A 140504-nucleotide genomic window follows, 5' to 3' on the forward strand; every position below is an offset into this window, starting at 1 on the left:
CAATCAAGTGATTGAATATAATTAATTAATGTACAAAATAATAAGTTGAATTGATTCTTAACGCAAATAATTCTTTATCAAACTACACTTATCTTTCCTAATTATGAAAAAAAATACAATTATCCAAAGGGAACTTTTATTTTCTAACCAAAACAAAATTTGAACAGTAATAAAAAAAAATTAAGGATCTTTCTTTAGCCCAAGAGTTTTTGATGGCCCATTTGTTAGCCCAAGAGATTGAGCCACTCTACATGAAACTACCGCAGCAGGTTGAGTTGAGATGAGATGAGAGGAATAGCAGCAGCAGCAAGCTATGGCGGAAGAACCGAAAGTTCCACCACCTTCCAATCCTACGTTGTCGTTTGATCCTAGTCGAAGTGAGTATCTCTCTTTCTCTTTCTCTCTCATCGTCACATCTTACGATTTCTGTTTTTCATTGAAATTTTGAGTTTAGGGCTTGATAATTCTAATTTTCAATTGTTGTTGAAGCGGTTGGTATTATCAAGAGGAAGGCCTTGATCAAAGACTTAGCTGCGGTATACCATGCCGAATGCCTTGCATACTGTCAAGAGCTTTTGGAACTTCAAACTAAATGGGAAGAGGTAAATGCAAATTCAAATGCAAATGCTTTTTCTTTTACTTTCATATTTCTCTTATTAAATTGATAACATTATAGTGTTATAAGATTACCTCAGATGAGTCGTATCTGTCAGGAAATAGAAACCGAGTTGTGACTTTGTTTAGCATTGGCAAAAAAAAATAAAAAAATTCACCTGACTACACGTGAGGAGTGTACATAAGGAGAAAAAGTGTCGAGAAACCGTTTGTATAAACTTATCTTTAAAATAAGAAAGTAGAATAAAATGAGTTTCTCCTAAATTAAAATTAACTTATACACCGAACTATGGTTTTAAATTGCGATTGCATTGTTGCGGTGAATCAGAAAAACATTTATATTGCAGGTAATTACGGAAAAATGTGACCACAATTGCGGTTGCGATTGCATTGCAGTAAAGTTAAAATACCTTAACATTGCAGTCGCAATTGCAGTTGCGGAATGCTATTTAAAACCATGCACTGAACTTTTATAGAAGCTCCTCGTCTAGTTTCTCCAAAACCTGAAGTGTATGAGTTAATTAGTTTCTCCAAATCCTGAAGTGTATGAGTTGATTTTACCTTATGGTAAAAGCTCAATTATATATATTTTTTTTTTTATTTTCTTCTCTTATAAGTACTTATTTTAGAAGTTCATTTAAACAGGGGGATAATTGTTAAGATTGTAACAAAATACATATACATGATTAACAAAAAATATTTCAATCGTTGGTTTTACTATGCATTATCTCTTCTAAAGTGTACCAACTCACTTGAGAGAAGCCAAGTACAAAGTTTTTAAGCTACTTCATAATTTTAATCTAGTCAAGTTGGACCATTCTTCAAAATTTTATAACTAATCACTGTTTCATCAAACAGAGAAACATATGGTATTGGTAATGAAAATGGATCAAACACATAGCAGAATATAATTTACAAATATGAAGCCTTAATTCTGTGAGACAAAAGAGGACAAGGGCTTACAGATTCTTGATTTTGGGAATGTAAATATCTTTAGGGGAATACAATCTGTTTCAATAATGAATCACATTAGTTGGCAACAGTACATTGAACCTTGGACAACAGATGCCTTTACTTAAAATATAAATATGAAGTGAGAATAGGTTATATCAGTGCTTTGATTTAATTGATGATACTTTACCTATGTCTCGATCGTTTCAGCCATATATTGACTTAAAAACTCCAGAGGAATCAAAAAAGGAGACAGCACGACCCTCTAAACGTGTAAAAAAGTTGCGTTAGGTATGATACCGCATAATTTCACTGTCATTGTAAATTTCAATTCAATTCCAATATGAGCATATAAATGTCTATAGATTGTTGAACATCAGCCCAAGTTCATTAAGGGCGGGTGCAGATTCAGTGAGACATTCATGCTTTGATTTCCTTCCGAACATCCTAGAATATACTGTTTTTCATGCAAGATCTTCATTGCACATGCTATAATTCACCAATTGTCTCAGTTCTATCAATATTTTGAAAAAATGACGAGTAAATCTATGACAGATTCCTTCCTGATTTTGGTGTCATGTGCATCATTTTGTTAAATTGGAAAGCCGTGGTGGGGTTCATTAGTTTTTGTCCATTTCAGGTTTTCAGGTGGTTGATGCATAACTCATTTAGAGAGCAAAATATGCACCGTCAGAGGATACCTTTTGCTTGCTGCTGGTGTAGCTGATAGTATCAGAGCACACATTTAATGTAGTATTGATGTACTTTTCAAATGCTACTGAGACGTCATGTTTGAGATTTCATCCATCGGCCTGCAGTTGTGGAAACATTTCCCCCTACTCGATAAAATACATATACGTAATACATTGATTTTTTATTGTGGGAATGATGTATAGAATGTTTTCGGTCCTGCATTCAGCTTCTGGGTACAATCCATTGTTGATATTTTAGCTTGCTTTGCAATTCTATTTCTTTTTTTTTTTGTTGTTGCAATTTTAGCTATATGCAACAAATTAGTGTACCGAGAAATCATCTACTGTGAAATTTTATTCATTTCAGGCTAAAATTTACGCAAGACTAGTCTATTATTGTGTGGAGAATAAGTTGAAGGTAGAGATTCCTGACCCGAGTTAAGTATACAAATCTGAACCTATACAAAATTCGAGATTCACAACGATTTCTCACTTCCTACAATCGCTTAATAATACAACTCTTACAAAGATTATAACAAGGAAAAGAACTGCTCCATCGTAAAACGTTTCCCGTAGGCTTCTTGATGGAGAGAAAAGAACTGCATGACATATGCAAAATTGCAAATTTTTATAATTATTTTACTAAAATTAAATACTGGTTTACTTCTGTTTCTTAGTTATAAATTGATGTTAAAAACATACATATTCGAGCATCTAATGAGCATGGCAAGCACAAAAAATAAAATATTAACTAACCTCATGACCTCAGCATGCTTCAAGAGGCATTCCAGTGTCTAAACTTGCATATTCCGCGACGATTTTCAGCAAAGGAGTTGCGAATAGACTGCAACATAGCACGCATAGCAGGAACATGAACCAATTCCTCATGCTGCTCCTGCAGAATAAGTTTTCCACAAGATTAGATCCACCCCCAAGGAAGACACTAGATACATCACCAACTGCCTCAAAGAAATAGACGAACACAAACAATACCACTTCTGCAAGCCTTTCTTCTAAAGACACAGCATTTGCATCAACACACATGAATATCTTTCGATAAGCAGCTCTCATGCTCCTGATCTGAAACATTACCCAAGCAAATTGGTTAGTTGTGATGAAATATAAATTGAGGACAACTAAATTTGAAAATTGTGAGCATAAACCTCTGCAACGCTGAATCCACATCGAGTAAGGCCGACTAAATTTAGACCACGAAGCTCAGCTCTTTCTCCGGCTGCCATCATGTACTTTGGGACATATTGTGAAACCTTCATTTGTGTAAGAACATGAAAATGTAGTTGCACACCTGAGTAGTTGTAAATCAATTTGGCATTGTAAAAGTATTTGTCTTAACAAGTTCTTCAATAAGGGCAATTTGATGTAATACATTCCAAAGATGGCTGCCCCTATGTGCCAGAATCCATTTTTAAATAAACTTTTGTTGAAATCATCTCAGTCATAAATAAAAGTTACTGAATGCCGAAGTTGAGAACAGATCCACTATTACAGAAGTACTGTTGTTTACAGTAATTGATACTGTTGGTCCCGCTCAGAAATTTAAGTCCCTATCAAATTTTCCCAAGTCTAAAGGATATGAAGTGATCTTAATTGTGGTGGACAGACTTTTAGGTTACACATTACTCACATACTCCTCACCATTCACAGCCATTATAAGTTTAGTACCAACTACTAGATAACTAGATACTACTTAAACTTCTGCTGAGTGCTGACTGCCGACTGCCTTAGATTTTGTACAGTGTACAGTAGCATACTTACATAATTGCATAACAATCATTTCCCTTGTTACAAAACAGATTGATTCAAGACCATGAAGATAAAAAAGATAAACCTACCAGGGAACCACCACCAAGAAAAGAGAAAGAGCCAAGATGACAGAATTGGTGAACAACAGTCACACCTGCAGTGTGAACGTAGTCCTACATATGAAGAGTTTTAATTAATTTTCTAATTCTATGCTTAAAACATAAGAAATCAATAAAACAGAATTTATCATAAAAAAAGTGACTTTAATTTTTTAGAACTTACTTCCACTTCAACATGCCCAGCTAGAAGAGTATTGTTGGCAAGAATATTGTTGTTACCAATCTTGCAATCATGGGTAATATGACAAGATCCCATTATAAAATTGGCATTACCAATAACCTAATCATATGATCATGGTGAGAATATGAAAAGGTGTATATGCCTTTATGTGTCTAAAAATTCTGAGGTTTTTTTCTATAAAAAATTACTGAAGCCATCTTCTTACTGTCCTATCGGTTGATTTTGAAGATCGGTGGATTGAAGAATGTTCCCTAATATCATTATTATGTCCAACTTCCAGGTAACATTCATCCTCTGGCTACATGATCAGCACAATTAAAAGATTATATTTTTTCTGACATTAAGCCAGACATGAATGATATGATTTTGCTACCTATAACAGGAGTGCATACAATGAAAGTGATTCATATATAGGTTAATACGAATGCCATACATAACTAGTTAAAAGGTGTAGTGCAAATAGCAAGATATTCTGAATAAATAGATATGTCGACAACTCTCATAAAACTGCGCCCACACGGAAATGGAGTACATCAATAAATAGTAATGTCACAGAGGAAAAATAAGTGCATACTAATGAGCACTACTGCCAGAAAAAGACAATGTTAAGATATATAAATCAAAATCAATCATGCACTTTGTCCAGGTAGCTTAGGCTTTTACTATGATCAGTTCCTTAACACGCACCTTGTCAATTAAGGGAAGAAAAGAAACTTAGCTGTCAATATTTCTTCAATACATATTTAAAATATAGTCAAGTTGATTGATTAATTAACTTCAACACACACACTAACACACGCTCTTTGCCCCAATATTTTATCTTCCTTACTAAAGGAAATGTTAATAGTTATACCTATAATACAATAAACAATGACAGCATGATTCCTAATTCATTAATCACAGTCTATGGAACAACTGTGTGCGTTGGCAACAGAGTTAGCAATGTCAATGCAAAAAACATGATATTAAAAATATAAAAACCTCAGCTAGTTAATGTGATGCATACCTTGTATTTCATGTCTTGACATTTGACACCAATCACAGCGTGATATCCTATTGTGTTATTGCTTCCAATGACGGTACATCCAGGATGATCATCATATGAACTCAGAACTCACGTCATCAACGTGCAATTGTCCCCTAACTTTGTAATTCCAAAAACATGGCTTCCGGGATATAGTTGACAGCCATTCCCCAGCTTTGCAGAGGCACTAACAGAACAAAAGGGACCAATCGAAACACCCTAAGCATAAAACGGTTGATGAATGTAGAACATTATTAGCTCCACTTGACAATTTGAATTGATATTTATGTGAAGACTGCATCTTAGCATTGCACAATATAATAAGATATAAAGTGTAATACATATTAGAAATACACATTTAAGTGTGGGAAACAGACACCAAGTCAAGTTCTACATGCTTCATCCCCCCCGGTATCCAAGACTTCAAAACAGAAGCTACTTTACTTTCTTTTGGTCAACACCAAAGTTTAAAATTGTGGTGGTGATACAAATATTACTGGTCAATGAACCTTTAAACTTAGGCAAAGGACCATTACCACAAGCAGCGACAAAGTCAGAGGCTAAGAAAATAATAGGGGAGAACATGGACACCTATGTTTTCACTTGTCAATTCCAAAGGCATAACAATTAAGAGCATAAGGATCAAACTTCTCCCCCTCTGCAACATCTACCATCACTCACAGTCAAAGCACAAATCCAAAGATCAAGAGATAGAAGAAGCGAGATATTTGAACATACAAGAGAAGGAGCCACCACATCCTTGCTTTGCTTTTCACCATCAGCACCACGCACACAGACATAGCCCAAATTCTATTTATTTATTATCTCACAAAATATATGGAAAGCTTTGTTGATGGCTGAAAAACCATCATATTAATTATTTATTTTAGACAGAATTAGAATAAAAGATTTTATGTTTCATTAAACTAAAACGTCATTTAATATTAACTCTTTTTTGTCTGTCTGTTTTATATACATGCATATTCTGTCGAATAAAAATAAATCACTGATAACGTAGCGCTTTTGTGTGTCCAATAACTATACACACAAAATGAAATAATTTTTTTACAACTATAATAATTAATTTGAAATTTGGCTAAGTAATTTTAAGAAATGTACCTTTAAGTTATCATTAACTTATACAAAGTGATGGTTAGATTTCATCTAAAAGTATATTTTTTTTTTATTTAATCCTTTAGTGTACCAAGAAATCAAGTAATTTTAACAAAATATTATTTCCGTTAAGGAAATAATTCGTATTATAAGTGAACGATTTAATCTTAACTTTAATGCATTAATCACTTATATACAATCATTTGATTAAGTGTACAAATATTTTAGATTAAATCATTAATTTGTCCCTTGAGAATTATTTTCTCTCCTAAATAATTCATAACAAAATTATATAAATTAATAAATATTCTTTAATTTATTTTTTAAGTTAATATATTTTGCTGAAGTTTGTGAATTACTTTGAAGAATTTTCCAATACTTGAGAGACTATTTACTAAGATTTAAGAGATTATTTACTTTCAGAAATTACTTATATAATTTGTGTAGTTTAGAGATTATTTAAGAGAGAGACTAATATTTCAAAGATGAAATTAGTAGTTTATTCAATGTTTTAAATAATTTTTCCTTTTACTTCAATTTTCCATGTTACATTTCACATTTATTTTCTACTTCTTCCATCCATTATTACACTATATATCAATCTTCCTTCATGTGTCTTATTATTTAGGAAATGCACTTATAAGTTTTACGTTTTATTTTCAAATTGAAGACTTAAGTAAAATTTTAATATAGTGAAAGGTTAAAATAGTACATATAATATCAAGGATTAAAATGATAAAAATAATTAAAGAAAGTGATATTGTATCTTTTAATCAAATAGTTTAAGATTCAAATCTTGACCTTAAATATGAAATAAATCATGTTAAATTCACATTGTATATCCTTATAATTTTTGACCAAAATTAATTATAATTTTTGAAGAGTTACTTTAAAAATGAAGCTGTGCCTCTATTTACAAAATGGAGCTTTCCAAAAAACTGGTTTGTTTTGGTTTGATTTCAGATTCTGATTGGCCCTTGTGACTGGGAAGACCATTCCAAAGGAAAGAAGGGTGTTCAAGCTACAGGATTCATAACCTCCCACAATTATCAGTGTCAGGGCGTGAAATTCACAAGCTTGCCCCTAACTGCATAGTGGTGGTTCACCTTGGACAAGCTCAAAATGTGAGAGCACGACTACAGCGTTACGGTATGACTGGGGCTCACTTGAATGATTCCTCTTTCCCCTTGTTTCACCAAGTCTTTTCACAAGAATTCTCAATCCTTTATAGATGGGCTCCTGTAAGTACATTTCATCAATCTTCTCATGTGTCCATATTTCTTTAGTTACAAACAATCAAGGTTTTAAATATCGGTCCTGGTCGTGTTTGTTTGTTGATATCACCAAAAATCGAAGACAAATGCGATCGATAGGTCCCAGTTGCGGTTGTGGTTAATTTGTTGATATCGCGACCGATATGGATCCAATTGCGGTTTCGTCGTGTTTGTTGATATCACGGATAAATGTGAATGATACATGCAATTTTTATAGTCTTCTAGGATCACAATAATAGAAAATCAAATATGATCTTAAAATTAATGATTTTCACAATTAATTGAAGAGTATGTACCTCTTTTCACAAGGAAACTTTCACATAATCTTTATCGCGCTTTGGTTTTCTTGAGAGAGGAAGAAAACAAGATTTATCTCTCTTGACTCTTTTATTCTTTATCTTGCATGATGGTGACAGCTAGGATTGAAAGAATACTCTTATATCTTATTTCAAAAAGAAAATTTTGTTTCGACTTAGTAAGTATTAATCTCTTAAAAATCATTATTTCCTTCAAATTATAATTATCTCTAAAAACTGTTTCAATTATACACATATCTCATTTACCATTTTACCCATAATTATTAATTAATTATTTATTAATTTTTAATAAGTCAGATAATTCTCACATAAAACATTAAGTCTTACAATACATTCCAATTGCGATCACAACCAATTAAAAAACCTTAATTTTGCGGTCTAAATCACCGTTGCGGACCCTTTTTTTAATATGTTAGTTACAAATTACAAAGATATAGTGCTCATCATTTTCATACCGGCATAATTTATCTACACGAATGGGGCCAAAGCTCAATTGGTAAAATGGGGTCTATTGTGAGAAATCCTAGTATCTGATGAAGTGATGTGAATTATTATTTGGAAAATACTGTTAACACTTGATGGTGACGGTTGCATTTTGTGAAATTTTGGGTTCAAGATTGAAGAAATGCACATATGCATCTTACAGAATAAGAAATGCAAAAAAAATTGATGAGTAAACAATACTTTTTTGTTGTTGAACAGATGCAAAACAAGGAAGATGCCCTGCGAACAGAAACTCAGCTGCTCAGCACATTTGATTATGCATGGAACACGAGCAATAATGGTATCCGGAGGCCTGATGATATTCTTCAAAAGCTACATCAAATTGCTTCAGGCACTAGAACACTTTCAGATATGGCCAGAGCGCTTCTACCTTTCACTCAGAAGCAAGTCGGTATCCAAATTAAATCAATCAAGTTAGATGAAGCAGACAATGGCAGCTATAATCTCCTACCTCGAGTATTCAGCTTTATCAGTTTAAGAAGTCCGGACACTTTAATCCCTTATCATCTTCAGTGTTCGATATGCGTCAGCGACAGTGTTGGACATCAACACAACACCTGTTCTATATTTTGAACATTACAAGTATTCACGTATCTGTATCGAATCTGATCTGATATTCATGTCGATGTCGATACTTCATAATTAACCGATATCGTCCTAGGTGTCCTGAATACAAAGGAATGAGAACAAATGTGTCCACTGCCAAAGCAATAAGGGCACCCAAGTCAGAGACTGAGAACCCATATCTGTACCGTACAAGTAATGATTGTTTTTCTTTATGATCATAACGAGTACCAATTCCTTAGGTTGTTAGAAAATGTGCCCATTATGCCAGCACTAGCATCTCAGATACCCGTACTTCCAAATGCCAATGCTATTTTTCTTTCCTACGGTTCGAAGATTATAACTGTTCTCTATTTTCTTAGCTCTAAAATTTTATAAATTTCAAACATTTAAGCCATCAATCTGAATGTGTGCTTCACACTCGACCTGGATTTCTCATCATCCACCATTGACGTGGAAATATATAAATGAGAGAAGTGCATAATTGTGTCTAACTTAATATAAAAATATATAAATGAGAGAAATATATATAAAGTAAGAAAATAAAACATAAAATGTTTTTAAGATACGAATGATATAAGAATTGAGATTTGATAACGCGTACTGTTTCATTTTTTTTTTCAAACAATTGACTGGAGTCTATATTTCATTTCATTATAAAATATCTAAATAATTAATTGACATTTTTATTTCCTTTTATTTTGTTCCTATCGTCTTTCAATTCATTCTGTTTCATTATCTACCACAAATCAAAATATATTATAAAATTTTATACGAAAATAAGAGAAATAAACATTAATATTTGTATTTTATTATAAATGGTAAAGATTTAAAAGTACAAATCACATTAGTTTTTTCAAAATCATATAACTTTTTAAAATTAGTTTTTTTTTTAAATCCTGACAACTTGTGTAGAATAGAACTATATAGTTCACTTTCTTATAAAATAAACTTTCACCATATAGATGTAAGTATACTACATATATCATTATAAAAAAAAAGTATACGTCATATATTCATATAAAAATAACTTTCATTATATTTTTTTGAAAAGAATAACTTTCATTATATAAATCTTGTCTACATATATACACAATCGTTTTATGTTTTGATGACTGCAATATCAAGTAGGTTAATAAAAACCTAATTTATTTATCATTGAGAAAATAAAACGTAATTTGAATTAAAAAGAAAATGACAAGTTTGTCTTGAATTTTGTCTAAAAAACAGTAATTTTGATCATTTTTTTGTGGGGAGAGATAAATCAGATATTTTATTAGCGATAACTGCTGGAACTGGAACACTAACAGAGCAGAAAGCATGGAACTCAAACTCCACACATCAATGGCTTCCATTCCACGCGCAGTCTTCACCCATTCCTCTTCATCCATTCCTTTCTGCGCCTACGCGGTCCCCAATGCGAGCAGGCGCCGAAACGGCACCAACAACAGTCGTTCCACTCACAAAATCCCTCCTTTGTGTAAGGGGAACCTTCCCAATGAACAGAAATTGCAGCTCGACCATCAAAACCAAAACGCCCCATTACCCTTGAATGTGGACTTGGTGTCCCTGTGTGAAGAGGGTAACCTTGATCAAGTATTGGAACTCATGGGTCAAGGTGCTGTTGCTGATTATCGCGTTTATCTCGCGCTCTTGAATTTGTGTGAGCATACAAGGTCGCTTGAATCGGGCAAAAGGGTCCATGAATTCCTGAGAAGATCGACCTTTCGTAGGGACGTTGAATTGAGCAACAGATTGATCGGAATGTACTGCAAATGTGGCAGTGTGAAGGATGCACGCCGAGTGTTTGATCAAATTCCGGAGAGAAACATCTCTTCGTGGCATTTGATGATTGGTGGGTACGCAGCCAATGGTTTAGGGTGTGATGGTTTATTGGTTTTTCAGCAGATGAAGCAAGCAGGGGTGCCACCTGATGGGGAAACTTTTGAATTGGTTTTGGCTGCATGTGCACAGGCAGAAGCTGTGGAAGAAGGGTTTTTACACTTTGAGTCCATGAAGGAGCATGGAATTGTTCCTAGCATGGAGCATTACTTGGAGGTTATTAACATTCTGGGGAATACTGGCCAGTTGAATGAAGCTGAGGAGTTCATTGAGAAGATACCAATTGAGCTTGGAGTTGAGGCTTGGGAGTCTCTTCGAAATTTTGCACAAAAACATGGAGATTTAGATCTTGAAGATCATGCGGAGGAGGTGTTAACATGTCTTGATCCTTCAAAAGCCGTTGCTGATAAACTTCCCCCGCCTCCAAGAAAGAAGCAGTCTGATATGAACATGCTAGAGGAGAAGAATAGGGTGACTGAGTATCGGTATTCTATACCCTATAAAGAAGAGGCTCATGAGAAATTGGGAGGTTTGAGTGGGCAGATGAGGGAAGCAGGTTATGTGCCGGATACAAGATATGTCCTCCATGACATTGATGAGGAGGAAAAAGAGAAGGCCTTGCAATATCATAGCGAACGTTTGGCAATTGCTTATGGCCTCATCAGTACACCACCGAGGACTACACTGAGAATCATCAAGAACCTACGCATCTGTGGGGACTGCCACAATGCAATTAAAATCATGTCAAAGATTGTTGGTAGGGAGCTAATTGTTAGGGATAACAAGCGATTCCATCATTTCAAAGATGGAAAATGCTCCTGTGGAGATTATTGGTAGTGTTGGTAAAAGTACTCAACTGTACATATATCGATTGATGCTGTACTGCTAGATTGTTTCTTATTTTGTGACAAAAATGTAAGGTTCAAATCCTTAGTCGGGCAGATCAAAGAAATTTTTGTTCCATCTATGAATTGACCTGTGTGGTGTCTTTCTATCTGTCTTACATGTTTGTCAGTAAAGATTGAGTGGCTGATAATGTGCTAAATTTCCATCTAACAATAATTGGTATGCTGCATATTTTTTTATGTTGGCTCCTGAAATATGCTATATTGCGTTTTTACAAATGTGCTTCTTGTAGCCTAGAATTTAGATAGCATCTACATTCCTATAGATGGAATATGAAGAGTTTTCTTTGCTGTCCCCATTATTTAAATAGTAACACTTGCAAGATCAACCTTTATTTCCATACAAACATGAGTATATTGCGATGTTGAATCCTGCAGTATATGCAAGACATTTTCTGTCCGAAGTAATTTGTAGATATCTTATTTACCATTGGGTATTAAATTAAGAACAACAATAGCCCACGAAAATTGGAAGGTAATAGAAATCTGGTGAGTGCTTAGAATAAACCAAATGCAGTGAAGAGATATTAGATATCAACATTTCTAAATGATTCTCTACTTACACATCCAAAAGGGTCAATTAATCTTTTATTTATAAGTACATGATTTGTCCTAACTAAACAACATACGCAATGTTTCTTCAAATGATGAAATGAATGAGACCTGAATCAAAGGGGTCATTCCTTGGTAAGGTGTACAGATGTATATGTTGTATCCTATTTGGAGATGGAATATAAGCTCCATCTCGCCGTACAACTTGAAAGAATGCAGTGTGCAGCTACAATTATGTATGAATAACAGTCAAATTGACAGAGATGAAGAAGCCAGTTTGAAGTCTATGGGGTTGTTAGCAGGCTGAAATGGAAAGGGGATCATTTTATATTATTACGGCGAGGATGTCTGGCTGATTCCTTTGTTGGTTACCATTTCAATTTTCAACCGCAGCTTCATCTCTTGATGGAACTCTCAGGTATGATTTCATAGTATCATAAACTGTAAAGCCGATGGCCACAGATGGAACAACCTGAATTACAAAAATCATCTCTTAGCTATACAGAATGATTTTAGAGTGTCGGGCGGTTACATTAATAAGCTATTATTTTTTATCACCTTTATGTAATTGATTCTCAGCCCTGAAAACAGTTGCTTCCAGCCTTGCTTTTGGGAAATCGAAACAATAGATTTAAGAGTCCCCTTCAATTCAGCATAATCAGATGGCAGGAGTTTTTTAACCTGGCCAGACGGTTGTCAACTTTGTACCATGTTGATATCTACCAAATCATTATCTGGATGATCAGATGAAGTAAATTACCTGCATTTGCCTCCTAACCACTTCAAGAGGATACGTGATGGTCTGACCCAATAACCCTGCCACAGATCCACACGTGAGTTTGGCCATGATACTTTTATTGGACTCCTCGGGGACATGGCGCTTCATTTCCTCTCAGAAGTAGAATTTCAAACCCGCATATGGGAATATTCCAATAAGAGTTGGAGCTGTTGCCATGAACAAAATGAAGAGTGTTGCATCACCAATGCAAGAGTGATATACGATACAAAAGATATATGGTGATTTAAAGTCATACCCACTCCACGATAGAGACCCCTAATGCCGCCCTCTCTACAAGTCTTTGCAAGACAATCAAGGATCCCTCTGTAAACTTGTTCATTATTAACCATCCCGGAAGCATTCAACTTTGTTGGACTAACAATCTGCAGTTTCTAATGCAAATAATTGGTATAAATAAATGAATGCATATGGCAAAACCTTTCCCTCCAGTTTCTAACCCCCCAATAAAGAGATGATAAGATACTTCTTTTTGAGACAATATCAAAAAATTTATAATAATTCACGCTGTTCAACTAACTGATTTAGATCCCGCTGATAAAGATAAGATACTTTACCTGATAAGCTAACTTGGTTCAAGTCAAGTCAAGTGGATAGGTGAAAAGTACAGCTGTCCCTCCAGAGAGTGAGCCTGCCACAAGGTCAAGGGTAGGGCCTTTCCAAACATGAGTAAAAGTTTGTATAATCCGTCTGCGGTATTCCTCATATGACATATAATGAATAGCTGCGTAAGGAATAATCCTTGCAACACTTCTCCATTTCCTCTGCAATTCATGACCAAGAAGATGGTTAATTCAATTGATACATGAAAATTGCAGTTGTTGTTGTGATCAATTGAAGTCAGAAAAACCTGTAGAAACCCAAAAGGCCTTCGGTTTTGGCAATTATGACAGTTGATCCAATCAGCCCTGTGCTCTGAAACTCGGCCCTTCGTGTCTGCAATAAAAGAGTCAATTGAAAATTAAGCTGTTGTGTTGATCAATTTTAAAGTAAATACTAATTATAATTTTTTTGTCTTAACTCTCCTGGTTCATTGGGAGAAAAAGACTCTAACTAATTTGGAGTTTGCTAAAAAGAAAAGTAAAGTCTGATTAACCATAACTTTAGCACATTAATAACTTCTACCAAATCACTTGGATAGATACTAATTACAATAATATGTTTATGTGGAGTAAGTGCATTTTAATTTTGAAGATGAAAGAAAAGAGGAAAAGGTATGGGTTATTGAAGTAAGGTAAGAAAGAAAGCATGGAAGGGACCTGAAAGAGAATCTTGACATGTTGGAGAGGAGCGACGACGGTCTTGGCAAAGCCGCCGGCAAGTAGTTCCTTGGCGAAAGAGGCATGTGATCGACCACGTCGTTCTTCCCGTCTTCTTGCCTCTGCTTCGCCATTCAGAGAAACAGTAACAGGAAAACAAAAATAACGAATTCTATTAAATTCTTGAATTGAGTGAGTAATTGGTTGTTGAATAGAATTGAACAAGTGTCATTTATGTATGTTTCCAACATCCAACACTTCTACTATTATTTAACCATTACTAAATAATTACTTCTTTTCTTTCTATACATAATTTAAATATATCTTTTTTTATCAGTGAAAATTAATGATAATGTGAAAAATTTACAATAACTATGTACTATGTTCAACCAATCCCTGACTTAAATATATATCTCAAAACAAAGGATATCCTTTGCTTTAGAGGGATGTTCTTTTTTCACTCCAAAAGCTTGCTTCAATTTTTATGCTTCTTTGCCTCCACATTTTTTTTTCTACCTGCATTTTTCTCATACGCTAATTTAAGAATATTATTTCAGGAACATCATATTTAAACTGTAATAGTTTGTGGGGATCAAGAAAAACCAGCTCTGATCACTTATCCAGATATAGCGCTAAATCGTAAGTGGAGTCATTTCATTCTCCTTGCTGCCAATTACTCTTGTTTAAAATGTCAGGAATCATAATTTCTTCCTGCTGTTCTAAAATTTATTGCTTAGTTGTTTCTGGACATGTCAATGATTGTATGTGTATGTTTGATTCTATCCTCTTAATTTAATATGAAAACCTGAGGCATTATTTTGTTTCTATGTATTGAGGCAGATATGTCATGTTTCCAAGGATTATTTTTCTGTCCAGAGGCAGCTTCTTTGCTTCTTCACAACTTCTGCATATATCATATCAGTCCTCCTGGGAATGAGGTTTGCAAGTTTATCTACTTGAATGAACTTTTTATTGCATTTAAAACTGAATATTATTATTTACATAGTTTATCTGGAAATTCCACAAGAGTTCTTGTAGTTGGGAGCTGCTGCAATTTGTCCTGATGATCCAGTTCCTTCTGCTGAAGACTTAGCAGATCAAATAATTGAGGATCTCAATTATTTTCGGTAACTACCATATAACTTCTCTGTTTTATTTTTTTGTATTGTTAGCTTTCATTTTTTGAAATTGTTCCGTGTATTTGAGAACACATCCAACATAGAAAGTGATCGATCTTTTGTGGTTCTTTTCATAGTTATGCCCTAAAATTAAAAGGGAGCAAGAGAACATTGCATATATTTTGGGAAAATCTAATGTGTGTGATATTTTACTGATTTCATGAACTATTTCCTTGTCCAGGCTTGGTGCAGTGATGTGCATGGGAATATCGTCTGGTGCTTATATCCTTTCACTGTTTGCAGTATGTACCTTATTTGACTTTGAAGAGAGGGGGATGTTTAACCAATTCTTAGTAGTTTTTTTTTTATTATTTAAAAACCTAATTATGGGTAATAAGTTTTGATATGAAGTCAATCTTATTTTTTTGTTATTTTTTCCTATTTTGATGCAGACGAAATATAGGGAGCGTGTTCTTGGTTTAATACTTGTATCTCCCTTTTGCAAATCTCCTTCTTGGACTGAATGGTTTTATAACAAGGTTCCTTTCAAATGCCTGCAGACTATGCATTCATGAGTTGTTTAGTTTGATAATTTTACTAAACTAAGACTGCTTCTAATTTTAGGTGATGTCAAATTTGCTATATTTCTATGGTGTGTGTGGCTTGTTGAAAGAGTGTTTGCTCCAGCGGTACTTCAGCAAGGTATTGTAATGCAAGGATCTTAGCCCTCTTGTATTTCCTTGTTTATTTAGTATTTACGAGTTTTCCTGGTAACAGGAAGTTCGTGATAATGCTGAATTTCCAGAATCAGAGATAGTTCAAGCTTCCAGAAAAGTAAGTGCTAAGCTAATTTAGTTCCTACCCTTGTGCTGCCTCATAGCTGAAATATAATTTTTTTTTCCTTACTCTTTCTTCTTATCTCTGCTGCATTTACCTCATTTTGCTGGTTCTTTCTCGTGTTTTGTTTCCAGCTACTAGATGAGAGAAAGGGCATCAATGTCTTTCGGTTTCTTCAGGTTATCAATGAGTAAGAGCTGCTACATAGTTGTCACTTGCTTCACCATATTTATTTATTTATTTTAGGTCCTATTTGGATAAACTTATCCACAAACACTTATAAGAGAAGAAAATAAGAAGTAAAATGAACCAGGTTTCTTTTACAAGCTAAAATAAACTCGTGTATGAGAAAAACTCGATTCATTTTTACCTTGTTATTTGCTTCTCCTACAAATGCTTTGTAGAAAAGTTTATCTAAACAGGCCTATACTTAAACCGAGTTATCATATTTACGTGCAGCAACTTGTACGTAGGAGACCTGATATAATGGAAGGATTGAAGAGACTAAAATGTGGTACGCTTATTTTTCTTGGGGACAGTTCTCCTTTCCATTCGGAGGCTCTTCATATGACTTCAAAACTTGCTAGGAGATACACTGCCTTGGTCGAGGTACGTGGAATAATTGTGAATGCATGCACACATGTTATGCAAAACTAGGTTTGAGAGTGGAATGAATGAATGATTTGGCAGGTCCAGGGTTGTGGATCAATGGTTACAGAGGAACAGCCACATGCAATGCTGGTCCCAATGGAGTACTTTTTAATGGGATAATGTCATTTCTGTGACAGCCCGAGGAACCCTCTTAGTCCATCTTGCATCTCTCCCGAGACTCCCTGATTTTTAACACATCCTTCCCAGTTAGAAATTTCTTTAATTTCTCACCGAGACACCCAACTTCCGTTTTGATTCTCTCATTATATTTTTCTCTGTTACTATATTAATTCATTTCTTTAATCTTAAATGAGTTATAATCCAATGTGAGAATTATTATAGACCTTTTGATATCCGTGAGTTTTATGAATAAAAAAAATGAAGAGCGAAAAAAGAATAATCTTTCATAATCCGGTACATTAAGATTTGAATTCTTCTAATTGAAGTGTCTATGTGAAGAGTGAAAAATGAATAATCTTACTTTAAACAAATTTGCTTTTAAAGCAACAGATGAAGAAGAGTTACCACGCCAATTTCCTTCTCATTCCTATATTTCGTCACACCAGCAATTTTTTAATCATTTCGAGTTCATCTCTTGACTTTTCAACGCCTAACAGTTGTTCTGTCCTAACTAACTAAACTTATGTTACTGAACTCTTCAACGTCAAGACTATTTCATTTCAATGCGCTAACAAAGCAATATAAAATAGTAACTAGTAAGTGTTGGATTGTGATAGAAAGTAAGTTTTTCTTTAGTGCAAATATTGTTAGAAGGTGGGGACCATAGGAAACTTACTATAATAAGCTTAACACTTCAATTCATCAAAAGAAAATCATTTTCCAAACCTTTCTAGCAAAATAAATGATGAGACATTTGCATATTTACCGTGCATCTATCTAATTTGCCATTAAAAAGAAAAACCAATTTAGTTATAAAAATGTTACAATTTCTAATAAAGTAAATTAAGAGACACTTGCAAATTTAAAACAGTTCAATTAAGAGTTAGAGCGCCACGGCCACTAGTTAATGGTTAAATATTTAAATAGTATCTAAGATTCTATAAATTTATCTTCCTTTATGCAAATTCATCCGGAGTTAGTAGCATATCCTGATATCCAAATTATCCAAAGTCAAAAGCAAAGAAAAAGTGAGCCAGAGAGAAGGATAGAAAGGGAAAAGACGTGTCCACTTCCAAATTGTGGATTGTGGATAAGAAATTTCAGTCTTAAGTATAACACATTACTAACATAAATACAAATAAAATGAAATACTCAACATCTTAAGAAAGTGTCAGTGCAACTGCAACGTGACTGCACTAAACTTGTTGGAGCCCTGCTGAACTGAATTCACAAACCAGGGAAACATAATGCTGACAAAACTGATGAGGCAGCATGCAACTTCTCACCACCTCTTGAGACCTCTCATCATGTAAAGGATCCCTCCAATGCACTACATAATAACAAGGGACTGTGGTATCTAGTTGGAGTAGGTAAATAACATGATTACACAGATAACAGTTTGTTATTCTAGCTTTATGCATCTGTATCCGAAACAGGATCCTCAACTTCACTCTCACCACTTGAACTATCATCTGCGGCTAAAGTACTGGCTTTGACTGGCTCAGAGTTTTGATGGAGGTCATATTTGACAAATTTAATTTTCTTTTCACTATGTTTTCCTTTTCGTTTTCGAGCTCCATTATCGGATAACTTCATAGTTTGGGCAGCAGCTACAAACGCATCACTAATCAATTTGTTTTGCTTATCATTGTCGCCTGCATGTCCCTCTTCCCCAATATTATCCACATAAAAAAGGTCATCATCTGCTACCTTGCCCTCCAAGTTACCAGCTGGGTGCTCAGTTTGAGAAATATCAAGACCTGATGTAGCATGGCTTTTTAAAACATCATCTTCGAAAACTCTGATCCCTCGATTCTCAAGGCTCAGCAGCCAATCTAGTAAGTAAATTAAACACAAGGAATTGATGAAATATGTTAGGTGTATAATGCATTGAGCACAATTTCTCCAATCCAAAATATAAGTGCCAGATCAACTTACTTATAAGAGCTCTGGGGGAGGATCCATTTGCTCTGCCAGTTTTTTCCTCCAAACCATTCTGGCTTGTAACCCATTTAATTATTTGCAATGGCAATCGAGAAGCAGAAAATGCCTTAATATAAGAGACAGCTCTATTCTGATCACCAAGCCCCCTACATTAAAGACAGAATTAGAAATTATGCTATGCAAGGACAATGAGAGAACTATATATGTATAATACAATAATTAATTCATCGTAGTATCATACCTAAAATACTCCACAGCCTTGTGAGTAACAATCAATCTGGTCAAGGTAAGGTTTTTTATGTACTTGACATTGAGATAGAAGAAAGGGTAGTCCACCAATAGTACAGCATCAAATAGAACTTTCCTTGATAGAATTTCATCTTCAGGTTTCTGCACAGACAGCAATAGAAGGAAGCACTACTTAGAATCCCTACATTCTGATAAATGGACTCAGGAAATAAACAAGGGTAAGTGTAAGTCTATGAAGAGCTGGATTGTACAAGTGATAGCCCTAGTCCATAAACTTATGGTGTTGGACTTATGTGCAATAAAAATAGGAACAAGTGTCTGCTATGATTACTTATTGCAGATATGAAAGAAACCATAAACTTATGGCAAATATGTACAAGGATGAAATACCAACCAGTATTGAGATCAGAGGCAAAGGTGTCTCTATTGTCGTTCTCATAAGGATCTCTGGTTGCACAAAAGATAAATCCACATTAAATTAGGAACTAGAAAAATGGGAATCAAAGCAAGAGAAAAGTTAAATTAAATGATCAAATGCTTCTAATGGAAATTCTTCCATGAGCCAGCTAAGTTACCACACAAAGATATAAGTAAACTTGGTCCATAGAAGTTCAAGCATCTCAGAGTGGACATTAACATTAGGCAAATGCTAACCAGTGCCCTAAGGGCATTGTTTAAGGAACTTAAAGTATAAATGTTTTTATTAAGAGGCGAAAAATTGCACTGATCTTTTTTCCGCTCTCCTATGATTTCCACAATAAATATTTTCTCCTTTTAGTTCCATAACCAATGCCATAAGGACACTGGTTAGGAAGACCTTGACAATATAGTGCAGAGCTATAACTTTATTGCTACACTCAATTGCATGAACTACTATAAGTCTTTACCTAATGCCAAGAAACTTACGGAGTTAAAGTCACACTGACACGGATAAGGAAAGTAGTGGGAAACTGAAATATAAATCCTTACTGACCCAAAAAGTGTATGTTCTGAAAGCTAGATATTGAGCCAACAGCCCAACTCTTGAGATTCATTTCCAACTCATCCCTTGACGTTACCAAATGAAAAGAAAGGCAAAGTTTCATGAAAAACGCTTCCATGATGACAGCACCACCCAAGTAGCCACCATGAAACTCTCTAGAACAAATCCAGCCACAAACATCACCGCTCACAAGAGGCAACAAAGATTTAAACCCTTCATCATCACCATTCATGTCCACCGAAACACGAGCCAAATCAGTAAAAGGCAAAATCAAATTCACGGAATCAGTTTCCTCCTTATAAACCTTGTTATCACAGCAAATGCTTATATACCCAAGAACTACATCCACCAAAGACTTCACCTCCCTCATTGCTTTCTTCTCTCTCTTCAATATCAATTCCCTCCCAAACAGCTCCACAATCACTCCGTGCATCGCGAAAACAACAGGAGCCAGCAAAGCGATGCTCTTCGAAGCACAAATAGAGGCCGAACACGCAGATAGCAACTTAAACAAGTCTTTTGCGGCCAATATTCGATCCAAGGCATCACCTTTCTCCGAGTTACGACCACGAAAGTTAATTGCAGCGTAGACCCATATCACCTCAAAGGATGAATCAACCTTCGCTTGCATCAATTCGTAAAACGCATCGACGAAAGGAGAAAAATTTGGGGATTCTTTAGGAATCTCGGCCAAAAGGTCTTGCATGGAATTTTTCAGCTTGAGGGCGTAGTTCTCACCCACGAGAGGGACCAAGCCGGTGATCTCCATTTAGAGCAGAAGTAGAGAGAATGTTTAATCGGTGTTCAACGGTACAAAACTGATATTTCTAGGGTTTATGAGAGAAAGGGTTTTACGTTTTAGTATGATTTGGGCCCGGTTAGAATCGGATTTTAGGCGATTTTCTTTCAATAATAAGATAATTATATTAAAAAATATTAACATTGATATATATAATACTAAAAATTTTAATATATATATAAGTTCTATACAATTTTGATCATTTATATATGTAAAACTTACATGTATATTAAATATTTTAGTGATATATATATTAAAATTAATTATTTTTTTAATATAATTGATTTGTTAACTCAATTAATTATAATGTCAGTTTAATAATACGGAAGGCAAAACTTTAAGACATACATAGATTATTAATTTTAAATTATTTTATAAAATATATTTTTAATAATTTACAGAAGAATAAGAAATAAAAAAAAAGATAAAGATAAATTTTTTTAAAATATGTTGGAACAGAACGAATAACCCTTGACTCCAACGTGGTCTATATAGAAAATTGGAATTTTTTTTACTGGAAAAATTGAAATCTGAATCTTTAAAATTGAGAGAGTACTACGTGTCATCTTTCATCTTATTGGTGGAGAATGTGGGAACTAGTATATTTTTGCTTACCTGGACCAATCACATGAGCTAAAAATGTGTTTTTTAAGAATGTAACAAAACCAAGAATTTAGCTTTATTTTAAGGGTATATAACAAGAGTTTTTATTTTATTTGGTGTTACTCACCTCACGTACCCACCAAATTGTACCATCCAATTTGGTGAAAAAATTGATCTTTCGGGCAGAACAGCGTGTGTTGGGAAGATGAAGATGAAGGGGGTGTTGTGGGTTGTAGTTGTATCAGTGGTGGTTGCAGCATGGATTCCCCTTTCACACTGTTCAAAGAAACCGGTGGGGGTGGCTAGAAAGGAGGACATTCCGTACATCAAGTGTCAAGTGTGTGAGAAGCTCGCTAAAGAGTTGTATCAGCAGGTTCAAAACAAGCAAGCTGAGATCGCTCCCAAAAAGGTTCTTTTCTTTTGTTTTTGATAATGGCTTAAATTTTTGTTTTATGTTGAATCTATAATAAAACAATCATTTTGTTTTTTGTTCTTGACAATTAGGAAACAAACGTAAAAATTGAGTGTTGATTAGGGATAAGAGACATATTTACTCTCTTTGGTGGTATATATTATATTGAATGATTTTATGTGTGTTAGATCTCGGAGTACCAAATCATTGAGATAGCGGAGAATGTTTGTAATCTGAAAAAGGTAGAAGCGGATTGGATATTGCGCATAGATATTGTGGAGAAAGAAGATAGGCTGGAGGTAAGAGGACTCAACTTGTTTGATGAATGACTCGTGGAATTTTTCTTTTCAGTTTCACATTTGCTGTGCCATTTTCTCCCACCTTTGCATGTGCTTTCTTTGACTTTGTGGTAATACTTGGATGTTGTTTTTTCCAACTTCATTTCTTACTTATCAGCTGGTGGAACAAGACTCTGAAGGACAATGTAATTCTGAATGCAAGACAATTGAGCGAGCCTGTCAAGAGGTGTGTGTATATTTCAAATTCAAATTGCATTCTCTGTCAATTCTTTTGTTTGTCATTAGTAACTTACATCTTCTCGTTTGGTTCTGAAAATGACTAAATAATGTGAGAGAGAGTAGAAAAAAAGGAACAAGTTTCATCTAATGTCTATTCTCAATCAATTAAGAACACTATGTTGATGTTGTTGCACTGTCCATCATCTGAATTGTACTTTCTGTGTTGGTTATGTATTTGTTGTATATTTCAAATATCCACATTTCAAGATGGTACTAAGATCCTATTTTTCCTCCACGACGATAAGGAGCTAAAAGACCTACTACTTTTATTCCTGTTTCAGAAGGGCTAATTTTGTATCTAATTGTATAAAGGCAGGCGCAGATCTATGAATGGGAGATGTTGTGTGAGCATCTAGAGTCCCACTGCCACTAAATCAAGATTAATGGTTAATGATTTGGATAGTTTGCCAGATTCTATAAATTTTTCTTCCCTACCGCACCACAACAGAAAAAAAATGTTAACCTTTCACAATTTTTTTTTTAAAAACAATCCTTTTTCATAGAATACAAAATTGCCTTCTTCATTTATGCAAAAGCAAAGGAAATGTGAACAAGAAATTTCAGATATAAAATATCATCTTCATTTATGAATATGTTAGGTGTATTAGTGTATATAATGCATTGAGAACCATTTCTATGTCCAAAATATAAGTGCCAGATCTACTTACTTAGAAGAGCTCGGGTGTAGGATCCATTTGCTCTTCCAGCTTTTTCCTTCAAATCATTCTAGCTTGTAACCCATTTAATTATTTGCAAGGGCATTTGAGAAGCAAAAAATGCCTTAATATAATAGACAACTCTATTATGATCACCAAGCCCTGGATATTAAGAAAAAATTAGAAATTTTGCTCTGTAAGAACAGTGAGAGAACTATATATACGTAATAAAATACTCTACAGCCTCGTGAGTAACAGTCAATCTGGTCAGGGTAAGGCTTTTTATGTACTTGGCATTTGGATAGAGGAAAGGGTAGTCCACCAATAGTGCAGCATTAAACAGAACTTTCCTTGACAGAATTTCACCTTTAGTTTTCTGCACAGACAGCAATAGAAAGGACTACTTAGAATCCCAACATTCTGTCGAATGGACTCAGGAAATAAACTACTAAGTCTATGAAGAGCTGGATTGTACAACTGATATCCCTAGTCCATAAAATTATGGTGTTGGACTTTTGTGCAATGGAAATGGGAACAAACGCTTGCTGTGGTTGCTTATTGCAGATATGAAAGAAATGGCATAATCTTGTGGCAAATACTGTAGAAGGATGAAATACCAAGCAGTATGGAGATGATAGGCAGAGGTGTCTCTAATGCTGTCCTCATAAGGATCTCTGGTTGCACAAAGGATAAATCCACATTAAGCTAAAACCCGAAAAGGGAAAATCCAAGAGAAAAGTTAAATTAAATGATCAAGTGATTCTAATGAGAATTCTTCAATGACCCAGCTAAGTTCCGTAATGAAAAAATTAGAAACAAAATGTTATGGACAAAAATGCAGCAGAAATATATATTAACTGGCCCATAGAAGGTCTTGCATTTCAGAGAGGACATTGTAGTGCGGAGCTATAACTTATTGCTATACTCAATTGCTTGAGCTGCTATAAGTTTTTGCCTATAAACTTGCATATTTAAAGTCACACCGACACAAATAAGGAAAGTAGTAAGAAGCTGAAATATAAACTTGCATATTTAAAGTCACACCAACATGGATGACAGCACCTGCCATGTAACCAACATAAACTCTCTAGAACGAATCCAGCCACAAACATCACGGCTCACAAGAGGCAAGAATCAAACCCTTCATCACCATTCATGCCCACCCAAACACGAGTCAAATCAGTAAAAGGTAAAATCAAATTCATGGAATCAGGTTCCTCCACATAAATCTTCTTATCGCAACAAAAGCTTATATACCGAAGAACTACAGCCACCAAAGACTCGACCTCCCTCATTGTTTTCTTATCTCTCTTCAATCTCAATTCCCTCCCAAACAGCTGCACAATCGCTTTGTGCACCACAAAAACAACAGGAGCCAGCAAAGCGATGCTCTTTGAAGCACAAACAGAAGCTGAATACACAGATTGCAACTGAAACAACCCTTTTGCGGCCAATATTCTATGTTGATGTTGTTGCTCTGAAAATGACTAAATAATGTGAGAGAGTAGAAAAGAGGAACAAGTTTAACTTAATGTCCCTTCTCAATCAATTAAGAACAGTGTTGATGTTGTAGCACTGATCATCATCTGAATTGAACATGTTGTGCTGGTTATGTATTTGTTGTATATTTCAAATTCCGATATCCACATTTCAAGGTGGTATACTATAAATTTTTATGCTGGGATATTTGTCAATACTAAATTGGTAATGTGGCATTTGCAGGTCATAGGATATTCTGATACCGATGTTGCCGAATATTTATATAATTCCAAGCCTGATATTGATTCATTGCGCAATTATCTCTGCAAAGATCTTTCTAAAGCATGCAGTAGCAAGCCACCTCCTGTCCCTAAGGTAACTATAGTTTGAAATTGATGCTTCTATTTACTTAATATGTTTATGTTTAGCATACAGCTTTCTTGTGAACTATGATTTTGCTAATGCATCGATATTGATTGTCATAAATACTCAATCTTCTTTTCTGTAGTACCAAGTTTGTTATTTCTGCTGCTGTATGGAATAAGTTTTGTGACCATCATTGGTGTGATGGTTCTCATGATTTGTCTCATATAGTTCGTGCATTTTGTGAAGCATTCAACTTGAGTTTGTGGAGTTTATTGTCAATCACGGAAAAAGAAAACAAAATGAAAAACTCTTGTTTGATTTTGAAATTCATGTGATGGCTCCAATGGTGGCCTAGGTAACAAATCATAGTATTGTAGTTTATGTTTACAAATTTCTTTCTTTTTTGATTTTGAAAATTATTTTTTCAAGATCACGACAGGCACTAATGCAATCATGAAATATTTTTCAGCATAAATAAGTGTTAATTCCCGAACCAAGGATTGTTCCCAATCACCTATTTTCAGTACGTGTATATATTAGACTTATATATAGTCCAAAAAAAACATTTTTTGACCAGAAATGCTGCTTCTCTCTACACTTACCTTCCATTTAATTGCTGGTCATCTCTTTTTCTTTTATTCTTATCTTGATACTCAAATGTGCTGCGAGCACCTTAGGATTAAAATACTAGTTACAATATTCATGTACTTCTATTTTATATAATTCTAAACATTGATTAATCTATCAATACCACAACCCTGCATGTTCAGGATGCAAATTCAATGTACTTCACTGATTAAATTTTCCCTTCTTTGGATTATGTAGTTTGGAAACTAGAATATTGTTTCTGCAATGATGGTATCTAATTTTGTATTCACTTAGGCATTATGTACTTGAGTTCTCATTGGAAGATCTTGCAAATTTCATCATGAGGGTATCTATTTGTGTGTTGCAGGACAGGGCTCCTGGTGAACCATTTGTTGCAAAGTCTTCCAAGGAGGCTGAAATGGAAAAGCTACTAAAATCTATGGAGGTATTTTACTTTTTGGTTTCCTTCTTGTTTTATAGTACATTTTATTAGTTGACAGTGTAAAAACTTCTACAGTGCATGTCTTTTAAACTCTTACTTTTATGCTTCTGGTTATACATTATGATCGAATTGTATTTAATTCTGGTTCAGGGCATGCCAGGAGCACCCGGCATGAAAATGTACTCAAGAGATGATTTAATGAACATGAAGAATTTTGGTGGTGAAGATGGCGATGAAGAAGATGAGGATGATGATGATGATGAGGCCAGCTTCCCATCGAAATTGGTACTAATTGTCCCTTTCATTTATATTGATCGAAATATCTTGATGGAAACTGACTGTTAGAGTGAACTGGTTATTGTAGGGAAATGTTTTGAGAGCAAAAGAAAGTGGAAAAAGAGACTGGAAACAAATGGTAAAAAAGGGAATTGAGGACGCAAGCATGACACTGAAGAAACATGCAAACAAAGTTTCTAACCATATACGACAGTGGTGGAGGGGAAAGAGGAGAACCAATTCAAAGAAAGGAGGGAAGACAGAACTTTAGTGCTGATAATCTATCTCCTGATAGTTGAACAATAGCACAACATTTCCACCACGTTGGGTTATTGATATTACTACACCAAAGATGGACAAGAATTTAGAAGGGAATCAAATGAGAACTTCACAATCACCACTTGGAATGATTTGTTTTCCAGTCCAGGATTTGCTATCTAATGATGAGTATGAGGGTGGATGTATACTCGGTAACCTTTTAGAGGCTACACTTTTTTGAGATTTAATCATGGATATTTTTTAGACAAGTTTTGGAAATGTATTGTGCCCTCAATGATAATGTTTAGCAAAAATAACTTAGTTGAAAACTGAAAAGTTAAGTAAAAATTGAAAAGTATTTTTTTAATTGGAAATTGTTAAGTTGGTTTATTGAATTAAATGTATTTAAAAAATACGTAAAAGCATGGTTATGTTTATATGATTTTATCCAATTTTTGTTTTGTAGGAGAAAATGTGTTTTTAATTAACTATTGAATTATTAATATTTTTCCAAACATAATTTTTATTAAAAACTAAATAAAGTAGTAGTAAAGGATACAATAAGTGACAATTTTTTTACAAAGGATAAAAATATAAGTTAGTAAAATAAATTGTAATGTTTTTATTTTAGTTAAACAAGTTTATAAATTATAAATTAATCAAAATGGTTTGATAATAAACTATATATTCCGAAAGCTTGCTTTAATGTTACTCCTATTCAAATAATATTTTTTATGCAATTTGCTTTAATGTTTCAATCATGACTATCAGGATAAATAGCAATGCTTGGCAGCGAGGAATATATTTCAAAGCCTTTTTCAAAAGGCTTGGACTCGGCTCGTATGATGATTACACTTTGCAAGTAATCACGTGGTATTAGGATTCATCAAAGTGTGTTGCAGTTTTCATTTTAGTACAATAGGACACTAGTAGTAGTACAGCAGATTCAGATACTTCCCAAGCACGGCAGCATTTGCATGTATTTCTTGGTGACATATCATCCTCAGGGCAAGAGGGGAACAAAATAAATAGTAAACAATAAATAGACTTCAAATTTTATCATTACATCGATAACATAATTGAGCAATGATGAGACAGAATTCAAATAAAATAGGAAACAAGTTACATCCATTAAAAGGCAGCCTCTATCTTGAAATAGAAGCAGCAATTGTCAAAATCTTACAAATTGGAGAAACAATGGGAAAACACGAGCCAATATACCAGGTTCAACGCATCTTGTAGTACTGAACCCTTGAAACATTGCATCGCCTTCCATTCAATGAATACTTGAGCATTATATCAACATCCCGAGGATTTTTTTTATTTGGAGCAACAGCCATGCTCCCCACAATTGCCTCCCCCTCACAAATGGTCAAGACATCTTCCAGGTATAGGACTGTTTGTTTCCAATGCGTAGCTCGTGATCTTGGTCCTGCATAAATGCTCAAAAGGTGAGTGGTTTAACAAACATGGCACAACCCCCCACTCAAATGGATTTCCCTGACTTTTACAACAAAGGCATCGTCTCATGACAAACAATAAAAATCGTGGAAGAATGCTTCCACACAAGTTTCGGCAACCATTTGTTGGAGCAAATAAATCCAGCATAGTTTCAAAATAAACGTCAATTTTATTCAGTTTAGTTCAGAACAAATGTTGAAGTTCGATGAAACTTCTACATGCAAATTCTAAAACACCATTGAACCAACTTATTGTTCATCCTTTCTAATTTTATTCTCTCCCCTTTCTATTTTTCAAGAAGCTAATGCATTTAATTTTTATCAGGAAGTAGCATTTAGTGTACAAAATATATTTTTGCCAATTAACAGATTACATTACAGCAAGAGGAACTTTACTTGCATCTCTACTAGATGTAAATATGTAATAGACAAAACCAAAGACTCAGATAAAGAGAACTTGGGAAGTAAAATGGAATTAACCTGTAGAGAAGCCCATCAATTTATGACACTTTGTAAACGATACATCAAAATATGCAACAAGAGCATGAATATAGTCATCACGTTCAGCTACAAGCTTAAAAGGTACTGTGAATGAAGCATCTCCAGGAGCCATCTTTGAGATATCCATTGTCTAAACAAAGAAAAACCAATCAGCGGATATCTTCCAAACAAAACAAGAATTCTTCCGCCAAATTAGAATGAAAAAAATTTACTGTTAAGGTATGAAATATCCAGTGCATGGTACAACAAATATACGAAACATCAGAGATTTATCAACCCACCTTGAGTAGCTGACAGTTTGTAGCAATCTGATTCTGGTCGACTGTGTCAACAAGAGGCTCCATTATGGCTTGCTTCTTGATGCAGCTCATGTCAAATCCATATACATTGTTCCAAACTGATATAGAAAATGAAAATGCGGTATAAGTAAATACACTCAATAAACTGAATGCCATTTCTTTTTTCCATAGAGTTAGAAATTCCAAGCTTTGTCAACACCATCCCACAGCAGCAATTGACATCAATTCTTTAATTTCAAATGTAAAAAAGAATAAAAGGACAAAAATTATCAAGTTGCATGCTGGTTAGAGTAGCAAATAAGCATCAGTTTGGATGTCTAGTTAACTGCATGCATAATAGACTCGTATACTCCAATTTACAAGAAGGTCAATAGCTTATAGCTCACACTCAATTTTATCTTCTTTATAGTCAGCATCTTCAATAGCAGTGAGATGGAGGGATGCTTTGTCTGGTAGCACAACTCCGCCATCCACCTAGGCAAAAAGGAGAGAAAGTTTCAAAAATGATGACCACACCAATCTAGTATAATCAACTATAATAAACTAATAAGCAAGGAGCACAGAACTTACAAGCCATTTGTCACGAGCATAGAGCACCGAATTTAACATATTCTCAAACAACAAGAAATATCCCATCCATTCTGAAATAATTATATCAACTTTAGCAACTGGAAGTTCAATTTCTTCAATCTTCCCCTTCAAAACTGTTACAACTGTAGAAACAAAGCAACATTATATTAATTATAGTGAATAACTCCTGCAGCTAAACCACATATACTGAAAATGAACTAGATGCAACATATAAATGGCATCACCATTAGAGTAACCATTAGCTTCAACAATCTCCTTTGCCATGTCAGCCATGTGGGAGCACTCAACCTGAGTTCACAAATTAAAAAATAATTCAATAATAATTTCTAAACCCCCGATATTATTGTGATTGGGAACAATTACAGGATAAAAGGGAAGTTAGTTACTTACCGCATAGACGTGTTCTGCCCCTGCTTTGGCACAAAATAGTGATAAAATCCCAGTCCCAGCACCAACATCAAGAACTACTTTATTCTTGAATAAAAACTTGTTCTGATAAATAACATTTTGATATGTCTTGGTTCTCACAGTGTCCTTCAACATCTCCTGCAACATAGAAACAAGTTATAACATAGTACCTTTCTATGAAGTATGAAAAAAATTTGAATATTTGAAATTTGGTTTTCCTTGTAATTCATAGAATTGCTTAGACAGGTTGCAAATCCAAGAATAAAAAAAATATTAAACTTCAAACGAAACACCATGCTGCATCCCAGTTGAGCACACTTACTTCGTGAATTCCTACAGGCACAAACACAAACAGAAAAAGTAAATGAGTTTATTTAAGAACAAAACTGCAACACAAAGTGTGAGAGAAAGATACCCAGATGAAAAGGTAAAAACTTTGAGTTATTGGAATTAGGAATATACCAAAATGAGAGTAGGAATCGAAGTAATAGTCGGCGCTGGTTTTATCATCGGATTCTTCGATGTCGCACATGGATTGGTCGAGGTTGGAACTCTCGTCGACAGCCTCTTCAAAGCGAAGGTGGTTGTTATTCATGTCAGCGTCTTCCTTGCTTGAGGAGCACTGATTGATGTTGTTGTCGTTCTTTCGCTGACCCATCAAACTCTTCACCCTCGGATTGTAAAAATTAGGGTTTAAGGTTTAGCAATGTCACTGTTTTCCACCTTTGTCGTTGATTTTATATTACTAAGCAAATATGCCTTCATAAATTCTGAAATATTTTTGTCATCAAATGAAATTTATACAAATCTAATTATATGATGTTGTACTGTTTAATAAATCTTAAAAAAGAACCACTATTTAATAAACCTGATATAAAACTTACTTATTATAAACAATCTATTATTTATTATAATGTGTGATATACTAATTAAAAAACTAATAAATATTTTTCTGTTGAAAATGAAAATTAGTTTTTCCATATTTTTAATAACTAGTTAAAAAACTAATAAATACACAAAGTTAATAAGGAGTAAATTACAATATTATAGTATTTATATATCTAACTTTTATCTATAAAATCCTTATTTTTAATTATTAATGTTCATAAAATATATTTTATATGTAATTGCGTCGTATCATAATTAAAATAATTATCATGTGTAGCACACAAAAAAGGTTTAGGTTTGTCAAAAATAATTAATGATGCACATCGTATCAATTCATACGCATTAATTCTTCAATGTATCAGTAAATCATTAAAATATAAAATATTTAATAATCAAGTTTATTTTAAAAATAACTTTAAAAACCAAAAATGTTATAGCAATATACTCAAAATAAAATATTTTAAAATACCACGATGAAAAATTAATTTTATTTAACGCAATGAAATCATATTTAACAATATATAATTATGATTATGTTATAGAGTGTTAAATAAAATTTTATTTTTATTGTGATTAATAAGAGATAATTAAAAAATAATAAACAGAAATAAGATTTTGGTGTGCAAATCATATATATTTCAGTCAAAAGATATTTCAAGAATATAAAAAAAAAATTGATCACACATGGCTATGAAAACAGTAATTGAGTTATTGAGGGGTTAGAATGACTAATCCGGTGTATCCAAAGCTATAATTGTGATGGGAAAACATGAATAAAAGAATTTATTATGAATCAAGGGAAACGAATTGACATGGAGTTAATATTGTAACTTAATTTGAATTAAAGTTTTGAATATATAATTGTCGAAGAAAATATTGTCATGATCTTATATAATAGTCGTCTTATATAAAAAAAAAACTTCATGTTTTTATATTTTTTATAAAATAATTTTTAAGAAAACTAACTTTTAGAAAAGATTTTTAAAGAATTTGTAGATATTATATTGTGACAAAGTTTATAAATATTATAGTGATAAAAAAAATGATATATACTATTTAAGACATATTATAATAATATTATAACTTATTATAAAATACTTATGCCAGTTGTGTCATCAATTTTTTTAGTTACTTTTATGATTTAAAAAATAAAATGTGTGTGCATAACCTGATAATATATTTTATATATCTACTATGAAAATAAATAGAATATCATATATACTAAGTAAGAAACGATCTGGTGTGTATCAAACAATGAATAATAAAATGTTGTTATCCAATTCTTATATAATATCTTATTTTAAGCAACAATCAAACAATGAATATTTTAAGAACTTATTTATCATGTTCTTATGGAGGCCTACTAGGGTAAGTCGTGACTGTATAGCATAGAAAATAAAGCTGCAGGAGCGTGGTATATCTTGTCAGAGCATGTATGTGTCTTGAGTGTGAAAGAGGGTTGGAGAAAGCAAAGGAATGTTGGAGGTCATTATTGGCTTCAAGCAGAGAGTGCTTACGAACCTATTAAAGTTGGAGCAGTGAGATATATAGTATAGTTGAGCTTTGCATGAATATGTGGAGTATATGACTAGTGTTAGATGCTTCAGGCCTCAAGTGTAAGAAGGACAAGTCATAACTTTATTGGACAAGATCAATTAATGGGTCTTCAGAAGTGTTGTTATCGGCTTGCAGGAAATAATGTTTCGGAGATGGGTTGTATTTTGTCCCAATGTAGGCAAGTAATTAGTTCTTTCCCATACTATAAAGCATGTTTTATAAGAAGACAAACAAATTTAGTAGCTCATGAGTTGGCTAGGACGTACGTTTAGAGGTTATGTTAGTCTTCAAGTTTTCAACTGTTTGCTGTCTGTATTGCTGATCAATTGAATTTGGAAATCTAGTAGCTCATGAGTTAGCTAGGACGATTAGAGGTTATGTTTCTGGAATGTATAATCATACATTTCGAAAAATAATGCATGTTTGAAAAATATTTTTAAGAATTTACAAGTTTTTTGAAAATTAATTTCTAGAATGAATTAAGTACATTTTGAAAATTAATTTCCAAATTATATTTTTAGTGGAAATTGAAGAATTTTGGGAATTAATTTCCAAAATATATTGAATGCATCCTAAAAAATAAATTAAATTTCTAGAAATAATTTAATATATTTCAAAAATTAATTTAAGATATGTAAAAAACTATATGGTTAATTAAATTTTTTAGTGCCTAAATATTTTTAAATTTTAATTTTTAGTCCATGAATAAAAAATTGACTGGTCCAGGTCCCTACACCTTTTAAAATTTTAGTTTCTAGTTCATAAAATCTCATTAAATAAATAAAAATAATTGGACTCAAACTTTGTTTAAAAACTAAACAAATACTTAATAAGTTTAGAAACTGACCGAACAAATTTTTGTTTAAAGATTAAAAAATTTAATGAAAAAATGTTAAGAAACCTTTTTGGATCAAACTTTTGTTTAAAGACTAAAATTCAAATTTTTAAAAATTTTAGAGACTAAAAACTTATGCCTCATTCAAGGTGATTTTTCAGTTCTAGTTTAAAAAAACCAAAAGTAGTTTTAGTTTTTTTTGGTTTTTAATTTTTTTTAAATTGTTGCAAATTAAAAAGGATAAAATGAGTCAATGTTCTCCTTCTATAAAGAAAAAGAGAGAAGATTAATTGTGATAAATAATTATGATGTAACAAGAAGAAATGAGATAAAAAAAAATAAAGAATGTCATTTAGGTGTATTGATTATATAATAGCTCATATATTATTATTTTTTTCTAATTATTGTAATTAGAATCATTGGCTTCTCTATAGAACCTTAAAGTATCTTAGTAAATTTGTTTAAGTAAATTTTAGTCTTTTGAAGTGATTATGAGACTAATTCTTAATTCGAAACTTAATCATACTTAAAAAATTTCTTCTATCTCCTAGATTGTATTTTATGATAATCAAATAGATCTTTCCCAACTTGGAGATTCAATCTATATTGTCAAGTGAATTTCACTCTAAGACAGTAGATAGTGAAGACAATTAACGTCATTGTCTTATGCTTCTTTATTTTATTTTACTTATTATTATGTAAGCTTTTACATACATTTGTTATTATTGTTCAAATTGTAATGGACAAGGATGCTTAATGATTGAAAAATCACCCAAAAGTTAGCTACTTGTCATAATTAAAAATTAGACGTGAAAAAACTAAATACCAAAACCATCTACTTAATTGAAAATTGAATTTGTAACTTATTATGATAAATTATACCATTAATTAGAAACATGGTTATTAAGGTTAGAGATAATTTTTTACACCGTTAAGATTAGAGATATTCATGCATGACTTATCAATCACTTTAATTAAGAATAACTTTTATTTAACACTCTCATTGTTTCTCTCTTATGTCTTCATTTTCATATTTTTAAGACCATAATTGATATCAAATTTTTTAAAATATTTTATTTATATTATGTATTGCTTCTTTATTTTATTCTTATACTTTGTAGTAATAGAAAAAAAAGTATAAACTTGGTTTTCAAAACTTAAAATAAAAAATAAAAGTTGAAAAATTAATTCAATCTCAATATATAATACTCTTGATAAATGACTTACTATTCATAAAGAGCAAATAAAAATGATAAAAAAGTCATAAAAAACTAAAAGAAAATAATTTGAGAAATAATTTATATAATATTAAATTTCTTAAGAAAATTTCCTAAGGCTCTAAAATTCCTAAACACGGCCCGCTACACTCATTGAGTCACACATATCATCATCATTATAAATATATATCCATTGCCCTTTAATATTCATATCTCAATAACTGCAACTGGACTTCAACCTTCAATTTTAAGAAGCATAATCTATGCAAACCATACTACTATAACATGATGGCAGCAATGAAGTAACTAATTCTTTGATGAGTTCCAATGTAGAACTATGACTGTGCAACGCTTATTGCTAATTTTGTGATCGAGATTGCCTGGTTGGCATGGAGCTGGAGTTATGTTATTTTAAACGAGGAAGAGGAATATATAACATGAAAACAAACCAATTGAAAGAAAGAATAGTAAACATATTAGAAGTTCCAAGTACAATGAGATATAGAATTAAAGGCGTGATAGATTTTATCATATGTGTTTTCTGATATTGGTGGATAAAACAACTTATTATGTTCATCATAGCCTTTGTGGAGTTTTCAGGTTCACACATGCAACATAGGGAATGCAATATCCGTTTTTTAATCTATCCTACATGTGTGTTGGTCACAGATCCCATTATCAGAATAGTAGGGATAAAGTTACGCCATTTGTGTGCAATTATTTGCTGGGAGCGATGGGGGGCGGGGGTGAAGAAGGGGAACACATGATTCAGACATAGAAATTTCCACACAAAAAGGCAATTTTTGGAGGCTATAGCGACATATATATATCTATATATATAAGCACATAGTTAGGAAGATTTGAATACAAAGGCAAATGGAGCTAGAAACAAAGTCATATACTGATCATTTTATTGCACTAAGGTGGTGATCTTAAAAACCTAGCTTGGACCATATGTATCATTAAGCATCAAAGAGTTATAGCATGTGGACACGGTTGGGCCACGTTTTTCGGCTTTTCAATTACAGTAAGCATTAAGACATTAACAACGAATTTTGTCACTTTGTGTGCGTGAGTGTGTTCGGGTGTTTGTGTTGTGATAAACCTATTCAAAATTATTGCATGCATAGTCAGAGACAAAATTGGCTGGCATGCTTGTGCAGATTGGAAACCCTACTTGGACTTTCTGAAGGGCATTTCCGATTTTATATTTGTTAACATAAACGTGTGTACGAACACGGTAGGAATCGGTCATGCATGTAAGTTAAGCATACATATATACATATATATATATATATATATGGAATATTACAAGGAAATAAAAATGAAAGAAATTGGAAAGGTAGAAGGATGAGAGGAAAAAACAGAATCTTCAAATATTAATACGCCTAGTCTGATCTCAACTATTTAATATTCTATACTTATTTCTGTTGACATAATCCTAGCATGACTAGAACAAAAATTCCCACATGGCATGCCATCATTGATCATATATCTTCTGAGAAGATTTATGCCCCTCTAATTGGATACAAAACTATTGCGAATTCCATTTTATCTTGGTTTATTTCCAACCCCTATGCAAAAGTAGTTATCCGCTTTTAATTTAAAATTGTCAACTGATCTCCTTACGTTTTTCACGGGCTTTGGACTCATTTTTTCTCCAAACGGATAAAGTGATGGTTAGCCCTAATTCAAAGGTAATTACAGTATTCAAGGACACAAACAATCAAGGTCAACCCACGTTTTAATGGTTAACAAAATACAATTAAATGAGTAATTGTTACCATAGAATAATTCTATCTTACAATATATGTTACTAAAAATTCTGAATATAGAAAGTATTAAAAGTTTTTTTATGGTTTTATAGTTAATAGGATTTATTTATTTCATAAAAAAACAGTACCAAAAAAATGCATTAACTAAATATATTTAGTTTTCATTTACTGCTTTTTTTATATAAAATATTAAGAAGATTTACAATAGAATTTAAAATTATTCGTCTCGATTTTTTTTTAAGATTTTACCGACAAACTATAATCGCCTATGTTTTTAACTGTCTTTTGAATTTAGTGAAAACAGTTAGTCTTGATTTTGTGCAAAATCAGTGCGTATCTCGTACTTTTTTTTTTTCTTCATATTGGAGTAATTATCCTTTTAGAATGTGTTAAAAAATTCTGTAAGTTGTGATTGTTTACACTACTTATCATCTTTGTCCTTTTAATTGAACAATGTATTAGCTGGAGTAGTCAACTTATAAAAACAATTATGCAGAAAATTAAATAACATGCAAATAGAAATAAACATCCATGCTTCTATATATTTTAGATTTATTTTGTTTTGATTATATATTGTTATTCAAGTGATTTATTTTACAAAGTCGTGATCAAGTGACAATTGTCTTGGCCCTTATTCACTAGTTCGATCAATTAAAGAACACATATCCCCTATCTCACGTATTAGTAGATTCCCTACAGGTTTAGAAAACAAATTTCGTGTCGGAGGTCCAAATTAACTGATTAAATAGTTATAAATGTTAATTAGTGTTTTAGGATATTAATTAAGGAATTAAAAAAACATTTTTATTAGAATGCGTAAAATTGTAATATTTAAAAAAATTATATATTTTTAATGATTTTCACAATAAATATTTTAATTTTTTAATCAATATTTTAAGAATAACCATCAACAACATCCATAATTAATTAGCAGTGTCATTGTAAACTTCCTCGTAGACAATAGACCAGTAGTCATTTTCACAACGCCAGCTGCAGATTATTTCATGCAGGGACTCAGTTGGACTCCAATACATACTATTCTAACACTTCATTCCCAACATATACGTACTCTATAAAAATATGCCTCCTTTTTGCTCCACCTAACACGCATTAATTTTACTGAATATATAATTCATAGTCAATTAGCCCCAATGGAAACGCAAGTTTGGGTCCTACGAAAGTAACATAAAAGTATCATGTTCGTATTTATAAGATGTAAATTTAAAATGTATTTGTTTTTTTTATAAGAATTAATATATAATGTTTTTATATTAATTATTTTTAAATTACAAATACTTTTTATTAAAAGAAGAGATATAATATATTTACAAATAATTATTAAAAGAAAGAGGAATATTAATGATAATAATAATTTTAAAAAAAGTTGTAAATTTATTATATCAACTAATTTAATAATTTTTCTTAATATTAATGAATTAGATAATTGGATCTTTAACATAGTATAAAATATATACTAATATATAATAATATAATGTAGAGAGAAAGCAGCAACTTATAACATTTATGAGAGTTTGACTTCTTTTTTTCCCTTGCTGCATATATGTGCCTGGGAGAGAAAATTAGAGGAGTTAAATTCTTATATAAAAGTAGTTTTCTCATTAGATACATTTGGTGAATATTAGATAGATCGATACACATCTTTATATGTACACATAAGAAGGGAATAGCTTACCTATTGTTAGAAAATAATAGTAATTGCTAACAATAATTTAAAAAGAATACACCAAAATTTATGTAGAAAATTCAAATTAGAAAAAAGTTATGAGCATGGACCTGGGAATTAATTCACCATATATATAATTAAAGAATGGTGCAAGAGAAAAAAAAATGCACCTAATGATGCAAACTCCCCGATGAAAACACAATATATTTATGTATATAAAACCCTAGTAAATGAGTTGATAATAAAGGTTCAGACCTCCCCCGCACTATAATTGATCTCCAAATTTCTCTCAAATTATTTTATCAAGTGGGTCGCCGAGTGAGCTTTCATGCTAAATCAAGGATACCAACCCTAACACCTCTATATTTATGATATTTACTTAATTTTTTGATATTATATTATAAGTGTAAAGTATTTATTGATTTAGTTTGATAATTCTTTTAACTGAAAAATCTGATTGATTATTTTTTAATCAGAATCTTCCATTTTAATCATTTTTTTTTTTCATTCAATAGGTTGTATTCAAAATCTTGCTTAAAAGAGATATATATTCAAAGTGCAATTATATTGAGTAAAAGACAAGAGCTAGCTATACAGGTAGCCCTTATTCTTTCTGCTAGAGATAATGCTTTTGTCATCTGCAGATGCAGATACAGGGAGATTTTTCCAAACCGAAGACTTATTGAACAAAGAGATCAATTTGGATGCTTTCCAGCCAATCATGTTGGAATTTATCAGGGTAGAAAAAGGGTGTGTAGCTAGTAAGAAGTCCACAACTACGACTCCATTAATATATATATAAAAAAAAAAAAATAGGGTTCCATATCTGGTGAGACCTATGTTTGATACTTGTCTCAACCCGACAGGCCGAAGTCGCCGCAAGTCGTCATATGTCACGTTCTCTTTTATGCATAAGATTCACCATATTAACTGCAGATCTAGAGCTGATCTTCTCTAGCACATGGATATTCATCATTTTATTATTATTTTTTTTCACATTATTATTCTCCTCATCATTGCTATTCTAATTATTTTCCACATCACCCTTCCTTCTTTTAATTTCTCTGTATGCGTAATTATACTATATGCATCCATCCATGCTTAACAATTCAAGTGATAGAATTTGTTGAAATCCACAGCAACACAATCCCCGACAAGAATCTTAAATTCCAAACTCCTTAAAGCTGTTATGCATGCATATATACATCGCAAAATTACTTCTCCAGATTAATATTATCTCATGAAAATATTATACAATATTAATCATATCCAATTGAGATATATATGTATGGTCTATATACGTGGGTTGGTGTTCGTATACCAAGTTCCTAATTAAGCTTTTAGGTTGATTAAGAACTAGTCTTAGATTCAAATTACTTATGTGCATTCTGTTTTCTTTTTTAATATTTGCATTGGTATTTCATTAATCATTAGCATATTGGATTCGGAAATCACATAGTTTACAAACATGGAAAAATAAGTGGGCCCGTTTTCCAAATTTAATTTGGTCTTCATTTTAATTTTCTATAATTTAAAGAATCCTTCCAACATCTATAGCTAAAATTTTAGAGTTTAATTTTCATACGGTATAAATATTTTTATATTATCAACTAATTAAAATAATTTTAAATTTATTTTTAAAGTAATTATTATAAAAATTTCACAATCATATTATATATAATAATTTATGGTTAAATGATAGTCAATACTTTCTAATTAAATTCAAGATTTTAAAAGTTGGAAAACACATGAATTTTAGCCAATACTTGAAAATATATTAAAAAATAATAATTTATATACAAAATCAATATGACTTTTATTTTACATGGACACTTAATATAAATTTTCCATGTGATTACATCATACTAATATATGTTAAACTCTTAAAAACAATATTAAAGAAGAGTTATATATTGCCTGTGTTATATTTTTAATAATCAATTAGAAATCATATATATTTATATTGACTTTTAGGATAATTATTAAAAAATAAAAAAATATATCACAAATAATAATTTATAATTTTTTTACAGACATAACAATTTACAATTAAATGATAGTATAAACATCCTTTACACTTTTTTATATAGACTATTTATTCATTATAGAGAATTAATGTATTAATTAATTAATAGCACTTCTTAAAGGATTATATTAATTTTTATGTAAGAGTCCATTTCATCATTAATATCATAAACGATACAATTAAAGATAATTTATGTTCTTTACTAATTTCACAAATTTTCATTAGATTATCATTTTATGTGGATATTTCGATCAAAAGAAAAAAGTACGAGACACATTTAGAGGAGTTAGACGCACACGCACACGTCAGACACCAAGTTTTTTTCTTCGTCTGAATTCTCCACTCCATTAACTTAATTTGGTATCGATTAAATTTAATTAAGAAAAAACAAGTGAATGACTTATAAAGATAAGTGCAATGCTATGAATTATGATTATAAATAAAGAAAATTCTTAATATGTTCGAACTATCTATTCTTACACTCTTACTCCTTATTATATAAATTGCTTTTTATTCTCAGCCATATGACATTTTATAATAGGAATGAATTGAAAATGAAAAAGAAAAAAAAGTTGTAAATAAATTATTACAAAAAAAAAATCTTTTTTATCAATAAAAAATTATCTAAATTGTCAATGCAACTTAAACAATGCTATAACTCTTAGCAGGGTGTTGATTACATAATTAAGTTACTAATTAATATGCACTTAAATGTCAAACCTTTGAATGGAAAGATAGGAACATGTTTACTTTAAACATACAAAAGTCATTAAATTCTGTTGTTTGATATTGATGCAAGTGTGGGGTCAAAAGATCACCCCAAGAGCTTCTCCTTTTGTCCCAGCTACTTGCAAATCAGAATCTTAATCGACCTTTTGTGTTACTTAATAGGTATCTTTGTCAGGTCATCAAAACATAACTACTCCCAGAACTTTCCCAAATTCTAGTGTGTTAAAAACCTATTCAGATCTTAATGCATGATTTGGTTTCTGGAAAGGAATTTTTGGAGTTTGTTTGGCAAGATGGGGGATTTGATTAGTCATAGGTTGAGAATAGTAGAAATTATTGGTTTTCAAGAAACTCAACCACTTGTCAATTTAATAAACAAATATATTTGAAGCCATATTAATTAAGTAAATAACCCACCCAATCAAAGTATTATAATCTATCTGGTCATCTTTAAGCAAAGGAGAACTAGAATGGAAAAATATCCCCCTCCAAACAACCACCGTATATTTTCTGTGTGGATCCGTAACAGTTGTCACAAGTCGCAACAGATAAACTATATTGTAAAAGTCTAAAAGGTGAAGCTCCGATTTGCTTACATTTGAGAATCAATAATTTATAAAAAAAATGTCATAGCCAACTAACTTGAACAAGAAGCCTTTATTAATAGTATTTTTTCCTGTCTTAACGTTCAAAGCCTACATATAGAGGGGGTTTACAAACGTTTCATTCAACGCTCTCTTCATAGTTCTCTCTCTCTCTCTTTCTCTTACTCACAGCAGCTTTCTGCTTTCTGTAATTGAGTAATCAACTCTTTTGCCAGGAAGCTAGCTAGCTATGGGTATTGAGATGGAGCAACCCTGTGTGGAGCTTTCAAAAGTTGCAGTTTCTGAAACTCACGGGGAAGATTCCCCTTATTTTGCTGGGTGGAAAGCCTATGATGAGAACCCCTATGCTGAATTAACCAATCCCTCAGGAGTTATTCAAATGGGGTTGGCAGAAAATCAAGTAAGTGTACATATAGTTAGAACTTCAAAGTCAACACAAGAAAAAATATATATCCACTTTAGAATTATTAACTGATGGATTGATATCCTTAACTAATTTGTGGTGCACGCAGGTTTCGTTTGATTTGCTTGAAAAGTACTTGGAAGAGCATTCAGAAGCTTCCACATGGGGAAAAGGAGCTCCTGGCTTCAGAGAGAATGCTTTGTTTCAAGACTATCATGGGCTTAAAACCTTCAGAACAGCAATGGCAAGCTTCATGGAACAAGTGAGAGGTGGGAGAGCAAAATTTGACCCTCAAAGAGTAGTACTCACTGCTGGTGCAACTGCAGCCAACGAACTCTTAACCTTCATCCTCGCTAACCCAGGAGATGCTTTACTCGTTCCAACCCCTTACTATCCTGGGTAAGAACAACCTCATTCATTTACTTTGATACTTTTTTTTTTCTATTATCATGTTATTGATATGGAATATTCATCGTTTTTACCGTTGTCAATGATTAATTTCCCTTAAGGAAGAATTTGGATAATCACTTTTAGTGAGATTTTTTTCATCCAACCACGTTTTTTCTTCTACTCTCAAGACTCAAATCCGAGATCTTATTTAAGAAAATCAAATCTAATAACACTCACACAAACGACTTCTTATTATTTACTCCATTGCTTTACTTTTTCTTTAGCAAATTAAAGAACCATTATTTCTTTAGCAAAAAGAAAGGCATTCATTGGTAAATGATGATAAGTTATACTAAGAACAATTTGGATTTTTTTTTTTTACAGATTTGATAGAGATTTAAGGTGGAGAACTGGGGTAAACATAGTTCCCATCCACTGTGACAGCTCAAACAACTTCCAGATTACTCCTGAAGCCTTAGAGGCAGCATACAAAGATGCAGAAGCCATGAACTCCAAAGTGAGGGGAGTGCTAATCACAAACCCTTCAAACCCATTAGGTGTAACGATTCCACTTTCGGTTCTTGAGGAGATTCTTGACTTCGTGACTCGCAAGAACATCCATCTTGTCTCAGACGAAATCTACTCGGGCTCGGTTTTCTCTTCCTCGGAGTTCTTCACAAGCGTGGCAGAAGTCCTCGAGGCTCGCCAATACAGAAACGCTGAGAGAGTTCACATTGTCTATAGTCTCTCCAAAGACCTTGGCCTTCCTGGTTTCAGAGTTGGCACCATTTACTCATACAACGACAAGGTTGTGACCACGGCGAGAAGAATGTCGAGTTTCACCTTAATATCTTCTCAGACACAGCACTTGTTGGCTTCTATGCTGTCGGATAAGGAGTTCACCGAGAACTACATAAAGACCAACAGAGAGAGGCTGAGGAAGAGGAACCAAATGATCATTGAAGGGTTGAGAAGTGCGGGGATTGAGTGCTTGAAGGGGAATGCAGGGTTGTTTTGCTGGATGAATCTAAGTCCACTTTTGGAGAAGAATAAGCCAAAAGGAAGGGAAGGTGAATTGGAGCTTTGGAATGCTATTCTGCATCAAGTTAAGCTCAATATCTCTCCAGGCTCTTCTTGCCATTGTTCTGAACCAGGTTGGTTCAGGGTCTGCTTTGCAAACATGAGTGAGCAAACGCTGGAAATTGCATTGCAAAGAATACGTCACTTCGTGGAACGAATAAGGACACAAAACGTCTTTTTTTGATTTTACTGGACAAAAATTATTATTTTTTAATTCGTGAAAATCAAAGAGATAATGCGAGAAAATTTACAATAACTCACGTTTAAAAGACCAGAAGCATTATTGTTGATATTATTATTATTATTATTATTATTATTATTATTATTATTATTATTATTATTATTATTATTTCTCCTACTTAATCAATTTATTTATATTTCTCTTTTGTATTTTTTTCAAATGGTTATTTAGACTGGCCATTTTGATAAATTCTTTATTCGGGTGCATGACAGCGAACCCGAAATTCGATCATATCCTAGGAAAGCATATAGTACTGTGTAAAGCTGATTCAACTTAAGCGTATCTATCCTTGTTTGCTTGCTTTAATTACTTAAGCAAGTTCCCTTAGGAATATCCTTTTTGTATCAGTATGATTATTAAAGTGAATTACCAATAATAATGAAGCAAATCTTTGTCATTAAATCATTAATCCTTTGACTCAGTACTACCAGTTTCTTTTAATATATATCATTGACTCAGAGTTGGAGTTTTTGAAGTACGTATAATTAACATCTACAGCTAGCAAAAGACCAAAACCTCTAGCTAGTTTTTAGCTTCATGACAAGGTTGGAATAATATTTAAGCAATAAACTCCTCACTTAACTTCTGGTTTCAAAGTTGATACGTGTTATCATGGTCTTTTCATGCTTAATTGGGTAATCTGACTTGATTAATTAAGACACAATTAATTATAGCATTAGTACTACTTTGCTTTCTGGTTTTTAGTGTCGGGTTTGTAATGTTCTTAAACAGGGAATGGCCCACCACGTGATATTCCTTCTGATTGAGATCACACGTACTACGTTCAGGGTAGATATATTGACTAATAAGATGGTTCCATTATATTAATATGTAGCCCCTTAGCCTCACCACCAAACTTAGAGCCCACGATAAGTTTCATATATAGTTTAATACACTAGTTTTTTTTTTTAACCAGTGCCATGCAAGGACTATATGGAGACTTTATACACTAATAAAAAATAGATTAAAAGATAGTTTTGTTGTTTCTATTTTTTCAAATTTGTAATTTTAGGTCTTGTTTGGGATAATTTTCTGCTTCTAATTTTGAAATTATTAAAAACTAAATTCACAGTTATTTTTTTAAAGTTTAAATAAATTAGTCCTTTACTAGATATATTATCTGAAACGGAAACTATAAACAAAATAATGATTGATGAAATTAAGCAAATGGCAAAACTACCCCCTTCGAACAACATCACTACTGCATCCACTTGCGTCTTCGCTGGGCACTGATCCCATAGACGATGCTGACCCCAAGAAGCTACCATTGCTCACTAATAAACTGTATTACAAAATGAGAATTTCCATTTCTATTATGAGATTTAGGTATTCCTTCCTACAACAATATACAATGATCTCATTAAGATTTAAATTTATGAGTTCATATATATATATATATATGAGGCCGAGCCTTGGTGCAGTGGTAAAATTGTGCCTTGGTGACTTGTTGGTCATGGATTCGAATCTGGAAACAGCTTCTTTGCATATGCAAGGGTAAGGCCTATGGGCAATGAGGTACGAACTTTTAAAGAGGGCGAGCCCTGGTGCAGCGGTAAAGTTGTGCCTTGGTGACTTGTTGGTCATGGGTTCGAATCCGGAAACAGCCTCTTTGCATCTGCAAGGGTAAGGCTGCGTACAATATTCCTCCCCCATACCTTCGCATAGCGAAGAGCCTCTGGACAATGGGATACAAAGTTTATATATATATATATATATATATATATATATATATATATATATATATATATATATATATTCATCTTCATCATTAGACCGACTTTAGTAGATTATTCAACTTTAATGTTACGAATACAGTTTGATACACATTACAAATGTACTCACTAATTTCGTTTAAGCCTTTATTTAGTATTAATAAAAATAGAAGAAAAAGAAAAGGAAAGAAAAGAAGAGAAAGATGAGGTCTTCCTTCGTTTGGTTCTTTAGTTAGAAAGGAATAAGAGAATAACATTTTAAATTAAAAGGACAAAAATATCTTTAATGTAGCATACATCATTCGTCATGCATCCATCTAAATAAGTAAAAAAAAAAAAAAAAAACTAAATATAAGGAAGGGAGGAGTGCAATGGAATGGAATGGGTTGTTGGTAACAATAACAATATCTGAGGGATGGTTTGGTAATTTTGGTATGTCTTGCAACCAAACATAATAACAAAGCAACCAACATAAGAAGAGAAGAGACAGGGGAGGAGGCACTTGAAGGTCAACCATCGACCACCCTTTCCTTTTAATTCTTCCCACAAACATGTCACGCGCCGCTGCTTCATTCGGAATTCTCCTCTGTCTGTTCCTTGCCGCCGCCGCCGTCGTCAACTGCTCCGATCAGGCAAACTGCAGCACCACATGCATTGCGGAGCAGTGCGACAGTAAGATATTCTATTAATTAATTTAATTAATTTTCTTATCAACAAATATTAATTGATAATTTATTAGTTTTTGTTAGAAAAAGGGATGAAACCTGCGACTTTTTCATCTTTCTTAATCATTCAGCCAACCTTATATCTTTGAATTAATTTAATTAGTTGAGTTGATGGTAAGGTAGCAAAGATTGATTGAATTAATATGTGTTTTTGATTAAAATTAAATCAGCTGTTGGAATCAAATATGGCAAGTATTGCGGGGTGGGGTACTGGGGTTGTGCTGGCGAGAAACCATGCGATGATCTTGATGCTTGCTGCATGGCCCATGACGACTGCGTTGACAAATTCGGTATTTTTCCCAAACCCATTTTACACATCAAATTTATTTGTATTTCCTCATTGTTTGGTTTATGTTATTGAATTCTCTAGTGCTTGTGTTTATGTCTTTTGATGAGTCTAAATTTCTTTTATTCTTTGGTTCATCTTGTGTTGAATTGAATCAATTTATGTAAATTGTTCCAATGGCCGGGAAACCAATTGTCGGTGTGTAATGGGGATACTTGAAAGAGCTTGTTGGGTATCCCACACGAAAAAAAAAAAAAAAAACCCTCATATTCTTTTTACTTTTAGATGGAATATATGGCTCGCTGATTTAAATTTGTTGTAGTTGTTATTGAAGTTGCAAGCATCGGTCCCTTTATTTCCTTAATTGACCAAAAAGTGATGATACATATACAACCATATTTTGTATACACTTAACAAGTACTTTTTCATTTCTCTCTATCTCTATTACTTATAAAACTTACACTTTTTTCACTTTATCTTTCTCTTACTAGGTATACCATCACTTGTTTACTAAATCTGTACTCAACTATTTGTTTTCATAAAAAGTCATGCATTTTAATTATTTTTTGTAGTGTTTCAATTTCCATTGTGTTTTGCTAAAAGGGATCAAAGGGAATGTCTTCCTTTTACATTATTGAGGATTAAGGTGGTATTTAAATAAGTTTTTCCACAAACATTTATAAAAAAATAACAAGAAAAATCAATCAAATTTCTCCCACAAACTAAAATTAATTTATGCGTAAGTTAAAACTAATTTTTTTTGAATAAGTTATATGATTTTAGCTTTTTCAAAAAAACTAATTTTAAAATTGGTTTCCCATTGGAACAATTATCTAGAGACATGCCCTTTGATTTAAAAAAAATACAAAATCAAAAGTTAGAGTGAGCAACATTTTAATTTTAAGGATCAAAACAGAGATTAATTACTCAAGAAATATACACGTACTGTGGAAGCTGAAAGTTTAATTATTATGTCAGAAAATCTATGAATGAAAAGGCCATCCATTACTAGTAAGGCAGTAAATGTGTTATGTGGAAACGCCCATCCGGTCAAAATTATCAATTTCTACATATTTTCTTTTGAGAAAAAATGTTATATACTAAGTTTTATATAATTATTTAATTATAATACATTATATATGATAAGTTTATTAACTTAATAATAATTTATAATTAAATAATATTATGAAATTATTTAATATTATTAGTGCATATGCATTAAATTCTTTTCTATTAGCTTGTTTTGTTTCTCTTGAGAAGATTGCTTAAGAGTTAGACTAACCAAATTTGGATTTACGTACATGCAGGAATGACTCATGTGAAATGTCATAAGAAATTAAAGAATTGCCTAACCAGGGAACTGAAATCTGGTAAGGTTGGATTTTCCAAGGAGTGTCCCTACAGCAGAGCTGCACCTACGATGATAAGAGGCATGGACTTGGCCATCTTGCTAAGCCAATTGGGTGACTCCGTTCCTCATTAACAAACTGAAATTAAACCCTCTTGATATGTAATCTTTACTTACTCCTTCCCCATCAACAAACTTCTCTTGATTCATTCATTTGGGAAATTAAGTTGATCTTATATATGATCCTGTGTTGGACTTGCATGGTTAATTAAACCATTGTTATTGATTTTCTATGTTCTTAACTTATTTAATTTATGATATCACAAAAGAACTCAATATCTAGTTTCTTTTGCACAACCATCTAATCATTATCATCATTATTAGAAGAAATGACAAGATCGTTTCTTACAAAAGTGAAATTCATAGAACGATAAAAATTATAAGACTGTTATTGGTGTTATACTTTTGGTTTCATTAATGTGGAGGATTGGAGGGGATAGGTGAATGAGAAAGGAGTGAATGAAGCTTTATAACTTTCCTAACATGTAACTTAACGCAATTTTTATGATTAACATATATTACATATATATACCGTTAAGGTTAAACCAGCATTAATTCACATTTAGTCACTTATGAGTCTCTTACCATATTCCAACGGTTCACATGTGGAAAACTAGTGTATTATTCATGCAAGGATGTGACATTCATATTTCAGAGTCTCTAATCTCTAGTTAGTGGTTCTGTTTTTAATTGGAGAGACGGTGACTTGCAATGATGATTCAAAGAATTTGTAACACTATTTTGCTGTGTGAAGGAAGACAAGGGCAACCTTGCCCTAGGTTATATCAATATCATCCAACTATTCTGATAAGCAACTTGTGGGTTTGGTTGTGTTAAATTAGTGACAGAGAAACGATTTATTTATATTTGACTTAATTGCATCTTTTTTACCCTCAACAAATTAAATTAGTATATTTTATTTTTAATATAAACAAAATTATGAATTTTACTCCTGATTATTTATCTATTAATAAGCATACAAGTTTGAAGTAAAATTTGTTAAAAATATTTAAAATTAAGAATAAATTAGCTCAAAAATAAAAAATTGGATAAAAAAAATAAAAAATTGAGGATAAAAAGTGAAATTATATTAAGAGTAAAATAAAATTTACAAATTCTTTAAAAGTTAAGAATAAAATGCGTTAAATTCAATTTTTAAATATAAAATTCACAAAAAAAAATTAAAAAGTTGAAAATAGAAAGTGCAATTAAGCATTTATATTTTTTTAAAAATTTCTTAATATATTTCATAAAGTTAAATTATTTAACATCTTAAAAATATGAAAAATAAACTTTCAATATTTACCCGTAAAAAAATATAAAAGGATTTAAAATGAATAAAGAGAAAATTTCAAGCGAGGTCCACTACAATTTCCGTGCGCCTTCCCTTATGGAATTATTCCTTGGATGGCGTAGAAGCTAGAGAAAAGGTTTCTTCGTCTCGTATTCGTTTGTCAGGTTTCGACGAAAGTTCAATTCCAATAACAATTTCTACTCGTTTTTCCCTCTTTCTTCGCCTGCAAGATCCTTTTCTCTTCTTCTTCTTCTTCGGTTAATTAATTAATTAATTTGATTTTCTATTCAGCACGAAACCAAGCCTCATCATAGCTATTCTTTCTTTGATAAACAAATAAAACGAATCGTTAGTTCTTCAGTTCGTGTGTTTGCGCAAAACATGTTGCATAGAAGCTTCAAGCCCGCAAAGTGGTTCGTTTTCGATCCATCAATTTCGATTTCAATTTCTATGGCTTTGATTGAAGCCAGTGAGAGTGATACAGAAGGTTTTGTTGAATCGAATTAGTTTTTGTTTTGTTTGATGCAGCAAAACGACATTGAAGCTCGCCGTTTCACGCATAAAGCTTTTGAAGAACAAGAGAGAAGCCCAAATAAAGCAACTCAAGAGAGAGTTGGCTCAATTGCTTGAGTCTGGTCAGGACCGAACTGCTAGAATCCGGGTAACGCATAACATCAATAACACCTTTTGTTTTTCCATCGATTTTATGTTAGATGTCACAAATCACAATTGAGATTCTGATTTTGGTCTGTTTGGTGTTCAGGTTGAACATGTTGTCAGAGAAGAGAAAACGATGGCAGCTTATGATCTTGTTGAGATATACTGTGAACTTATCGCCGCACGCTTGCCCATGATCGAATCACAAAAGTACTTGAACCATTACTTTCTTTTTTAGCACATTTTACTTTGTTTGCTTTTTTCATTTCATTCAGCTCAACAGTCTCTATTGTTTACAAATGTGTTTGCTATTTTAGGGAGAGGGAACATAAACTTTTCTTTTTCACCTATTGTTAGGGTTTTTCAGCCAAACGTACGATCACTTTAGGAGAAACTATTTCTTTTATACTTTTACAGAGAATATGCTAATTGTGTAGTATAGCTGAGGTGGTTCAAGTTAAAGTGTTAAACTTTGGCTTTTGATCATATATATAGCAAAGGAAAAAGACCCTTGGGGTAAAATAACATCTCACTATTTCTGTCCTGGTAAAATATGATTTCTTATGAAAACTATAGCCTTTATATCTAGATATACTTTTACTCCATTACACAAGGTAGTATGGAAGAATATTAAATGGTGAATTTGGTACAGATACAGTAGCAAAGCCCTGGATCAAGAATCATCCTCAACTGATTATGTAACATGCTAGTGCCTCCTTGTTAGCTTCATTCCCGATGATTTTAGGAATGACTTATGGAATTTGTGGTTTGTTGTTAAAATAATGTTTGAATTCGTATTCTATATCATTCATTCATGTAAATGTTTGCAATGCCAACATATAATGTCTTTATGTCTTTTGCTTTGACATCAATTGTGCGTGTCTAAAGGGATTACCACATGTGGCTTTCTAAATCAGAAAATATTGTTCATACGGTTTACAATGTCACCTAGTGGGATAAGGTGTTGTTGTTGTTATTCATACAGTTTATAAGTTTGTTCATTGTGATTGTACCTTCTCATTGCATTGATTTCATTATCATTTCTTCTTTTTAAACTTTTTCAGAAACTGCCCCATTGACTTGAAGGAAGCAGTTTCAAGTGTAATATTTGCATCTCCGAGATGTTCAGACCTACCAGAGCTCATGGATGTGAAGAAGCAAATCACATCTAAGTATGGAAAAGAATTTGTCTCAGCAGCTATTGAATTACGCCCTGACTGTGGTGTAAATCGCATGGCAAGTTTCTCTACCTGCTTGTAGTTGGATAGGATCATGTTAAAGCTTGTTTCTAATTCAATCTTTGTCTTTTCAGTTGGTTGAGAAATTGTCTGCCAAAGCGCCTGATGGTCCAACCAAGATAAAAATACTGGCCGCAATTGCCGAGGAGCATAATATCAAATGGGAACCCAAGTCACTTGGAGAAAATGATGTAAAGTCTTCTCAAGACTTTTTGGTAGGCCTTACTAGTTGTGGTTTTTCTTTGGTTTATTTTGATGCAAAATGTTTGTTGGATTATATTTGTTTGACATTATATGTATATGTGAAGGTTGGGCCAAGTACTTCTGAAAAGGTTGCTTATGCTGAACCTTCTCAAATTCATGTTCCACCTGCTCATGATGAAAAGGGTCCTTCCAATTTACATGCTCCCTCACAAGTTAAACCAGTGCATCATTCATCTACAAATTCATATGAGCAGACTGCAAGTGGTGCTGCTAGAAAGGATCAATCAACAACATCAGGCGTGTCCAATTCAGAAGTCGGATCTTCAGGTATTTTTGCGAAGATGGTGCTTACTGCTTACACCTGAATTTATGGGTTCCTGTTGTGTTGATTACCTGAATATTTGGGATTCTTTCTTACAGGAACTGGAAGTCAAGAAACGAAATTTCAAGATTCATACTCTGGAAACAATAGTTCTTTTCCTATGAATAGGCAGAATTGGAGCATGGAATTCAAGGATGCGGCCTCTGCTGCGGAGGCAGCTGCAGAATCTGCCGAACGTGCTAGCATGGCTGCAAGGGCAGCTGCAGAACTTTCAAACCGTGAAAATATGACAAGGCAGTATTCAAGTGGATCACATAGTTCTTCTAGAAGCGGGTTGAGAGATGAAAGATCCCAAGAATACACTTTTCATGATGACAAAAATCTTTCTACAAGTCCTGTTGATGCTAGCTTCCATAGAAGCAGTTCTGGGATGCACAATGAACAAATTACTGCTACAGAACAAGATAATCTGGTAGGACCGCCCAATGAATATTACAGGAATAGTCATGAGAATGTGGTGAGACATGCCCAGTCAGCTTCATTGATGCCTGGCAGTGTTTTCAATGATGATAAACCATTTACCGATGGTTCTCAAATGGCTGATATATATCAGCATAATAACTCATTTGGGCAAAAGAGTAGTGACTTACCCGAAATGAGTATAAAAACACAAGCAGGCAGAAGTGAAGAAGATTTTGTGACTGACCTATATGATGACAGTGATTTGAATGCTGAAAACAATTATCACTTTGGAGATGCAAGGACAAATAGACAATCTAGTAAAGTTTCCTCTTCTCATTTCATTACTCCAACTGATGATCACAATGATAATTTGGACTTGGATGACTGGAATACGAGGAACAAAGCTGTGGAAGACCCTTTTGTTACTGATGAAGTAAACACTCAGAGAAACAATATGGAAACAAGTTCTTATAATGATACTACTGTTGTATTTGATGATTCTGGATCAGAGGATGATGATCATAAGTTTGATGTTGATAAAAAGTACAATGGTGAGGGATCTAGTTTGTTTGTCTCATCCCCTGCTAGCAAATCACAAGTTGATCCATTTGAAAATACAAATTCTTTGGCCTATGGACAAAACATTGATGAGAAAGTGACAAGTTCTGGTACACAGTCACATTTTTCTGTGGTTTCTGAAAGATTGACATCTGCAGTTTCTTCTGAAAAAGAAGACTTGCCATCTGTCACTTTTGATGATTCAGATGACCCAGGTTCAGATAGTGACATGAATTTTGTCAACAAGTCTAAGGTTTCTGGGCTCTCTGATTATGGAAAGTTTTTCCTTGATCCGATTGCAAGCCATGGGGTTCCAGGGTCCTCATCAAGAAATGAGAAAAATGTGGGCACTGACAGAAAGTCTTGGTTGTCACCTTTGTCAGTTGATTCAGATACTGTGGAAGAGCATTTTGAGAGAAGGGTAGACACCACTACTGTGTCAGAAAAGAATTTGGGTTATGATGACTTGCCAGCCAGTCAGCCACCTACAAAGGAAAGAAGCTCTATATTGGGTTTGGATCTCGAGGCAAACAATGATACTGAAACTCTGGAGGAATATCATAAAGAGAGTGGCAAGGAATTAAGCTATGGTACCTTGAAGGGCGGTCTTCGCAATAAAGGCTTCAAGCGACCACCTTATATTAAGAATACACTGGATGATGTTTCATCTTCATTGGGGGACACTTCAGTCCAGAATGAAGGATCTTTGCCTACAGCAAGGACTTCAATTGGTTCTGATGCTCGTGTTCAGGACAAGTACACGAGGGAAGTGAGCAGAGGAAACAGGAATGTGGGCCTGGGAGCGCACAAAATACCTTCTGATTCTGATAGTTACCGTGTGGTTGCAAATTCACAAGAGACTCTTGCTAGTACTAATGAACCTCGCATTCAAAAAGAGCAGAGGGAAGTAAAAAAGAAATCAAGCTCAAGGGCCTCTGTTACATACTTCGGTTCTGATAATAGTGATTCTGAAGATGAACTTACTAAACAAAATTCACCTAGTCTTGCCCGTCCTATTAGTGGAATATCTCGAAGGACATCAGCTTCTTCTAAAGCTGCTACAGGTTTAAGCTCAAGAGATGCTCCTTTATCCAAGGCTTCTGTGACTTCTGCTGCAACACTTGGATGGAAATCTTCAAGGACTTCATATGAGAGTAATAATCAAAATGCTTCAACCATAATGAAGAGCTCTGAAAATGGGACAGGATCTAAGCCTGGATCAGCCAAAAACAAAGCATCCGAGCCAATTTCAGAACCTAATAGATCCTTGGATGGGGAAATTTCGAAATCATCTGCAAGGGTGCAACCTTTCAGTTCTCCTAAAACAGTGATACAAGATAATGAAGAGGCCCAAGAGGTTGATGGAGATACTTCCTCTAAGCAGAAGGTTGGGCACGTTCATCCAAAGTTACCCGACTATGATTCTTTTGCTGCCCACTTCCTGTCTCTTAAGAAGGGTCGTCAATAAATTTCACTTGCTTCCACCTAGCAACATAGCTACTCGTACATAGTCTTTGATGGTTTATCTTTCTTCTGCAGCCTCCTGTATTATGTTACATATAGATGCGTGATTTCAGATTCGAAGCATTTGAGGAATAAGGATGGGACTTATGTTTTTTTCTTTTTTTTGTAAACTGAGTCAGGGTGTATAGGTTTTACTATCTCATTTTTGGTACATCTCTATTTGAGGACTATTGCACATAGTTGAATGTTTCACTGTAAATATTCACCGAATGCAGTGTATGTTCATTCCACTCAGCTGATTAATGTTACATTCTTTCATACACTCCTGCTCAGTAACTTCATATTCATTTCGTACACTAAATTAGTTTTATGCTAGTAGGATTGTTTCTTTGGGGAGCCATGCCAGAAGTTCAACCCACATGATAGTCATATTCATGTCGTGATTTTACAACCCAAGAGCTACTAGTGCAAGTAGAGATTACATGTCTATGCAACAACCCAAATTTGACCAAGTGCGGTGTAAAGTGGCATGTCATGTTATAAACATGACGTGTGTTTAGGTTTTTTTTTTTTTTTCCCCAGTATCGTGAGAAAGCTTTGAAAGAAGAGATTATGTCTTAAAGATGTTTCTAACATGCATCTAAACTAATGTAGTTAAAACTGAGTAAGGATAAATATTTTAATATGAGGGATAATCATTCAGAAAAGCTGGTCGGACTTATCATTAGTAAAAAATTCTACGTAATTTACATAAAAGAATACAATAAATGTAGAGCTTTTGACTTTTTGTTTTGCTTTTAAGAAATAATAAAGTATTACTAGTAAGTAATAATTTTAAAGTTAATAAATTAAATTGGTCAATTTAACTTGACTTTCACTAATACAAGGAGTCCGGCCTTGATTAATTTTAAGACGGAAGTATAATAAAATAAGTGTCTAATTCTAGCTAGTTTGGTCAGATCTCATTATTCTGATTTTTTTTTTGTTACAAACGAGAAAAGAAATTTATTCTGAATATTTGACGCAGGGTTAAGAACAGGTTTAAAATCTGGATTACGATTGCCGTTTTTAAAGGATAAGTTCATACTGTTTCTCATGTGATTTCTTATTAAGCATTTTTTGTTACGGTGCAAAATATTATATTGTAATTCTCGTAAATGACACATACCTCGTAAATAGACACATACCTCGTAAATAACAGTTTCCTGATTAAAAAGACAAAACATGTTAGGATAAAAATTTTAAATTTTTATATTATCCAATAATAAAAAAAACCATTGTTAATATAATTTTAAAATAATTATTATAAAATCAATAAATTAATCATATTTCTTCCTTTCCGTTATAATTATTGTATAAGAAAAAAAATTATTCTAAAATAATTATTATTTTAATTTTTCAATATAAAATTAATTAAATTTTTTCATTTATAATTCTTATAATATTAATAGTTAACATAAAATCTATAAATAAATTAATGATAATATAAAATTAATTTTACAAAATTATTAATCTCTTTTATTTATTTATTACTTTTTCTTAATTTATATAAAATAACCTAAGATAATTATTATTTAAAAAATACATAATAATTTATAATTAAATAATTATACATATTCTATTTAGTCAATAAACTAATTTGGTGAACTGTGTCACGCACGAACGTATTTATATGAATTTACAATTATATATAAATTCTGAAGTATGAAAGACCTCAGTAGTCAGTGGAGGCAAGTGGACACATATCTTTGTCCCAACAATTATTTTTGTTTCAGTTTGATAATATACAATATAAATGTGAAACTATTCTATGTAGTATAATAAATTTGTTGAATTATATAATAATTATTTAAAAATCATGGTTATTGTAATTTTTAATTAGTTGATGGTGACAGTCAACATATATCTAATGGCTTGCTTGTTGTGAAAGTGGTTTTATGACTTATAAGCCGCCTCGTTTGACAGCTAAAAGAATAGTAGTAGTATTTGACCAAAGCTCTCTCATTCATTACTACATAAGAGCGGTGAAATAGAGCCATGCAATGCAGTGCTGTGAATTAAGCTTCAATCACATACTTCTTCTCCTAGATCTAGAACTTGTTGTGAACTGAACAACATATATATTCTAAGCTCTTTGAACTTATCCTTCACTGATCAGATTCAGGTATATCTCTCTTCCAACCCAGCAATTCTTTTTCAGGTCCATACAAAAAATACAAGTCATCCATCCTTACCAAAAATGATTTCTGATTTTATATTTTAAAGTCTCTTTCTTTCAATATTTTGTTAACAAAGAAAGCAAAATTACCATAACACAACTATTATTTTTCAATAGTGGTGGAAAAAACGCAGTGCAGTAGCATATGTGCTTTCTTGACAAGAACAGAACTTGTAGGGTAGAATTAATGAACATGACTTTCTAACATGTCATGTAGGATCTTTTGTCTCTTACCCTTTGAAGGACCCTGCCCCTTATAGTGTTGTTGATTTCAGAGAAATGGAAAACATCAAAGATCCATCAATTTACCGCAATCCAGTCATATTGCAGAGCGAGGACTTAACCAAGGTCTGCATACTAACTCATCTTGGAATTTTTCATTATATATGTTCATTCCTTCATGGTGTGTTTTTTTTATCCTTGTGAGAATCGAAAACAGGCGTTTACAACAATTCACGTATCTTATTTAACCAACTGAGCTAGACCACCTTAACTACTTTCTGGTGTCTTCACACACACATATCTTGATTAATGAAAAGAAAACAAATTCATCACTTGTGAATTGATGTGGCAGTATATTCTGGAAACTGCTGTTTACCCTAGAGAACCTGCGCCTCTAAAAGAGCTGAGGGAAGCCACTAATAATCACCCTTGGTAATTGTTCTGTTCTGTCTATTGTGAATTTGATTAGAGACTGAAACAAAACTAGAAACTAGAAAGGCTCCAACTTGTTTTTTCATATTCATTCAGGGGCTTCATTGCTACTTTACCTGAAGCGGGTCAGCTAATGACCTTACTTTTGAAGCTGTTGAATCCCAAAAAGACCATTGAAGTGGGAGTGTTTACTGGTTATTCCCTTCTCCTCACCGCACTCAACATTCCTCATGATGGAAAGGTTTGGATTCTTAAATATCCAACATGTCTTATTTAATAGTAATAGGCTAATTGCCTACTGAAAGTTAATTTGCTGTTGCAGATTACAGCCATAGATATTAACAGGAAAACTTATGAGGTTGGTTTACCAGTCATCAAAAAGGCTGGAGTTGAGCACAAGATTGATTTCATAGAGTCTCCAGCTCTACCAATTTTGGATAAGCTACTTGAAGATGTAAGCATTTTTTTTTTTGTATGTTGGAAATCCCATATTATATTAGCCAAAATTATTGTATATAAGTAGGGATAGTTCTGGCTTTTATAAGTTAGCTTTTGAAGTTGGAGTTAGCAAAAACCAAAATTTTAAAATAATATCATAACTTATTCTAATTGTTAGATATTGGGTATCAAACTGTTATCAAATCACCCACGTGTTCATTCATTTAAATTTCACGTTCAATATGTCTAGTTTCTATGTGACTAATGTTATAAGTCAAAATAATGCATATAAATAAGAGTTAACCGGTAAAATAGCTTGTGAGATTTTTTTATCAACAAATATTAGTTGTTAGCTTTTGTTAGTGTAAAAATTACAATCTGAGACCTCTCCCTTCATTACTAGACCAAATTTATATCTCCAAAAACTTTTGAGATTAAATTAAGCTCCAAGTTAAAATTCTAAAGACTATGTGAGTGCTATTCTTTTTTCTAAAAACTTATCTGAATATTTGGGTGCAGCCTGCAAATGAAGGATCTTTTGACTTTGCCTTCATTGATGCTGACAAGGAGAACTATGTGAACTACCATGAGAGGCTTATAAAGCTGGTCAAGATTGGGGGGTTGCTTGTGTATGACAACACACTGTGGGGTGGACGTGTTTGCTGGCCTGAAGACAAAGTTCCACCACACGCTAGATCAGGGAGGGACGCTGCAATTGAATTTAACAAAACAATCACAAACGATTCTCGTGTTGAATTTGCTCTTACTTCCGTAGGGGATGGGCTCAATATTTGTAGGCGCGTTGCTTGACTTTTGTGTTAATGCTCTGCTATCGTATAATTTGTATTTCTAGTAGCCACCTGAATAAACATTGCATTTTGTGTTCCTAATAAACTTTTGGTTTCATGTTACATTACTACAAGTTAGTTTTATTTAACGCTTCAATGGAAATGGAGAAAATTAAAACCTTGGACCTTGCGTTTCAAAACTTTTATCTAAAAACTATATTTTGTTTTTTTTACTTCAAAATATTTTTGGTAACTTTTAGTTCTTTATTAATTTTTTTCATTATTTTTAATCCGTTTAAAAAAAATTGTCTATTTTTATTTTCTCATTTATTTGTATTGCTTAAAAATAGTCTCAAATATAAAATAAATTAAGACTAAAATTGACAAAAAAAATTAATTTTAAACAATAAAAATAAAAATAAACAATGGATTAAAAATAAGTAAAAATATTTAGAAAGACTAAAAAGACTTACACAGAATTAACAAAGGATCAAAAGTTGTATAAAAAAAATTTAGACTAAAAATTAAAAAGGACTAAAAATTTAACTAATAATTTTTTATCATGATATTAATATGAATAATTCACACCAAAAATAATAATTAATCCTCATTGAAGATCATAATCACACACGAGTTAAGTATTTCCCTCCCCAATAAAACTTAATATAAAATTCTCAAAATTTACATTTTGTTTGTATTTTCTTAGTTTACTTAATATAAATTTCTAAAAACAAAAGTACAATTTAACCACTTCATCTCTATTATTTTGTCTCAAGAGGTGCTTGTTAAATAGTTTACACAAACTAAAGCTTAATAGAGGAACGATCTTTGCCCTGACATTGACCTTAAAAAGAGAAAAAATAAAATAAAATCGTATATTGTCATCCAATCCAACAGCACCGCATGAGAGTTTTTGATGCATTTGCATGAATAAAATGTGCACGTAAAATTTGAGATTCAAAAACTCATTATCACCGTACCCCCCAAAAAAAAGCATCATCCAATCAATTTAGAAATAAAAGCAAGCTGTTGCAAGCGTTATTTAAACTAGACTTCTCAATGCAACGGTAACAAAATGGCTATAATTCACAGAAAGGAATTAATAGTACTATTAGAACTTTTTACCAACATGAAATGCATCCATCAGTTGGAAAATGTTAAAAATACCATATATGATCAGTTAGTTTTTTCAAGCCTTATTTGCTCCCTATACATATTAGTACAATGATCAACACATCTATAATTCCTGACTTTCTCAATGTCCGGATTAATGGATTACTTTTGAATGGTCAAAAATTGCCTAAAATGATAGTCAAATTGAACACCAATGGCGAACTGGTCCATCAAGATCCTCAAACACAACACAATTAAAATGAACTTGACAGTAAATTCGTCTTTAACCTTCATCAATGGTGAGGTCTCACTCTTGGAGCGAAATGTTTCAGCAACCAGCAGAGGAAATGCTATTGTTGCATCACAGTGTACCTGGTTTAAAGTAAGCGCTTCCATAGTATATTTGTTCCATAATATAACATGTTACTGTTATTGATGATGTTGTTGAGTGTTCTAGACTAAGGTGAGGGTGACAACAGGCAATGTTGCGGAGGTGTTAAGGTTGTGGAAGGGAGGTGCTCAGTGAGTCATTAAGGATAATTTGGTCTTTACAAAATTTCTCGGGAGGTGCAGGATTCAAACAACCCAAGCCCATTATTTAATTGGGCCTTAAAAGTGGACCCGTTAATTCTAACAACCCAAGCCCATTAGGTTTAGGGTTATGTTATATTAGAGTGGAGACTCTTGTTTTGTTTCTCTGTTGAGTGTAGAACGCTGCTGCCGAAACCCTTCCGGAACCCTAAGGTGTCTCTTTCTCCCATTTTCCTAAACTACGTAGGTATGGTTGTATGATGTAATAATGAAATTTTGTAATTGTGTTGTATTGCAGGTAAGTGAGTAATCAGTGGTTGAGAATGGTGGAGAAGGCGAAGGGTAGAAAGGAGGAGGTGGTTACACGTGAGTACACCATTAACCTCCACAAGCGCCTCCATGGCTGGTAATCTATTCACCTTCTTCTTTATACCATCTTTTTTTCTGTATATTTGTTAATTGAACCCACGCTTCAATAATCGCCTTATTTATTAATAAGTTAATTGCTTGGTACTAAAGTGTTTAAAATTGTTATTAACCAACCCTAGCTAAGTTGAGCTGTATACACATTTCTATGGATCTGAGTTATTCGTTCTTTTATAATAAGAGAGATTAAGAACCCTAGCAAACAGAACAACAAAAGTTCTGCACTTCTTTTTCTTTTCCTATTGATTGCATTGATAAAAAAAATTATTTCATGAATTTGATTTTGTGATCTATCTGGCCATTGATCTGATGTTTATTTGATGTAAATGAATGATTTCATATTAATTTTATTTATTATAAATTTGGGTCTTTTGATTGCTTTCATGTTTTGGTTCGAGAACAGTTGTCTTAGTGGTTTGGTTTGTTGTTGTGTAAAACAGCACATTTAAGAAGAAAGCTCCTAAAGCTATTAAGGAGATAAGGAAATTTGCCCAAAAGGCCATGGGGACCAATGATGTGAGGGTGGATGTGAAGTTGAACAAGTTTGTCTGGAGCCAGGGAATCAGGAGTGTTCCAAGGAGGATTAGAGTAAGAATTGCTCGCAAGAGAAATGATGATGAAGATGCCAAGGAAGAGCTGTACTCTCTTGTTACCGTTGTTGAGATCCCTAAGGACGAGCTCAAAGGGTTAGGCACTAAGGTTATTGATGACGAGGATTGATTTATATCTGTTTGAAACCCGGAGACATACATGTAGCTTTTTGTTTCTGCAACCGAGTCTTGTTTTTCCAGATTTATCAAATTACTCCTAATTTTGTTGGGTTACTTCGAATTTTGTTGAGACGTAATGTGGCTTGATAATATCACTTTTAGTTTTTACTCCTGCTGTTTGTTTATGCGTTTGTGCTAGTGGAAATAGTAACATTGATTTTTAGCCCTCATTCCTTATGTCTTGGATATGGGATAATATGAGAAAACATTGAATGAGGGCGGTAATGTAGGTTTTTTTTTTTGTTTTTTAGCGGGGATTGGAGTATTGTGGAAGCACAATGATACTTGGACACCCTTTAATTACAATAGCATATAAGGATTGCTAACTTATTCATTAAAAACCAAACATTTTTCTCGATTATTTCTTTATCTCGCATTGCTATCAAATATGAGAGCATATTCATAAATTGAACAAAGTGTGTTGTTTAGCAGTTGTACGAGGGTATCAGATGTAAGTTAAAAAAGTAAATATCTTGAACTAGTGTTTCGTCAACTTAGAACTGCCCACATGTTGAGTTAAAAGTTTACACATGCCTCGAGCTTCAATTTGTGTAAAATTTAATTTCTTTTATTTGAAGCCGAAATTATAAAGCGTGAACATATTACTAATGTAAAGTATTAACTGTTAAAAAAACCAAGTAACAAATGATTTTTCGTCATGGTGTCGTTCACCAATGATCCTTACAAGAACAAGAGCCATTTTCAAAATGATGGAACCTGTTTGTGTCTCTTAATACAATTAGTCTCCTTGTAACTTTTGAAACAGCCTTCATCCAGGAATGACAGTCAACACAAACTCGAAGATTCTTGGTGATTCTAATTGGCATTCCAGCAGCAGTGTTGATTAGTGCATATACAGCTGCAAGCCGTTCACTGTGCTCACAAACCCATATTGCTTTTATCTCTTCATTTATTTCGTGGAGAACAACACTCGTGTTAGGGATATATCCTAAGTCCTTAATAGCATTTGACAACTTGTTCCAAATTTTCATATACTCAGCAGAACAACGAAAACCAGAGCTCCCTCCGGCAACAAATGTATGAATCTTATGCTTTATTTGTATCCAACTACATCCAGCATCTTTCTTCATTCCCGTCAAGGCCATCATTTCTTATATGTTTGAAAGCATCACATAATTTCCCGGATTGCTAGGTTCAATCTCAAACAATCGCTCTGCAACTATTTCAGCAAGAGCAACATTTCCATATAGCCTGCACGAGTTAAGCAATGACCCCCAAGTGCTGCCACTTAGTCTCATCGGAATGTTCTCTGCACACTTAATGCCTCATCAAGTTTCCCTGACCTGCCCAATATGTCCACCAAACAGGCATAATGCTCTAAAGATGGTTGCACCCCAAAATCCTGCATCACATTAAACAATCTTTTCCCCTCACTGGTGAGTCCTAAATGGCTACAACCTGACAGCAAGGCAACAAAGGTAATCCCATCTGGTTCAATGCCATACCTTATCATTTCATCAAACAAACCCAACGCTTCATATATTTGACCATTGATTGAAAATCCAGCCAGCATTGTATTCCATGATGTCAAATCCTTGCTGTGCATTCTGTCAAACACTTTTTCACAATAACCAATTTCTCCACATTTGGCTTACATGTCCATCAATGAGTTTAGTAAAGGCACATCAGCATTCTTCCTAGACTTTAGAATCTGCCCATGTACCTCCTTGCCACTAAGAGGTGCAGTAATCTGAGCACACACCGGTAAAACGGTTGTAAGAGTAATCCAACTGAACCCCATTCCCTCTCTCTGCATAACTCTAAAAGCAGCAAGGGTCTCAAACATCCTACCTTGACCAGCAAAACTGGCAATTAAAGTGTTCCAAGACACAACATTTCGTTGAGGCATTGCCTCGAACACCTTTAAGACCTCATGGAAGCACCCAATTTCCACATACAACCCCAAAAGCGCGTTGTTCACCACTTGATCAGCTTCTTCAACATCATGCTTAACAATTTGGGCATGGATTGCTCTGCCAACCAGCGCATTGCCGGAATCGGAACACGCCTTGAGGGCAATGGAAAACGCGAAATTCCCAGGCTTCACACAGCGTGACAACATGTCACGGTAAAGAAGCTAAGCTTCATGGGAGAACCCGTTTCTCGAATACCCAATAGCCATAGCTACCCACACAGGTTCTTCTGGGATGTTCTCATCGCCAGTTCGGAACACGCGACGAGCCTCGTTGACTCTGCCACAAACGGAATACAGCGTGATGAGCTTGGCCTTTAAAGTGGGGTTCTCCAAGACTCTGTTTTGAGAACGAAGCAAGTGCAAGTGGAGTTTTCGGCCATGTTCCAAGGACCTTCTGGAGATGCACGCGTGGAGGAGGAGAGAGATGCTTTCTTCTTCTTCAATGGGTGTGGGCTTCGATGATTCGATTAGGCGAAGAGCTTCGTCCAAATTTCCCCATTTGCAGAGAGATTTTAGGGTTGTTTTGAGTTTGTGTGTATTTGTGGTTCTGGGTGTGGAAGTGGCTGTTATGTTCGTTTTGACGGTTATGTTGGTTGGAAGAGAAATGGCGGGGAGCATGATGGAGACTGAGACAGTCAGGAAGGAAAGGAATCATAGTGATTTTAAGGTTAGTTTGGAAACTCCAATGAAGAAATTGAGTCTGTGGGAAAGATCTGAGAAACTGAAGCTTGTTTAGCTATATCATCAATTTTATCCTTTCGATACTACACTGCATCAATATGTTTATGTTTTTAATTTTTTATCAGTCTTAATTGTTATTTTATTAGATGAAAAAATCAAACCTGTAACATTTTCCTGAAATACTCAACCAACCTTATATTTCTACCATTGCATCAATATGTGATCTCTTATTAATATAGTTAGTTAGTGTCAATCACTTGGATATACCTCTTAAAACGTGAAGTGTTTTGGTACTATTGTCTTTGATTCATCCAAGATTCAATTAATTATTTTATTAAAAAAATAGTTGATTTAGTTGATAATGATTTTAGATTTATATACTTTTCCAAATATATGATTGTTATTAATGATTCTTTCTTTTCTAAATGCATGTCAATATAATCTTTTTTTTATTTAATTAAGGTATTTTTAATTTAAAAATAGTTAATACATGAGACAATATGGATTGAGTCTTATATGAAAAAATAAATAAATTTAAAAAGTTCAATGTCATAAATAGGAATAGTATTAATTTGCTGATTTGTTTTAGAATTGAAATGGCCAAAAAATTAAACTCAATTGCTACACTGACAAAAAAATTAAACTCAATTTAGTGATCTTTTTTTATTTATTTGCTAATTGCAAGTCTTACCTGGTTCTGGATTTATTTAGATCCAATACTTCTCTTATCCTTTTTCCTGCTTGCTTTTGGGAGAGTATTTTTTATTTATGTAGCTAGAAAATCCAAAATGAATATGTGGTTCGTTTTTAATTTTATTTTGAGAGCTTTACATTTCTTGGATCGCAACAAACACTACAACACGTTTCATTATAAATATATATAGACATGGGAGGGTAAAGAAAATGGCAGTATATTTGGTTAAACTTGAGATAGTAATATTCAGAATGTGTGAGGAAAAGGGATGTTTGGATAGAGAGTGCATCCTTAAGTATATCCACAAAGGCACTAATCCCCTTTTTCCTTAACATCAGATATATTTTTCATTGATTTTTATAAAGAAAGAAGATCATAAATATTGACAAAAAAAAATCGCATATATTAACAAAAGGATCTAATATATATATCTCTCATTTAAAATAAAAATAAAAAAATTCATTGTAGGTCCACTAATCGTTGGACCGATCCAATTAATAACCTCGGCTTCTCTGGCCTCATGAACACCACCAAATAAATAGATAAATAACTTGAACAAAGTTTATATTCGTAATTTTATAAACTTTTTTGGTTTTTTAAAACTAAAGTCATTAGGTTAAAAAGTTATGATAAACATTACAGTTTTATATCGATAATAATATAAATTTGATAGTTTAATTGAAAGTGAGATTCTTGAAGGATGCTTCTTCAATTCCCTTTCCTTCTTTCTTAGCTTTGAAGACCAACTCATTTCAACTTAACCCATCAAAACCATCGCTCTCTATTTTCGTCCTTTCTACCTTTCTCCGATCCCAATCCCTAATCTTTCTCTCTTCAAACTCTAATTTTTTCATCTGGGTTCGTTCTTCCTTTCCCCCTTTTTCTCCCTTTCTTTCTTTCTTTCTTTGCTCACTATCATTCATATCATTCGTTTCACGATTTTGATCGTTTCAGGGAGATCGGCTGACGAATCGAGAGGATCTCATCGCTCGCAAGGGATTAGGGTTTCAATCGATCGCATCACATATCACAATCATGTTTAGCCGGATGTTCGGTAAACCTAAACAGGAAACCAATGCTGTTGCCACTTTGGACAAGCTAAACGAGGTCCACTATTCATCCATGCTCTCGGATTAGGGTTTCTATTTTTTCTATTTTGCTCTTTTTTGCTACCAGACTTGTCACCAATCGCCATAGCAACTCTGCTTATCAACTTTAAACTAACTGGTGGATATATATTTGTGGATTAGCATTATTTTATTACTTACAATAAACTCTTTTTTGAGTTATTAAATATATCGATTAAGAAGATTATGAATTTAATCACAATATTTGACTGATTCATGGAATTGCAAATGAGCTTTTGTTTTGACTGATTCTTCATTGAAGGCTCCTAACTCTCATCAAACATGGTTTTTCATTGCATAGCTTATTAAGTTTGTCAATACCTTAGTTGTTAGAGAGAGGGTAGTTGTTTTCACATTGTTAGTTCGGTATTTCCGAATGGCAATTAAACAAAGAAGGACCCTTTTCTGTTGTCCAGTACACAATTTTAGTCTTGTTTTTTCTTTAATTCAAGATAGTGCATGCTATATAATATGATTATATCGATCTGGGTATGTGATAATTTTTCCAGCATAAATGGGTTATTGCTGGCATGTTGTGAGTGTTGTTGAATAAGAAATGACAATTTCTCCCAGTTTAACATTCATATGATTGTGGAAAATAATTTTCTTACTTTAGTATCTCCAAATTATAACACTAGTTGGCAGAGTATTCTTGCAATTCTTCTGAGCCACAACTTAATATGGTGGCCAACTGTTAGACTGGTGTTTAATACCAGTAATTTACGAGAGAATTTCTCAAATAGAATGTTTTGTTCTTTGAATTATGTAGACACTTGAAATGCTGGAGAAAAAGGAGAAAGTGCTCCTTAAAAAGGTGGCAGCAGAAGTTGAAAAGGCCAAAGAATTCACAAGGGGGAAGAACAAAAGGGGTAGGTTACTGAACTCATGGGTACTTGTTCTAGAGAATATCTTCAGAGTGCTTTTTTTTTTCTCTCCCATTTTCACTTATATTGTGATATGTAATTTGAGTTTTGTTTTATGCAGCGGCAATACAATGTCTGAAGAGGAAGAGGTTATATGAACAGCAAATAGAGCAGCTTGGAAATTTCCAGTTGCGTATTCATGACCAGGTGTGAAAGCAATTTTGTATGTGGTAACATTTTGAAAGATGGTTTAGTTTATTGAGAGTCTTTTGTATCTTATGATGTTAATTTGTGATACAGATGATAATGTTGGAAGGTGCTAAAGCCACCACAGAAACGGTAGACGCGTTAAGAACTGGAGCAGCTGCTATGAAGGCTATGCAAAAAGCAACGTATGTAGTGGAGTACTATTTATGTTTGAAAATATTTAGTGATTAGTGATTGAACTTGTTAACATTTTCTTGTATTTCTTATGTCTCAATATCATGCTCTGACATATAATATTTATTCAACTGTTAATTGTGATTTATGATATTATTGAGTTGCAATATTTTCTTTTTCAGGAATATTGATGATGTTGACAAGACTATGGATGAGATCAATGAACAGACTGAGAATATGAAACAGATTCAGGATGCATTGTCTGCTCCAATTGGTGCGGCTGCTGATTTTGACGAGGTCATCCTCTTGGTTTATTTTATTTGTGCTATATTGGTTGCAAACAAGATATTCATATCTTTAGATTGTAGTACAGTAGTAGTGTTCTAGAACACCAATGCATGTCCAAGGATCATGCTGAAATTCTTTTTCTTTCAGGATGAATTGGAAGCAGAACTTGAAGAACTGGAGGGTGCTGAGTTGGAAGAACAGCTTCTTCAGCCAGCAACTACAGCTCCTGCGGCCCCAGTGCAGGTCCCAGCTGGGCAGCAACCTACTCGCCCAGTTCCCGCAAAGCGAACTCCGGAAGAAGATGAATTGGCAGCTTTGCAGGCTGAGATGGCACTTTGAGCAGGTCCCTTTCCTCAGCTGTAACACTATCAATTTGTATTGTTATTTATGCATTTACTATGGAAGTTAAATGATGTGTGTATGCTCCATTTTCACAGTGGAATGTTCAACAGTTGCACAATTTAGCTCTTGCTTGAATGATGTATCATAGTTTGAAATGAATTAACCTAAGATAACTTCTGAGAAAAAGTATGAAAATCTTATTTTAGGCTGTTCTTATTGGTTTTGCCTCTGGCTTTGATTAAGCCAGAATTTTGCAGGCTTTTTTTTGTGCATGGCTTCAATGAAGAATTGTAACCACTATTACGTGGAGAATTCTGCTTCTCTCCTGCTCGCTTATCTTTGAAATTATTGAGCTGACCAGAGGATGTATATAAAAGTGGAAAAAAAATTATCATAAAAGTCTTCAAAACGTACTACTTTTATTTTGGATGAGTTCGAACCCCTCCTTTCCATTATACGTATCAAGTATATTGATGCATTTGACTATCTTATACTTTATGTGGTTGAGTTTAACGTGGTCAGTTTAATCAATGTATTATATCTTAAACATGCTTACAGCAAAGTATAAGGAATAAGAATTTGGTTAGCCTATGAGCTAGAACACAGCCATGATTAAGGTGATGATTTTTATTTGTCCATAGGAGGATTTACAAGCTGCACTGCCACTGTGAATGTAAAATTTTATTTTCTTTATATTATAATAATGATTAAGTAATTAAGATATTTTCCTGTTAGTCTTTATGATCTCAAGCACAGTGCACCAGAAGACTTTTCACTGGTGGCCCTCAGCATTATCCCGATTCAATGGTCTATAAGGGTAGAAAAGTAACTAACATAGTGTTGCGTGGACCTTAATTTGTAACTGTATTTTCCAGCAGTGTTAGCTTATGACTTTACCATAATGGTAAATACTTGTGAGTTGTGACATTACATTCTGGTTTTGGTGTTAACCAAAAGGATAATCGTATATAAAAGTAAAATGACCTGATTAATTAACTGAACGGGCAAATTAAGAAAGTGAAAATTAAAAGGACAAAATTGGTGTTGGGTCGTTTTTTACATTTCCCGTGTTCCTCTTCCGGACCCGTCGTTTGGGTTTAGTTTTTATTTGAAAAGCTAAATTAAGAATATTTTGAGACCGAAAGCATTTTATTATACGGCAATTAATTTAGTTTATGTCCAAACCTTGTAGTCATGATACTTAAAAAAGTCAATTGCAAATTAAATCCTGCCTTGACATGGTGCTAGGAGTGTCCAAACTCAACAAACGCACTAGATAGAAGATTATATTGTTTTTCTTCTATTGGATCCTCCGTTTTGAATCTACTTTATAGTGCATTGTTTTTAAACCACCATTGTTCTTAAAATTAGAAGTGTGCATTTGAAGAAGTTTGTTCTTTGGTAGTGGCAGCAGAATTGCAGTGGTCTGCCGGTGTACTGTTTGGAAACGGTGGAGGTGTTGTCATTGTTATGCGCGAGAAGTTGGATGAATTGGAATGTGAGAGGAGTAGGGAGAAATCTGGAAATGCAAAAAAAAAAAAAAATCTAAACTTTTCATTTAATCTAATAGTATATATTCACTCTTTTGCAAGGTGCGTAATGAGTTTCTACACGAACATTTTTGGTTTTTAGTTTATGTAATAGGTGTTGGTGTGTCTGCAATCCAGCCATTGATCAACTTGTGTGGTTATGCCAAATTGCCAATCAATCTTAACATTCCGAGAAATGATATGTATTTAAACATAAATATAATCAAATTCATGGAACAAACGTTCCTTATGATAGTCTGTACGAAATTATAGTTTCTAATATCAAGATATTCTACACCCCTTATGTGGAGATGAAATAAACCACTTCGATTTAACCATATCCCTCATTTAATATCTCCGTTTTAAAGACTTGGGTTCATCGACATGCCCTTGGAATCTCAGTAACCAAAGATGAATTTAACAATGCAAGTTGTTTTGTGGAGACAACGCCTACAACAACTGCTTCTCTCAAGCGTAAAAAGGACAAGAATAGCCAAAAGTAAAAGTTGCTTAATCTACCCAAAACCCTAACCCACTTTTTTTTTTATGTGGGCAATTGGTGCCTATGATCAGCCAAGCAACTAGGGCATTCTGCCAAAATTCGTTGACAAAGAGGTTCCTAAGTGGTGTGCAACCAGAAAAATAGGTTTCACCACTGATTACTACTAATTGAAAATGACTAATTGCGGAAATAAATAGATAGATAGGGGAAAACTCAGAAATATACATACACATAATAAAAAAGAATTTCATTGAAAGAATAGAGTTGAAGAAAAACATAGTGAATAGATGAATGGGGTGATAGAGAGGTTAGTGAATGATGTAAGTAAGGACCAGAGCCAGCAGCATTAGCACATAGGCAATTCCTTGGTCAACTGATATCCCTGCAAACCCAATTGGAATAGAGACATAGCAAATTAGCAATTAATCAATTAATTATCATGAGACATGAAAATGAAAAAAAAAAAAAAAATAAGAACCTAAGGATAATAATTTTGAGAAGGGATAACATAGCATACCATCACTTGTGGGTGCAGGGGCAGGGGCAGGAGGAAGGACCTGAGCATTGATGGAAGGTGCCACATAAGCCAAAGCAAGAGCCACAATGGACATAACAAAAACCTGAACTCTCAACACTTCCATTGCAACTTTACAACCACACTCTGAATTTTGGATGTGGCTGAGGCTAAGGTTGATTGGTTTATAAGGAGGAGAGAAGGGAGTGAGAGAGAAAAAAAAAAAACTGAAGATTGCTTTGGTTAAGAGAATCTTGGCAAAGCTGAAGACACTCTGGCTAGCAATATATGTCAAGAGAACAAGGCCTACTAGCCGTTGATGTTTGCCACGTGTAGGGCCAGAATTGGCTGCACGTTATAGAGTCTAGCTGTGGAGTAGGGAATTGGGTAAAGTCCAACCAATGAATGATTGCCAGTCTGCCACATGATTGATTAATTTGTCGAATATGTACAACTGTATTCCGTTTCAATGTGAGTTTTAAATTCCAAAGCTTAACAAGTTAAGTTGTTTTTTCAAACTCCCAAGTCCTAAGATAACCGTTACCTTGGACGGCTACCATTGACTTGGTCTTCATGCGGTGGGGCCACAGATACAACTAAATGCACACAATGATATCATCACTTTAAGTCGATAATCCCAACAATCAATAACAAGCTCTGCAGACACACCTTCAACAATAATAAGCCTCAACCAACGTAGTGTTTTTGTTGTTAAGAATGTGTTCATGGCTGTGATTTTTAATTTATATATATAAAAAAATATTTATTGGGAGAGGTTATTACCTAAGATGAATTTCATTACTTCGACAAATTAATCTTTTGACCATCGGCTTAGAGATACACATACATAAAAAAAATATAATAAATTTCATTAAAATCTTTGACAGATTAATCCTTAACTATTGGTCTAGAAATATCTTGATTCACATTAAAAAATGATAATAAATTTCAATTAAAATCTTTGACTATCCAATAGAATTTTGAGATATCCCAATAAATTTGGGAGGACGATCATGAAATTAACCTCCAATGATGTATTTTACACATAGCACTCGTTCCCCTAGCTAACCAAGGAAGATGCACCAGGAGCTGCTATGCTATTGCTTTTGTTCTTGTAATGTATTCATTAAAAAATTTCTTATTAACATGAATTTTTTTTTGGATATTTGTGATAGATTTTAAGTTTATTCTTTTGAATTAATAAAAGACCCATGTTTTGGTACATAAAAAGTTATTTATTATTTTTTCTAGACAGACGAATTGATTTGATAACAGATATTTTTTTCTTCATAAATTTGTTTTTTCTTTTTTCTTAAGCCTAAATTCTTCTGATTTTAAAATCATCATAATATCTGGACCGAAATTGACCCAGTTAAACGATAGGAAAATAATTAATGGACACTTGTGTCCTAAAGAGATAAAGAGAGAGAAGATAGAGAATTATATGTATGTACTTCCCTTGGCACTTAGCAGCGAAGATGGAGTGTATCTATCTGCTTAGGTGGGTGCAATTGGCATTTTATATTGAAAGTTCTTTCTGGGAACCAGAGCAACAGAAATGCCAAGGCTATAAGGAAAAACTGAGGATCAAACAATCGGAAGCGACTAAAATTTTGGTGTTAGTTAAACAAAACAACTTCCAAGTGGCCAAGTCGGAAAAAACTAATCAGTGAACAAAGCAAATGTCATTTTATTTCACAACTAAAGAATGAAAATCAGGAGCATTACACAGACAATTAAAGTCTCTTTTCAATGTAAAAGATTGATTAAGGAATTAAAATGAATTTTTTTTATTAAGATGATAAAATTACAAAATTCATGACTTTTGTATGCTCTCCTATAATATATCTGTTAGTTTTAATTTGTTAAGTAATGTCTTAAGAATGTCAAACAAGATCTTAATTTTAAATCTTAATTTTAACTTGTTCAAAATTTATTCTAATGTCTCTATTTAGGAGTGAATTCGAATCGACTCAGATCAATCCAAACAATTTTAATTTGATATTTTTTATACTTGGATCAATCCCAACCAACCTATTCAAATCCGTTGAGTTTTAAATTGGGTCACAAATTTTAATATTTAAATCCATTGATCTTTTAATTTGTATTAAATTATTATTATTATTATTTATTTTTATATATAACATATATAATATATATTTTAAAATTTTAAAAAATCAATATTCTTCAAATTTTTGCAACAAAGCATGTTGTAGAACATTTATTCTATTTTTTTTATTTATTTTAAACTATTTTAGATTTAGTTGAAGTTTAAACTATTCATTTGATTTGTTGAGAACATTAGAATTGTCAAACTACACAACAATAGTTCAGTTTTAGAATTTTTTTTAACTTTGCAAGTGTGATGCTTGTTTATAATATTTTAATTTTTAAATCATATTTAACATAATATGTTAACTTATGTGATTTTGATGATAACAATGCAATTTCTTTTCAAATACTACATGTAATAGTTATAAGTAATGCATTTGATATTTCATTTAATAAAAAATTTAGCCTATAAAAAATATTAAATTTAAAAAATTTGCGGTCAAATTTGTTAAACAATGTCAGCAAGCACTCAAGAATCAATCACATTCATATAATAATGCTGACATCCACAACACAGGACGGAAAACGAAGCTGAAAACCTGAGATCTGAAGAAGAGAGGATGTTGTCTTGCCACTCCAAACCTGAAATCTGAAATCTCTCACAACAGAGACTCGTCGAATCCACATATTCATCTGGGAAGAAATAGACACAAAATTTGATTTTGACTTGTAATGCACCCGAAGGATCAATTTTAGTTTCAAACAAAGAAATCATAAAATTCAATTGGAAATTTACATTTAAGAACAAAACCCAACCCTCTTAATTAGTAGACATTTTGTTTGGTCGCTTCAAGGGGTACTACTCATAATCAATACAGCAAGAGAGAAGAAAAGAAAATAACAAGCCATTTCTGAAGATGTCATTGACAATGCTCAACTTTGCATTTTAATTGTCAGAGAGAAGCACGACAGCCAGCAGTAGGAATAGGCCTTCAGATAGGCCAAGTAATTAATCAGCAACTGTTTTGAGTGGGACAGGTGCTAACTCCAAATAGTCAAAATCATCTGTTATACCAACCTGTATGGAGACAAAAGGTGCAAGACATATAAGAAACAAAGAGATGGGGATAGACAAATTTAATGACATAAATTAAGGCAATGTTTTAACTGAGAAGATGCAGAAAAGAATGTTTAAAGTGGCGAGCTTGCTAATGTTACTAAGTTATATCATTCCATCATTCATGTAACTATTTCACAGCAAAAAGGAGCCTTGACAATAGCTGCCAAGTATTTCACATAGTGCTTTGGAGATTGAGGCATTAAACTGAAATGACTGACCTCCTTGTACAAGTTTTCAAGTTGTTCCTTAGCCTGTGGGAAATTGTTCGAACACCATTGCCTCAGGGTGAAAATGTTGTCTGCACATTTTTTGGTGACAAATAGAGATTATATGTACACTTAGCATAATTAATGCTGTCAAATATTTAGAGTTATCAGTACCATTATTTGTAATTATTTGTCTATCTCTATTTCCTGTAGTTACTGTTGTAGAACCTTAGGATTATAAATAAGTATAACCTCTTGCATCTTAAGTCTCACAAATTAATAACATGTTTGTTCCCTCCTTCCCTACCTAAATACCAAAAACTTCAACATGCATCAATATCAGAGTGAAATAAGATTTCACAATATGAGATACTCCATTTCTACCCTCTTAGATAAAACTCCATTCGGGGGAAAAAAGGGGGAAAGAAAGCATAGAAGGTAGAACCTGTCCATCTGTTTGCCGATGCATGGGCAACTGCAATTGCTTCCTCTGCCAAAGTTAATACCAAAACATCAGTGTCCCAACTCCGAAACTGTAATATGTTTTTAAGATTAACCTTCCAAAACGTCAAAGTAATGTACAGATAAAAATAAATAAATAAAAAAAGCATTTCTTAACTCATTGCTTCAAAGGCAGCCGGATCATTATCTTTATACTTTGCCAACTCATCCTGAAAATGTCAAATGTTATTAAACTATTACAGAATTGCCATAATATTGATCATACTTGATGCATTACTAACAAATAATCTGAAAGCCAACCTTCAATTCATTATGCTTTTGCTCAATGGCTTTTAGATCTGCAATGGCCTCCACTCTTTCATCCTAATGAAAATGCAATATTAGGATAAATGATAACCATGCATCTTATTGATACACAAGTAGAGCGAATTGGAATCTAGCAAACTTACAGATTCCTCTCGCCCCTTCTTTAGCTCCTCACATTGATCAACAAGTTGGGCATGCCGCTTCTTACTGCTTTCTAGATCAGAATCAAGTTTGCGGGACACATTCCTAAGCTGTGCATGGATTTATAACATCATAATTAGTTTACATCAAGATACTATAGAGGGTAAGGATAGTGTAAATGATAGCTGATACCACAAATAATAGAAATATAACTAGCTCAACAGCCAATTTTCGTGTGCAGCTATATTTCTGTTATTAGTGTTATCCTTTACAGGCGGTGACCAATTTATCAACATAAAGATGATATTACATCACAATGTATCTTCATCAATAGAACTTCACCTGATTACCAGCACAGCTAGGTAGACTCCAAAAGTACACCTGAGAGGAAAAATTAAGAAATTGAGTATGTTGAAGTTTCATCAACTCCTCTTGATACCCCTCTTTTTTTTTCCCTGCACTAACTTCCCTTAATTACTTGAAATACATTATATTGACATAACTATACATTACACTAACAGTCGTGGCACGTCTGTACATCGCACTGTCACTCCTGTTTTTCAAGTAACACATAACACTGTGTACCTTATTAGGAAAGTTGCTATAAACCTTAAAAAAGCAAGGATTTGTGTGCAATTTCAAGAAATCTCAAAGAGTGACAGTGTAATTTTCTCTAATAAATTAGAGGAAGAAAAATCTCCACTACATATCTTTGATAATTTTCTCATACTAACAGCAGAATAGGGAAGGAGCATCATTGGTTTAGATGTTAACTTACAGAAGTTCCTATTTTATCTTTGGAAACAAGGTCATCATCCACTAAACTTTGGACCACATCTTTCACAGACTGAGAAATGACACCCTTCCTGGGACCCATCTTCTCGAGCTCCTTAAGCTACAAAAAACCGAAAAAAAAAAACCAAAAACAAAAAGCACATAAATCAGTCAATAAATTACATAATTAAAAAGAAGGAAAAGAAAACATCATCTTCTATGTAATAACGAAATAGTAATGGTGATTACCAGGTAGAAGTCTTGCGACTCGTAAAAGATTTGAAGCATCTTCTCGCGCTTCTCTTCCAATGAGAGGCCCCTTTTCTTTGACTGCACCAAACAAAGCACATCAGCCAAATTGCAATTCTGGACAATTTCACAAACACGGAGGGAGCAGAGCTCCTAAACATTTTTGGTTTATGTTTTTGAGTTAATTTTTGTTGTTACATTACATAATTCAACATACGAAAATTCAGCGCAGCTAATTGAACCTAGCAACAAATTTACGATGAAGAGAAGATTAAACAACAAAATTAAATCGGGCAAAGAAGCCGTTGAGAAGTGATCGAAATAACAGAATGAATTCTGGCAAAAAGAGGGAGGGTGGTTACCATTGCGGTGGCTTTCGGCGGCGGCGACGGAGTGACGCGGAAGATTCCAAAATCGCTATTTGGCGGGAAAACGGTTTAGTCAATTTTGCAGTTGATGCTCAAAATTACCCCAATGGCCAATATATATACGCGCGGACATCGTTTCTCCGTTTTAAACGTACAATAACTACACTTGATAATTATGATCATTTTGAAATGGCTTAAATATACATATGTTTTTTTTTTTCTAAGTTATCGCCTTTTTATTTTGATTCTTATAAGTTCATTTTTAAATTTTTGTCTTGTTAATTTTTATTCTTTGTAAACTTATGTTTTTTAATTTTAATTTTTTTAAGATTCTAATTTTTTCATTTATAATATTCATAAGTTGGTGTTTATAGGAATCAAAATTAAAAAAAAAAATATAAAGTTACAGGATCAAAATTAAAAAAACTTAAACTTACATGATTAAAAATAAAATAAAAAATATGTTGAACCAAAATTGAAAAAAATATGAATTTACAAACCCAAAAAATATATTTAAACCTTTTAAAAATTGTAATTATGGATATCTTAAATTAAGGAAGCTTTTTATTTGCTATGAAATTACTGATGTTTTATAAAGTTTAAGTTCTCATTAATTATTTTTTCATGTTAATCCTAATTAAAACAATTGTATTTGATCATTAGGAGAACACTACACTTTAGCCCATTAAAAAAAACACTTCAACAAATCACAAATAACATTTATATTTTACTTCATCCAGAATATAAGTAAAAAAAAAAATACATAATTTCACATTGATTAAGGACTTTAATTAAATTCATTTAATTTTCTTCAATTTATATGAAGAAAGAACTATATTTCCTAAAATATTTTTAATCATATTTATCAGAAATGATACTCATATTTAAATTAACTTTGTGGTAATTTTTTTTAAATAACATTAAATATGATTGAATTAGTTAAAATTTATTGGTTAAAATATATTTGTGATCTCTGATAAATATTTCAATTTTGTGTTTACTCTATTAAATTTTTTCTTCATTTTTCTCCTTGATATTTTTTTTTTGTTTTTGTCTTTGATATTTTTTAAGTTCATGATAAACTAATGAATTTTGTATTTACTTTCTATTTTTTTTCCTTTGTTACTAATATCTTTAAAAAAATTAATAACGAATGAAAAAATTATCAATAATCAAACACAATTTTTTAATTTAGCAGATACATAGAAAAAGTGTCAATAATCAGAAATAAAATTATTATTTTATTATGGATTTAAATAGTCTAAATATATGGTAGAAGGGTATATGCAAAAAGAAAAATGGTAGAAGGGTGTTTGAGGGAGCAATTTAGATTAGATTCAAAATTAATTCTAATAGAATGATTTATTTGAATTTAAATTTGATAATACATGGGATAAAATTGAATTAATTCAATTTATTAATATAATATCTTAATATATATATATATATATATATATATATATATATATATATATATATATATATATATATATATATATATTAATAGCATATTCACGTGGATGTACAATTTCAAAATATATTGATATTTTTCCTTCCCCTAAAAAGTCAAAGCATGGCTACTAGTAATATTTTATATTTATAAATGTATATTATTTTAGTTTTTATTGCCCAGTATTATTTTATTAGCCACTTAATTTACGTCACATGACTATTACATACGGTTTTTTAAAAAGCAAATAAATTTGGTTTAAACACAATAATTTCTATGCTTATGAAATCGCGTCATTTTATTGAAATGACAAGTCGAGGAGGTGGCCATGCACCCTTCTGCTTCTGCCTCATGTAACAGAACCCAAAATAACTAAAAATAAAAATAAAATGATATTGGCTAAATCATACCCGAATATAATTACAAGAAAAATGGGCGTCAATGGTGACAAAATTCAGTATTCTCACCCCAGTCTTTACCTAATCCTTTTTTTAAAAAAGAAAATATCTCCACCCTAATGAAAAGATGACGAAATTAACTTGGCTTCTACTTGGACCAGTTATTTATTTATATGTAATACTAGCAGTTCTTCATCACATGTAATTAACTCCTCATTCATTTTCATTAGTATTGTTCAAAACCAGCAAACGCGTGTCCAAGTTGACAGCTGACCCATGAAAGTGTCTTGGACAATATGCATAGCGACCAATATGAAAACATCATAGGATAAGATTTAAGAGGAGCTTCTCTGAGTCTGACATCCAGCGATGCCAAGTTCGATCGGGTGCATACTGTTGCTGACACTTTGTGACCTTGTCCTCGTAGCTTTAGTTCATGCACAGCAACAAATAGGTTAGCATTTACCACCAGCACCCTTGGAATGCATGAGTTTTCATATTACTTTTTCGGCAACCTTATTAATTCATGTCATGGAATATTTTCCCCTGCATAGCCTTAATGAGCTTCTCAACTCAAAACTCAATAGTCTTTGTTCTTGTTTATCATCAATCATGGAATAGTGTGAATTACAAGCCACCCATGTCTTATCTTCACCTCTCAATACTTTATTTTAATTTCGGGTTTTGATCATTTTAACGAATTTTGAATTTTGTATTCCTTAATCTGCTTTGTCTTTCTGTTCAGGCTTCATAAGCATTGATTGCGGGGGTACTCCAACCAATAATGAGTACACAGATGAAATAACTAACATAAGGTACACCACTGATGGAGCCTATATACAAACTGGGGTTAATAAGAACATTTCCTCCGAGTATGCATACCCTAAGAATCCTAATCTGCCACTTCTACTCTCAGATCTCAGAAGCTTTCCTCTGGGAGAAAGGAACTGTTATAGGTTAGTAGCTGGAAAAAGAGGCGAGTTACATTTGATAAGGGCTTCCTTCTTGTATGGAAACTATGATGGAGAAAACAAGCCACCAGAGTTTGATCTCTATGTTGATGTCAATTTTTGGTCAACAGTCAAATTTAGAAATGCCTCAGAAGAAGTTACTATGGAAATAATCAGTGTGGCACAATCAGGTGTCACACATGTTTGCCTTGTGAACAAGGGAGCAGGAACTCCTTTTATCTCAGGCTTGGAACTTAGACCACTTAATAGTTCTATTTATGACACTGAGTTTGGAGAATCTGCTTCACTGTCACTTTTCAAACGATGGGACATTGGGTCTACCAATGGAAGTGGTAGATATGAGGATGATATTTATGATAGAATCTGGTCCCCCTTCAATTCCTCATCCTGGGAATCTGTCAACACTTCCACACCAATAAATGTCAATGATGATGGCTATAGACCCCCATTTAAAGTCATTAGAACTGCTGCTAGACCAAGGAATGGCAGTGATACTTTGGAATTTTCTTGGACCCCTGATGATCCGAGTTGGAAATTTTATGTCTACTTGTACTTTGCTGAAGTGGAACAGCTTGAGAAAACCCAACTGAGGAAATTCAATATAGCTTGGAATGGATCTCCATTGTTTGATGATTCCCTAATACCGCGCCACTTGTTTGCAACCACTCTTTCTAATTCAAAATCCTTGGTAGCAAATGAACATAAGATTTCTATCCACAAAACAAAAGATTCAACTCTTCCACCCATTCTTAATGCGGTTGAGATTTATGTAGCAAGACAGCTAGATGCCCTTGCAACATTTGAAGAAGATGGTATGATATGTTTTCGTTGAGGAAAAAACTTAGATATTGTTCCTTTGGTGCTGTTTGTATTGTTCTCTAATCAAAATTAGAGTCTTACCTCGACAATTTTCTTAATAAAAGTTTGCATTAAAGAATTATGAGGATATCAAGGTGAAAAAAAATTCTGATTGGAGAACAACACAAACACAACCTAAACAACTGTTTCTAAGTTTTCTTCTTTCTTTACTAAAATTTCATGTGCAAAACCAATGCGTTACTGCTTAGCCCCTCTACTTGAATAAGAACAAAATCTGGAGCAACCGTACCAAACGATTATGCTTTATAGTTTGAATGATTATGCTTTAAGTTGATTCAATTATGTGTAAACACAGTTGATGCTATTCTGTCCATAAAGGAAAACTATAGAATTCAAAGAAATTGGGTGGGTGATCCATGTGAGCCAAAGAACTACTCTTGGGAAGGTTTAAAATGCAACTATAGCACCTCACTTCCTCCCCGAATTATATCTCTGTGAGTAATCTCTTCGTATCTTTTTCCTTCTCCCATTCTTAAAGTCCTAATTGAATAAATCAGTTTTGACTTTAGCTTTATATCCTGATATTCAAGTTTAGAAGTATGCATTTTCTTTTGTTATAGGAATATGAGCTCAAGCAGTTTGAGTGGAATAATAACTTCTGCCATTTCCAATCTCTCCTCGTTGGAATCTTTGTAAGTACACATGATAGAAAATTCTGAGTACTTTGTTATCATTATTGCTTTGAGAAATTGTATTCACAAAATCTCTTTATACTAAAATTTGTACAATAAAGAGTGAGATAGGAAGAGAAGACAGAGAAGTATGTAATAAGATGGCCACAATGTGATGAAGAGAGATAAAAAGAATAATATTGTAGAAAATTATTGTATGAATAATATAAGCCTTATGCTCTTAACCTGTACAAAATTTTACTATGCTAAAGAAGACTGTTTTCTTCATATATTTAATCTCAAAGTACCTACATTTTTTTTATCTATTCAGGGACTTACATAACAATAGCTTAACTGGAGCAATGCCTCAGTTTTTGGAAGAATTGATATCCCTTAAATATTTGTAAGTGTTTTGATGATGGTTGTATGGCCTGACACGTACAGTGGTAAATTGGTAATGGCTGATGCAAGAAAAAACAAATTTTTGTAGGGATTTAAAGGGCAATCAATTTTCAGGATCTGTTCCTACCATTCTTTTAGAAAGATCAAGGGCTGGATTACTCACATTGAGGTATCCCTGATATAATAGACCTAGAAATGTTTATTTCAAGCAAAGGTGGAAGTCTGAACTATGAAGCATCTAGATATTTATAGAGGTGTCATCAAACATCTTTATGTGTCATTACGACCTAACTGTCATGTTCTTATCATTTTCAGGGTGGATGATCAAAATCTCGGGGACACAGGAGGGAACAATAAAACCAAGAAAATTGTTATTCCCGTAGTGGTATCAGTATCAGTTTTAGTTATATTGATTGCTTTCACTCTCTTTTGGAAACTTAGAAGAAATGAACGATCAGGTACTTCTTGTTTTGTTGATATGTAACTACTTCCATTTGATTCTCAAAACCTGAAGAACAAACATGAAATATATAGGAAACAAAATATTAACCATACTTTGATTTACTTTTCCTTTTGAACAAAGACGAGGAGATTAGTATGCTCAACAAAGGAGGAAAAACCGTAACAACGAAGAACTGGCAATACACATATTCAGAGGTGTTGGACATCACCAACAACTTTGAAATGGCAATTGGTAAGGGAGGATTTGGAACTGTGTACTGTGGGGAGATGAAAGATGGCAAACAAGTTGCAGTCAAGATGCTTTCTCCATCATCATCTCAAGGGCCAAAGGAATTTCGGACTGAGGTTATTAATTAGTACCACATTCTACCACTGGTTTCTACTACTTAGATTCAAGGAAAATGTTATTCAACATCAGATCCATCAAAAGAAAATAATCATGGCCAACCTTTTCATGGCACTTCATCACAAAAATGTGGTATCCTTCATTGGTTATTTTGATTATGATAACAGATGGCGCTCATACATGTGTACATGGTTTGCAGGCTGAGCTTTTGATGACAGTTCATCACAAAAATTTGGTATCCTTCGTTGGCTACTGTGATGATGATAACAAGATGGCACTCATTTACGAGTACATGGCCAATGGCAGCCTGAAAGATTTTCTCTTGCTCTCAGGTACTCCTACACTGCCCCAGGTTGCCCCATATTTAGCATTTTAATTGAAAGGCATTGAGAGAGTAAAGGCTTTTTATGCTGTTAAATAACAACTACCTCATAAATCATTTTAAGGATGATTTCTAATTGGTTGACAGCATAAAAATATTTACTGTAACAATGCATAGCTATTAAACTTTGTTTGTTTACTGCAATACTTATGGCATCACAAATAATTAAAGAAAGAGAGCATGTTGCAATGTGATGTCTCATGGTTGCAGATGGAAATTCACATTGCTTGAGTTGGGAAAGGAGAATACAGATAGCAATCGATGCTGCAGAGGGTCAGTATAACTTCATTTTCGAGGAAGCCAATAGTGTCCTTCTGCTATATCATCAACGCTCTTAACTTTAGACTTTTACTTATTTTCACATTGATACCAAATGAAATCATGTCTTCAGATCATATCTTAGTATTAATCAAACAGTCTAAGTGCGTGTTTTATATTTCATCTATATATGATCTATGACTACGTTACCATGACTAATAATTGTTGCCCTCTAAATGCATAAGTGGTTTTGTGTCACTATGTTCTTTTGCAATTTGTGGTGATGTGTTTTGAACTTGAAGGGTTGGATTACCTACACCATGGATGCAAGCCACCAATAATACACAGGGATGTAAAGTCAGCCAACATTCTTTTAAGTCAAGACTTTGAAGCTAAGATAGCAGATTTTGGCCTCTCCAGGGAGTTTAGGAAAGATAACCAAGATCAACAATTTCAAGTCATTCACAAAGATGCTACATATGAAAAATCTGCAGTAATGGGCACAACAGGGTACCTTGATCCAGAGTAAGTCCTTATCCGTATATTCATCATTTTTATTCAGGTGCTAAAAACAGTTAAGTGTTACATTAAAATTGAAATTAATTGCCCAAGAAAATAAAAAATAAAAAATCGGTCCTATAATGCTTAGGGTGTTTGAATTTAGTCGGTTCACATTAAATTTAAATTTATTCAGCTCACATTAAATTTAATTGGTTAGTGTGCAGCTCTCATATATTTTTACTACTTAATGTGCAAGTATATATAGTTTTTATTTTAATCTTAAATAACTTTTACGTATATAATATATATCCGATTTTGGTTGAATCACTATTAAAAAAAATTGTTTAATATATTAAAAAAATTGTTTTTAGTCTATGATGTCAGGCAAGTAATCACGTGAGACCATCCAAACAACTGATATACATTAGAAGAACTATTAAGATGGTGTCATGTTATCACTTAGCTAATAATAAAAATTCAGAACAAAACTTTTAATATATTAAAAGCTTGTAATAACAAAAAAATTTATTTTATCATGGACTTGCTACGGTACACTAACTACATTGTTCATTTGTTCAGGTACTACAAATTAGGGAGACTGAATGAGAAAAGTGACATCTATAGTTTTGGAATTGTTCTACTGGAATTACTCACAGGTCGCCCTGCAATATTAAAAGGCAACCGAGTAATGCACATACTTGAGTGGATAAGACCTGAGCTTGAAAGAGGAGATTTGAGTAAAATTATAGATCCAAGGCTCCAAGGAAAATTTGATGCTAGTTCTGGGTGGAAAGCTTTAGGAATAGCAATGTCATGCTCTACATCAACCTCCATTCAGAGACCTACAATGAGTATTGTGATAGCAGAGCTGAAACAGTGCTTGAAATTGGAATCCCCTAGTGATACTAAAACATTTGTGGCCCCTCCAAGACAAGTCTACGACGAAGTTTATAGTTCATCTGAAGCATTTTCCTATGATAGTGAATCTATCACCTCTCCTTTTCCAAGATAGTGCAAGTATACATTATTCAACCTTTGGGAAGTATTTAATTGAAACTGTAAAATATTTTTGAAACCATAATTTGGTTACTACAAATGCCACTCTTTTGCCTTATTTGGTGTACAAAAAAACACATTTATTTTGTCATATTCAGCTTGTCTGTGCATAAAGAACTCTGCCCTTGAGGACATCTAATTATGTATTATGTGATACCTTATTTTTAAAAAACTGAATAAATTAAATACATTTTTTTTATTTTCATGTAATTACAAATTATTTTTGATTTTGTGACATGGATATTATGAACTTTTATGTTTAATTTAATTAATAAACTTTCCTTTAATTATTTATTTAATTAAAATAAATTTTTAGTTTCTTTGATTATGTTTATCAATATTTTTTTCAATTAACTTAGAATATAATTTCAATTTTCTCATACCTCAATCTTTGCGGGTATTAGTAGTAAATAATCTATAAATATGATGAAAATAGATTAGGTCAAACAAAACTTTTGCTTAAATAAGTATAGTCAATTTAAAAAACTCAAGTCCTAAACCTCACATATTGCAAGTCAGATTTTATTTTTGAACTTAGTCTGACTTATTTGAAAGTTTGATTTTAGTTTGTTATAATTAAAAACTTATTTTATATTATAGCTCGTATTATTAATATTTTTGTTTCAAGTCTTCATACTTTTTTTTTACGATCAAGTTTTCATCCTATTTATATTGTTTACATTGCATGTCCTAACAGAAATAGAACCAATTACATTATCCCTAATTAAATATTCTATAAATCTGATTTGTTAGCTAACCTCCAGCTAGCTACCCTTGCTCATGTTCATGTACATACCCGCATGGTATCATTTCAAACTAGATATGGATTTCTTTTACTCATAAAAATATTATATATATATATATATATATATATATATATATATATATATATATATATATATATATATATATATATATATATATATTTAAATCACGAATATTTTATTTTAAAAAGGTAAAATTTATATTCTAAAAGTAATTTTAAAAATTATTTAAACTTGAGTTAATTTTTATTGCTTAAATATTATTTCTAAATTTATAAAATATTTTTTAATACAAAATTTTATTTACTTTATTTTTTTAAAAAAATTGTATTTAATGTTTAATAAATTTAAATTTGAATATAATAATATCAAAAAATCATACCAAATTTCAATTTTTAAAATATTAAATTTAATATTTGAAATTTTTAAAAGATAGGTTCAAATTTTTTAAAACATAATATTATTTTATTTTAAAATTTATACATACAAAAAAACGAGTGAAACACCAATTTATATATCTGATTGTTTCGTTTGTATATATTTTAATACTTTTTAGTTCAAATTTATATTTAAATATTGCATCATCATGTAACATAGACGTTAGAGACTGAGAAAGAATTTCTCAATTTGAAAGCTTTGTTCAATGGATCATGTAGACGGTCTTGAAATGCTGGAGAAAAAAGATTATGTGTTTGCTAAACAAAAATGGGGAAGAGGAAAATCCAAAGAATTGGCTAGGGGAAATAACAAAAGGGGTAGGTTAATTAATTGCTAACTGTTCTAGAGAATATCTTTTGGAGTGCCTTTTTTATTTTCATTTCTCCAACTTTCACTTATATGCAGCGGAAATACAATGTCTGAAGAGGAAGAAGTTATTTGCAAACCAAATAGAGCAGCTTTGAAATTTCCAGATGCCTATCCATTTAAGGAATTAAAAAGAAAAAAGATTTTTATTGAAATACATAAAACTAAAATTACCCCCTTAATGACTTTTTTACGTTCTCTTATAATTTTTACAATAAATACTTCTTTTAATTTTTTTAGTCAATTCCTAAAGACACGATTTAACTAGACTTTTTTTTCATTTCAGGAAAATTGATGCTGTTGACAAGACGTTGGATGAGATCAATGAACAGATTGAGAACATGAGAATGATTCAGGAAGCCTTGTCAGCTCCAATTGGTGAAGCTGCTTATTTTGATGAGGTCATCTTTCTCAAATGTTTGTTTCATTTGTGCTATATTGTACTTGCAAACAGGATATATGTATCTTTAGATTGTAGTTTTAATATAGTGTTATAAGAGAAATTATTAGATGGTCTAGGACTAGGACCATTATGATTTACATTAATATCTATATGATGTGTGTTATTAATTCTTTCCCATAAATTAAAAAACTTGAGTATGCTCTATTAGAGATTATAGAAGATCAATAATTCAGTTAGTAAGTTAATTAGGGATAATATGTTCTATAAATAAGAGCTCTCATGGTATAATAATCATCTTTTTCGAACAATTCAATATGTTACCATATGCGTATCAATATTCATCCCTTTGATCCATGGATTTGTAACAGTTACATAGACATTAGTCGGAACTATGTATACATGGTAGTCCTAGACTACCTCATAATTTCTCCTTGTTATTCGATAGAATGCATGCATTTATGTGGATCATTCTGAATTTCTTTTTCTTTCAGGATGAATTGGAAGCAGAACTAGAAGAACTGGAGGCTGCTGAGTTTCATCCAGCAACTACAGCTCCTGCAGCCACATTGCTGGTCCCGGCCCGGCGACCACCTAGTCGCCCTGTTCCTGTGGAAGATGAATTGGCAGCTTTGCAGGCTGAGTTGGCAATTTGAGCAGGTCCCTTTTCTCAGCTGTAACATTATTCATTTGTATAGTTATCTGTTAGATTTATACGCTGTCTTGTATTTATTAGTGGATAGAATTCAGTGATTGTGTTTCCTAATAATCAGTAATTGATTGAGCTATACATTATTTTGTTTCAGTCCAAACGGTGTTGCATTTCATATGTGTATGTTCTGTTTTCACTGTGGAATATCCAACTTGCACACTTTAGTTCTCTTCTTGTCTTGTATGATAAATTGCCTAAGATCACTTCTGAGAAAATGTATGAGAAATTGAGAATCTTACTTTAGGCTGTTGTTCTCATTGCTTTTGCCTCTGGCTTGAGTTTTGCAAGCATTTTTTGTGCATGATGACAAGTGGCTACAATGAAGAATTGTAACCACTATTATCTGAAGAAATTATGCCTCTCTCCGGCTTGATTCTGTCTGAAATTATTGAAAAGACCAGAGGATGTATATATAAAAGGTGAACAAATATTGATGCATTAGTATATCTTGTATTTTGTGTGGTAAGTTTTATATTTCTGATCAGTATAATCAAAGTCTATCTCAAATATGCTGCAGCGGAGAGGAATGAATTTGAATTGGTTGGCCCGTGAGAGTATGATTGATGAAGGAGTCTGACTGAGTTTAGGAGGATTTTACTGACTAATAATAGATTTCAGAGAAAAGAAAGGATATAACTCAAGTGCAGAGTTTGAAAGTAGTTTTGTTATTATTTTCTAATTAGAATTTCACTTCTACAATCTATAGATTAAAGGTACTATATATCTTTTTCTCCAAAGAATTTTTTTGCAGGATTTTACTATCCTACATTAAAGGAAAAAGCGCAAGATAGTTTCATGTACGTTGACAATGATCAAGACGCTAAAAGTTTTGAAACACTCATGGTGGGCATTGTTTTGATTTTAGATTTGTAAAAAAAAAGATAGTTTTTTTAATTAGTTCTATGCCCATTATTCCATTGCCATTGTCATTTTGGTTGTTAACTCAGGAGATTGGCCGGTTTCAGGTTTTCAGCAGAGTAGCTAATGACAAATCAAAGATACTTATCGATACATGTAGATGCATTTTTTAAATGTAGATGCATTTTTTTTATAAGATTTATATAAATAATTATTGGAGTAATTAAGATATCCGGTAGATACTAAACATTTTTCTTGTATTAAACTATGGAAGAGTTTACCATTTTAAAGGCCTTTGTAGTTGACATTCATCCTCTCTTGCCTTCTATCATCAAGCGGGTGGAACCACAATGGTGCTTTCTTGGGATGTTTTTTTGGCTTATTTGGGAGTTCAATACCCGCTCTACGTAGAATTGTTTGGTGTTATTTTAGCTTTGGAATTGGCTATTAAAAAAGGCTAGAACAATATTTGGTTGGAATTTGATTCCACCCTTGTGATTCAGGCTTTGAAGAACTCATCATTTGTCCCATGGAATATTCGTAGGTGGCAAAACTGCTTGTTTTTTTGTAAACAGAATCATATAGCTTTACTTTCCTCTAATGTTTATAGGGAAGATAACTTTTGTACAGATTCTTTAGCCAACCATGTGGCTGCTTCTCGTGTTAGCTATTCTTGGTGGAACTTGGTTCTATTTTTTGTAAAAGATGCGTTCCTTCACAATAGAAAGATTTTCATAGTTTGCTCTCACTAGTCTTTAGTCTCCTCTCTAAGTAAAAAAAGAAAACAAAAAAAATTGTCTTTATTTTCTTTAACTAATTTAAAAATACTCTTTTCGTTACGGTTCACGGAAAAGTTATTATTTCCTTTTTATGTTTATTATGCACAAGCAATTTTTGCCGTGAATCGATTTAAAGCAGCAATATATAAGCTTATGTGAAGAAAGTTGGCTTTCTTTTTCACCTTGAAATAAATGACAGTCAATTTGGAGCAAACGCAAGTTCTGAAGCAATAGAGACACATGGTCATGTTCATGCATTGTAGTTGTTATTGTCAGATAGACACCCCTTTTTTCCTGCTTTGGAAATTGCTTAAGGACCAACGCATGTTTCGTGACCACTGACCACTTAGAAGCCAACAAAATTGGTTTCGTCGACCACGTGCGATCACATTGTTTGAATTTGAGGCCCCCACAGACCCACACTATTTTATGTACCTTAAAAAGCATTCCATTTTTTAGACTCTTCTAACATTAGAAAAGACATGCAGTATATCTTTTGACTAATATATATACTTCTAATAACATCACAATCCTCAACTTTGAAAACAATTCAGAAACTCACACAATTCCACATTCAACCAACCACTTTAATCACAAATTTAAACACCAGTTAGATTTAGAGGTATATAATTCATCACTAGTACTATACTATAATAACTTGATCAATATTCCATTTTACCTTTATTTTCTGTAGCCTTGGTTTTTTCAAGTTTTTGACGAGTAGAAAGAATGAGTGATCTTGGTTAATTAGCCAGATGGTGGACCAACTTGGCTGCAGCTTTTGTCTTGAGAAACAAATCCATGATTCAGCAGATCATCATCAAGCACAAACTCAAGCAAATTTGGATCATCTTCACTTGCATGGTCATAACCAAACCATAGCGTATGATTGTCTGCATTGGAAAGCATTGAAACTTCCTTAGAGGGTGGTGGTGCACTACAACTTATACTCCCAGCAGTATAATTAAAAGCCTCTAATTCCTGAGACATTGGAAAAGGAACTGGAATTGGTGTTTGTTCCAATTCCAAAACATTGTAGGAGTAGTCAAACCAATTATCAGCTGAGTTCAGTTTTTGATGATCCAAGACAAGGGTCTTAACTTGATCAGAATAACTAGTATTGCTGAAAGTGACATTGTTGTTGCTTGTCGTGGCAGCAGTACTACTTGTGTTTCCTGCCAAGAACTTTTTCTTTAGCTTGGTGTTCCAGTGATTTTTCACATCATTGTCTGTTCTCCCGGGAAGTTGAGCTGCTATAAAGGACCACCTGAAGGCAAAACCATCACATTACTCAGATATATAGCAATAATAATGCAAAAGCAATGCATATTCACATATTCAATACGTTCATATATAAAAAAAAAAAAAAATAATGGACTTGCCTGCTTCCGATGGTGTCATAAAGGGTGCAGATAATTTTGTCTTCCTCTTCAGTGAAACCTCCAAGCTTAATATGAGGCCTGAGATAGTTTAGCCATCTTAGACGACAGCTCTTCCCACAACGCTTAAGGCCTAAAAATACACACAAATAATACAGTCTTACAATTTGAGGAAGTCTAACTCAATTTCAAAGCTAATTCAAGAAGAGAGAGTTGCATATTTTATTTTTTTATCAACAAATATTAATTTGTTGATCTTATTAGAAATAGGGAGAAATTTGAACCTATAACCTCTCTCCCCTCTCTTCTCCCTTCACATTTTTCCAATCATCCAATGTAGACTAGGGTGCTTCTTACTTAACGTACATTATTTTACCCATATATAATTAGCTAATGTAGAATATCCAACATAAGGTGCCGAGGTTTATATATATATATATATATATATATATATATATATAAAAGATAAACCTCCAAATGGATGACAAAAAGAGGAATTATTTTATTCCCTAGCTACGAAAATAATAATTATTAATTAAGAGATAGCAGAGGCAGTGATGAATAAATTAAAGAAATTAAACCTGCTTTTTTGGGGAGAGCTATCCAGTTACCACCTGTGCCATGTTTCTCAAGGTAGTTTTTGAGGGTGGCATCTTCATCAGGAGACCAAGGCCCTCTTTTCACATTGGATTTGTCACAACATGGAGCCCTTCCCATGGCCTACCTGGCCACTGATGAACTGAAAAAAGATGGAGAGCAAGTGAAAAAATATTTGGTGTATATGGCTTATAGCTTAGAGAAGAAGATGTCAAAAGTGAGCACAAAACAAGTGGTTTTAAAAACACATTACATGGGTTGTAACTTTTGAATGATTGACTTTGTCTGACTAGGCTTTTTTTCTTTGTTTCCAGTTTAGCTATCTTATACCTGCCCTCTCCTTACTTTGAATCAGTGTGCTCACTATTTCTACTCAGTTGGCTATTCTTAGGGGGAAAAAAGGTAAAGACTGAAGAGAGAACCAGTCAACAATGAAGGTATTCAAATGCAATATTAATAATAATAATAAAAATAAAAAAAACAGTAATGATATTCCCCTGCAAATTAATACCCCAGTTCCTATTTATAAAATAACCTATAACATGTTTCTTATGAAAAAGAAACGGAGGGAGGTAGTATCAACCCCTGCCCCATGGGGTTTAAGGCCAAGATGCGCATAAACATATAATTAATGCTTCATCTTCCTCCGGATATATTGCCATATATATGATACCATGTTCACTGAGTCCGTGTTTGTTCAATTTTAATTCATTTCTCGTATTCAGGCTAAAGAACAATCTATAGTCTGCTTCAAAAAAAAAAAAAAAATCTACTAGTCTCAACTAATTATTATGTTATGTTAAAGAAACTAGCATGTACCCTATTTCTCCATTCATCAAGAATTGGTAAAAACTATAATGAGTGAAGACAAAAGTTTAGTATACTGATGAAAACGAACACTATGTGACAAATAGTGTGTGCCTCAACACAATATAAAAAATTATGCAATTGATGTGTCCATGGCTTAATATTGGTAGAGGAGTGATAGTTACACTCTCACTAACGACGTGGACAACTTAAAAGATGTGACCTGGCGAATTAACGGATCATAGTATAATTTATCTTCTCTAATACTCTGGTTCTAATACTTGTGACAGACTAAAATTTGTTAGAAATTATTAATTAATCAGTATTTTTTTATAAATAATCTGGAGATAAAAACTATTCAATGAGATATAAAACCCATCAAAACTGATGGTTGTAATTAATCCGTACTTCTTTTATTTGTGCAATTAGAATAAATTGTTGCAACATATTAGGATAATCTTCTGTCCTTTAAATTCAGCCAGAGTTTAAGAGTTAGCTTCCTTATTTGTAGGCTGTAGCATCTTTATTCATTCGTAGAATCATAAATTTTGCATTCCTCCCTGAACCTCAGGAGAATTTATTTTCAACTTTTCTATCTTCATTCTAAAAATAATATTCTTCAAATATAATAATGAAATAAAACTTTTTAAATTTTAAGAAAATATTTTTAATTAATAATTATTTTATTTTTGTTAAAAAAAGGAGTGCAGAAATTAAAAGAATAAAAAATGAAAATTTTACATATATAATATTATTTTCATCTTAAGGGAATCAACTTATTCAGTTCTTCCCAAAGAATAAAAATATGGAAATATGAAAGTTATTTTTTTTCGTAAGAATATTTTATGCCCAGAAATAATTTTTTAAAATTTGATAACAAACATAAGAATACACATATATATTCTTCAAAATATGTAAGATAACTTGCCTCTTTAGAGTTTTTTTTCTTCTTTACCTGAACCCTTAGTTGAAGCCAGTTAAGCACCATTTTATTGGTAGGGCCTCTCCCCTAACAGATTGCATTTTAATGTTTGTAGCCCAATACTTAAATAAAAAGTTGGTTCTCAACTAGACCCAATGATTTGGTGCAAAAGCTCAGGGCCAGATAGTATCAGGTTCTTGACCCCTAAAAAAACCAGCAAACTTTTTACTTTTTTTTCATAGGAAAAATGTTATAAATTACTATAATGTTTATTACTAACAGAGCAACAAAAACTACATATTACAAAAAAAAAATATTACTTTAAAAGATAAAATGATACTACATAATATTAAACATTTAAGATAAACTTCAAAATGTTAAGTATACAATATGTAAAATCGACATAATTATAATATACGGAACTAAATCAAACTAAAAAAAATGCAATTATTTTTTCTTTTTTTTATTTTTCTTAGATCAATTTAGTAATTTACAACAATTTTGTTAAGCTTTCAACACCCAGCTTAACTAATAAAGAACTCTTTATCTTATTTTAAAAAATGTTTTGAACAGTAAATCCTAACCCCATAGAGTGATATGAATTATGAACTATGAAGGCATCAATCCAACTCAAAGCACGAAAAAGAGGTTCTATCTTCTTTGGAGTATTCTGTCTTTTGGGATACCGCCGAGGACATTATTAATATAATTTGTGATGAATATAGGCATGCATGCACACATATAATACATGAAAAGTGTTTTCAATTTTATTGCATGGTGGTATTAGTCAATTCCATCAGCATCTTATCGCCAAAATGCCACAAGCTCTTTGATCTTGTCTGTTGTTTAATAATTCATTTATATTAATATTTTGAAAGCCCAAACCTGTATCAGAGTACCTTATGTTCACAAATGGACATAGCATACTGAAGCAAGATGTACTATACGGTCTATACCTTTATTAGTCATTCATGTCAAATCGTCAATTAAGGGATTGTCCGATTGTGATTTGCTTTAATTTAAGGCTTAAGAACTATTAGCAGGCCAATCCAACATGAATCTTTGACAATTTTGGATTTAAGATAGGCTTGCTTTTCAAAGTAGCTATTGATGTAAAATGACTTTGACCTGTTAATATAACTAATAATTTAATATCATCAAATCACTTTAACTCACAATATCTCATTTTAATTGAAAGACTTAGTTAACTAGACTCTTGTAAATCTTAACAATGTATAACTTTGGAGAACAAAAATATATTGACATAATTGAGCATGCTTTCTTCTATATTGTTAACATAAAAAAAAGTTAGTCACTAGGACAACAAATGTTGATCGGATACGACTGATATAAGAAAATCGATTGAGACAACTGACATGGCTAAGTTGAGGTAATGAGTGGTGTGTAGATCGATTTAAAAAATAAGCTTCATCAAACTTAACACTTCTTCACAGCTCCAAGCATTCTGAAGTAGATTGCTTCATAAATACTAAGTGAAGATTTAATTGTTGGTTAGTGTTCTATTTAAGGTCAGATTATGTAGTATCTTCAGTCTTCTATTTTGCTATTTTTCATCAGAGTTCTCATGGACAGATTCAGCTTTCTAAAAATTTGCATCTTCTAATACAGTTAGCATTCACTTTCAGATTTGTTCTCAGTGGCTGTGACATCATATGAAAGACTTGATGTTGTCACTTAAAAGCCATTCTGAGGTGGTCATTTTGAAGTTCAATCCTCAAAGTCATGTTCTTCATCATTTTGATGTAAACTCAGTGATAATTTCATCCTAATGTTTGATGTTCTCTATGTAATCTTCTTGTTTCAAGGCCTAATTGTTCAGTACACCTTTCATGAATGAATACTTAGAAAGAAGTTTTCTTTATCATATAGATGAGTTTTAAGAAATCTTTTCAATTCATAACTCACTAGCAATTGTTCTAAGCAAACATTTCTAAGCATCATTCTAAGTACCTCAAAATGCACACATATATTTCTTAATAAATATATCACTGAAAAACTCAAACATAATATTAGTAATCATATAGACCTGGTGAAAAGAGAGGAGGAAAAAAAGAAGAGGCTTAGTTCACACATTTGTACAACTGGTCCATCCTTGATTTGGCCTATAAACATCGCTTTAGGAGAAGTGCACGTGTAATATGCAGTTTTGAAATTGAGCTTCGGAGTACAAGCCATATCCAGTCTTACACAGGCACCAAGATAACTCTAATTTCATTGATTGGATAATTGAGATGGATTTGGATATCTCAGACAAAATCCGCCATAAGTCCATATCTAGATTGTTGCTTCCTGCACTTCTTAAATCGTTTCCTGCATCCTTTTCAGAGTGTTTTTTTTTTTTTACCTTCTAGATTGATTAATTTGGACGCCAAAAAAGAAATATATTTCAAAATGTAATTTTACATTATGATTTCCCATTCTAAAAGCAAAAAAGAAGTGCAGGGAGCAACAGTCCCATATCCATGTAAAGTGAGTTAGGATAAAAATCGTATCCTTCAAAACGGTTTTTAAAAGGTTTGGGTTGGTTAAGTCCAATAGGATATTTTGCCATTCCTAATAAAAAAAGATAAGTAACATATGTGGATGGTCTTTATCTTTTACATTGATCTTGAGTCCATTTTGAGTTAAGGTCAAACTCTAGGTTAGACATTTATTTTTTGAGTCTATCTTAAGTTCATTATAGGCAAAACTTGAACTCTAGATCGAGTGCTTAACTTTTGGATCAACCTCATTCAATGCCAATTCATAATTAAGGAATGTCTCTTCATACCCTTTAGCTCATTTTGCTTTTCTAACCTAAGGATAAGGAACTATGGATCATCCTGAGCTCTTAGATCAACCTTATGCTCATCAGAAGTCGAGTTCAAATTCTAGGTTAGATGCTAAAGTTTTGGGTCAATTTTATCGTCGTAGCAAGTCAAGTTCATCTTTAGCAAAGTCTGAATACGCTTCTCCTGAGTCGATCTTAAGTTCATCACCAAAGAGTTTGTTTAAGATGATTTCTAAAAACCTGAGTTCTAAAAAAATCACAACAAAAAATGTCCACAGAAAATCCAATTTTTTTACATTTCTTTGTCCTGAAATTACGTTTTTTCTTTGTTTCTCGTCTTGAAATTACAAAAGCATGCTACCTACAATTAAAGTCTCGAGCTTTCGGTGTATTCTTTTAACCCCAAGATAAGAGGATCAATATTTTTCTAAGCAAGTAATCCTCTAGGGAGGGACACACGGTGACATCATCAATGGAGCCACTCTAAAAATATCATCAACTAAGAAAACTCACAAGTCACCACTTTCGTGTCAAAATGGGTCACCGCACGAGGATGATGAGATAACAATGAAGGAACTTCTTAATTGGAATACATTGACTAATATAAAAATCCAATTAGAACTGGATTATCATCTAATAAAAAAAAATCTGCCTATTATAGTCATATTTATAATTGATTGAGAATAAGAACATTAGAATGTATTGAAATTAAAATTTAATGATATCTATAAACTTTACCAGCAATGATCATTTTTACTCTGCTAAAACGCGAAATCTTATGATATTCAAGCCAAAGTAATCATTCTAAAATGCACCTAATCGTAATATATCCCAAACCTCATCCGATCTGTCGTGTAAGTCCCTGATCTTTTCCAAAATGCACTAGCAGCAGCCATTTTTTAGGAATGGATATCTGGATTTTGATCCACGAATTAAGGCACCCTTGACCTTGGATGGGCTTATTTCAAGGAGAATAGTCACGTATTTTTTACAAGTTCTTTTTAATGTAAATATTTAAAAATCTAGTTAACTCCTTTTGTTTCCCAAAATAAACTAAATCACAAACTCACTTAACTTGGATCCCAATTTCCGTAAAATTATATCCAAGATATGGTTAAGAAGTCAGACACCACAGCAGCATCGTTGCTAGTTTCCAGTCTTAACACACGAGCTGAAAATCAAAGCAGCACAATTTGGATAAAGTAAAATAAAATATACATTACATAAATAATTAGCATAACAAGATTCCCCTTGGATCCTAAATAGCAGTATTTATACATTTGTACATCAATAAGATGAGATTAGCTAGTAAGTGAAAGTAGTACTGAAAATAACACATGCAAGAGTTAATTTAAGTAAAAACCTAGTTTTAAATTAGGATTGCGATCGGACTCGCACAAGGGTGAAAACCTTTATATAAATGGTAGGTAATTGCGACTGACGCAGCCTCAATTACAGATTGTGTATTACAGTGAATCCAAATACCTTGATTGCGTTGAGGAATGCTGTTTAAAACCATGATGATGATAATAATAATAGTAAGCTAACTATACAAAAAAGAGATTCTTGTCTTCTTGTCTTCTTCTCTTCAGCCATGCCATATTTACAAGGACTGGCTTCTCACTTAACAAGCTCCGAGACCCACCCAAGATCCGGAGGCGAAGCCGAGGCGTCGAGTGAATTCTCCTTGCTGAGCTTCTCAAACATCTTAGCCCTTATTCCCCTCCCTGACTCCACCCTCTCCATAACCGGTTCCTCCTCAAAACTCTCATCCCAAACATCAAAACACTTCACCCCAGACCGAACCGGTTGCTGAGTTGGCGTTGTTGGAAGGCTTAAAAAACCCGGTCGGAGTACCGATCCCCTCGGCGACCCGACCGACACGTTTCTATTATGAGGCATCGATTTCATTTTCCCAAGCTGCAAATTACGCAGAGAAGCCACCATCTCGTTCACCGATGGCGGCGACTCTGGCGGAGAGAGAGAAGCCGCCGGAGAAGACATGAACGCCGCCGCCGCCGCCGACGACAACGAAACCTGCCTCATCGGAGACCCGTCGTAGGACTCCGATGAGTTTGCCACGCTACGCGGACTCTGCATCGGCAGGACGCGCAGCTGCTCCGGCGTGTGCGCGAAGAAGCACACGCGCCGCCGGCAGCTCGTGCCGTCCTTGCATGGCTGAGTCCGGTAGCGCGCCGGATGGAGCCAGCACTCGAAAACGCCGTGCGCGAACTCGCACGCGTCGCCTTTCCTGCAGTTTCCCTTGCGGAACTCCGGGCACGCCACGCCAGAGTAGTGGAACCTCCGCGGGTCACGGCGGCGGGCCTTCTCGCCGGGATGCGCGTACGGACACTCCGTCCAGTCGTGTGACCTGCCACGTGCGCATCGACGGACCTTGAACTCGTACATGCGGAAATGGTCGCACGTGTACGCGTCCACCGCCGCGTCGGGCTGAGCCGCCTCCGAGGAGTCCGAGTCTGCGTCCGTTTCGTTTGACGGCAGAAAACGCTGCAGCGCCGTTAGTGCTTCTTGAAGATGGTACGGAGAGTACTCACCAGCATTGACGTCGTTTGTTAAGAACGCGGAGTACATCTCAGCCGTCGGATCGTCGTGGGCTGGCCACGGTGGCACGAGGACCGTCGGATTCCCGCGATGGTGTTCTCCGAGCATCATTTTTCTTTCTATTTTTTTTTTTTATGTTGCTGATGGTTTTTGTTTACAGAAACTCCGGCAGGGTTAGCTTGTTTTATAAAGTGCCACTTAACCGTGGTTAGGTTGGGGGTAACCGTGGTTGGGTTAAAAATATCAATGAACTGCAATTTTTCATTTTTTATTTTTCCACTGCGGTTAAAAGTAGAGGGGGGAATTTTTAGATCACCGCGCTCGTGTGGAGGACTTATGTGACAGGCTGCTTCTTGGTTTGCCATGTACGTGGACTGAAATGGAATTTCTGTGCCACGTGAGTCGCGGTTAGTGAGGGTCATTTAGAATAAATCACCACGCTGTATCGCGTTTCGTCTTTTTCTCTCTCTGACGCCCCGGGTCTCCGGAAAGCGGTGGAGCGTGTAATACGCCACATTAATCAAAGAAGATATGTATCTATCTATGAATAAACTCTTTATGCCAAATATTATATAAATAGGAAAGAGTAGAATATTACTAGAATGTTTTAGAATGTTTGAATATCTTTTTATATTATTATGTCATCATAATTTTTTAAAAATAATTATAATTATATATTATTTTACATTCACCATGATTTCATAATTAATTTTTATTTATTTCATTGTCACCTAAAACATGTTATACCATAATTATAATAGTGTTTTACATTATTATTTAATGATAAATTATTGTTTTAATTTTTTAAAAATAATTATTTTAAAAATTAATAAATTTATTATATATGATCAGTTATGATGAATGATCATGTAAAATATTTTATACGATAAATGCATCAATTTTTTTGATAGATGATAATAAATGAACATAGTTTTATCCGCTTTAAACAAGAAAAGAAATAATAAGGTGGGGGAAATTTGGAAAGCCCACAGAGTGGAGTGAAGAGAATAGTTTCAATTTTATGGTGAAATTGAACCAATGGGCAGAGTGTTGTTTTATTGCTTAATAAAGTCATCGGGTTTTATTGTTTTCTTTTTAGGCCACTTGACCACTTGGAAAGCAACGCCTTATACGAGACTTGAAAATTCTGCTGAATGTAGTATTATAGATTATCTGTAGAGTTTAATTAGAATTTATAGTTAGTATCTATTGATTTATTAAGGATAAATATTATTTTTAAGTCATTTCTTACTAGTATAAATACTATATATGTATTTGTATAGCTTGATCCAATCATAAATCGATATATATGTATATATATATATATATATATATATATATATATATACTAAAAATAATTGTCATAAAAATGAGAAAATAAAAATCTTATTTGTTAACTTACATATTATAATTTATAACGGATTACATATATTTATATTTAAGGCCATTTTTCTCATGAGAACAATAGGAATGATATAACTGGTGGTATTTTAGAAATTTACATCTAAACCTATTTAAAATTTATTTTCACAAATTCTTTTTATTTTTTAAAAACAATAGTCTTAGAAATGTTTATTTCTAAAATCTATAATGCTGTATAAAACATATGAAGGATGTGAAGATAAAGGATATAAATATAGGTATGATAGTGAAAGCAGTCAACATTATAAATACTACGAATTTGTGGTTTAAGAACGTAGAATTTTTTTTCTTTCATTTAAGTAATAATACATTAACATTCATGTTTTTTATACACTTAATAAACACCTCTCATTTCTCTTTATTCCCTCTCAATATATGTGTCAAATTACATTATCCATAAAAACCTATATATTTTTATTTTTATCTCTCTCATTAGCTGTTCATCTTTGCATATTGGGTGTGCATCATAATTTTTCTTTTCATTTTCTACGAACTCCTCGCGACAGTACAGTGTACAACCTACTGGAATAATAGCCTTTTACATCAAACAAGTGTAATATTTTAAATTGTTATCAAAATGAGTAAATTTTCAAAAAAATTGCCAAAATAGATAAATCATGTTAAAACAAGATTTCATATAAATGAATTGTAGAATATGAACGACATGGGCACTGCTCTGGTGGATTTTACGAAACGACATCTTAATTAGGTCATACCTAGAACTAGAAGCGTGTGATTGCATGAGGACGCCCTCACGAGTCAGCCAAAACAATCGGATAAGTGGGAGTAGATGCACGATGATAATCGATTAATCATACAATTCAAGTTTTTTTTTCTTTTCCATTTTAGATAATGATAAACACATTCATGAAGTTGAAATCAGAACCGATGATATGAGACCGTTTCTTTCATGAACAGCTTAAGAAACATTACACAGTAAACATTGCCATATGTTGGGACTTTTAATTTGATATTATTATATAAGATTGTGATAGATGTGATAGATACTCCATGTTCAATAGAAGATATATATTCTTGGTGTAATAAGAGTTTTCACATCCTAATTTATAATTATTTTAGTAATTTATAGCTACTTGTCCAGAATAACTTACGCTTGTGGTAAAAAGAAAACTGTTTCAATTATCTTAGGTGATATCAATTGCGAAATTTATTTTTGGTTTTCCGAAAATAGGTATACCATTTTCATTTAGATTTTTCATAACTATTGCTCCGATTATTTTACATTTTCAGGTAAACAAAAAAGAATAAATAAATTAGTAATTAATTTAAATTTTTATTTTCAAATGAACTAATTTACAATTTAAAATATCTCCAATATTCGTATTAATAAAGGAAACAAAACAATAAAAAATTAACAAATATTTGTACTTTGTGAAAGCTAATATTTACAAAAGAAATATAAGAACTACTCATAAATAAATATTTTTTACGCAAAGATATAAAAATCATTGAAATGAATTTTATCTTTCCTAATTAAAAAATTGAGTAAAACTCCTATCAATATATTTAAAAAATTAAATCATCTATCAATTATTCTTAACCTTGTTATTATAAATGTTTTAGTTAAATATTAGCCATAGATACTTTTTCAAGACAAATAAAATAAAATATATATAATACGACCCTTGGTAAATAAAGTAGGGTATTTTTTTTGTTGCGGTGGATGGTGTTATTTAAGAGTTTTTATCTCACGTCAATATCATCTGCGACTTCATGGCTATCTAATCCATTACTTGACTTTCATGTCACCGGTCATTTTAGCCCCTCACCACGCTCTTATCGTTTCCCCTTGCCCACCGTCCCTTTTTTTTTCTTTTCTTTTGTCAATATTTTATTTTTAAAACAAAGACAAGATACATCAAGTAACCCCCACAAAATAAAATAAGAATGGTTGTACAATTTTATCTTATAAAAAGAAATCTTAGTACAATTTTCATTTTCATAATTAAATTCATTACGTATTGGATCGATTACAATTATCTTTGGAATTCCACCAAACATACTAATCAATTAACATAAAATTATTTTACCTTAATCAAAAATTTTAATTTTAAATTTTAAATATATAATTATATTAAATACTTAAAAGAAAGATTTTACTGTCCATAATAATTTTTCCGACTTAAATAGAATTATCTCTTGAAAAAAAAATACATATAATCTAGAGAAAAAAACACAATTATTTTAGAAATATGTAATTCTCAAATTTTTCAATTTTTTTTTTCTTGAAGTATCATTCTTTAGTAATTTCACCGACTTGAATAGAATTATCTGTTGACAAGATAAATGAATTTTGCATACTATTAAAAATACTTTATGCATAAAAAGTTATCATTATCATCCAATAACAAAATGTAATATCTGGCATATGAACGAAAGTTTATACTTAGAACGCATAAATTAAAGTTTAAAAATACCACGTATGGTAAAAAGTATATTTGAAGCAGCATGATTTGGCATGATGGAAAAGGACATGAATATGATGAAAGCACTTAAGGATCATCGAAAGTAATGAAGAGATATAATTAGAAGCAGATGAACGCGTCTTGGGTAGAGAATGTGCAGCCCTATTATACCTTCCCGCAGGACATGGTTATTTTAATTATTTATATATAGTACCAACGACCCAATCCCTTCTCCAAAGAGTTCAATGATAGGGCTCCATAGATTAGAAGCAAGACATACAATCATCAACAAAAGCTTCTACAAATTAAACGCACTACAGACTCAGATCGACTCCATGTAAACACTCCAAAATACCATACACATTACATAGCAAAGTGGTAGTGTTCATCCCTAATAAATTATTAATGTATTAAAATATTAACGTGCATGTGATTTCTTTTTTATTAACAACCCTTTTGTTATGGATTAATATTTCGTAGATAGATTCTTGCATATTTTTATGAAATTATTAGATTCAGAATATGCAACATGACATGTGTAAGTATGTCCAAGAAGGTGTACGTTTGAAAGAGTTTACTGAAGATAATAATCTCTTATTTTTTTAAAAGAACTACTAAGCATAAGTATTTTTTTTTTTTTAATATTGTGTTGTTCTCAAACATCAGATTCATTTTTTCGTGTTTTATTTTTCTTTTCCGAAAAGGTAAGTGAACTCTGTGACAAGTCAAAAATATCCAAGGATAGAGAAACACTAAACAACAGACCAAACAAGTAAAAGAGGTGAACCGCTAATCTCACTCAAGTCTTCACAAAACGTCCATTTCAATTAACGTCAACATTTTCCATCATGTGCAAATTGGTCTGTCACAGTTCCCTTGTACAGTTTTTACGTTTTGAGAATGTTCCATTTTGTGATGAACACACCCCCTGACGTAGTTGATAATTGTACGTTGCTTGGATTAGAATGTGTCCTCTTCGGATTGGATCTTAATCCAATTCTTATGAGTTAGCCTTTAGGCATTTTGTGTTTGAGACAGAGGATTGTGTATCCTCCAGATAGATCAAATCTTAATCCGATTCCTATACTTTACTCCTCTTCCGATCGGACCTAGATTGATCCTTCAATTAGCGGATTCGATCCCATCATCTTCAGATACCTGTCCTGAGGCCGACAAAAACCAATTACGTACTGAGATCCACGTCACATGGTATAATATTTTGAGTAGGAGTATTCAAAAATTAGTTTGGTAAAAAAATCCGAATTGGTTTTAAATTATTTTAACCATTCGATTTTATATTCAAATTGTTAAATTGATTTAGAAATTGATTTAAATTTGAATTAATTTTTAAAAACTGAGTCTGAACTGAATTAATTTTAATAAATTTTAAATTAATTCTAAGAATCGAATCAGTTTTAAATTAGTTTTTGAATTATTTTTTCAAACAAAAAAATTTAAATAAAAACTAATTTAATTAACGAAGTTTTATAAAAACAATTCAGGATTGATTTTATGAAATAATATACTTCTTTTTTCTTGAAGTACTTCAAAAAAAAATTAATTCAATTTAAGTTTCATTACAATTCAGTATAATTCAAACCAATTTTTTTACACATTCCTAATTTAGATGTCATAAACCTCATCCTCACATATCAAGAGGATGCACACAATAGACAAGGTTAGATAAATCTTCAAGAGGATGCACACAATAGACAAGGTTAGATAAATCTTTTCTTTGACCTAGAAAGACGGGTTGAACAAACATATTTCACTTGAATGCTTTAAACTAGTTGGCCCTCATCATTTATTAGGAAGAATTTTCTAGAACTGCAAAACCAAATAACATATTTCTCATTACATCCTTCGCTCTCTTTAATTAATTAGGCAATTTGCACCGAATCATGGCACTGTTGGTTTGTTGGACACGGATTATTTTTGGTGCTGTGATTACTAATTAGTTAACTTATTGACGTATGCATGTTTGCTCACTATAGCATACTACCAAACATGATTGTTGTTGACGGTTAGAGGAGAAAGACTGGTGGTGGCACGAAAAAGCAAGAGCAAGAGCGTATTTATACTTACGTAGTGAAGTGGATGTCATAAAATGTTGGGACAAATATTTATGTTCCAATTTTGTATGAGTGGGCCACATATTATCCTCTATGGATTACGGGACCTCACTTGACAATGAACTGCTATGTTGCATCCTTGTGGCAGGGGTGGTTGGTGATTTATTTAACAAGCATACGGAAACTCATTAAAACAACTATAGGACATTTCTCATAATAATCTACCTATACCCTAATTCCATTCTACCTTCCGTTTCAAATTACTATTAAGTATTTACTCCCTGTATTCCGTTCCATAATACATAACGTTTAACTTAGGATTTTGAGACAAATATCAACAAATTTGTTGAATTTAAAAATAAATATTAAATATTTTTTAATTAATGATGTATTTATTCTTTCTATTAAGTATATACTCTTGAAAACATTTTAATATTTTAATGTAACATTGATTTTATAAAATGACATATATATTTAGAATAATTTCTTTTTTTAAAACGTTAAATAATGTGAAATGAAGGAAGTATTAGCTAACAAGTATATAATTTCAAAATGCTATAATAAATTTTAATAATTAATAATGTTATTATATTATTTATATCTATTTGAATAATTATCTGTTAAATTTAAGAAAAATTGATCGACTAGACTGAAATATGATTTTTTTAATAAAAAAAATCAAATCATGTTTAATTTTTTTAATCTTAACTTATTTGGTTATAAGTCTGATTCAACTTAATTATAAAGTGAATTACACTCTTTTCTCATGTTTCATAAGATTTCACAAACTTTTCCTATTTCCTCTATCCATATATTAACCTTATTAGTTCCTAGTATATTGTTTGAAGAATAATACACTAACACTTCCTTGTAAGTTACTTTCATTAATTACATCATGTCTCCTTATAGAGGAGGTTATTGTAAAAAATTTTAAAAATAAAACTGAAAAGGTTTGTATAATCTCACATAATCTCATGTGACAATGTTAATATAATTTACTCTTGTCATGAAATACTATGTCATAAACAGTTTACCTTTATTGTTATCGTGTAGTTATGAATAAATAGCTCTTTATAGAGAGCTATCCACATTATGAAATACTGTCATGAACAATTTACCTTTAATTTTATATATATATATATATATATATATATATATATATATATATATATATATATATATATATATCCACATTTAATTAAATAATTAGTAGCCACATTATTGTTTGAAGTTCACGGGATGATTATTTGTCCAAAACGTGTGAACTGTAAAAGTTTGAATTTGGACTAATTGAGCATAACAAGCACTTAAGTGTAAAAGAAATGTCATTGATCAAGAATGAATGAATTAACTTTCTAGTTCTTTCTTTATCCTTCTCACTTTGGTTTGTTTGATATCTGGTGTGTGTTCATGTTGCTTTATTTCTATGTGAACAATCCTTTTGGTTGAATAATGATTGTTGTCCCACCCAAGAGAGGCAGAATGGGATGGGTTGGTGCAAACGTGGAGGATAACCGATAACCCACAAGTATTTAGAATCAATGTAGTATATAATTGAATTCAACAGTTGGTGGTGGCATTGGGCATGTGAAAAGGGAAGGGGGTAGGGTAGTAGTAGTAGTACTATGAGAGAAGAAGCATCAAATAAAAGAAAAGAAGGGTGTGCGTTCCAAACTTTAAGCAGCTAGCAATAGAGGCAATAGTAGCATAAATAAACGAGTATATATTTATTTATTTTATTATTTCTTCTTATCATATCACAAGTTTTATTAAATCTATATATTTTTTTTTCTCTAAAGTTAGAATCCATGTAAATTTTTCTAAATAAACAGAAAGAAACAAGGAACAGTGGGCTGACAACTTTAAGCTTCCTACACATGGCCTTCTTCCGTCGTCCTCTTCTACGATTACGCCACATGCATGCCTGTCCTTTCTTTTGTCCTCTTACCCTACACGTTGCACTCTCTCCACAACCACATTACCACTTTCCTCATCCACGTTTATTTGCATTTTCTAATGAAACACCAAACATTTATTCATGAATAAATAGTCAAATAGTCTCCCAAAATGTAACCAAATAATAAATTTATACGACGAAAAATATAATTTAATGTCTGAATATATAAAAGTATGATAAATTAATTTTAATGTGAAATTTGTGAAATTATTTTGTTTAAATAATAATTTTAATGATTAATTTAATATTAAGTTATATTTTTTTAGGATTAATTTGATATTATGTTATAAAGTTTATGAAGCAAATTTTTTATTAAATTACCAATATGACTAATTTATCGTATTTTTTATATGTTTAAAAGATTAAATTTTTTTTTTAATATTTTAAGAATCAATTTATCAATAATTTTCCAGACAAATTTAACTATTTAACTAAAATATATGTTACTATCACTGAAGCGAATAATTGGCTAACATTAAATTCTTAGAGTTTAACCATGCTCATAAAATTAAACATTAAATATGTAATTACCTTAAAATAAAATAAAAAAACATTTTTGTTGACCATAATTATTTTATTAAAATATTTAACATAATTTCATATTTATAATTTGAAATTGAAATGAATGTTTAACTTAGAATTGTTTTGCAAGTGTTCAATAATAAAATATATTTTTACCTCATATATTGATTATCTATTTAAAATAGAATTATCTTTAGTAAAAAAATACAAGTAATCTATAAAAAAAATAAAATATCTTACAATTAAATAAGTTTTACAAAAACTTACGAAACAATTTTTTTAAGGTGAATGAAAACAACTAAAGTATGACCTATCTTTGCATTAAAAAAAATATATTGAGTGTAATTTTAAAAATTCGTACACGTCAAAATTATGCGTGGGGACAAATTGATAGATGCCAAATGAGTTTTAAATACCAGTGATGAATATTGCGGAAGAAGCCTAATAAAAAAATTGGCACCTTAATTAACCGTAAGCAACGAATTATGCGCCCACATGTAGTAAAGTGTTTAAGCAAACATGGTGTGTTTAAGTGACTAGACTTTCCCACCTCTATGAAGTTAGCTTCTAGGATTTGTTTCCTTTTATAGGTCTGAACTAATCTTTTTATTAATTAAGAGTTGGGCTACGAAAAAATATAAGATTAAAATATAATAGATCCTCTTGTGTGCTGTGTATTAAATATTAATAAATGAAAGAAGTTAGCAAAGAAAAAGACTACCATAATCAACATAAATGTGACTTTTTTTTTATTAAATTGGGTTATTTTGAAAAATTATTTATCAAAATAAGATAATATGTAAAATATTTACATGTCAAGGTGATTTTTATCACCTCAAATTTGAAAGCTATCATCCTGAATGATACTTCATAATTTTCGTTTGTCCTCTAACAAACCGTTATCCTATGTATAATCATCACGAGTTGTCAACTGAATAAGCTTCATCAATTTTTGTCTCAAAAAGATTTAAATATCTCTTTATTATTTGAAAGTAAAACTCAAATAACGAAAATATATTTAAATCTTTTCTTAATCAATAAGTTAAAATGATTTGATTTGAAATATAGTAGTTACAAAACATTACATTATTTTTACATTTTTAAATATAATTCGTGTATAAAAAATTAAACAATGTAAAATTTATTTTATGATTATTGATAAATAGAAAAAATCAACAAAACAAGGTTCACATCCAATTTAAATTAACTTTTAATTTATGTAAGCTTTCAATTATAAAATATTGCCACTAAAACTTTTTAAGGAAAATAAAGTTTTTTTTATGTTTATAAATACTTGTAGAAAATTATAAAAAAATTTAAAAAAGTTAAAAACCTTAAATTATTTTTAGTCTATAAAAAAGGTTATTTTTCATATTTAATTTTTCTCTATAAACATTTTTTTTAAATTATCTAAACATGCCGATTTATTGGGATAGGAAAAATGTCATTAACACGCTTTTTAACAAATTAATTTTAGCACACTCTTTTAAAATTATAAATAAATTCATTAAATAAAATCTCATAAAATTGAAATTTTTAATAAGTTTTAATAATAAAAAATACCTTAAAAATGTTATTAATATTTATAGTTTGAGTTACATCTATGCTTTGATTATGAAAATTATGGAGAGAAAACTTCAGAATCTTAAAAGTTAAACTGATATGGGTAATATCTATACTCAAGAGAATGGCTTTCACAGGAATTGAGTCAGAGACTTTTGTGTAATACAAATAAGTTATTAATTTAAATTATATTAGATTTGATTTTCTTAAATAAAATTTTAAATTTAAGTCTTATGATATAAAAAAATATAATTAAAAGAAAAAAGTCTTATTAAATTTTTTAATAAATATTAATTATTAATAAAATTAATAAATGTTTCGTCCTAATATAAAAAACCCTTTTGGGTAATTACATCTATTTATAGTCCTTATGCTTTGCTAATCAAATGAGCGTTGAAATAAGTGAGGGGCACATGGACTTAGGAAGCGTTGGGTGGCCATTGACCTTCCGACATAACATACCATAAAAAAAATCTTAAATCTTGCATGCATTGATTGCGACTGCCATTCATAAGGATGCGGATCATTATCCACGTGTTCCCTCCATCTTTGACCATACACGTATAGTCTTTACTCCTAATCTCTTGCCATGTGGCCATTTATTGTTCTTTATGGCTCTCGAGTTTTGCATGATTTACACACAGGTTTTTTTTTTTTTTTATTAATCATGATTTACACAGGTTTTAATTCTACTTGTCTTATTTTAAAACAAAATAGTATATTTTTTTTATTTAATATCACTTTTAGTCCATTAAATTTATTTTTAATTTTTTTTTGATACATTAAATTTAAAAAATATATATTTAAATTTCTTATATTTTCAAAAGTTTTATTTTAATTCATTTTTCATATTTCTTATAACAACATTAGTGATAAAAATCACTCCTATCTTTGTTTAATTTTAAAAATTATAAACACAAAATAAAAAGTTTTCTTTTACATCATTGTTTTTCTTCACCCTCTTTCTTATCTAAAACAAACCCTTAATCAATGTTATTAGAGACATCAAATCAAAACCACGAAACACACAAATTCGCACAAGAATTACAACACCCAACTCGTCCACTATGCTCCCAAGAGGATAGCTCTCTAATTCACTCAACAACTTCTCGAAATAGGTCCTCTTTCTCTCAACAGAAGTCTCAAGGTTCGAGGGTGTTGATGGTTCCCCAGTAGGTTTGGGGTCGTTGGTGGCACGAAGGCGGTGCATGTGTAGAGTGGAGTCACAGAGGTACTCGACATTGAGGGTGATGGCAACATGGATGAGGGATGTCACAGACAGAGGTGGAAATGGAGGAGGCGTATTTGTCGGCAGCATTGCACAATAAGGCAATAGGGTGGAAGGAGAGGCATGACGACAAGAGGCAGAGGAGGTCATCGAGGTGATTCTACGAACATGGTTGAAGAAGATCAACAAGGGAAAGTTGGGTTTTTTTAGTGGTTTATATCGTAACTATTTTAAATTAATTATTTCAAAAAATTTAAGTTAACAGAACCTCCAACGTTGTTAACAAATATAGGAAAAATGAATCAAAATGAAACTTTCGGAAATATAAAGGACTACAACAATTTTTTTTTTAACTTAATGTATCAAAATGAAACTAAAAATAAACTTAATGAACCAAAAGTAATATTAAATCATATTTTTTAAACTGAGTTTTTAGGCTTTGAATTTTTATAAAATTTGGGTTTTAGTTCCTATTGTTAGTTAATTTGATGAATGCAAGAGGAGTGTCGTCCAGTATAAGGCCTAGACTTGTATAATGAGTGTCATTTAGTGTGTCTCCTCCCATAAATTAGTATTTATTGTATGATTAGTTAATTGGTCAGATATACGTGTCAATATGTGTAATGTATAAAAGCGGGTTTGTGTATGAGTGTTGTATGATAGAGAGTGAATGTATGTGCACTTGAGTAATCAATAAAGAAATGACTACTTCTTCTTCTCTCATCTATCTGCTTCCATACTGAGTTGTGGGAGTAGTTTTGTTCCCAATAAATTGATACGTAGAGCAAATTCAATCATGGATCTCTCTGTGTGTATTACCCACTAAAGTGTAAGATGTTCTATTTTGTGATAAATACTATCTAGTGTGGATTTATCTTTGTCTTGCGCATTTTCTTGGTGTGGAATTCAATAGAATCTAAGCAATGAACCATGGCGGGTTCAACTGGTGTTTTCTCAGGAAATTTACCAATGTTTGATAGAAATAACTTTGACGATTGGTGTGTGAAGATGAATGCGATCTTCAACTTCTAAGAGGTGGAAGAAGTCATTAAGATTAGGTTTCAAGAATAAGGAAGAAATGCAATAGAGGAACAAAAGGCAAAATATAAAGAATTCAAGAAGCTTGATTCTAAAGCACACTTCCTGATTCATCAGTGTGTTGATGCTGCAATCTTTGGAAAAATTTCCAAAGCTACAACAACAAACAAGTATTGGATATTTTAAATAAAGCATATGGAGGGCTTGATATAACAAAGAAGGTAAATAAAGCTCCGTATGCTTGGAACAAAAGAATTGACAGCTTTCTAAGCCAAATAGGCTTTGTTAAATGCACATCTGAGCATGGAGTGTATCTAAAGGTCTTGAAAGTGGTCACTGGTATAGATTGATAATGCATCTCTATGTAGATGACTTACTAGTGATTGGAAGCAATGAAGAGGAGATTGAAGATTTCAAGAAGAAAATGATGAAGGAGTTTGAGATGAGTGATCTGGGGCTCTTGTCCTACTTTCTTTGGATTGAATTCAAAACAATAGAGAATGGTACTGTGATGCACCAAACCAAGTATGCAACTAACTTGTTGAAGAAATTCAACATGTTTAAGTGTAATTTAGTTGTCACACCACGTGAAATTGGATTGGTAATTGAGAAGGAAAGGACTAAGGAACTTATAAATTGTACTTCAAGCAGATCATTGGATCACTTAGATATTTGTGTAACATCAAACTTGATTTAGGATTTAGTGTTGGATTAATAAGCAGATTTATGGAGACACCAAGAGTGTCTCACTTACTAGCAGCCAACTGAATAATGTGCTATGTGAAAGGAACTTTGGACTATGGATTTTTATTTCCTAAAGGGAGTGACAACTCAAAAGTTGAATTGCTTGGGTACTCTGATTCAAATTGGTGTGATGACAAGTTCGATCGAAAGAGTATTGTAGGTTATTTTTTATGTATGGAGGAGCACCAATCTCTTGGTGTTCAAAGAAGGAATCTATGTTGGCTTTATCCTCATATGAGGATGAGTATATTGTAGTTTCAATGAGTGCTTGTCAAGTTGTATAGCTTGATACATTGATGCAAGAAATCAAGGTGAAGAAATCAAGAAAAGTCAAGCTATTTATGGATAACAAATCAACAATAGACTTAACTAAACATCTTGCTACACATGGAAGGAGTAAACACATAGAAACATGATTTCACTTTCTGAGAGATCAAGTGAATAAAGGAAAATTGGTCTTGGAGTATTGCAAGACAGAATGAAGACATTTTTACTAAGGCCTTTAAGGGAGAAAATTCAGTGATCTAAGAAATATGTTAGGAGTTATCTCTTTAAGTCATTCAAATTAAGGATGAGTGTTGTTACTTAATTTGATGGACGCAAGAAGAGTGTCATCCAGTCTTAGACTTGGATTGTTCAGTGTGGCTTGTCCAGTCTAAGTCTTGGACTTGTACAGTAAGTGTTGTCCACCGTGTGTGGTCCAATTAGTTAGTGTTTGGCATGTAATTAGTTAGTTAGATTTTTATGTCTATATGTGTGATGTATAAAAACACGTTTGAATAATCAAGAAAGAAATTACATTTTCTTCTCTCGTCTATCTTCTTTCTTAATTAGTGTGTGGGGTTTATTTTCATTCATAATTGTTCCTAGAAACAATTTGATTGTTTAAAGTTTTTTGAATTTTCTTATGTTACAACTTTTAGTCTCTAATGTTAGAGTGTGTTGTAAAATGATGTGATAACCTTTCAAATTGTCAACTATAATCTTTTCTAATTATTTAATGTGATTTGTTTTCTAGAGGTTAAAACTTATTGTCTTATGTAAAGATAAATTAGACTTATATCAATTTTTTAATATGAAAAAGGTGTTTTAGTAGACAAACAAGGATAAGTTAAACTTTCAAATAGTTCATACCAAATCTAAAAGTAAAACCTATAAAAGATAACAAATTAAACTTAAAACTTGAATTTTTTAAAACAAATTAAACCTATTTAAGCAAAATCTTATTTTTTATGGTTTATTTCCATCCTTTTTTAAGTTAGAGGAGATAAATTTATTTTATTACATTAATTATAACTACATTAATATGAAAAAGAATACAATCATAATTGTGAGAATCAACCTAATATCTTAATATTCTTGCTACCTTATGAGTAATAAAAATATTTTTATTTGCATACGTTAATTGTTAAAATGTTAGTTTTGTTAGCAAAGGAAATTGAATTCATGACTCTTTTCTTCTTTTCTTTTTTCTTAATTATCTAACTTATCTTATACCTTGTATGAACCATAATATTACCTTGCCTCTTAATTAACTAAACTCACCCTTGAGTTGTTAATAAATGGAAATAAAATATTACAATTTGCTATAAAGAAACTGAAATTAGAGAGACCCGTCCGCCAGAGACCAAGTGATGTTTTATTAGTTTGCAATTTGTTTCGATGATCACATTGCTGAGACCCATAGCTTGAATCCATTCGAGGCTTTTTGAAGGGCGAAAGCTTCAGCTCCAGCAGGTCTATTTCCATCCTAACACACGATTCACGCGAAATTAAGAAAATCATAGGCATATGAATCTACGTGGGTTCACAAAATTCGTAAGTTAAATGAATTTAGTATGAGTTATAGACCAACTCATTTACTTGAATAGAAAATATTTTTAATTGACCTGCAATTTTTTAAACAAATTTATGCAGAATTTTTGGAATAAACTTGATCTCTTTGTCTCTTCATATATGAGGTTTGTGTTAGCATATATTTTTTTCCTTAAAAAACATTTTAATAAATTACATTTATACGTATTAAAAATCATAACATACTGAAATACTCTTATAAAATACACACGTGGATTTTTTTATGCTTATACACATTAGTTTATGCATAAATTAACATTTTTTTTTATTACAGTCTTAAATAAATTTATCAAATATAAATTCATTTAAATGAGGATTTAAGTGACTTCATTTATTTAACTACAAACTTAACTAAAGCACTATATGTGTTTCATTATCAATATACAATTGTTAAGTGTGTGCTGAAAATGAAATAAAAAAATAAAATAATAATTACGAAAAACTGAAATCAAGTTTACTTTTTAGATGGAAAAATATTAAAATGACAAAATATTTATTTAATATTATATATAAATATTATTTAATACATTTCTTATTATATTTTTTTAGTTAGACAGAAGGGTTAAATTAATAAATTATTTATTTTTATCCACTTCTATAAGAAACTAAGTCCTACTATAATAAATGAAAATAAATTAATATATAAAAATAACGATTTTTATTTTTTTAAGTCAGTCCATCTAAAATTCTACTTTATTTAATTATTTGACTCACATTTGAATATAAACACATACACAATTGGTAGAATTTTAGATTGAGTGACTTGTTTATTTTTGAAAAAAAATAATTTAAAATCGTTATTTCATATTTATATTTATATATGAACACATGCAAATTCTAATATAGGAAAGTAGATGATATTATACGATTAATTACCAGTGGTTCCTTAATAAGATTCCTTTATTGCCATTTGCCTTTTTAAGTATTATTATTAAAACCCTTTTGCATAGAATCGAAGACCTTAAACAATCCTTTCCTCTCACTACACCAAAATATAAATGTGATTTAGCTTACAGCATCAGTTCACATGATCTTGGTTTAGTTGCTTAGGTCATTTGTAATATTCAATGAGGACCAATTAAAGCTTTCGGGAATCTCGACCATAATATTACTGTTTACTTGCCCTGCGGGGAAGGAATAAACATGCTGAATCAGGGCATGTGATCTTGGGGATAAGAAATGGGCAACGTGTACACCCTAACCATGAACCAGAAATTCAAAGTTCAATGCTACAATGATTTAATTTTTTTTTAATTCAAATTTTTAAGATTCTCGCCTCCCCAGTAAGTCAGTAACCATAGCTTACTTAATTCTTTCCTTACACAATTTTTTATATCGAGATTTGATCATAAATTCTTAGAATTAAATATAAAAAGTTATATTGTTCATATAATATCTTTTATGACTTATAGAGTATTACTTTTTTATTTTTATTATATTAACCAGTATATCTTATACTCTTTTTTTTTTCTTTTTATCTCTCTTTGTTATAAAAAATTGTTTAAATACAATTTTTAATATAAAAAATTTGTTGGCTGAATTCACTTTTGCTTCCGTTACTTAATTGATGTTTCGCATCTCGCTATCTATAAGTTTTTTATTCACATGACTCTTGTAAATTAGGTCACGGTCACTATTTTTCTTTCACTACATGTCACATTCACTATTCATTGCCTTTATATATGGTTCTTTTCTTAAGCAACAAGTAGAGAAAACAAAATAGATGCGCTTATGGGACTAATCCGAACTTATCCGATAAAATGTAATATTTAGATTCCAAATTATAAACACAAATTAAATGTTAGTTTTTTTAATCCAATCTGATTAAACCTATATCATAATCAGACTAGGATTGGAATATATAGCCCGGTCAAGTTTGGACTAACTTTGAGTTTGGATTTTGTGTTTTTTATTTCTTTTAATATAATTTTCAGAGGGATGAAACAAATCAAAGAAAAAGAGTCTGGAAAAAACATTAAGTTTAAAATATTTTAACTATTATCCATATCATTATTGTGTCATTAAGTGTAAACTATCAAGAAGTAAACTCATTAGGATCAAATTTTATTAGTGTAGATACACACAAAAATATCAGTAATTAATTTAATTAATATTCAACTGATAAAATTATATGTTATAAAACTTAAAATTAGTTTAAAGGAAACCATGAACGATGTGGTTGTGTGCTGGCATGGTATGCAGCAATATTATATATGTTTCACACATATTGTGTTTGAGACTGATAGTTTGCTGCTTTATCAAGCTTGAAATTAATAAACACACAAGTTCTGGAAGATCTTACTTCACAAACATAATAAAGGAGTGCAGATATATGAGCTCTGGTGAAGTGTGGCATTTGCATACGAGAAGAACTGGAAATAGAGTGGTCGATAAATTATTCTAACTAGCTTTTAGTTTTTCTGATTTGTACTGGATGGAGCTTTCACATCATGAGATAGATTCCCATGTTATATCCAATGTACAAAATTTACAATCTGTGTTATGAATAAAATAATAACATCCAATTCATTCCTTTTTTTTTCTAAAAAAAAAAAAACCGTGATGAGGTCATACAGAACCAGATAAATACTGAGAGATTATATATATATATTAGTGATAATTAATTATACAAGTGAATTTGATATTATATTTTAATTTAAAATTTTAAGGTTTAAATTTATAGATTATTTTTTCATTTATACGATGTTTAATTTTTTTTATTCAATGTAAAATTTTATCTCATTATTGTATTTCAACCAAAAATACATTTTGAATAGTATAAATATAAATAAATGGGAAATATTAATTTTTTTTAAAGTCACATCCTCTTTTAAAACTTAAGTTACATGACTTTTTTTTAATTTAAAATTGAATAGTCAGTTCACACATGCACACCGAATATTTATAAATGACAGCTCATTAAATTATATTTAAATGATTAAAATAAAAATAAAAATACACATATATAATGTTTTAAAATAATATTTTACTTTTGATCTTCCATATATACATAATTATCGAACAAGTCAAATTATTCTCATTATATTTGTCCCTTAATAAGTTAATTTCTATTATAACTATGTTGTGGAAATTTTGGTGAGCATGGTGGAAGACCATGGATGACTTTATGGTGCAATGCACTAATGTGATACTGATCGCAACTTCTCACTTGTGGTGCTGTCAACGTTAGTGGGATATAGAGGATCTGCTGACCTGCCCACCTGAAAGTGATTGAAACAAATATAATGTGAAGGAACTCACTCAAACATGGCTTATACTAAATATATAGTTTTGGTAGTGCGTGTGCAATATTTTGACTTGGTGACCAGATATATATCCTTTATAATCCTTAAATAAATTGGGGGGCATGTGCAAAGTTTTTGCTATACGAGGATGCGCTTTGTAAGAGAATATATATATATATATCCTATGCTTGAGAGGAAAAGAACAAACAGCAAAATAAAAGATTACTATGCCTAATGCATTAGCTAACAGGTGATGTGGAATAATTTGATTTTTTTTAACTCTCCCGTTTATTAGAAAAAATAGATTTTAACTAATTCAAAGTTTGATATAGCTTTATTTTAGAAGATGAAAATATTAGAACAACCATTTATTTATATATATAGTCTAATAGATATGGAGGCAGCCTTCATAATTGGGAAAAATAATTATATAGTCCGGAACTGTGTGAACCTGATTAATATCCGCATGTTATGCAGGTAATTATATTCTTTATTTCAAAAAAATCATATAAATTAAGATTAATCAGACCATATAATTCCAGACTATATGAAATTTTCTGATAATTGGATAGACAAAAAATTGAGCATAAATCAGCCGAAGTATAAAGAATCGGATAAACCAGTAAATATCAATGGTTTAATGGTTTTGATTTTTTTTTATTTAATTGCTTTTTTTATCTCTAATTTAAATTTTGTACGCTTTTTTTTGCTTTGTCATTTTTCACTTAAAATTTGAAAATTAATTTTTTTATCTAAATATTTGAATTTATGATAAATTGAGATATTTTAGATAAAAAAGTAAGAAAATTAATAAAAATTGAAATATTTTGTAAACTTAGCGTGGCATGGACTTCGTCATTCATAAGGACTTTTAGTAAAGTGTTTGTCATACTATTCCCATCCACAAAACTATCACCATATCAATTTTTCATCCCTTTTCATTTTCTAAGCTAAAAAATACGCAAGACTTCAACAAGTACCCATTGTTTTAGGAAAACTATGGAAGAAGGAAATAAAAACAAGGGAAATAGTATTAAAATATCAATCTGTTATTGTTTATTTAAGAAAAAAAATTTCCTTTCCTTTTTTATTTTAGTATCTTAAAAAGTTAAATATTTTCTCATAAAAATTATTTTAATAAAAGATCAAATAATTTTATTTAAGAAAAAAATAATAGAGTAAAAGGTTTACTTTTATTAAACTTATTTTTTTAATTAATATAAAAATATTTATTAAACAAGTTATTTTTTATTTTCACTCATTCAACTTATCATTTCTATTGTATTTTACTTCTATCTTAATATTCCATATTTTTATTTCTTTCATCTCTAATTCACTTTTTAATTCAAACAAATTAGTAACGAAAATGACAAATGTGGTATTTTCTCTACTTAATTTTAATTAATTAATATTTCCTTTGCTTGTAAAAGAGAATGGTTATATATAATATACCTTGATTACTTGGAAAACTAAGCAATATATTAGCACGCGCACAAGTTTTCCTATGTTTGGAAAAGAGAAGGGTTATATTTACTTCAATTGCTTTCTAACTGAGAGCCCGTGGAACTGCCACTAACAGGTTCTGTCATCGGTGAAATTCATGAAGGATGGAGTTACAATTTGTCACCCAAATATTTCTATTAAGTGATCAAGATTTTATGTCCATGAGACAGATATATAGATGATTTATACTTTAATTACTTTGATTCTGTTTTGAACGTTTGTCGGGCAAAAAGGTAAGGAAGGTCGATGTCATATGTTCCCTTGTAACAAACTAGCTTAAGCTTAGTAAACTTCCATGGTTTCAAATATCACCTTCTAATCTAAGTATACTTTTCAACTTTACAACCAACCAGATATTTTCATGTCCAAAATTCATCTTCGTTACCATTATGTCTTTCTTCTTTTTTTTCCTCCTTCTTCTGTAGGCATCTAGATTCTAGGATTCTAAAAATTGATAAAAAAAAAAAATTAAAAAAGTTCAATATGAAAGGAATTGATTAGTAGAGAATCTTACCGAATAATATAGTTGTAGGGATATTACTGGAAAAAGTGTATACATAGGACATACTTTTGGGTTAGGGATGAAGTAAAGTTGGGACCCAAATGCAGCTCAAAAGCCATAGAATAGATTAGGGTAGTTATATATGTTATGCAGCATCCTCGTGCAGGTAATATTATAATGGTTCTACATTATTGCTTCAACACTGACCAAAAGCATCGATCATAGGTATGCAATGTGATATAATCTTTAAAGATTTGCCTTGTATTTTAAGATTAAACCTGTAATTCTAAAAGAGTGTTAGATCCTTATCCATTTGCTCAGGAAGGTAGAGAAATGGAAATTATTTTTGGCTCTTTATCGGTTTCCGCTAGGCCATAGACCAAATATCTGATTCTATAATATTGGTGAGTGGGTCCTGCCAACTGGACCAGGCTAGGTATTGACGTGAAAAAAGAGCAAAATAATAACAATAATTAACAACAATGGGGTGGTAATAATAATTACGTTAATGGAAAGCCGAATTTAGAAAGCTAGTGTGGTTTTTATTGTTGAGCAATGGGTAGTGGGCTGGACCACACTAAAAGGATAGCCCTTAATTCGCAACGTCTCTAGCGTATGTAGGCCTAATTGAGATCATGTAGAAGAGTGCAGAAAGCAATTCCGGGAGTGCAGAGAATAATTGCCACCCATAAATCATCAATGGACTTGGAATGGCAACATGCACTTCCAATATTGTTTCTAGAATGATCATTCGGAAAATAATATGAGAAGTGCATGAAACAATTCCAGAAGTTCACATAAAAAAAAAACATCCTTTATTTGTTAGCTTAGCTACATGACTGTTTGCAAAATCTTGGTACTGTTTAGTTTGAAAAAGTAGAAAACAATAAAAAAAAAATGATATTTCGTGACTGAAAATAAAATTATTAATAGAGCATTTTTCAAACTAATTAAAACAGCATGAGTCTTCGTTCATCTTTTTGGAGTAAAATAAATATAAATATTTTATTTTTTGAGCTTACAGACTTTTCATTCCTTAGACTGAGGTTGTTAGGTATAAATTAGTTTTTAAATCTTTCTTCTTTCTAATATTGGTTTCTAAATTAGTTGGTAAAAGAATTTTTTTCCCCACATGTATTCTCCTTGAGACAATTTTATTTAAAGTACAATTGAACATTAAAGTAGATACTTCTTCTAACAAAGGTTTGAACCTTAATTTATCACGTTATGGAGAGAAACTAGCTCATTCTACTAAATCCTATATTGGTTAGTGTTGGGAAAAGATTTTTGTCCTTGTTTCCTAATTCTTTCTCGCAAGTCAATTACATAAGAATTTATTATATTTGTTTTATGAATTAATTAAAATGTATTTATAGTATAAATATTTTTTTATATTATCATTTAATCGTAGATCATGTTAAATTTATTGTGTTTTATAATAATTAATTTAAAACAACGAGACTTATCATCCCATTAGTTTGCACCCCATTTTTTTTTTGCTTCCTGCACCCCCTAGTTTATAATATTCTTGTGTTACCCTTTTTTTATTATAGACTTAATTATATTTTTGCCCTCATTTTTGTTGACGATATTTTACCTCCAATAGGTTAATTTGACATACTTTACTCCCAACATTTTAAAATGCTTACAAATTTTACCTTTCATTATTAAGCTAATGTGGCAGTTAAAATAATTGGATTTTTTTACCTTATTATTTTCACTTTTTGGTGAATTTTATGCCAGTTGTTTCATTATTTTGTCAAATTTTATCCCAATTTTTTTACTTTTAGTAAATTTTACCCTCAACTTTTATGCTTATGTAAGCATGTTAGGTCAGCTCAACGATAACTTTGGCTAAATGTATTTTTTTTAAAAAAATTACTAAATTCAAAATGTATAAGTTATTTATAAATGTTATTATCTTTTATGTATTACACACACACATATAGCATAGGAAGTGTGAAATATTATTAAAATTTAGTAGAGAAATTCCTACGATTTGATGCCTTAGATCCACCTATTCAATAAGCTGGTCTTGGTCTAGTCTTGTTTTCAAAAACATAGATTCCCTCCAACTTACAAGTAATCTTTGCAAGAACAACACATGGCCTAGCTGAGAGCCTTGACAATTTTACCAATTACGGGTGGTAAAGTGGGCTAGCCTGGTCAGTTTTGGTTTGCCACACCACTAGCCCGCCAAAAACGGGTCATGCACGGGCTGACCCGCCTTTTAATAGTGGGTTGAAAATCTTGACTTACTCCGGTTAGAGGTGGACTCGCATGTTAGTGAGTTGGTCTGCCAGAAATAAAAAGAAAAAAGAAAGTATTATTATCTTATTTCATAAAATTAACCCAAATGAACAAATTTAGTTAGAGAATGTAAAGTATATCAATTGTTTATCCTATATTTGATTTTAATATAAATTTTTCTATAGGTATTGGAGAAATTGAATTTATAAAAAATATTAAAAAAATAACAAAAATGTATTTTGATTTTTGAACAACACTATAAACTTTTAAAAAAATACAAAGTGACAACCCAAAGCCTAAATACCTATTAGTATTTATATATTTTTCTTAAAAATATATGTATGGCAAGCCGGCATGCCAACCTGCCTCACCTTGTTGTTGGCATGTCGGGTTGGCAGGTTAGGCGGCATGGGGACAATGTGGGCTGTCAAGTTGACCTTTTCTCTCCGATAGCCTCACCACTATTGTCTTTTACCACTCAATTTCACCTTATGAGTTCTTAAACAATAATCTTTAAGGATGGTTCCATTCAACAAGAAACAATAGAGAATGGTGATATGATAATTGATGCGTAAAATATGTTAGGTTTGCACAAGGAAAAATGTACCCTACGTCATTGTGGACTTGAAAGTCTGAATATCGAACTCAAAGGATTTAGTTGTTTCCAAATTAGTCAAGTTTATTAAATTAAAGTAGAGATGATTAAACATAATATTTCAATATTTTATGGTTTTTATTTTTATAAGAAAACAAATAAACGAATATAAAGAGAGGTTTGAGTGATGATAAGAATGATAAGGAGTTATGACTCAATAGTACCAATTTTCTCTCAATCCTAATCCTAATGAAATTTCTTTCCCAGGTAATTACCGATTTCCAAAATCAATTAAAGCTTATGATCAAAGTTAGAAGATATTCTTTGTCTTAAATCAATACCCCAATGATAGTGGATCTATCACTTTTAAGTCAAATGATAAATTCAATTCTATGATGATTAATTAAAGATTAACTAATCTATCAGAGATTATCCAAATAGTTTGATCTTACAATTTGGTGCAAAACATTATCTACCTAGACCTACCAATTACATGCAGATTGAGTATTAGAATGATTGGTTCCAAATAAATAGTAAAATAAGGAAGAAAGTTGATTAACAAAAAAAATGGAATTACATTAAGAATAAGGAGAATTAATAGTTACATCATAACCTCGGACTAGGGGACTAGCCGCTCATGATTAGAGCAACACTAACAATCCTATATAAAATAAATATAAACATACCAATAGGCAAGAACGATTGTCACAATCCATCCTAGTGGTGTTATCCATGCTTTTCAGATCTCAAAAGCTCTGAAGGTTCTCTCAAATTCAAAAAAAGAAAAGAAAAGAATAAAACTAAAATTGAATTTTACAAACTCTTGAGACCTATATATAGCTTCCTAAAAATATTTGTACAAAAGGCCTATTGCAGTTGTGGTGTGGTTGGAAGTGATGTTGAAGCCTTGGACCATTATGCATTGACTATGACCCTCTTGGTTGACCATGATTCTCATGATTTGATAATGACCATTGTGGGCTTATCATGACCATTATCAAATCCTTGTCGCTGTTTTGAAGAATTGTTATCATTTGACTTTAGCTAGACTGATTAGCATGATCGTGATAATGTATTATGACTATGATCAAGTGTAGAATTTTTAAATCTTCATAAAATTGGATTATTTTTAACTCTTTCACTCAATTAAACGATTGTACTTTTGTAATATAAACTAGTGTCCAAATATAAATTTTACCAACAAAATACATGCAAAATAACAAAAACTCACAAAATACTACTCACAAAATAGTTTATCATTAACTTTGCGGAACAAGAACAATAGAAGCAGAAACAACAAGAAGCTTAAGAGATTTTAATGAGACAATATCAAAGAAAGATGTATAAAACCAACAAAAGGAAATAAGACCAGAATTGACACTTTGTGAGTAAGAGAATATAAAATGAAGATGAACAAAGTTATTCAAACCATATTTTTTTATGAAGAATTATAACGATATCACTTCATCACGGTTTGATTATACTATAGACTATGCTATTCAAGTACACTTGTAACTTCTTATATCATATTTTTGACCGCGTAACTTCTCATATCGTTAATCACATTATAAGTATCGAAAGTATTTAATTAATAAATCAATAAAAAAAACCAACATCAAAAAATAATTTTCCTATATACGTCACGTACATAATAGATTTCTGATAGTACTTTTCATGTATTGTAATAGTGATTACTATTACAATAAAAGATTTACAAAATGAAAACGCACTTATATATTGGCGTTATATAGGTTTTTTTACCAAAGTACACACTCTCTCTCTATTCTTTTCCCAAAATACACTACTTTGAGTATTTATTCCCAAAGTACACCTGTTTGGGCAAACTTCAGGGAAGTCGGGTTCTCACACCCCGACTTCCGTTCTTCTATTTTTTTTTTTTTTTTATAAAAAAGTTTTTATATTATTAAAATTAAATATTATATTATATAAAATTATTTTTAAATAATTTGAAAATTAGTTATTTATTAAATTAATTTATGTAATATTATTTTATAATTTAATTTTGTTATTAAGAAAATGATATTATTAAATTTAAGTGTTTTTGTTATATTATTTAAATTATTTAAGATATTTTTTGGTGAATATATGTTTTAAAATTTAAATTTTGTATAATAATATATTTATTTTAGTAAATATTTATTTTGTATAATAATCTGAATTTTAAAATTTTTAATTTAACTATTTTACTAAATATAATTAGTTTGTTTATGTTTTTAGATTTAATTAAAAATGATAAAACTAAAGCTTTTAACAATTTATTTATATAAGAACATTATACTACGTCATCAATAAAATATTTAAACAATGACATTTGTCTAAGGAAAAACTAAGATGAGGATACATTAGGACAATTATTTCTGCTATGACCATGTTGCCGACAAAGTCCACATTTTTTTCTACTTGCTCGTTCATTTTCGTCTTCGTCCATCTCAGTAGGAATGCGAGTTGAAACGGGACGACCCTTTACAGTCCTCTTTCTCCTTGGATCAGGACCCCACTGATCTCCTTCATATTCTTGCCACATTGATTCGTGTGGCAATAAACCAAAGGAGTTGTCGTAGATGTGCAAAATGTGTTGTAAAGTGAATATCATCGGCACATAGGTCATGGGATCAACATTGACAGATTTACAGGCAGCCATGACGTGAGAACACGGTAAATGTTTAGCCTGAAATTCACCACAATCACACTTTTGGGATTGTAACATTACTCTAAACCTTCCAGGTGGTCTGGGTGTTTCAAGTGGGGATTGAGTCTCGGTTATAATAAAAGTGTGATTGTGTCTGTCGAATTCATTTACAATGTGTGTATTAGATTCTTGTTGACCACTATTGATTGCATCGAAGACGACTTCAGAATACTGTGAGCCGGAGTTGATCATTGCCTGAGTTTGTCGACCTCTATTAGCAAAGAGTTGTGCGGTCTTGAAATAGGTCTCCTCAACCAATGATGACACCGGCAAATGTCTTGTGTTTTTGAACATGGAATTAACAGACTCCGACAAATTGGTAGTCATATGTCCCCAACGCTTCCCCTCATCAAAGCATTGTACCCATTTTTGTTTGGGTAATTGATCAAGCCATTCAGCTGCACTTGGCTTATTCGCACGAATATCCCCAAGATGTCGCCAGTGCATCTTCTTTGTGTATGCGTACCCTGTAAATATTTAATCAATGTATTATGTTATAAAATTTGATTGAAAGAAAATTATAACGAATAAATAAAATAGATTCTCACCAGCCAACATAAGTGGTTTCTTTAAATGTTTGCAGTTTGAGTTACCACGAAGAAAGTTTTGTGCAATGTGGCGCAGGCAAAAGAAATGGGATGTGTCCTGGACCCATAAGTTACTTGGGTTGTTGTAGGCACTTATAATTGAGGGGTGTCGGTCTGAAATAAGAGAAATGTTAATTTGCGGAGTAACATGTCTTCTCAAATTCTTTAGAAAAAACCCCCAAGCTGAAGTTGTCTCCCCTTCTACAATGGCATAGGCAATCGGGAAGATATGGTTAGCTCCATCTTGTGCGGTAGCTATCAACAGTGTGCCAGTATACTTTCCGTAAAGCCATGTACCGTCTACTTGTACAATGGGTTTGCAATATGCAAAACCATTAATGCATGGACCAAATGACCAAAAGACACGTTTAAACAATCTTTTGCCCGGTACTATTTCTCCCCCCTCATACAAGGATTCTGTTTGAGCAGCGACCACAGTCCCGGGAACACAAGATTGCAAAGCTCCGAAAAGTTTTGGCAGTTTGGCATATGATTCTTCCCAGTTTCCATGAATCATCTCCAATGCTTTTTGCTTTGCTAACCATGTCTTCTTGTAGGATGGGGTATAATTCATGAACGTTTTAATCTCTGCAATCAATGTCTTGATGGAGACAGTTGGGTTTGTTTTGACAATTGGTTGGATGATCTGTGCTATGACGTGTTTGTCGAGTTGGCGATGATCTTGTGTAAGCATCGGCACGAGACAAGTGTGATGACCTCTGATACTCTTGATAATCCATTTGTTATGCCTCTTTGAATTGCATGCGCCCAAGCTCCATGTACAACCATTTTCATGTAACTTGCAGACGAAGTGTATCCTTCTTTGGTCAGAGTAAATTGTTCTGCAATCAAAATGATTTCTGATGTTGTATTCTTTGATTGCTCGAATACATTGTGATTTGTCATCGAAGGTCATGCCAACCTCGAGTACACCGACTGATGGTTGTACATTGTGTTGCTGATGAACAAAATGGGGTCGATCAATATAGTGTGGTAGGTGGTCAAAGTTCAAGTCTACTGGACACCTAGGTTGCTGATATTGCAACGGAGGTGACGGAGGTGTCGTTGGTCTGCCAACACCCTCGTCATCGGTTTGGTCATCACTTTGGTCATCGCTTTGCTGATTGATGTGATCAAAGAATTGTTGATCCTCATCCTCAGTAAAATCATCCATGTTTTCATGATGAAATCGTATAATAGGATCTTCGTTAGCAATGGGATGTTCATCTCGGTTTGATGTTTGCGTTTGTGGTAGTTGTGAAGGTGGCGTAAAGGGGGATGAAGGATGGTTTTGTTGGTCAAAGGAGGTTTGTTGGCCATGAAAAAAGGAATCATTCTCGGATAATATTTGTGTGTATGAAGTATAAATGTCAAAGGGGTCTTGTGATTCAAGGTTGTTGTATGAAGATACTGGATTATTGAGGTCTATGTTGTTGTACGGTAACTGTTGTGGAGGCGGTAGTTGTAGTTGTGGACATGAGGGTTGTGGAGACGATGGTTGTGGTTGAGAAATAAGCTCAGTAACAACATAGAATTCGGCAGAATTCAATTGTGGATTCTGGATAATTGTTTCCATCGCGCCTCTAAGATCATCATTGTCGAATAGTTGAGCCGAAATAAAACGTGTCTGACCGAGATGAATTGAAATAGGGACACGAAATAACAATTGAGCAACTTGTTCAGTTGCTCGAGTAGGAAGACGATTGTTAATTTTTCGAATGAATTGTGTAAACGTAATAGAACGACTGGCGTAAAAAAATATTGGGGTCGTACATTGGTACGTCGATCCTTGAACTGGATCGTCTACAATGTGACCACTGTGGTAAATGAGGGTCGGAATTTCTTTAGGTGGAGCCATGGTGGTGCTTATGGGATATGAGTGGAAATGGTGTGAGAGTTACAAATCGAGTTTTGTTTTGTGAGAAAATTGTTGTGTGTGATATGTTGTTGTCAAATGGTAATATTATATATAGGCTGAGAAAGTTTAGTACCAGAGTTAGATTGTAATGTTAGGTGGGAGAGTTAGATTGGAAGGTTAGGTTGGGAGAGTTAGTTACGAGGGTTAGATGGGAGGGTTAGGTGGGAGTGTTAGATTTGAAGGTTAGATGGGAGAGTTAGATTGGAAGGTTAGGTGGGAGAGTTAGTTACGAGTGTTAGATTGGAAGGTTAGGTAAGATAGTTAGATCGGAAGGTTAGATGAGATAGTTAGATCGGAAGGTTAGATGGGAGGGTTAGGCAGCAAAGTTAGTTACGACGGTTAGGTAGGACATTAAGTGCATGTGAGTAATTTAGTGTACACATGTGAGTGAACAGTATGCAACCTCACACATTAATATACATGACAGACTGTTCGTTTAATCATGATTGTTGACCGCAGTGTTCTGTATCGCATGCCAAGGTCACATGGATTGTTCAGAAACATGTTAATGGGATAAACATACGCATGTGAGTGAACAGTGTGCAACACCAAACTTCAAAGCATCTCTGAAATGATGCATATGTAGACTATTATTACTGAAGTAAATTAAAAATAACAACTTCAAAGCATGCAACAACTACAACTAGATAATAAAGACGGAGAAAAACTTCAATGCAATACAACAACAAAATATGTTAAATTATTCATTCTAATTTCATGGTATTCTCCAGCTTTTGCTCCATGTCGGCCCAACTTAGGTCATTAACTTGAGTAGGTGATAATGAATTATGAACATCAACTTTAAGTTCCATACATATTACACTTCTCATATTGAGAAATGTATGAAACATGCATGAGACACCTTCTTCGTCAATAGTTTGAATTGCCCTATATTGAACTTCACCATTTAATTGATATACAGGACAACGATACCAAAAGGTATTAATTATAGGCGTAACACCATTATCTGTAATTGATGACTGTATTGCAGTGATTATATTTGGCAGCGTCATTGTTGGATTCAAGAGTAACGACTTTGTGTTGTCACCTCTGAAAATTGCATTTGCACTTGAACTTTGAATGATTTCACCATTGATATAAACGTACACACAAATAGGCTCAGACCTCATTGCTAGCCCTCTCTGTTTTCTCTCACAATTTGATTAGACACAACAGTGCAAAGTATTAGGTGACATGGTAGGTTTATATATGCAATCAATCACGGGTCCATGGTTCACGTGAATTAGAATCTCGATGCATCACAGTACCACAGTCGTGTTAATGTGCTTTGGAATCTCGAGGCCTTACAACGAGACAAAATATAAATGTGGTTTGGAATCTCGAGGCATTACAATTACATTAAGTGTAATGTTGAGGCCATGTGAAATGTTGAGAACAAAGCTAATGCGGTTATCGTACGCATGTGGGTGAATAGTGTGCACGAAAATGTCATTGGTTCACGTGCATTAGAATCTCGATGTGTGACAGTACCACAGTTGATGTTAATGTGCTTTGGAATCTCGAGGCCTTGCAACGAGACAATTTATAAATGTGCTTTGGATTCTCGAGACATTTATAATTACCTTAACGTACGCATGCGGGTGAACAGTGTGCACGAAACTTTAGTGATTCACGTGAATTAGAATCTCGATGCACCACAGTACCATAGTCATGTTAACGTGCTTTGGAATCTCGAGGCCTTGCAACGAGACAAATTATAAATGTGCTTTGGAATCTCGAGGCACTACAGTTATCTTAAGTGTATTTGTGCTTGCAAAACCGAACATAGTGTAAATAATAAATAGATGAGAGGTGCATGTCAATACCACATGTACATCACCCAACTTCAAATTTTATATCATTTGTATTCGGTTTACCATTTGACATCATTCTCATGGATGATAAACCTCTATTGCGTCATCAACATGTTCATCGTTCACGTACTACGATTAATGAGTTAATCACTTCCTATTACCATACAATACCTGAACCAGAACCACAAATTATACAATTATTATCGTCTACCGGGTTCCAACATATTGCCTTAATCAAACAGTGTAAAATTGATCCTGCATTGATCACTGCATTGGTTGAACGATGGAGGCCTGAAACACATACCTTTCACCTGCCATGGGGAGAGTGCACCATCACACTCGAAGATGTTGCACTTCATCTAGGCATTAGAGTCGATGGTCGTGTTGTGACTGGACCTAGCTTCTTACATTGGGATGAGTTATGCCACGAGTTACTAGGGGAAGTCCCTCCCGAAAATGCACGTAAAGGAGCCGCACTGAAGCTAACATGGTTGCTAAACATGTTGCGTGCACCATTGCCTGAAGAACCAACAACGCACCAACTACAATGCAGGTGTAGAGCTTACATAATGTACATGATTGGCGGTGCTTTAATTCCTGATAAATCTGGAAATAGAGTTCATTTAATGTATTTGAACCTATTACGTGATTTGAACAAGACAAAAAAATATAGTTGGGGTTCGGCTTGCTTAGCAAACCTGTATAGAGAACTATGTCGAGCATCATCGGAGGTTGGTAAATCTATGGGTGGTTGTGTCATACTATTGCAGCCATGGGCTTGGTACCACATGCCTTTTATTGCACCAAGAGTCCCACGACCAGAAACAACTTTTCCACTGGCTAAAAGGTTATTTACATATAGCGAAATGTAAATTTTTTTATTTCAATGACGTGTATTATAACATTACAATGAATACTGATTATGTATGTTTTACATTTTAGATGGAGTGGTGGTAGATTAGAATATAGGGCCACACCGCATGGTGACTTAGTCGGATATAGGTCTCGTATAGATCATATGGAGAGCCATGAGGTATGATACTATCATGATCTGCACCTTAAATATAAACATACATACTAACATGTTGCCTTGTTGGCATATATTTCAGTTTTCTTGGATCCCATATAGAGGATTTGAAGAACACCTACCCAGATGTGCATATAGAGACATGGAGATTTGGTCTGCATGTACTGCAATTATTTGTTTCTCGATTGTCGAATGGCATCAAACAAATCGAGTGAAGCTACAGTTTGGACTACAACAAGATATCCCTGTTGATCCCATGAATCTTGATTTACTTCACCAAATTGACATGCGAGGCAATCATTACACTGATTGGATGGAATATCATGCGGAGTGGATTAATATCTGGAAAAACAAACACAACGATATTTTAGCTGGTCAATGGGTTGAAGGAATAGTGACACATACACCAACGTACATGGAATGGTATAGAAAAAACACTACTTTGTTCTTGTCTATTGAACAACAACTACATGATCCACGCACAACAATTACACAAAATGTTGCAAGGTCAGGTGTTGAACAAACACATTTTGAAATTCCACATCCTCAGTCAATGTATTCTACTCCTTCACCTGTTCATCAAACTTTTGGCCACACTGGCGAGTCAGTCACCGCAACCACCCATGAATGGATGACCGATTTATTTGGCGTCGATTTCAATACACCAAATTCAGCGACATCATATTTAGCTACTTTACAACAGTTCGATGCACCGCATTCGTTAGGAGAACAAGGTGAAAGTTCTTCAGCTGCAACAACCAACATTGAAAATACTAACATAGAACAACAACATGATCATGACGTGGAAGAACCAGTCATACTGGAAAGAAGAAATCCTCGACGTAATCGGCGTCCACCACCTTGTGGGACTGGTCATCGTCTTGGTCATTGAACGTCAGAGAATCCAAAAAAAATTATTTAGTGCACCAGTTCCATCGACTAACACCTCAAAATACAAGTACAAAATAAAAAAAAAAACTATGATTTGGACCCTTGCAACTATGTTTAAGAGCCCATGTTCTGCATTTTTTTAAAATTATGTCCAACACATTAATAATGTTTGTGACTCATTTTTTCTATAGTTTGAACGTCAAAGAATCCAAAAAAAATTATTTCGTGCACCAGTTCCATCGAATAGCACCTCAAAATACAAGTACAAAATCAAAAAAACTATGATTTGGACCCTTACAACTATGCTTAAGAGCCAATGTTCTGCATTTCTTTAAAATTATGTCCAACACATTAATGATGTGTGTGCCTCATTTTTTCTATAGTTTGAACGTCAGAGAATCCAAAAAAAATTATTTCGTGCACCAGTTCCATCGACTAGCACCTCAAAATACAAGTACAAAATCAAAAAAACTATGATTTGGACCCTTGCAACTATGTTTAAGAGCCCATGTTCTGCATTTCTTTAAAATTATGTCCAACACATTAATGATGTTTGTGACTCATTTTTTCTATAGTTTGAACGTCAAAGAATCCAAAAAAAATTATTTCGTGCACCAGTTCCATCGACTAGCACCTCAAAATACAAGTACAAAATCAAAAAAACTATGATTTGGACCCTTACAACTATGCTTAAGAGCCCATGTTCTGCATTTCTTTAAAATTATGTTCAACACATTAATGATGTGTGTGCCTCATTTTTTCTATAGTTTGAACGTCAGAGAATCCAAAAAAAATTATTTCGTGCACCAGTTCCATCGACTAGCACCTCAAAATACAAGTACAAAATCAAAAAAACTATGATTTGGACCCTTGCAACTATGTTTAAGAGCCCATGTTCTGCATTTTTTTAAAATTATGTCCAACACATTAATGATGTTTGTGACTCATTTTTTCTATAGTTTGAACGTCAAAGAATCCAAAAAAAATTATTTCGTGCACCAATTCCATCGACTAGCACCTCAAAATACAAGTACAAAATCAAAAAAACTATGATTTGAACACTTTTTCCATGGTAATAACGTCAAAAACTTCAAAAAAAAAATATTCGTGACACACTGCAATTTTCACAAATCAATTTTTTTTTACTCTGAAATTATAATGGACTTCTGCTGCATCAATTATCAGGGATAAATCACAGTCGAAATTGACAACACTCGACAATTTCTATAGGTCTCTAAAAAAATAAATATCTCACCAGTAAAACTGACATGACATGCACTACTCAAATTTTTTTCACTCTGCTAATTATAATGGACTTATACTCCATCAATTACCAGAGATAAATCACAGTTAAAATTGACAACACTCAGCAATTTACACACGTCTCTATAAAAATAAATGTCGCACTAGTAAAACAGACATGACATGGACAACTCAATTTTTTTCACTCTGATAATTATAATGGACTTCTGCTCCATCAATTACCAGGATAAATCACAGTTGAAATTGACAACACTCGACAATTTTCACACATCTCTAAAAAAATTAATGTCGCACCAGTAAAACTGACATGACGTGGACAACTCAGTTTTTTTCCACTCAGTTGTTGTTTTCACTCAGCAATTTGCACATTATGGACCCTTGTAAATATGCTTAAGTGTTCATTTACCCGTTCATCTAAATGCACAGTTAACTAGTGACTCACTCAATTATAACCAAATTCTATAAATACCACTACAGCTAAAGACATTCGTAACAATTTCAAATTTTCATCTCAATCCCTACCACAATGTGTCACCTAACTGCATATGTTTGTGTTTACTACGACGACCAAATTTGCAATACTAATGAGGGCACCACCTTCGTTAGTAACAACACAAAAACTTTCATGGTCGACAAGGTCATAACCTTTACACAATTGCTTGAACTTGTTCACCAAAAACTAAACATTGACCCAGAACAACATATCCAACATCTCCATTTTCGGTGCCCTATATTTGAGTCAGGACAACGTTATATGTACACATCTTTTATTCTGCGAGATGATGCTGATGTTCGACAAATGTTCAACATTTTTGACAACAATCCATCACTACCATTTGTGGAGTTATTTGCCATAATCTGTCACAATAATGACCCACCGGGCAACCAACATGGCTCAACCTCTAATCTTGAGGACTTAGGTGAATACGAGACTTGTTGGCTCAAAAACCATGATAGTGATACGGACTCCTCTTCCGGGCCCGAAGGAAGTAACCTGTCTCCATCCCACGAACCTATATTCAAACGGGATTGGTAATCTACGGATCATTCATGTCTAAGTTATTTCTTCTTTGAGATTTTCATGTAATGTCTTATGTTTGTCTTCAGTTATCACTTTACGTATTGAAATAATTTTTCCTTTAAATTTAAATTAGCAATTTTCAGTTTACCCACTTTTACTGCAGTAGTTGACATGGTAACATAACTGTCAAAATTCACAATACTTTGTCATTTACACTACACTGTTTTTAAAAATTCAATGTCTCATCGACAAAACTGACATGAAATGGACAACTCATAATCTCTTTATTCACTCTGAAAAAAACTATGGACATTTGCTGCTTTAATTACAAGGGAAAAATCACAATCCAAATTGACAATACTCTGCAATTTGCATACGTCTCGAAAAATTAAATGTCTCACCTGCAAAACTGTCATGAAATGGACAACTCATAATCTCTTTATTCACTCTGAAAATAACTATGGACGTTTGCTGCTTTAATTACAAGGGAAAAATCACAATCCAAATTGATAATACTCTGCAATTTGCAAACGTCTCTAAAAATTAAATGTCTCACCTGCAAAACTGTCATGAAATGGACAGCCCATCATCTCTTTATTCACTCTGAAATTCATCATGAACGTCTGTTGCTTTAATTACATGGGAAAAATCACAGTCCAAATTAACAACACTCTGCATTATGAGCTGTCCATTTCATGTCAGTTTTACAGGTGATACATTTAATTTTTAGAGACGTGTGCAAAACTGACATGAGATGGACAACTCATAATCTCTTTGTTCACTTTGAAATTATAATGGACGTTCTGCTACATCACTTACTAGGGAAAAAGAAACATTGGATTCCAATACACATCAACGTGGCAGAATACTCGTACAACTATAAATGACACGACACAGACACAATACGGACACACAATCTCACACAACATAATTTCACAAACCAAATTCAATCTTATTACTAGGTCATTTTTGGGAGAAAAAAGCAGTCAGACCATTACTAACTCCAGATTAGCTTTCATTTTTCCAAATGGATCAATCAGTTACAACCAAACTGGTGTTTATTTTCAAAGTCTCATTCCAACATCAATGCGAGTTCCTAACAACTGTTCTTTTGATACACTCAAGCGTAGAATGCACAACACCCTTCAACTAACCAACGATCAATTACTGGATGAAATCTACTATCGACAGCCATTCATAGATGCAGGTCAACAATATTTTTTTCAATCTTTACAATTGAAAAATGATGATGATGTTTACACAATGTTAATGTGCAATGACCAACACTCGTGTGTTGGTCCTATAGAATTATTATGTACCATTATTAGAACACCGGATGCTATACTCAACCTGCTTCAATCAACCATCACTCCTACTCATGATGCAATTATATATTACAACGGGAAGTGGAACATACCACGTCAAGGTGAGTTTTTGGGTTACTCCTTTACTGGAACTAATCCAATAAGATTTGGCATTCATTCGGGATGTGGCATGGAAAAACTCAAGGATTTAATCAAACAAGTTACACCTACAGGGGTTCCCCCTAATGGAATTCACGGATCACAATTGGTTAGACGATTATTCTTTCGACAACCAGGTCATTCTAAGTATTCCGAAAATTTGATTGAATATGACATAACAGAATTGAAAAATGATGAAGACGTGCTAAAAGTGTTAGCACAATCCAACTATTGGAAACGATTCTGCACAATAGAAATTTTGGCTATTTTTAGCAAACCAGTAATCTAAATAGAAGAAGACATGTATTCTGTACAACATATTTCATATCCTCATTAGTTTTGTTATGTTTGCATTGTAAGTGTAATTTTTAATATGTTTCATTATTGTCGAGTATCATTTCAGTTACTGTAATTTGAGTATTTTGTCTATGACTGATTTGTCATATATTTTTTTGCGGTGTTTTTTTTACTGTATTTTAATACTACTAACTAATTTTATTATTTTTTAATTACAAGAACATACAAAAATTAACAAAACATAAATTTAACTACACAGTTACATATAACATAAATAAAAAATTATACTCTAATTTTATCCAATTTTTATATTTTTCTTTATATGTATATTTCTCTTTACAAAAAATTATAAAATAATATTACATAAATTAATTTAATAAATAAATAATTTTCAAATCAATTAAAAATAATTTTATATAATATAATTAAATTAAAAATTTTAAAATTCAGATTATTATACAAAATAAATATTTACTAAAATAAATATATTATTATACAAAATTCAAATTTTAAAACATATATTCACCAAAAAATATCTTAAATAATTTAAATAATATAACAAAAACACTTAAATTTAATAATATCATTTTCTTAATAACAAAATTAAATTATAAAATAATATTACATAAATTAATTTAATAAATAACTAATTTTCAAATTATTTAAAAATAATTTTATATAATATAATATTTAATTTTAATAATATAAAAACTTTTTTATAAAAAAAAAAAAAGAAGAAAAACGGAAGTCGGGGTGTGAAGGTGTACTTTGGTAATAAATATCCAAAGTAGTGTATTTTGGGAAAATAATAGAGAGAGAGCGTGTACTTTGGTAAAAAAACCGCGATATATACAAGGACAAAAATAGCCATGCAATACTTACGTGGGATCGTACTGACCTTATCATTATATCTATCATCTATAGTTCATATATCACGTCAAGTTTACAGTAATTTACAATATTCAACTAAAGTTTTAAAGTGAAAATAATGTCTTATTTATATTTTCAATCAAGTATTTTCTTTTTAAAAAAAGTTAAACAAATTTAATTAAAGTCTGCTTGTTTCAGTTTTCTAAGTGATTTTTTTAAAATAAATTTTTAAATATTTTAGTAAGTTTCAAAAATTAAATTAGAAATAAATTTATTTTTATTATTTTGAGAAGTTATTTTGAATAATTTAAAAGTATAAGTATAAATAAATTTAAAATAGAAAATAATTTTCATACTCACAACTAAATAAAAATTAGCTTCTACTTTTATAAATATCTAAAAGATAAATCACATTTTTCATACCATTAAAATCAATTTTATAATCTTAAACAAACAGCCTTTGATCTTTTTGTTGATTTTTTTTTATCCAAACCTCTTAAATACTCATTTTCCATTTAAAATACTAATAAATTGAATCAATTAAATTATTTCAAACCTTTTTTTATGAAATAAAATATCCAATTTCACCAAACATAAAAAATCTCAAAATCTTCTCTCTATAATAAAAGTTGACTAATATAATAATAATAATAATTTGACAAGCTATATAATAATTTTTTATCTTTTAAAAGGTGTTTTAAGACGATATGTCCCAAAACAAAGGATTAATATAAGGCTTCACACCTAAATTAACTCATTTTATATATTAATTAAAGAGGTTTTAGGGAAATAAATATAAGAAACACAACAATAATCAACAAATAAAACATAGAGAAAAAGGAAAAAAAAGACATAAAAAAAATATTTCAAGGTGACAGTTTTTAATGGACACAATGCGTGAAATTATCTAAAACTTAACTTCAATTTTTAATTATTATGATTATTATTTCATCATATGTTTTACTTACAACTTTGGAATTCACATTTGTCAATTAAATGATTGGACTTTTATTGAAATAAGAAATTGTTTAAACAGTTCATAAATCATAATATGGAAATGAAGTTTGATAAAAAAAGAGTTACTCAATTCAACTATTCAAGTTACGGGTTTTAAATAAAAATAAAGATTTGGAGATTTTATAGTAAAGAAAAAAAATTAAAAAAAAGGTTTTGATTGTGTTGTATGCTGACTAAAGAATTAATGAATTTTCCGTTCTGTAAAAAATAATAACTAAAGAATTTATCTTTAAATTCGAATAAAAATTATTCATAAATCAGTAATGATCGATAAAGAAATTAAAAGTACAATTAAATAAATTTGACTATATAATATATAATAATTATAATAATGCTTCTTTCTCTTATATATGACTTTGGTTTACATATAGATATCTTCTCAAACTATTCTATATATATTATGATGGCTCAATGAATGCAACAACAAGAAAAATGTACTTGATCTACAAAATACACATGTTATGTTATAAATGACTAAGCGAGATGCTTAAGTATGTTGATATGAGTTTAATTTTTTTATCATACATATAAAAAAAATTATTAAAAAAGATAAAACGCACTTTAGTAATCTTAAAGTTTTAATGTTTAGTCTCATGATTTTTTACTATGAAATATCTTGAAAAGACATTTTACTTTGGTAAAAGGTTGCTAGTAATTCAATTTCAGGGTGCAAGCATGCATATTGGTTAGCTGCAAATAAAAGGTTTTGGCCATTCCAGTTGTTTAAAAGGAACAAATGCAAAGACATTTGACTTTGATGTCATAAATAAGGAACCATGACACAGACGGATTGTTGTCTGACCTGGATCAACGTATGAATTTGATCCTAACTGTGCACGCAAGCATGCTTCGATTGAGTGTTGATGTACAACAGGAAAATGACGTGGAAAAGATATAAAAATATTATTTTTATTACCTATTTAAGAGAACAAATAAGAAGGGACTTTTTTAGACTAAAAAAAATTCTTCTTAAATTGAAGTAAAATGGAAGAGAAAACTCTATTATTTCATTTTTTTGTTATTTAAAAATTAAATATTTCTATAACATAAAAAATTAAATAAATAATTTTGAATTTAATTTTATACATTGTTAATATAATGATTTTTACATTCTCAATAATTTAGAAATTACTCTAAATATGATCATAATTTTAATTCACAATTGAATTAATGATAGTGCAAAAAAAAAATTATTGCCAGTATAATATAATTAAATTCAATAATTTTGTGTGAATAAAAAGAATAATGAAATATTAATTTAAATTTTTTCCTTAGTATAAAAATATTTTTATACAAATTTTGTTAAAAAATAATTTTACTGCAAACTAAAAAATTAATTTATTATCAGTTGTCAAATTCTTAAGGTTTTTCAAACGTTATGAGCTTGCCACGTGATTATGAGATGGATTCTTTGAAAATAAAGATTGATTCATTGACTGTAATACAGCCACGTGACAAGACCAATACAATTACGTACGCAGTTGCATGGTCTGGGTTACGAAACTATATAGCTCCACTCACAATCAATTTAGTGATCATAACAATTTCATAAGATTTTCTTGTATATATTCCTAGCATTTTGGTTTCAGTTGCTTTCCATAATAATTAAGAAGAATGGTCGTTCTCATCGAGCAATCAGAGCTAACAAGACCGCAAGCTGAGGAGAACAATGATGATTTGGTATTGGATGGTGGTTTTTCCTTGCTCAAATCACCTTCACATGTTGGATTTACAGTCCCTGATATCAATTCATATGGTCACTCCTTCAGGTCTCCGTTCAATTGCATTGGTTACATTTTTTATATATAGATTTAGTTCTTTTTATATAATTTTCATGGATGGGCTAGTTAGATGCAATCCCATGCAAGGTCACAACCAAATAAGACATTTATTTTCTCTCTCCAAAAACAGAAATTATTATGATGAAAGCGAAAGGAATAAGTCTGTGGAGGAACTTTACCGACAACAACACACGAATCAAACATATGAATTTGTAAGCGTGTTTGATTTCAACAATGTCAAAGAATTGTGTTTATTTTTATTTTTATAGTATGTTATAATTATAACGCTTTACATTATAATATTATCAAATATTAAAATTTTAAACTAATTAATGTCATATACCCAAATTAATTTTATAATGACTTCTTAAGTAATATCTTATATGTAACTAAATTATTACAGGCTAAGAAGATGAGAGAGGAATATGGGAAACTGAATAAAGTAGAAGTGGGTATATGGGAATGTTGTGAGATGCTTGATAAAATTGTGGATGCAAGTGATCCTGATTTAGAAGAATCTCAAATTCAGCATGCATTGCAGACAGCTGAAGCTGCTAGAAATGACTACCCTAATGAAGACTGGCTACATTTGACCGCTCTCATTCATGGTGCGTACACAATACACATAAATACTAATTCTTAATTATATTGCTTTCAACTATATTTACATACTTGCATTGGGTGCCTACGTAGTGTTCAAAGAAGCATAATTTCCACTTAAAAAAGAGAACAATTTCATTTGAAAATAATTGATCTTGACTTGATTGTTTTCGTCTATTTACAGATCTCGGAAAGGTTCTTCTCCTTCCAAGTTTTGGTGGGCTTCCTCAATGGGCTGTTGTCGGTGAGAGTTGCTGACTAATTAAACATATTTACTCACAAATGATCTCCAATTAATTTCTCGGCTATGTGATGGACTTTGTACAAATCTTCTTCTTCTTCTTCTTCTTTTATAAAAAAATTAGCATGTCAATGAGGAACCAATATAGCTACGATGACGATATATATAGTTTTCATGATTTGAAAATTAGAGCAGATTTGGTACTAGTTTTCCATGCATTGCTAGCTTTTGAAACAAGAAAAATCATGATATGCACGTATCTAGCTACTGACAAACGATGAAAAAAATGATCATTATATATGTGTTGCAGGAGATTCGTTTCCCCTTGGTTGTGCTTTTCATGAAGCTAATACTCACTTCAAGGTACATACTTTCTAATTTTCTCAATAAATGAAAACTTGTAAGTGACAAATATTTGTGATTTCATATTCAGCTCATCACAAATATTTGTTCCAATTGCAGTACTTCAAGGACAACCCAGATAGCAACAATCCAGCTTATAATACTAAAAAGGGCATATATGATGAAGGATGCGGACTGGACAATGTAATGATGTCATGGGGACATGATGAGTACATGTATTTGGTGAGTCTATGTAAACATGGAGAGATATCAATTCGACATCCCATACAAATGTTAATGTTATGCTAAAATTTTATTGAGACAATAATACTGTAGCATGTTATGTATTATTCGTGATCTAATATATGCACAAACATATCAACGCACTGAAATCTATATATGCAGGTTACTAAGGGGAATAACACCACTTTACCGTCGGAGGCATTGTTCATTATTCGATATCACTCTTTTCATCGTACGTATTTTTACCCAGTACGTTCTGCAGTGAACTAATATATGCCCTTGTCAAATATATATAACTAACAATAATATAACATGTGATTTCCAATTTACATATAATCTTGCAGCTTTGTACCAGACAGGAGCGTACAAACACTTGTATAGTGAAGAGGATGTTAAGAACCTCAAGTGGCTAGAAATATTTCAGTAAGCTAATTATTTTTGCTTTAGATTTTAGCATATCAGTTTATATCTTGTCTTCAACTTAACGTGATGAATACATAATGGAACTGATTATGTTTCTTATAAATTATGTGATACGAAACACAGCAAGTATGATCTCTACAGCAAGAGCAATGTGCTAATTGATGTTGAAAAAGTTAAGCCATACTATATGTCGCTCATTAAGAAGGTGGGCAACAAAACTTGTGTGATGCCTGTATCTTAAGTTAGATATACTTTAATGGAATAAAATATCCTTTTTGTGTTATCTTCATTACTAATTTCTTTCTTCTTGGGTTTTGCAGTATTTCCCGCCAAAGCTCATATGGTAAATCTGTCTAGAAATACTAGTAACATATTTTATAATGTATTTCTTTTTAACACATTTTTTACTATTATCTGAAATTTGTTTAAAGTTATAATATTATATGAGTCTCAGTGAGCTCTATTTATAATTTATAATTTTTAATGAGTTTGAAATAATAGTATAGACGTGTATTTAAAGAAGTGTGTAAAAAATTGTATTACTTGCCAACTATCTTAAATATTGAATTAAAGGCAAAGGAAAGTGGAGATGAACTGCAGGGACTGTATCAAAATTATCATTTATTTGCTTCTTTTTTAAATTGTATCCTTAAGGATTGAATTTCGTATTATCAATTAATGTGTAATAACGTATATGTTGTATCTATTGTGGTCTGTTGCATGATGTAAAAGTATATCGTTTGATGATTCAGATTTTTATTCTCAACTTTAAAAATAGTTAGTTTTAATTTGGAAAACCTTACGCAAGTTAATTATTTTATGAGTATGGCATCAATGATGTTACTTGTCCCATAGAATGGGAATAAGATGAACATTGACTTCATAGGTGGTTAACTTTATAACTAGGGGTTTATCAGATAAAAATGAACTATATCTACATAATTAAAGGATGCTTGTATTCTCGTTAGGGGTGCTTCGAACTTCATCAAAATAAATTCAATAATTTCATGACATGTTTAATTCCTTTCAAAAATTCGTTTGTACACTTAATTATATTATGTCTGAAAATAAGTTTTCTTAAAAACAAGGTCAAAGTTCTTTTTGCAAACTTAGTTTACAAAATAAAAAAACTCCAAAATTAAGTTTGTTAACTTTATCCCAATTATGCACTGAGTCTTTGTTTAATTAATTAATTAATTAATTAATTAATTAATTAATTAATTAATTAATTCAAAATAAAAAATTAATAAGTGAAGAAAGTTCTAATTAAATTCACTAGTTTATATAATCAACTAGAGCTTGAGCTATTAGGATCAACTTGATGGTGGAGAATTGAAGTAATATATGCGAGGACACAAATTTTAACTTCAATGTGGTCATTGTACACACAAAAAATCAACCAAAGCTCAATTTCATTTTCTATCATATTGGGGATAGGAAACTAAAAGACATCCGATCACAATACAAATAAAATAGCGGGAACTAATGAAACATTGACAACTATATGAAATCGTTACAAGTAATAATAAAATGAGTTAACTTTGAGTATCATTTTTAGGAGTCAAAGGGCGAAAATATCTTAATTCATAGAATCAATTCTCATTGATATAAAATCATGGATAAAATATTTAAATTTAAATTGTAGTTCGTAATTTTTATTTAAGTAAATTTAACGAAACAAGTTTTAGATCTTGAATTAATTAAAAAAGGAATTGAAATAGTATCCTAAAATGGATAATGATCATTATTTTTGAAGGAAAACACTGATACAAATTTAAGAGTTAAAAAATTGAAACAAATTTTTAAAAGATAAAGGATCAAAATGAATTTTAATAAATAAAAAATAAAAAACCAAAAATATACTTTAACGTTTTTGATATATTGGTTAATAAAATGAATTTTAATAAAAAAAAGTAAAATCCAAAAATGAATTTTAATATAAAAATAAGAAACCAAAAATATACTTTAACGTTTTTGATATATTAATTAATGGTTGCACCTACGATATTTTACTATGTTTTACCAGCCCACACAAAATAGTTCGGTATTAATTTTGTCTGCATAAAGATTTCTGAGTTATTTGGGCCAGGGTACCCTTAACTTAAGTTTGCACAATTACAGGACATTTGGGTTTACGTAAATGACTTTTGTCTTGGCGAGTTACTATTGACACTACTAGTTTTACTAATGGCACTATCCATGTTGGTGCACTTTAACCATATCCTGAAACTGCCCCCTAAAAATTGCACAGTGATTGTGTTTCCTTTGTGCAATTGGGAAGTGAAAAAAATCACAACAAAACTATGTTTCCATTGTATAAGTGTACAACAAAATCATGCTTTCATTGTTAATTTTTTCACCACCCAATTGCATAATGGAAACACGATTCCGTTGTGTAGTAAAGATAACACAATGAATTCATATTTCCGTTGTGTTATTTGATCCTACCCCCAATTCTACAACAAAATTATGCTCCCGTTGTGCAAATTCCCCCCTTTATGACAAATTTATGATTTCGTTGTTTTTTTTAATAAAAAAATAGCTTTTCTAAAAGTAAAGTTTAATGTTTTTTTATTGTGCTTTAACAACTATATTTATGACAATTTGACAAGTTCGGAGTTTCCTTGTAGAGCTCGATGTAATTTGAACGATTGATTTTGTC

General features: G+C 32.1%; 21 protein-coding genes and 3 pseudogenes across 26 annotated transcripts; 14 read left to right on the forward strand and 10 right to left on the reverse strand.

Annotated features, from left to right (window-relative positions):
• The first annotated feature begins 238 nt into the window (after positions 1–238).
• Positions 239–2443, forward strand: LOC100778233 (uncharacterized). Of its 2 annotated transcripts, XM_014763837.3 has the most exons (4): positions 239–377; positions 490–602; positions 1777–1857; positions 2207–2443. In XM_014763837.3, the coding sequence occupies exons 1-3, from the start codon at positions 314–316 to the stop codon at positions 1855–1857; spliced, it is 258 nt and encodes an 85-aa protein (XP_014619323.1). In that variant the 5' UTR covers positions 239–313; the 3' UTR covers positions 2207–2443. The 2 variants fall into 2 exon arrangements, with proteins under 2 accessions (XP_014619323.1, XP_014619309.1); XM_014763823.3 differs by lacking the exon at positions 1777–1857.
• A 59-nt stretch (positions 2444–2502) lies between these two features.
• On the reverse strand, positions 2503–6194 carry LOC100788388 (probable acyl-[acyl-carrier-protein]--UDP-N-acetylglucosamine O-acyltransferase, mitochondrial). Of its 2 annotated transcripts, none has more exons than XM_041018188.1 (9): positions 6085–6194; positions 5329–5565; positions 4528–4620; positions 4305–4421; positions 4112–4195; positions 3422–3526; positions 3252–3338; positions 3015–3147; positions 2503–2857 (listed from the first exon to the last, which is right to left on the reverse strand). In XM_041018188.1, the coding sequence occupies exons 2-8, from the start codon at positions 5338–5340 to the stop codon at positions 3034–3036; spliced, it is 612 nt and encodes a 203-aa protein (XP_040874122.1). In that variant the 5' UTR covers positions 5341–5565; positions 6085–6194; the 3' UTR covers positions 2503–2857; positions 3015–3033. The 2 variants fall into 2 exon arrangements, with proteins under 2 accessions (XP_040874122.1, XP_014619281.1); XM_014763795.2 differs by having other exon boundaries at positions 3015–3153.
• Positions 5396–9420, forward strand: LOC100788916 (protein EFFECTOR OF TRANSCRIPTION 2-like; annotated as a pseudogene).
• An 821-nt stretch (positions 9421–10241) lies between these two features.
• LOC100802330 (pentatricopeptide repeat-containing protein At2g15690, mitochondrial) lies at positions 10242–11954 on the forward strand. Its single transcript, XM_003517773.5, has one exon. The coding sequence runs from the start codon at positions 10439–10441 to the stop codon at positions 11795–11797; it is 1359 nt and encodes a 452-aa protein (XP_003517821.1). The 5' UTR covers positions 10242–10438; the 3' UTR covers positions 11798–11954.
• A 469-nt stretch (positions 11955–12423) lies between these two features.
• LOC100789441 (mitochondrial carrier protein CoAc2-like) lies at positions 12424–14682 on the reverse strand (annotated as a pseudogene).
• A 276-nt stretch (positions 14683–14958) lies between these two features.
• On the forward strand, positions 14959–17404 carry LOC100793675 (protein NDL1). The gene is made up of 10 exons (XM_026123825.2): positions 14959–15111; positions 15313–15410; positions 15511–15599; positions 15832–15892; positions 16043–16129; positions 16215–16292; positions 16368–16424; positions 16562–16617; positions 16887–17036; positions 17118–17404. The coding sequence occupies exons 2-9, from the start codon at positions 15315–15317 to the stop codon at positions 16912–16914; spliced, it is 552 nt and encodes a 183-aa protein (XP_025979610.2). The 5' UTR covers positions 14959–15111; positions 15313–15314; the 3' UTR covers positions 16915–17036; positions 17118–17404.
• Positions 17405–18246: 842 nt separating this feature from the next.
• LOC100790501 (uncharacterized) lies at positions 18247–21243 on the reverse strand. Its single transcript, XM_006572858.4, has 5 exons — positions 20365–21243; positions 19786–19838; positions 19384–19532; positions 19137–19288; positions 18247–19033 (listed from the first exon to the last, which is right to left on the reverse strand). The coding sequence occupies exons 1-5, from the start codon at positions 21140–21142 to the stop codon at positions 18612–18614; spliced, it is 1554 nt and encodes a 517-aa protein (XP_006572921.1). The 5' UTR covers positions 21143–21243; the 3' UTR covers positions 18247–18611.
• Positions 21244–21813: 570 nt separating this feature from the next.
• LOC100778421 (uncharacterized) lies at positions 21814–27204 on the forward strand. The gene is made up of 7 exons (NM_001414986.1): positions 21814–22184; positions 22376–22486; positions 22644–22712; positions 25144–25275; positions 26222–26299; positions 26447–26581; positions 26661–27204. Exons 1-7 carry the CDS (start codon positions 21981–21983, stop codon positions 26841–26843), a joined length of 912 nt encoding a protein of 303 aa, NP_001401915.1. The 5' UTR covers positions 21814–21980; the 3' UTR covers positions 26844–27204.
• A 398-nt stretch (positions 27205–27602) lies between these two features.
• LOC100795951 (probable protein arginine N-methyltransferase 1-like) lies at positions 27603–30794 on the reverse strand. The gene is made up of 9 exons (NM_001255126.2): positions 30552–30794; positions 30412–30422; positions 30072–30227; positions 29906–29969; positions 29661–29803; positions 29477–29564; positions 29073–29188; positions 28771–28921; positions 27603–28262 (listed from the first exon to the last, which is right to left on the reverse strand). Exons 1-9 carry the CDS (start codon positions 30745–30747, stop codon positions 28057–28059), a joined length of 1131 nt encoding a protein of 376 aa, NP_001242055.2. The 5' UTR covers positions 30748–30794; the 3' UTR covers positions 27603–28056.
• Positions 30795–41528: 10734 nt separating this feature from the next.
• On the forward strand, positions 41529–43777 carry LOC100791024 (1-aminocyclopropane-1-carboxylate synthase 7). Its single transcript, XM_006573859.3, has 3 exons — positions 41529–41805; positions 41918–42207; positions 42583–43777. The coding sequence occupies exons 1-3, from the start codon at positions 41635–41637 to the stop codon at positions 43460–43462; spliced, it is 1341 nt and encodes a 446-aa protein (XP_006573922.1). The 5' UTR covers positions 41529–41634; the 3' UTR covers positions 43463–43777.
• Positions 43778–45609: 1832 nt separating this feature from the next.
• On the forward strand, positions 45610–47924 carry LOC100527431 (phospholipase A2). The gene is made up of 3 exons (NM_001249057.2): positions 45610–45903; positions 46127–46246; positions 47550–47924. The coding sequence occupies exons 1-3, from the start codon at positions 45783–45785 to the stop codon at positions 47723–47725; spliced, it is 417 nt and encodes a 138-aa protein (NP_001235986.2). The 5' UTR covers positions 45610–45782; the 3' UTR covers positions 47726–47924.
• A 1100-nt stretch (positions 47925–49024) lies between these two features.
• LOC100791547 (uncharacterized) lies at positions 49025–54169 on the forward strand. Its single transcript, XM_014763931.3, has 7 exons — positions 49025–49357; positions 49473–49605; positions 49708–49811; positions 50666–50837; positions 50914–51054; positions 51148–51370; positions 51464–54169. Exons 1-7 carry the CDS (start codon positions 49326–49328, stop codon positions 53851–53853), a joined length of 3195 nt encoding a protein of 1064 aa, XP_014619417.1. The 5' UTR covers positions 49025–49325; the 3' UTR covers positions 53854–54169.
• Positions 54170–55783: 1614 nt separating this feature from the next.
• On the forward strand, positions 55784–58070 carry LOC100800911 (probable caffeoyl-CoA O-methyltransferase At4g26220). Of its 2 annotated transcripts, none has more exons than XM_003517890.5 (6): positions 55784–56013; positions 56343–56415; positions 56642–56721; positions 56818–56962; positions 57044–57175; positions 57679–58070. In XM_003517890.5, exons 2-6 carry the CDS (start codon positions 56347–56349, stop codon positions 57967–57969), a joined length of 717 nt encoding a protein of 238 aa, XP_003517938.1. In that variant the 5' UTR covers positions 55784–56013; positions 56343–56346; the 3' UTR covers positions 57970–58070. The 2 variants fall into 2 exon arrangements, with proteins under 2 accessions (XP_003517938.1, XP_003517937.1); XM_003517889.3 differs by having other exon boundaries at positions 55787–56013; positions 56285–56415.
• A 1622-nt stretch (positions 58071–59692) lies between these two features.
• LOC100810835 (60S ribosomal protein L31) lies at positions 59693–60895 on the forward strand. Its single transcript, XM_003517900.5, has 3 exons — positions 59693–59804; positions 59890–59997; positions 60458–60895. Exons 2-3 carry the CDS (start codon positions 59915–59917, stop codon positions 60735–60737), a joined length of 363 nt encoding a protein of 120 aa, XP_003517948.1. The 5' UTR covers positions 59693–59804; positions 59890–59914; the 3' UTR covers positions 60738–60895.
• Positions 60896–61002: 107 nt separating this feature from the next.
• On the reverse strand, positions 61003–63714 carry LOC100792080 (pentatricopeptide repeat-containing protein At3g14330-like; annotated as a pseudogene).
• Positions 63715–64667: 953 nt separating this feature from the next.
• LOC100792607 (vacuolar protein sorting-associated protein 32 homolog 2) lies at positions 64668–67690 on the forward strand. 2 transcript variants are annotated; one of them, XM_006572859.4, is made up of 8 exons: positions 64670–64956; positions 65053–65205; positions 65995–66094; positions 66210–66295; positions 66389–66480; positions 66652–66766; positions 66905–67100; positions 67347–67690. In XM_006572859.4, the coding sequence occupies exons 2-7, from the start codon at positions 65134–65136 to the stop codon at positions 67094–67096; spliced, it is 657 nt and encodes a 218-aa protein (XP_006572922.1). In that variant the 5' UTR covers positions 64670–64956; positions 65053–65133; the 3' UTR covers positions 67097–67100; positions 67347–67690. The 2 variants fall into 2 exon arrangements, with proteins under 2 accessions (XP_040874136.1, XP_006572922.1); XM_041018202.1 differs by having other exon boundaries at positions 64668–64956; positions 66905–67690.
• Positions 67691–69018: 1328 nt separating this feature from the next.
• Positions 69019–69939, reverse strand: LOC100306086 (uncharacterized). Its single transcript, NM_001364463.1, has 2 exons — positions 69648–69939; positions 69019–69512 (listed from the first exon to the last, which is right to left on the reverse strand). Exons 1-2 carry the CDS (start codon positions 69769–69771, stop codon positions 69439–69441), a joined length of 198 nt encoding a protein of 65 aa, NP_001351392.1. The 5' UTR covers positions 69772–69939; the 3' UTR covers positions 69019–69438.
• A 2507-nt stretch (positions 69940–72446) lies between these two features.
• Positions 72447–75493, reverse strand: LOC100778781 (meiotic nuclear division protein 1 homolog). Of its 2 annotated transcripts, XM_003517943.5 has the most exons (10): positions 75317–75489; positions 74955–75035; positions 74710–74826; positions 74274–74312; positions 73934–74041; positions 73785–73847; positions 73642–73693; positions 73468–73512; positions 73035–73114; positions 72447–72774 (listed from the first exon to the last, which is right to left on the reverse strand). In XM_003517943.5, the coding sequence occupies exons 1-10, from the start codon at positions 75317–75319 to the stop codon at positions 72706–72708; spliced, it is 657 nt and encodes a 218-aa protein (XP_003517991.1). In that variant the 5' UTR covers positions 75320–75489; the 3' UTR covers positions 72447–72705. The 2 variants fall into 2 exon arrangements, with proteins under 2 accessions (XP_003517991.1, XP_025980574.1); XM_026124789.2 differs by lacking the exons at positions 72447–72774; positions 73035–73114; positions 73468–73512 and having other exon boundaries at positions 73637–73693; positions 75317–75493.
• A 1877-nt stretch (positions 75494–77370) lies between these two features.
• On the forward strand, positions 77371–83129 carry LOC100793137 (probable LRR receptor-like serine/threonine-protein kinase At4g29180). Its single transcript, XM_006572861.3, has 12 exons — positions 77371–77624; positions 77916–78953; positions 79316–79454; positions 79581–79652; positions 79963–80034; positions 80122–80202; positions 80349–80491; positions 80617–80840; positions 81041–81173; positions 81434–81496; positions 81784–82006; positions 82562–83129. Exons 1-12 carry the CDS (start codon positions 77540–77542, stop codon positions 82992–82994), a joined length of 2706 nt encoding a protein of 901 aa, XP_006572924.1. The 5' UTR covers positions 77371–77539; the 3' UTR covers positions 82995–83129.
• A 1316-nt stretch (positions 83130–84445) lies between these two features.
• LOC100793668 (vacuolar protein sorting-associated protein 32 homolog 2) lies at positions 84446–85924 on the forward strand. Its single transcript, XM_041017775.1, is given in 4 exon segments — positions 84446–84557; positions 84646–84787; positions 84872–85007; positions 85501–85924. Coding segments are annotated over 4 exon segments (552 nt in total). The 3' UTR covers positions 85663–85924.
• Positions 85925–87896: 1972 nt separating this feature from the next.
• On the reverse strand, positions 87897–90294 carry LOC778160 (transcription factor MYBJ6). Its single transcript, NM_001406497.1, has 4 exons — positions 89585–90294; positions 89316–89473; positions 88738–88867; positions 87897–88622 (listed from the first exon to the last, which is right to left on the reverse strand). The coding sequence occupies exons 2-4, from the start codon at positions 89449–89451 to the stop codon at positions 88103–88105; spliced, it is 786 nt and encodes a 261-aa protein (NP_001393426.1). The 5' UTR covers positions 89452–89473; positions 89585–90294; the 3' UTR covers positions 87897–88102.
• A 4949-nt stretch (positions 90295–95243) lies between these two features.
• LOC100809761 (zinc finger CCCH domain-containing protein 20) lies at positions 95244–96957 on the reverse strand. Its single transcript, XM_003516219.5, has one exon. It carries the CDS (start codon positions 96522–96524, stop codon positions 95472–95474), a length of 1053 nt encoding a protein of 350 aa, XP_003516267.1. The 5' UTR covers positions 96525–96957; the 3' UTR covers positions 95244–95471.
• Positions 96958–121620: 24663 nt separating this feature from the next.
• Positions 121621–124661, reverse strand: LOC106795206 (uncharacterized). Its single transcript, XM_014764207.3, has 2 exons — positions 122593–124661; positions 121621–122511 (listed from the first exon to the last, which is right to left on the reverse strand). The coding sequence occupies exons 1-2, from the start codon at positions 124487–124489 to the stop codon at positions 121682–121684; spliced, it is 2727 nt and encodes a 908-aa protein (XP_014619693.1). The 5' UTR covers positions 124490–124661; the 3' UTR covers positions 121621–121681.
• An 11149-nt stretch (positions 124662–135810) lies between these two features.
• Positions 135811–138436, forward strand: LOC100794523 (inositol oxygenase 2-like). Its single transcript, NM_001254143.2, is given in 10 exon segments — positions 135811–135981; positions 136124–136205; positions 136397–136601; positions 136778–136837; positions 137145–137197; positions 137297–137419; positions 137582–137651; positions 137764–137842; positions 137966–138047; positions 138163–138436. Coding segments are annotated over 10 exon segments (936 nt in total). The 5' UTR covers positions 135811–135826; the 3' UTR covers positions 138190–138436.
• The last annotated feature ends 2068 nt before the right edge of the window (positions 138437–140504 follow it).

The sequence above is a fragment of the Glycine max genome, chromosome 1 (genome assembly GCF_000004515.6).
Source record: "Glycine max cultivar Williams 82 chromosome 1, Glycine_max_v4.0, whole genome shotgun sequence".
Classification (NCBI taxonomy): domain Eukaryota; kingdom Viridiplantae; phylum Streptophyta; class Magnoliopsida; order Fabales; family Fabaceae; genus Glycine; species Glycine max.

Bases quoted from the DNA above. Each gene is read 5' to 3' on its own strand.
- LOC100809761 (XM_003516219.5), bottom strand. From the start codon at position 96,524: ATGATGCTCGGAGAACACCATCGCGGGAATCCGACGGTCCTCGTGCCA.
- LOC100790501 (XM_006572858.4), bottom strand. From the start codon at position 21,142: ATGGAGATCACCGGCTTGGTCCCTCTCGTGGGTGAGAACTACGCCCTC. The intron at 19,839-20,364 runs GTCAGTAAGGAT...TTGTGCAACCAG, and splicing joins TCAGAACATACACTTTTTGG to AGATCCTTATGAGAACGACA. The intron at 19,034-19,136 runs GTAAGTTGATCT...TTTACTTACTAG, and splicing joins CTCCCCCAGAGCTCTTATAA to ATTGGCTGCTGAGCCTTGAG.
- LOC100527431 (NM_001249057.2), top strand. From the start codon at position 45,783: ATGTCACGCGCCGCTGCTTCATTCGGAATTCTCCTCTGTCTGTTCCTT. The intron at 45,904-46,126 runs GTAAGATATTCT...AAATTAAATCAG, and splicing joins CATTGCGGAGCAGTGCGACA to CTGTTGGAATCAAATATGGC. The intron at 46,247-47,549 runs GTATTTTTCCCA...ACGTACATGCAG, and splicing joins CGACTGCGTTGACAAATTCG to GAATGACTCATGTGAAATGT.
- LOC100778233 (XM_014763823.3), top strand. From the start codon at position 314: ATGGCGGAAGAACCGAAAGTTCCACCACCTTCCAATCCTACGTTGTCG. The intron at 378-489 runs GTGAGTATCTCT...TTGTTGTTGAAG, and splicing joins GTCGTTTGATCCTAGTCGAA to CGGTTGGTATTATCAAGAGG. The intron at 603-2,206 runs GTAAATGCAAAT...TGTCCATTTCAG, and splicing joins TTCAAACTAAATGGGAAGAG to GTTTTCAGGTGGTTGATGCA.
- LOC100306086 (NM_001364463.1), bottom strand. From the start codon at position 69,771: ATGGAAGTGTTGAGAGTTCAGGTTTTTGTTATGTCCATTGTGGCTCTT. The intron at 69,513-69,647 runs GTATGCTATGTT...TTGGGTTTGCAG, and splicing joins CCCTGCACCCACAAGTGATG to GGATATCAGTTGACCAAGGA.
- LOC100791547 (XM_014763931.3), top strand. From the start codon at position 49,326: ATGTTGCATAGAAGCTTCAAGCCCGCAAAGTG. The intron at 49,606-49,707 runs GTAACGCATAAC...TTTGGTGTTCAG, and splicing joins ACCGAACTGCTAGAATCCGG to GTTGAACATGTTGTCAGAGA. The intron at 49,812-50,665 runs GTACTTGAACCA...AAACTTTTTCAG, and splicing joins CCCATGATCGAATCACAAAA to AAACTGCCCCATTGACTTGA.
- LOC100778421 (NM_001414986.1), top strand. From the start codon at position 21,981: ATGAAGATGAAGGGGGTGTTGTGGGTTGTAGTTGTATCAGTGGTGGTT. The intron at 22,487-22,643 runs GTAAGAGGACTC...CTTACTTATCAG, and splicing joins AGAAAGAAGATAGGCTGGAG to CTGGTGGAACAAGACTCTGA. The intron at 25,276-26,221 runs GTAACTATAGTT...TGTGTGTTGCAG, and splicing joins AGCCACCTCCTGTCCCTAAG to GACAGGGCTCCTGGTGAACC.
- LOC100795951 (NM_001255126.2), bottom strand. From the start codon at position 30,747: ATGGGTCAGCGAAAGAACGACAACAACATCAATCAGTGCTCCTCAAGC. The intron at 29,565-29,660 runs GTAAGTTCTGTG...CTTTTTGCCTAG, and splicing joins ATGCTCGTGACAAATGGCTT to GTGGATGGCGGAGTTGTGCT. The intron at 28,922-29,072 runs GTGGGTTGATAA...TTCTTTGTTTAG, and splicing joins CAAACTGTCAGCTACTCAAG to ACAATGGATATCTCAAAGAT.
- LOC100802330 (XM_003517773.5), top strand. From the start codon at position 10,439: ATGGAACTCAAACTCCACACATCAATGGCTTCCATTCCACGCGCAGTC.
- LOC100788388 (XM_014763795.2), bottom strand. The intron at 4,196-4,304 runs GTAAGTTCTAAA...CTTCATATGTAG, and splicing joins CTGGGCATGTTGAAGTGGAA to GACTACGTTCACACTGCAGG. The intron at 3,527-4,111 runs GTAGGTTTATCT...ACACAAATGAAG, and splicing joins TTCTTGGTGGTGGTTCCCTG to GTTTCACAATATGTCCCAAA.
- LOC778160 (NM_001406497.1), bottom strand. From the start codon at position 89,451: ATGGGAAGGGCTCCATGTTGTGACAAATCCAATGTGAAAAGAGGGCCT. The intron at 88,868-89,315 runs GTTTAATTTCTT...GTGTATTTTTAG, and splicing joins AGCTCTCCCCAAAAAAGCAG to GCCTTAAGCGTTGTGGGAAG. The intron at 88,623-88,737 runs GCAAGTCCATTA...TTTTGCCTTCAG, and splicing joins TATGACACCATCGGAAGCAG to GTGGTCCTTTATAGCAGCTC.
- LOC106795206 (XM_014764207.3), bottom strand. From the start codon at position 124,489: ATGGCTCCACCTAAAGAAATTCCGACCCTCATTTACCACAGTGGTCAC. The intron at 122,512-122,592 runs GTGAGAATCTAT...AAATATTTACAG, and splicing joins GAAACCACTTATGTTGGCTG to GGTACGCATACACAAAGAAG.
- LOC100793675 (XM_026123825.2), top strand. From the start codon at position 15,315: ATGTCATGTTTCCAAGGATTATTTTTCTGTCCAGAGGCAGCTTCTTTG. The intron at 15,600-15,831 runs GTAACTACCATA...TTCCTTGTCCAG, and splicing joins GAGGATCTCAATTATTTTCG to GCTTGGTGCAGTGATGTGCA. The intron at 16,618-16,886 runs GTAAGAGCTGCT...ATTTACGTGCAG, and splicing joins TTTCTTCAGGTTATCAATGA to CAACTTGTACGTAGGAGACC.
- LOC100800911 (XM_003517890.5), top strand. From the start codon at position 56,347: ATGGAAAACATCAAAGATCCATCAATTTACCGCAATCCAGTCATATTG. The intron at 56,963-57,043 runs GTTTGGATTCTT...TTGCTGTTGCAG, and splicing joins ACATTCCTCATGATGGAAAG to ATTACAGCCATAGATATTAA. The intron at 57,176-57,678 runs GTAAGCATTTTT...ATTTGGGTGCAG, and splicing joins TGGATAAGCTACTTGAAGAT to CCTGCAAATGAAGGATCTTT.
- LOC100810835 (XM_003517900.5), top strand. From the start codon at position 59,915: ATGGTGGAGAAGGCGAAGGGTAGAAAGGAGGAGGTGGTTACACGTGAG. The intron at 59,998-60,457 runs GTAATCTATTCA...TGTGTAAAACAG, and splicing joins CACAAGCGCCTCCATGGCTG to CACATTTAAGAAGAAAGCTC.
- LOC100778781 (XM_003517943.5), bottom strand. The intron at 73,694-73,784 runs GTTGGCTTTCAG...TGACATTTTCAG, and splicing joins AAAAGCATAATGAATTGAAG to GATGAGTTGGCAAAGTATAA. The intron at 73,115-73,467 runs GTTCTACCTTCT...AAAAATGTGCAG, and splicing joins ATCGGCAAACAGATGGACAG to ACAACATTTTCACCCTGAGG.
- LOC100792607 (XM_041018202.1), top strand. From the start codon at position 65,134: ATGTTTAGCCGGATGTTCGGTAAACCTAAACAGGAAACCAATGCTGTT. The intron at 66,095-66,209 runs GTAGGTTACTGA...TGTTTTATGCAG, and splicing joins AAGGGGGAAGAACAAAAGGG to CGGCAATACAATGTCTGAAG. The intron at 66,481-66,651 runs GTATGTAGTGGA...TTTCTTTTTCAG, and splicing joins AAGGCTATGCAAAAAGCAAC to GAATATTGATGATGTTGACA.
- LOC100791024 (XM_006573859.3), top strand. From the start codon at position 41,635: ATGGGTATTGAGATGGAGCAACCCTGTGTGGAGCTTTCAAAAGTTGCA. The intron at 41,806-41,917 runs GTAAGTGTACAT...TGGTGCACGCAG, and splicing joins TGGGGTTGGCAGAAAATCAA to GTTTCGTTTGATTTGCTTGA. The intron at 42,208-42,582 runs GTAAGAACAACC...TTTTTTTTACAG, and splicing joins CCAACCCCTTACTATCCTGG to ATTTGATAGAGATTTAAGGT.
- LOC100793137 (XM_006572861.3), top strand. From the start codon at position 77,540: ATGCCAAGTTCGATCGGGTGCATACTGTTGCTGACACTTTGTGACCTT. The intron at 78,954-79,315 runs GTATGATATGTT...GTGTAAACACAG, and splicing joins TGCAACATTTGAAGAAGATG to TTGATGCTATTCTGTCCATA. The intron at 81,174-81,433 runs GTACTCCTACAC...TCATGGTTGCAG, and splicing joins AGATTTTCTCTTGCTCTCAG to ATGGAAATTCACATTGCTTG.